Raw genomic sequence first — 144179 nt, forward strand, 5'->3', positions numbered from 1 at the left:
CCGCCGAGCGAGTCATAGCTCTCGGTGGTGTGAGGGCCCCGTGCTTTCGGCTCCTCTTATTTTGCTTGGTTGCAGGGCTGCTGGGAGAATTACGTTGTTACCCAGTTAAAAGTGCTACATGATATTGTCATATATTATTGTCACCTAGCCACTACTACAGAGAGGCCAATGACATTAATCCTATATCAGTTAGAACCCACAGCAACCATGTTCTAATCTGTTGTCGCTTGGATCACATGTATGCATGGGCATAACTACCATAGGTGCAAGCGGCGCAGCTGCTAAAGGGCCCAGAGCTGAGGGGGGCCCATCTTTCTTGTCAAAGTTACAAGTGTTATATACATTTTTCACTATTGGGTGGTACATAGGGGCCCTCACAAACTTTTGCTATGGGGCCTTCAAATACCTACTTACGCCCCTACATGTATGGACATGGTTGGCTCATATCATACTCTGGATGCCAGATCACTAATTAGACACATGGGGAAAGCAGTGACAGAGTCAGCTGTTATTGCTTATGATGACGGCATGTATATGGAAAAGGGAGATGGTTAGGTACAGGACCACTAAGAATTTAAATATACTTAAACCACTGGCCAATATTACTTATGTTTTTGAAATTTCAACACCACATCCAACTTTAACAAAAGTAGTTTCACATAGTTTTGAAACTTTAGTTGCTACAAGAACATTAAACTTTTATGGAAATTTTTTTTTCCTTCAGTTTGAAACTAATCATATCCTTTAATTTGCTAACTGAAAAGTTTGCACCTCCATTTAATCTGGTCAGTCTCTCTATGGACACAAAACGCTTTTTTTCTGCAAATTTGATCAAATATTTGCACTTAAGTTTCTAATGAAAATGTTCTACTTTAGCTTGCTGATTTCCAAGGCTCACCCAAATTATTTTTTAGTTTCTTTTCTCCTAAAGTTTTTTTTCTAAATGGAGCTCAACATAGGAATACGTATACAGATGCCCAAAATCACTGAAAAAAAGTTAAAACTTCAAACATGCCCAAATGTTTTACAGATCACTTTAAAAAGATACAAGTTTACTGGCTACTGATAATAAAACAGTAAAAAAAATGTTTTTGTGTTAAGACTAAACCAATTCATAGGTACTCTCGAGCACACCAACACCTGAGTCAAGTGCCAGAGTTGCCAGCCAAGGCTAGTGTCTGAGCAAGAGCTGCTTTTATCACAACTTGGCAAACCATAACAAGATCAAAAATCAAATTAAAGTCCCATACATGACATTTCAAATGGAAATGTGTTAATTTCTAGAAATTTGGAAGACTTTACTGAATGTGGTAAGTGAATTACACTGACAAAATAAGGTCCTTAGAATGTTGTGTTTCTGGGCTTTCCATTTACAGCACAAATGATTCATTTTTCAACAGACAGCGTTATTGGGTGTGAAATTTATTGCTGTGGCTTATTTAAAACAGAAATTTGAGAAGAATTTAAGAAAAAAAGTGGTTAAAACTTTTAGAAAGTTGCAGTTCTATAAAAGTCAAAAAGTAAATTGCAGTCAGAAATGTCAGTTTCAATAACCATAAACCTAGCATGAGTTTCTGTACCTAGACAACTATTTTGGATCCTGTTTTGGAATGCAGGATGATTAATATAAATTTCTCTAATAATATAAAATAATGATTACTGAAAAAACAAAAATACTTGCTTGAATTACTTGCTCTGTTTCCAGCCTGGTTCTCCAAATAGAGTTAACGCCCTGTACCATCTAATGAATCGGGGTGACACACAACAGCAGATTTTGTTGCAATTAATGGTAAGGGTAAAGGGTTTGGCCATTTAATTAAAAAAATACACCCCCACTCTTTTATTTCTGGAGCAAAAGGTCATGACTTAAAATATGTTTATTTTGAAGATCTCTGCATTGGAGGTTCTGAGTGCTGTGAATTCTGGGAAAAGCCATACTTTCTCAACTACAGGGCTTGTATATGCACAGCCAAAAATTCACACAGTTTTATTGAATTTTTTTTTGTACTAGTGCATGCCTGAAAATAGAATTGTGGCTCCAATATAATTCCAGTCACCCCAAACTTGCTAACTCTCTAAAAATCTTCCTACCACTAATGATTGCTGAGGATATTTCATTTAGTTACATGCTAATTAGGGATGTGCGCCGACCCCAGTGTTTTGATTTTGGATCTGTATATCCTTCGTGTTTTGGAACTGGTTTAAACCGCCCTTGCGTGTTTTGATTTAGGTTTTGGAACTGTATTTTTTTCAAAAAAAATCATAAAAACTGCTAAAATCACGTAATTTGGGCCTTTTTTGTTCCTACAGTATTATTAACCTCAATAGCATTTATTTCCAGTCATTTCCAGTAATTTTTGACCACCTCAAAGCTCACAATATTGATTTCATCCAGTTTAGGCCAAAAGGTTGCATCAAGCTGGCTGACTACGCTAAGTGACAGCAGTGGGCGGCACTAACATATGGCAGTTCCAACATGGCACATCAGGAAACAAATGTTTTTTTATTAATCAAGACTGAGGCCTGAGGGAGCAAGTATGTATTTGTAGGCAGGAAAAGGAAGGGTTGATTTATAGTAAATTTTATTTCAGTTTTGGATTCCACAGCAAATTTATTCACATCAGTCCTTGACCCAGCTGAGCTCTTTGGTGGTTACACATTTAAAAAAAAAAATGAAAGGGATATGCGGAAAATGCTTCATGTTGCCATAAAAATTTCAGGCCATTTTTGGAATTCAGCAACTGCATGTCGAAGACTTCAGCGACAGTGGCAGTTCAATTACCTACATGGCACATCTAGGAAAGAGAATAGAGCTGCAGTGGCAGACAGGATGGCAGCATAATAAACTATAAAATGAAAAATGTCAGACAGCAATTCCCCAAACAGCAGATAATGCAAAGAAAAGAGATGCAAGATGGAATTGTCCTTGGGCCCTCTAACCCACCCTTATGTTGTATATATATGAAACAGGACATTCACAGTTTAACATACCAATCACTTCAGTGACAGGGACTGCTACTTGTGACTGAAATGTTTGGTTGTTTGGACCCCCACAAAACAAGCTGCCAATGTACAGTGGACATTGGTGGCAATGATCTCTACATACACAAACTGGCTTTACAACATAGGTAATATCAGATGTCTTAATTGTCATCATCATCCCCATCAGTGTGTACATCCTCATCTTCACACATTATTAATTCCTCCTCACTGGAATCCACCATTACAGGCGCCTCTATATTTTTTTTACTTAATTGTTGGTAAAGGTTTTCCACTTGAAATTTTTAATTCATTTTGATGAACATCATCTTTTTCACATTTTGGGGAAGTAACCTCTTACGCCGATCACTGATAAGATTCCCGGCTGTGCTGAAAACTCTTTCAGCGTACACACTGGGTGGTGGGCAACTTAAGTAAAGCAAAGCCAGTTTGTGTAAGGGACTCCAAATTGCCTCTTTTTCCTGCCAGTAATGAAATGGACTGTCAGACATGCCTATTTGGATGCTATCCCTAAAATAATCATCAACCATTCTCTGAATGGTGACTGTATCAGACTAAGTCACGGTAGACATGTCACTAATTGTAGGCAGGTTTTGCTGACTGATCTGTATCACCAGCAGTGGGTCTCTTAGGAAAATTTTGTTTTTTTCTGGCAGCCACAGAAACTGAAGGAGGAGATGCTGCCATGTCACAAGCCACTTTTTTCATCCAACAGTTCTTTGCATCTCTTCAGATTTGTGTCCATTGGAAAGAAAGACACAATGTATGACTTAAACCTAGGATCAAGTATGGTTGCCAAAATATAGTGATCTGATTTGAAGAGATTGACACCCCTTGGATCCTGGTGAAGCAAATGAGAGGCTTGATCTACAATTCCAACATACTTAGCAGAATCACTTTGTTTCAGTTCCTCCTTCAGTTTCTCCAGCTGTTTTTGCAAAAGTCTGATTAGTGGAATGACCTGACACAAGCTGGCAGTGTCTGAACTAACTTCACATGTGGCAAGTTCAAAGGGTTTGAAAACCTTGCACAACACAGAAATTATTCTCCACTGCACTTGACTAAGGTGCATTCCTGCTTCTTTCCCTATGTCATATGCAGTTGTGTAGCCTTGGATGGCCTTTTGCTGCTCTTCCATCTGCTGAAGCATATAGAGGGTAGAATTCCACCTAGTTACTACCTCTAGCTTCAGCTGATGGCAGGGCAAATTCAACAGTACTTGCTGGTGCTGCAATCTTTAATATGAAGTTGCTGATTGTCGAAAATGTCACAACATTTTTCGGGCTACCAAGAGCATCTCCTGCACGCCCCTGTCATTTAAAAAAAAAATTGCACCACAAAATTAATTGTGTGAGCAAAACATGGGATGTGTTTGAATTTGCCCAGATGTAATGCTCTCACAATATTGGCATTGGCATTGTCATTGGCATTGTCAGAAATCACAAATCCCGAGGAAAGTCCAAGCGGGGTAAGCCATTTTGCAATGACTTCCCTGAGTTTTTCTTAGAGATTGTCAGTGTACCACTTAGTGAAACCGGTGACACACAGATTAGCCTGCCTTTGAATGAGCTGCTGTTTCTTAGATGCTGCTGCTGCTGTTGGTGGCGCTGAAGGCAGTACACCAACCCAGTGGGCTGTTACAGTCATGTAATCTTGCATTTGTCCTGTTCCACTTGACCACATATCTGTGTTTAAGTTGACAGTGGGTACAACGGCATTTTGGAGGACACTAATTAAGTTCTTTTTATTGTCCATGTACAGGCTGGGAATTGCTTTTCTAGTGAAGTGGAACCTAGATGGGATTTGGTAGCAGGGACACAGGACCTCAATTAACTGTCTAAAACCCACTGTACTAATGGCAGGTATCAGACGCACATATAATACAAGCATAGATGTTATGGTGTCAGTTATCCACAGTGCAACTGGGTTACTGCTGCAAAAGATTGTTTAATAGTCAATTGTTTTTTAGAACTACTACTAGTAGTTTTCCTGGTCCCATTCTTGGATGAATATCCACTGCCAGCAGCACCAGGTGTTGCACTCAAGGATTTTTCTAAGGAATCCAGGATAGGGGAGGACTGATTTAGCCTTATTAAATTGGAAGCAGGACTACTTCCAATCATGATTGAGGATATTGTTGATGAAGGTGTTGGTGGTGAAGATGCAAGGTGCTTGGATCTAGCAGAGAAAATGGAGCTAGCTGATGCTGGACTGCCTGTTGTTACTTTTATAGCCAAAGTTTCTGAATTTTGCAAACACTTTTAATGAATGCATTGTAGATGATGAAACAGGGAGGAGGTTCCTAGATGGTTAGGGTCCCTACCTCTACTTACTCTGGCATGACAATGGGTACAGATGGCTTGACAATTGTTGTCTGAATTTGGGTAGAAATGATTAGAAATGATTCCACACATAAGAAGTGGATTTTTTTGTTTTATGTCCAGGCATGACAATGGCCTTTTCCTTATCATGGGCAATAACTGTTTCCACTGGACAACATCCTAATCAACAACAACCTCATCATCAGCATCCTCATCATAAACATCCTAATTAGCGTTAGCTACACACATATCCTCCTCATCCTGGTGCACTTCCACAGAAGCATCCTCATTTCTATGTTAGCATGTTGATTTGTGCTGCTCATACCCACATTTGCAGATGACTCACAAGTTGTGGAAGGAGGATCCTCTTCGATTACAGTTTTGGAAAGGTCAGGTTCACACATGACACCTGCCAACACACTTTGGCCCTCATTCAGACCTGCTCGCAAGCGCTATTTGCTCGCAAGTGAGTCAAAGGTGGGGCACTGCACTTGTGCAAGACCCGGAGCGAGTGAGAAATTCACTTGCTACAGGGCTCGCTACAAACAGGGAGACTGTCGATGTTAATCAACAGCTCGCCCCGTTTTGAAGGCATGGAAGGGGGGTGGCTGGACAAATGGAGGTGTTCACTCGTGATGTCAGTAGTGAGCTTCCTGCTCTGTTAGAGCAGGAAGCTCACTGGGGCTTGCATCAGATGAGACCCTACCACAAGGGTCTCATCACAAGCCCAATGGTCGCGATGGTCATGACCATCATCTGGCCGCTCGCAAATGCTGTGGGTGGTCACCCACAGCTTAGCGAGTGGCCAGGAGGCCAGCTAAAAAAAAAATCGGATCATTCAGATCGAGCGCTCACTTTTTGCGAGCGGCTCTCAATGAGGTCCTTAGACTCACCTCAGGGATTTGTGACAGTTATGAGATAACAGTTAGTTCCTGTGCCTTAATGGTTTAAATTTATTTTAAACATCTACAGGGTGAAGGGCTTACATCATTATAAGAGGCAGAACCACAACTCATAAGTAAGGTCTTAGCCTTTCCTTGCCACTTCGTGTAGTGAAGGGTATATTGTAAATTTTATGGCTTTCTGCAGCTAACTTTCCATTTGATGTTTTTCTTTTTACCAATGTAAATGATTGGTTCTTTGGTTTTAGATGCCCTGACTTAAGCTCTGTATGCCCTTGGGCATCGGCTTTGTTAGATGATGTAGACGGACTAGTATCATGTATGTGGTTCCTGCTCTCCTCTCAGCTGATCATTCTCCATATCAACAAACACTAATGAAGTGGGTTACACACACATCAATTTGTACCAATTTTAAATATTACACTGTGGTATCAATGACCTACAGTGCCCCAATATTTGTTATGAATAAGAAAAGAATAACACACTGCGCTACCACTTACAGTGCCACAAGACTTTTTAAAAGTAAAACACTGTGCTACCACTTAGTGTCACAATATTTTTTATGAATAAGAATAGCACACTGCGCTACCACTTACAGTGTCACAAGATTTTTTATGAATAAGAAAAGAATAACACACTACACTACCACTTATAGTGTCACAAGATTTTTTATGAGTAAAACACTGGGCTACCACTTACAGTGTCACAATATTTTTTATGAATAAGAAAAGAATAACACACTGCGGTACCACTTAGTGTCACAAGATTTTTTATGAGTAAAACTCTGCTCTACCACTTACAGTGTCACAAGATTTTTTAAGAGTAAGACACTGCATTACCACTTAGTGTCACAAGGTATTTTAAGAGTAAACACTGTGCTACCACTTACAATGTCACAATATTTTTTATGAATAAGAAAAGAATAACACACTGCTCTACCACTTACAGTGTCACAAGATTTTTTATGAATAAGAAAAGAATAACACACTGCACTGCCACTTATAGTGATGTCATTATGTTTCATATATTACGCATGTTATTTAGCACTTTCTTGTGGTCTTGTAGTTGACGTGTCGACTAATCATTTATTCTAAATTGAGGAAAGAAGTGAAAAGTTAAATATTACACTACCACTTATAGTGTAACAATATTTTTTAAGAGTAAACACTGCGCTATTACTTACAGTGTTACAATATTGTTTATGAAGCATAACACACTGCACTATAACTTATAGTGTCACAATACATGGATGATAAATTGTGGTCTGGCTGGCAGTGTCACCGAACAAAAACAGCGCAGATAAGTTGCTAACACACACACACAAAAAATAAAAAATAAACTTTTTTTATATTTTGAGGAATGCTAATTTTATATTTCACTTTTATTTTATTTTTTACACTGGGGAAAAGAACCACTGGATGAGGCAGCAGCTCCTTGATGATCAACACAGCACCCCTTTATAGACAACAAAGCACCCCTGTGGAGCAGTGGAGAGCGGAATGCGGACTGACCACCTGCAGAGTCACAGATACATGGATGATAAACTTCGGTCTGGCCAGCAGTGACAGCAAACAATAATAGTGTAACTAGTTACTAACTAGTAACTACCTGGATAGCACCCACACAAAAAAAATTATTTAAAAAATATGATTTTAATTTTTACTTTTATTTTTATACACTGGGGAAGAGCACCACTGGATGACACAGCACCCCTTTATGAACTGCAGCCCTAGCCCTTTGATGAACAGGACAACACAGCAGCACCACTTTATGTACTGCAGCCCAAGCCCCTTTATGGACAACACAGCAGCAGCCCTTTATGTACTGCAACCCCTGCCCTTGATTGGCAGGACAACAGTTTGTGACACAGCAGCACACACCCCACTTTCTGTACTGCAGCCCCAGCCTGACAGCACTGCACCCTTGAACAAATAGTGACAAGTCACTGACAACAACACACAACACTGACTGCACCCTAGAAGAACAGAGCACGTCTGCTCTGTACACTCTCAACAGCTGGAATGAAAATGCCACCTATGGCCGGGACAGTTATAAAATCCAAAACCTGCGAGAATCCGACAGCAGGATGATGATGTTTTGCCTCATTTTGGATTCCGAGTTAGGTGGGTAACCCGAGCCAGGCTCTGATCCTACTCAGATCCCCTATGTTCAGTTGGGTTCGGTTCTCGGAAAACCAGACCCACTCATCTCTATTATTTTCCAGCTCAAATTTTGTTGAAATTTGGTATATGGAGAGTATATATGGAGTCTAAGAAAAATACAAAATCTTATTTAAATATCTCATGCCATTTCCAAAATATGTAAAGTTTAAAAAAATCTGTCAAAAACACACAACTAGCATATTTTCAAATCACCATAACAGCTCTCCTAATTAGTCTAAAGAGGTTGGATTGGTGTCATTTTACTGTGTTTTTTATGCCCTTTTCTATGATATGCAACACAATAGGCTTTGTGAGGAAAAACTTCTAAATTCAAACTGCAAGTTTTGATCATGATTACCTCAAAAAGTGCGTTGACAAAAAAGTTTAAAACATTTCTGAAAATAGTCTATACTAATGTTAAATGTTTGTCAAAATTTAATAGTGGGAGGATAATGGGTTCATAATTAAAAATAATTTTAAACAGAAGTAGGCACTATGCTTGAAAATATCAGGACCTACTTTTAAATCTAATTATATGAGGGAACAACTAAAATTAGCCCAACACTCAATATTTGAATTAAATGTAAATTATCTTAATTACTTTTTGTAAATATCTACATGTGAGAATATATAATATAGATATTATATATTCTGACATGTAGAGATTGTCAAAAAATTATTAAGAGAATTTACAAAAATTAAAATATTGTAGGCCTAATTATAAAAGTTCCTACAATAATCTTCAATAATGTTAATGCATTGTTTATGACTCATGCTCATGAATCATTGTTCTCATAAATTAATGGTCAGGAATCATGCTCAGTATTGCTGGCCACAGCTCATGCGAAAGGCCCCAGTGATGGAGTTGGCAACACAGTCAAGGGACTAGCAGCTAGAGCCAGCCTACAATGTCCATATGAGAATCAAATCCTCACACCTCTCCAACTTTATGAATGGGCAGTAGAAAATATATCTGGAATTAATTTGACGTTCACAACGCAAGAAGACTATATTGAGTAAAACTTTTTTGAATGATCATTTCAGCCAGTCAATAACTATTCAGGGAACACAACAGAATCATGCTGTTGATTCGAGTACATCATAAATATCTGTGAAAACCTTTTCTAAGGCTACAACATAATCTACAGTATTTGTTACAAATTCTCTTGACAAACTCCAGTTGACACAAATAAATGGCTATATATCCGTTGTGTATAACAAGAAATGGTTACTTGCTAATGTGATGGACAAGAATGAAGATGAAGATGAATTAGAAGTGACCTTCCTTCATCCAGCTGGACCTTCAACATCATTCTTCTATCCAAGGAAGCCTGATGTACTATGGATACCTCTAATAAATGTCTTATGCAATGTCGACCCTATAACTCCAACTGGAAGAATTTATGTCATGTTTCCTGATGACACTTTAAAACCACTGAGGTATTGTTAAACTATCTTCAGCTAACATTTTTGACTGACTAATACAATGTCAAGTATTTCTACTGAACTTGATTTATATAATTAAACTAATGAAGCCATCAAATCTATTATTACCTATTACTACTTGTAATACACCAAGCTTTTGTTAATAAGCTACCTTGCTTTAAAAGTATTTTTAACTATGAACCCATTATGCTCCCATGTTTAAATTTTGACAAACATTTAACATTAGTATAGACTATTTTCAGAAATGTTTTGAACTTTTTTGTCGATGTGCTTTTTTAGATAATCATGATAAAAATTTCAGTTTGAATTTGGATAACGTTTTTCCTCACAAATCCTATTATGTTGTATATCATAGGAAAGCACATAAAAAACACAGTAAAATGACACCACTCCCACCTCTCTAGCTTATTTAGTAAAGCTGATAGGGAGATTTGAAAATATGCTGATTGTGCATTTTTGACAGATTTTCTAAAACTTTATATAGCCATATTTTGGAAACGGCATGATTTATTTAAAGAAAATTTTGTATTTTTCTTAGACTACATATATACTCTCCATATGCTAAATGTTATCAAAATCTGAGCTGGTGAGGTAAAATCAGTGTGTTGATTTGACATGGAATTACCCATTTTTTTCCATGGGGGAGGCAATGTGCATTTTGCTTTTTTCCTTTGGGGGGCAATGTGTGTGGGGTTTTTTTATGTGTGGGCCAGCCAGTCTGTGTTTTTTTTCCTGTGAGGACCACTGTGTGCATATTTTTTGAGTTAATAAAATTATTAATTGTGGATATAATTGGATTGGTGGGAGGGGGCACTCCAAGATTTCTCACACAGGCTGAGACCTGGGGCTGACCCTGCACTATGTTATGTTCACATCACATGAGCCAGGAACCATCTCTACTACAGGATGAGTATCCCATATCCAAATATTCTAAAATACGGAATATTTTAAGCATGACTGAGATAGTGAAAACTTTGATTTTTGATGGTTTAATGCACACAAACTTTGTTTAAGGCACAAAAGTATTAAAGATATTGTATAAAATTAATTATAGGCTTGGTGTGTATAAGGTGTATATGACACATAAATAAATTTCATATATGTACGCAAACTTTGTTTGAGGCACAAAATTATTCAAGCTGTGTGTATAAGGTATATATAAATCATAAATTCATTATGTGTTTAGATTTGGGCTATATACCTAAGACATTTTAATATGGTATGCAATTATTCCAAAATACGGATATCCGATATCCAAAATACCCCTAGTCCCAAGCATTTTGGATATGGGAAACTCAACCTGTAATAGATAATCATAGATTGACAGACACAGTGATCACTGCAAAAGCTTATTTGAAAATATGTAGTCAGCACTATCTCCTTTGTTTCATATTGCATATTTTTGTATTTGTGAAAAACTGGTGCTGATTATATAGTTTTGCTGTGTTACAAAAAGAAAAAAACATTATATATATATATATATATATATATATATATATATATATATATATATATTAGTAAAGAAACCAGGTCACTTCAGTCTGCCAAAACTCCGCCCCACTCCTTCTCTGTCCCACTTCCTCTCCATCCACTGTAGCCCTCTGTCCCGTCTCACACAGCTGTCTTGCTGCCAGCCCCCACCTTCATCCTGCTCGTATTCTTACCCCATTTCCAGTATCCGGCAAGGTCTTCCTACTAGGCTATGTCCATCTACCAAGCTGTGGGAGCTGTTGCAGTGTGCCACTGCACATGCATGGTGGAGATGACACAGACCTTACTTTTAATGTTAGTTTGATTCTTCTACAGTCTTTTAGACTTAAGGTGCCTACACACTAGATGATTTTTGGAACGATATGCCCGAATCCGATGCATCAGAAAGACATATTGTTCAAAATCTTGCAGTGTGTACACACTATATCATGCAGTGCATGCTCCTGCGGTGTCAGTCACATTGTCATGTTGGCCAGCATGTAGGGCCAACTTGACGGTGCGGCTGATGACCCCATGCAGCGGGATGCGGCAAGGACTGATATATCGGGGGTATGCGATCGGGAAGCCGACTGCCTAAATACCGGCAGCCGGCTTCCCGACTGTCATATCCCGGCAAGGGTGAAATGCCGGGTGTCTAGATGTAGACGCCCGGCATTTCCCCGATGCTGGGAGACCAGCGCTCGGCATCCCGATCGTAGTGATGCCGGGTGCCGCGAACGGACAGCCACGGGGGGGAGGGTTAGGTTTAGGGCTCCCGGGGAGGACTTAGGGTTAGGCACCCCCCCGGGAGGGTTAGGGTTAGGCTAGGGGGAGGGAGGGTTAGGCACCCTGGGAGGGGGACTTAGGGTTAGGCACCCCCCGGGGGACTTAGGTTTAGGTAGCGGGGAAGGGGGTGGTTAGGGTTAGGCACTTAGAGGGGGGATTAGGGTTAGGCACTTGGGGGGGAGGTTAGGGTTAGGCACCCCTAAGGAGGGTTAGGGTTAGGGGGGTTAGGTTAGACAATACTTACCTATCCACGATCGGGATTTCCAGGGATGTCAGGCTTCTGCTGCTTGGAACTCTGCTGATGTCGGGATGCCACTGCTGGGAATCGAACCGCTGGCCATGCGGCCGGCGGTATTTCATACCGATTCCATATTGGGTGGGCGGGTGCCAGATCGTCTAGTGTGTATGGACCACCCAATACAGTATGTCAGTTCATCAGCGGGGAGGTCGCCAGTCTAACCGCTTGGTACACACATCGCATAGTGTGTACCCAAAATAATACCTTGGAGTCCTGTTTTTCCAGATATAGGAGTTGATGTTTCAAACCTTCTAAACAGGACAACAAGTGGAGAAGTTGGCCATAGCAACCATTCAGTTTCTACTTATCATTTAAAAAAATTTACTAAATAAATTATAGCTACTTTAGGATCTGTTGGTTGCTATGGGAAACTTTCTCACTTCTCCTCTTTAGGTTTGATACATCAGACTCCGTGTTCCTTTGCTTGTATTCCAAATATTTCCACTTTGGAGCCTCTGCAAAGGTAGTATGGAGCCAGAAATCCAGCTATTTATTATGTGCCCTGAGAGGCAAAATGTTTTACATCAATTCTGGGTCTCGCACATGGTATGTGCACGGTAGAAGTAGTTCAATACATTTTGGCCTGTGTTTCCCCAATTGTCCATGTTGTGTGTGAAAAGTTCACATGAAATTCAAAAATACTTATTTTGCCATCTACGTCATTGTAGCGAAGAATAAAGTGTGATAGTTTTAAATAAACATACTAACCCCTTGGGACCGTACATAAAAAATAGAAAGTAACAGTTGGGCACATAAACACTCTTAGGACACATTGATAATGTCTACCTCAGCGGAACTACAAATTACTCCATAAATATCTTTATACAACACTGCTCCCTGCTTAAACAAGGAACACAATGCAATGAACATGCAACAATACAATTATACAAAATGTCTTCACTGTATCAATGCTTTAGACTACAAATTGAGTCTTTGAAGAGGTCTCCATTACTTTTTTGGATAATAGATGTGAAAACCTGGGGCAGAGGACTCTGGGTCTCATTCAACGGGTCGATGGTACCCAAATGCGCATGCGCATGATGGAGGCTGCTCCGTCGTGCGCATGCGCGAGACCCGGCGAGCGACGGGGAAGCCATCGCTCGGGGTCTTGCACCAAAGGGGGCGTGCTGTCGATGGTGAGTGACAGCACACCCCCTTAGGTGGGCGCGCCAGGGCGTGGTTGCCCAGATGGAGGCGTTCCCATGGGTCTGGGTCTGGCCCCATTGACATCACTAGTGATGTCAGTGGGAGTGATTTTGGCTCTGATAGAGCCAAAATCACTCCAGGGCTTGCGGTCACCGAGACCCTACCGCAGGGTCTCGTCGCAAGCCCGATGGTCGTGATGGTCTTGACTATCGTGACCATCTTTTTGGCCGCTCGCATATGCTGTGGGTGGTCACCCACAGCTATGAGAGCGGCCAGGAGGCCGCTCCAAGTTTAGGTAGGAGGGCCCTGATTCAGAGCGAGCGCTCTGGTGAGAGCGTCCGGCTCTGAATCAGGCCCTCTGTAAGTTGTATTTAATTTGGGGAGTCAGGAACTTTCTCTGCAATGGCTAGTCTTTGGAGTCCCATCCTGCTGCATAGACAATTCTGTAGATGCAACCTGAGGCTGTTCAACCAACATCAGACTTGGCTCTTTAATCGATTCACCTTCTGAGCTCTCCTGAACTTATTCAATGCCTGAGATTGTGACCTTCCTCCATTGTGCATTAAGGTATTGATCTACTTTATGACACTATAATCTTCCTCTAACATCAACAATACACATTAATGGATCAAATATTGAAACCATTTTTCATAGTTGCCATTTATCATATTTTTAAGCTTGTGGGAACACATTCAGACCAACGTTGACATTTCTAGTCAGGACTTCTTATTGTGCTTCTGGTATCAACAAGATCCCTGGTTCCTTCTAAAAACCATCATTGTTGATGTTTGCCCTGTAGTTGCATGTTCATCATTTTGTGTTGTAGAATAGTTTGAATGTATCAACAAATGTTTCAGCTAATTCATTGATGGGTGATATGGTGCTGTAGTAAAGTGCTTTATGATAGTATTTTCTTAATAATCTCTTTTCTGAAATTAACAGCAGTCCATTATCAATACGAATATGTTTTAGTAACTCATATCTGAACAATATTGTTCTAAAAACAGTAATAGTTTCATGAGATGACAAAAATGTGATATTGTGAACTTCAGGTCACTTGGGATGAGTGGGGTCACTGTAAAATTAATATAAACTCCATGGCCATGGGGATGAGGGCTATTGATATGGCTACAATGGAGCTGTAGAGGTTCATTCTGAATCTTTTGACATCCTTCACAATCTTTAGCTAAATATATGATCTGGTCATCATCTCCAGGTCACCATACATAACTTTTACTTAAGTCTTGCTATATCATGGTGCTAAGACAGCCTTCATGTAATTTTTTTTCATATATTTTTGTACAAAGCTTGGAAAGCACTGTTTCTCTAGAACTACACATTAATTTTCATTGACATACATACTGTATACTATTACACTAGAACCACACATTAACTTTCCTTGATATACAGTAGAGATGAGCGTGTCCGGTTCAGCGGGAACCGTACTCACCCAAATTTTGGGATGACACAAACGGCAGGAAGTTGGTATACGGACCATGCCGCCTGGATGACACAAACAGCAGGAATAACTAAGCAGACAGGAGAACTGGGTACTTGACTGAAAACAGGAGTCAATGCCAGAACTGGAAACACGTGAACTATCACCGGCATCAGAGCAGCCTTCGCACCAGCAGGAAATAGTCACAGGAGCCAATCCATATCAGAGCAGGGATGATGGACAGCTGGTAGAAGGAGTTCAGGAAATGATCACCCAGCATTCGCCTTGCCGCGCGTTTGCAACACGGCGGCTTGTGACAGCTCCCTTCTGTAACCACGCATTATTTCAAGATTATTGACAATTAAGGTAGAAATTTGTGATAATTTACATGGCTTAGTTAATATTTTGATACAGTCTCCTAGGAATCACTGTGTAAGATCCCTAGAGTCACACTGGCAAGGTCTTCTGCCAATAATAGCCACGTGCTGTTCCCTTCGAGCTGGTTATGCTCACCAGTACTTTGGTGGCTGTCTGGTGTTAAACTCAAGACAGTAGGGGGTTACATAGCTATCCTGAAGACCACAAGATTTTATGTGGCTGGTTATGGCTCAGGTGCGATTTTGGTATCAAGGTGCGGCCTTGTGGGTTGAGGTGCGGCACTAGTGCCGAGGTGTGGCTTTGAGAGCCAAGGTGTGTCCTTGAGGGCTGAGGTGTGACTTTAAGAGCTGAAGTGCGACCTTGATGGCCAAGGTGCAGCACTGGTGCCAAGGTGTGGCTTTGAGAGCCGAGGTGCCGCACTGGTGCCATGGTTGTGCCTTGAGTGCCGAGGTGCGACCTTGAGGGCCGAAGTGTGGCACTGGTGCTGAAGTGTGCCTTTGAGAACTGAGGTGCAGCACTGGTGCTGAGGTACAGCCTTGAGGGTTGAGGTGACCAGGAAACAGACGGAGGCTGCTAAGTGGTCAAGCCGCAGATGCTCTAGATGGTAACAGCAGTGAGCAAACTGGAGATCTTAGACAGAATCATAGCGAAGATAGTGATCTCAAACAGACAAGTGCACAGACCGACAAGGGTACGACTGGTAGGAACCGGGCTCATGCGTAAGAATACGCTATAACTGGCTAGAAGGTGCTGAATCAGCAGGCATATAAACGATAGTGCACCAATGGCGTGCAAGGCAGAAGATGAGCTATTAGCCAGCAGCTGAGGCAAAGCACGTTAGCCAGTAAACCAAGGACTTCATGCATCAACCCTGCGTTTAGATCTCCTAGAAACTGTAGGTGTCATCCCAGTTCAGTGTCTACATTGCCTGGCAACAGAGGAAGCTGTCTGAAGCTGCAGCAGGAGAACACAGCATCCCGGAAGAGGAGCGACAACAGGGGCATGAGAGAGTAATAAGCCACGACCTGTGCAATCTTTCTTGTCGATTACATGTCAATGGTAAGAGTCTTTTTACTCTCATTTATCTTGATCAGTTCTCAGCCCAAGCTTTTAATGTAAAAATAATATCATCAAGATAACATTGAGCTCCAGATATTCCATGTAACACTTGATTCATGGCCCTTTGCCAACTTGCCAGAGCTATACAGAAAATTGTTTGGGACCTGCGCTTCACTCGGTTGTGGCTATATAGTGATAGAGTGGAGTCCCTAGAGAACCCCTAAATAGATATAATAACAAGGGTATATCACTGAGCGCTACCACATAATTAAGAGAAACAAAATAATAGATAGGGATAAAAACATATAATTTTACATAATTGCCAGAGCGCCATCAGAGGGTATGTTGCTGATAGAATAATCATATATGTGATTTCCACATAAAATACACTAAAAGAGCCAGTTCCACATGAAATACATTGAAAAATCCGGATCAATATATAATACATTGAAAAAGCCAGTTCCACAGAAAATGCACTAAAAAAGCCAGTTCCACATAAAACACATAATACACAGCCCCTCATGTGTTACTCTAGCCCCCACATGTGTCACTACAGCTCCCTCGTGTTTCACTCTAGTCCCCTCATGTGTCACTCCAGCCCCTTAATTTGTCACCCCAGCAATCCATGTGTCACTACAGTGCCCTCATGTGTCACTCCAGCCTCAGCCCAAACTTACCTTCTTGGGCTTCTGTCTGCTGCTCCTCTTATAAACAATCCCCCAAGTGATCCCTGTCCCCCACTTGGCCATTGAGGCACGAAAGTACGTTGAATATTGAGGCTCCACTGCTAGCCATAAATCCATGGTGACTGGCCTCTTAAGTAATTCAACCTATGTCACACATCGCAATGTAGGCTCATCCATGCAGAGCCATAACAGGGCTTAAATGCACCCTGTTCTTCCCCACCCTCTTACTGCCCAATGTCATGACTATGGGTACATGACATCAATATGTTGTGCAGGGGAATGTGGCCACCAGCACCAATAAGTGCAATGCCGACTTGGTGTGCCCTGAGGACACTCAAATTAGCTGCATACACTGCAGGGTGCCTGTCTGGAGCATCTAAAGGATGCACCAGTTTCACCGAAGCAGTGATCCTAACTGCAGGGAGCCATTTCAGGCACCGTGCTAGCCAGAAGCAAGGGCCATTGTGGCACCGGTCTCCACACCCCTAGTTACAGTATGTCCTGCATCCATGCATGTCCACCATTTTGGGGTCTCCCACATGCACAGTCTGGTGTCTGCAGTCATGGAAACCAGCTTGCCAGGTAATCTGCCAGTCATCGGAGCAGCCATTTCCCCTGTATACTTTATTTGCAGGCCACGCAGTGCCAGCTGTTGTTTCAAAATAAAAACACTACTCTAAACGCATTCACCGGTGGCAGAGCACATTGCAGGCGGGCCCCTTGGGTCTCCCTGGGCCCTAAGTGGCCACCTGCATTGTCTGTAATCGAGCTCTGGCTGTTTTCATAAATGTGTTTCTGTTCCTCCTTCAGCAGCACAATAATGTCACACATCTGTCAGTCAAATAAGTCACCGGATGCCCCCCGTCTCCGCAATGTCATTATTAAGATGCACTGTTCATGTATGCTCTTCAGTTCCCACTGAGAAGCAAACACCTACAGACAGTCAAAGAGGAGCCCATAAAACCACACTGACCTGTCCTAATTAATAGGTGGCCTGGTCACATGATCAACAGTGTCTAGCCTAACAGAATATTTGCATGTCATGGCAAAATTAAAAGGAGAGGGGAAGCACGCCCCTCAGGCTCCTGAAGACAGCTATATATACTATAATGAAAAAAACTGGCTTGCGTTTTATCTCTTGGAGCCTATAACCATGCCTGATCTAAAAAAATGTTTTGTTTTTTTTTTGCATATGGTAGGCTATAAGAAGAATCTTGGTATTTTTCCTTTCTTGTTATTTTTCAGGCTGCTACAGCATTTCTAATAGTACACAGTATTATGTGACTACCATGGCAATCAAAGTCACATGATGTAGAGAGCAGAGTGGCTTGGATCATCCCTCTGAGCTCTGTTTACTATAAAATCTTCTCTTCCCTCTGCCTTCACATGACATGCTGAAAGTTATGGGCAGGTGTGCCACTCACAGACATACTTTGTGTCCATCATACAGATTTTGAAAGGGAGAGAATGATATGTAGGACAGCTAAGAAAAATTAGATAATTTGATATCAAATGGGGAAAAAAGGTGCTTGTGCATTATTTCATTCTTCTAAATATTATATTTAGACGGTGTTTCTGGGTTTCTATTAAACATTGTGAAATGTGCTCTATTTTATTCCCACTCCAATAAGAAAACCCTGATTCTAAAGGTTTTAAAAATCCCTGATAATTATTTATTTATTACCAGTTATTTATATAGTGCACTTACAATTTAATTTTTAACATCTATTCCTAAATTTACATGCAAATAGTATGTAATAATTCAAATCCATATACTTGGCATGATGGGAATTTTAGTTCTCCACTTACCAAGCAGCAGAGTTTTCCTGGAAATTATTTGGGAGTTACAAAATGTAATGACTACTATGTTTACTAAGTGGAACAGGAAATAAATTCAGTGTAGGAACACAAATAAAATCAGTAGTTAGCTCTATTAATAATAAAGTAGCGTCCAGGAAGATCAGTTCTTCCATGGAGCAATTTTAATGTGGTCACGGACAGGAAGGCAAAACAAACTAATATAACATTTTCCAAATTTGATCCAAATGGAAAAAAGCTTATTTTGCTCCAATGAACTATTAGTAATCCCATGGTAGTTCTGTCTATTGAAGAAACTTATTTTATTCTGTGGAATGTCTTCAGATAGGTCAGGGAAATAAAGATTATTATAAAACACAGCACCCAATACACTTAAACAACTTGCTAACTAGGATTATTCTGCATTACACTTTGCCCACTGACTGATTATTGTACTGAGCTCACCAACTAGGGTTAAATTGACTACACACAATTCTATCTATCAATTTTGTTACCTAAAATCAAATTGGGAAAGATGATGAGAATTATTCAATTCCATTATGGATTCAATAATTGTAGTCCAAAAATTAATTCAGACAGTGACTGCTATAATCTACAATTACCAGCTATCTACATGTAACTGGATCTGTCCAATGTCACTTCTCATGAGTGAGGGGCAATACAGAGCCAGATGCATAAGATCGTAAAGCATGACGCATTTCACCACATCTACTATCATGACGCGTTTCACCACCTCTACTACACAATACATTTTAAATACATGGGAAATAACAACACTCTTACATGAGAAAGAAACAGCTTAAGACAACAGTACAGAACATTCACCTGCATACAATGGAGTCTGCTGCCCTGGAGATACAGCACATAGTGGGCCATGTGATCAGTAGCAACAGCTAATATTTTACATGAAACGATTGCATAGGACAAAATATGGCATGTATTATTGTATGATAAGGGTGACCAAGACATCAACCATGGCCCACTGGTCAACCACAGAACCATGATAGTTGACCACTGGTGTGTTTCTTCTCTACCCTCAAGATATTGGCATGACCCTCTTCACTATACAGTCCTTCTGACATTAAGCTCAAAGCAGGCTCATGCTCAGCATGATCATGATAGTTACAGACCACTCCCAGACTCTAAGGTGAATAAGTGAGCTCACAAGGAAAACAGGGAGAGCCCAACACATAGATCTCAACATGAGGGAAACCAGTGGGTCAGAGAGGCCAAAATTAAGAGATGAGTGGAGGGAGAAAGGTTGAACCTAGGAGATGAGAGTGTACTTAGGAATAAAGCCAGTGGTTCATTGGCTGGTTGGTTGGTGGCGCTTTCTTAAATCTCTTTAGTGGACAAATTAATCCAGATGGTAAGTATCTCTGGAGAGCACAGTGTAGAAATGAATCTCATTTTACTAATTCAACTCTCCTGAAGCTCATAAAAATAAGGGATAGAAGTACTGGAATTGGTGAAAAAAAGTGTCTAAGTGTGTTGTCTACATGCACCAGCCTATCAGTATTCTAGAGTCTAAAGATGTGAAAGAGCAGTGGTGGCAGGCGTGGCGAGGGTCTCAGCTTCGCACCCTTTGCCCCTGACATTGTCAAATTATCCACACACCTCACTTTTTTCTGAACTGCTCAACTGAGGTTTATATGTAACAATTACAAACTTTTGTTCTTTCTTATCAGCATTACTGTATGATCCACAGACTGACATAATAAAGTTAATCTACTCAGAGATATATCTTTACATATTTTATTTCATGTTTTGTCTCTGATACATGCAGGATAGGATGAAACATAGAGTATCTTTCATGGTTGGCATTTGTTATTTAACTTTCACTGCACTCTCAGGGCCTGATTCAAAGGTGCACACAATTCGTACGAGATACCGATGTTCAGGTAACTGATTGATTATTTGTAACTGCGCATGTGTGACAAGTCCAGAAAACCCCTAGGTGCATGTGTTATATAGAGTGTACACACACAGAAGCTGTCTCATGGGCATGTTATGGGAGTGCCGCCAGCGTGTCAGTAACAGAGGCTGTGTTTGAAGAAATTTGAGCTGCAGCCACAGAGGCCATGTTCAGATGGAGAAGCTGCACCTTCCATAGGAATTCTGAAGAGGAAAGACGTGCTGAGAGGGCGCGCATGGCAGAGGTCAGACGTCCTACTGAGCCATGGTGGGTCCTAGAGACCACAACGGGTTTTGTGCATAGACTAGATAGTAACCTATTTTTGGGGGAACTCTTCTGTACCTGATTTTGTTAACATTTTACCTTTATTAAATATACATTAAAAAGTAAGATAATACACTTGTCTCCCATTTTGTGTCTCGATAAAAAGATATTTTTGATGACAATTTCTACTCCTAAAGTTGCTTTTAGGCACAAGGATATAATATTTTTATCTGGTTGGCATTTTCAACTACAGATGTGTCCTGCTACATCTTTGCTGTGTACTCAGTGAATCACATCATGAGTGGCACAAGGCGTGTGCCCACAAGCGGATACGCGCACTGCGATCGCACATGTGCCTCCATAGGAATGCATGATGCAATTACAGTTCCGTGCCATAGGATACCATAACATATGCTGCTGCGGGTAATTGCGTGGCACAATGCGTGCGCATGTGTGCAGAGATGTAGCAGGACACATCTGTATTTGTCAACCATACCACCACCAAACAATAATAAGTGAGAGGTTGACATGTTTTATACTTGACTCTTTTGAGTATAGGATTAGAAATTGTCATCAAATATTGTATTAGTGTGGTGTACTGGCTCCCTATGCATTCTCCCGCAGTGCCATCTGACAATTGGAAAGATGGCACATGTGCAGTAGAATGCAAAGACTGTGGCACAGTGCCAATGTCTTTGGTAGCTCCTATGTGGCAACATCTTTCTAAATACATCACTAACAAGATGACCGTGCGAGGAACATAGGGAGCCAGCGCACCGCACAGGTGGCACAGTGGTCAGACCTGGGTGCAGGGTGTGCAGTATGAGGCCCCCCAGGACCCATGGGCCTGTATGCACTACACACCCATGATAGATAGGCCACTGCCTGTTGCCTATGAATGTCAGTCCCTCTTTGAACTTACCATCTCCCCATGTCATTGTATCACACTATCCACAACTAGAGCAACCTTTTCCTTCTCTTTTCTACTGCACCTGTGCTCCATCTTTCTAGTCAAACTCATCTGCAACTCAATAACAATATAGGATGCAAACAGATAATGGGGCATATTTATTAAACATATTTATTAAGCAGGCTATCACCCAGTACACTGGATAGAGGATATTAAAGATAGCACTCATCACAGGGGAATGATCATCACGGTACTTATGGATGGTCTAAAAGACAATCTAAAGACCCGAGTTCAGACCTCACTATCTGGCTGGAGAGGAGTTACTGTAGACACACTCATGGAATCCGCTACTGAACATGATTAAAACATCCTCAAAAAGAGAGAGACCAAGAGCGAGAAGCTAATGGCTGTTAGTATTCAAGCTCTAGAAGGAATGAATGTAACATCACAGCCACCAGACACACTTGCACCTGCACAGCTACACGCCCTCACCAATCCTTCACCACCGCAAACACAACCATACCCCACTTATCACACACAGTCACAAAACCCATACTATCCACAACCACCATATTACCCTCAAAATCCTTATCCACACCCACAATCTTACTCTACCACTCAATCCACACAGCAACCCTTTTACCCACCCCACTCACAAAGGTGCTTTAACTGCAACCAAGTGGGACATGTAAGTAGGAACTGTAAGGTGAAGAAGGTAGGACCCCCTAACCAGGGAGTACCTGGATATCCACATAAGGGATATACACAGAGTACAGGAAATTTCCAACAGCCACCAGCTCCAATTGTGGCCTTAAATGCTGTATTGCAGAGTGAAAGTCAACGCTAGGGGTCAGGTAATACCTGTAGTCTACAGATAGAAAGGTTAACGGGAAGTACTAGGGAAGAACCGGTGATGATGGTTGATGTAGCTGGTACTAAACATCCTTTTCTTGTAGACACAGGGGCAACCAGATCAGTGATAAAAGCTCCCGCTAATTTACAGGTGACCAGCGAGACAGTACCAGCAATGGGTGTAATGGGTAAAGTGCAACATTATCCTGTAACTAAATCCACAGAGGTTACTATCGTGCCATTGCATACCAGGCATTCTTTTCTCCTGGCAGCAGTGGCTCTTGCTAACCTACTGGGAAGGGATTTGTTATGTAAGATGGGATGTGTCATATATTGTACCCCTGATGGTATATTTCTAGATATCCCAGGGAGAGTTGCGCATGAGGTGAGGGATATGTTGGACAATCCCCAGAGGATAATGTATCACTGTACCGATTCAGGTAAAAATCTACCTAAGGTAGATCAAATGTTATCCTAAATTCCAGATTCACTGTGGACCAAGGATGGACAGGACACTGGATTAATGGCAAATGGTAAATCTAAAAAGTGTATTGCCTATCTCTGCTAGAGTATATATGCATGCTCTCTGAAACTGGATGCTAGTCTTCATGCTTTGCTGTTGACGGAGGTTTCTTCTTTGATGCCGGGATCTGGGTCCAGAGCGCATGTGTATGTAATGACTGTACATTGGGTCTGTATAATTTATTTGCGCTAATTGTATTTAGATCATAGCGTGTAACTATCTGTTTTTATGTTGAATAATAACTTTTTGTGCTTTGGAACCACACTCAAAGTCTGAAAGCAATTATTTCTTGTGCGACTCATAACGCTAAACAGCGACAATTATTTTAGAGTGTATCGGTAGGTAGGAATCGATAGGTAGGAATCGATATCACATAAAGCTATTAACCAAACCACACCAACATACATCTCTTCACTTATCTCAAAATATCTTCCAACCTGACATCTCCGCTCTGCACAAGATCTGCGTCTCTCATCCCCACGCATTACTTGTTCCCATGCATGGTTACAGGAATTTTTTCGGGCTACACCCACCCTGTGGAATGTGCTCCCATGCACAATAAGACTTTCCACTAGTTTCCAAACATTCAAGCATTCTCTGAAAACTCACCTCTTCAGACAAGCTTATCAGATTCCAGGACTGCCCACATAACCTTTTACAGCTTCCCTATCTAACTCCCTTCTTATAGTAAACACTTATCACATCTTCTCTTTGTTCAATTTAACATCCTCCTAACCCTATGCCAACTTTCCAGTGTGATTGGATTATACAGCCCACCAAGAACATCTGCAATCGGGCTGGACCAATTTGCAATATGTAGCACCTATCCTTGTGTATCAACACCTATTTCCCTATAGATTGTAAGCTTGCGAGCAGGGCCCTCTTACCTTTATGTATGTCTTTTACATGTGTCGTGTATGTATGTCTGTCTGTCTTTTACAACCCAGTAAAATGTTAATGTTGATTCAAATTGTAAAACGCAATGGAATTTGCTGCGCTATATAAGAAACTGTTAATAAATAAATAATAATAATTATTGCATGCGTTGACTGATGTCGTCTTCAGATGACGTTAGCTCATTAACTGCAATTGCCAGCCCTGCCAGAGAGGAACCTTTGGAATCCCTCATCGGTTGGCTGCGGGAGATCCTGATGCGCATCACGCCCTTTTCCACATTGAGCATGCACAGCGGCCCTCGCGGTGTCTGTAGATGGAAGTAAATTGATCACTTTACATGTCCCAGCAATTTAAAATGTTCAATTTGATTGAAAAAGGAATCCATATTGCCGCAATTTCTGGTGATAAGGATTCTTAATATTGAATGGCACACCACACATTTAAATAAATATGCCCCGTACAGTTAGGAAGGGGGTGTCTTCTTAGCTCAACTCTAAGTTGCAGGGTGAAATAAAAATGCCCAATATTTGTGCACAAACTCAGCCGGTATTTTCCCTGCACGCAAAAACAAATGCATTTACACAACATAGGGCCTGATTCAGTACAGATCGCAATTGAGGTTGCAGCTGCGAAATCACACGCAATGCAGCTGCAAAAATATGCTAATGCTTGCCGCAGCTCAGCCAGCAAAAAGATGCCCACTGCTGCTTTCTCACATCCATCCAACCTCGCAGTCCTGCGTAAACATCGGTGCCAACGACGTACCTCGGCCCATCACGCACATTTACAGCAGGTCTGACCTGCCGCAGAAACTGCAAGTCTTGTCGCACTCAGTGAGTACTCAAGCTGCATAGGCAATCGCAGTGGCTATTTTATGCAAGCCCCTGCAACGGCGTTCAAATGGACAGGCATGCCTGCGTTTCTCCAACCACTCCCCCATCACCTCCCCCAAATACTCACGGCCTGTCACTCACTCTGCGATGGGTTCCTCTTTGCGTGCGTGGTCGCAGTGCACTTGCAGTGCAGTTTATACGCATGCACAATGGCTAACAATGGCTCGATCTGCGCACATAGTTGCATTTGCCATCGCTGCTGAATCAGGCCCATAGTTCATATAGGTACATATATGCACCCTCTAGTTGAATTCCCTCCTTACTACAAAATAGATATAAAAGATACTTAAAATAGAATAAAGTGCCTGGCACTGAAACTATAACATTTAAATGGTGTACCAGGTGAGCAAAAGCATAGGCTTGTACCATAAACGTATATTATAATGTGAGCTATTTTCTTACCACTCTATTTAATAAAACGTTGTACAATTATATTGTCAATTAATTGTGAATAAAGAGATCATAAAGGCACTTTCAAGTATTTTTTATTACACCATAAATGCATTTGGATCAGAATCTAGACAATCTCTTTTCATTATTTATATTAAACTAAAAGCAGGAAATGATTCATTTAATTCCTGCCACTATTGGAGTGCAGCCACTTTGAGATCAGGAAGAGCAGGCTTTCCCTTGGCACTGGCAGATTTAGCTGCACATCGATGAATGAACTTTTATGTTTAGAGCCAGCTCACATTTTATAAAGTCCAAAAAGCCAGCTAACTGTGATGCACCTAGAACTCTTTTCTTTATAGGTGAATATCTCCACTCGGGCGACTAGCATTGCCCTCAAAAATGTTTTAATTCAAAATAAATTTCAGTGCTAGAATTTATTGCAACTTTGTTTAAAATAGCTATAATATTAGCTAAATACTGACGTATTTTTAATTTATTAAAAGTATTAATGCAGAGCATTAAGAATGTTCTTAACCAAAAACATTGTAATGGTTTGAATAAAGACTTAACCAAACCATTCCAAACATCTATAGATGGGTTGGGTATGAAATGCCAACAAAGCCGTTTAACTAAATCCCTACGGCGCAAGTACGAACACTGGAAATCCCGACTGCGGCTGGTAAGTAAACTAAACCTCTCCTCTCCCCCCTCTAACCCTAACCCTCCTTTAGTGGTGCCTAACACTAACCTTCCCCCGGAGGTGCCTAACCCAGTGGTCTCCAATGTTAATTGAGGTGTGAGCTACTTTAGAAAAATGAAACCTCCGGAAGAGCTACTAAAATTGTAGAGAATAAAAAATCTGGCTAATCATAGAACAATTGAAGGTAATTTAATGAAAAAAAAAATGTTTAATAGAAAATTAAAAATACATTTAATTATTAAAATTATATTGTAGTTTGTAAATAAACTTTACGCACAGGCACATTTCACTGTTATTTACTGGATCGAAGGATGTACGTGCAGTAGAGGAGCAAAAGATATAGTCAGGGCTGCTGTGTGATTTTCTAGCAGGGCTGGGCGGGAGTAATTTGCTCCGCCATAGCACAGATGCTGTGGGTGGAACCACGTCAGGTGATTGCTCACACCCTAAACCTAGCCCTCCCGGGGTGGTGCCTAAACCTAACCCCGCCTCCCTGCACCCTAAACCTAACACTACAAGGATGGTGCCTAACCCTAAGTCCCCTCAGGAGCAGGGGTGTATCTAGGGGTCCGAGCGCCCCTGGCAAACCAAGGGACTGGCGCCCCCCTCCAAAGACTGTTTCTACTGGTACAAAAAAACCTAAAACACACTGGGGGTAGTTTAATTCACACACCTGTAGAAATAAGGAGAATATATATATCTTTTATAGAACTAACTCTATTGCAACCCACTATTTATTAATTTATTTATGCAAAAAACACGCAGGAAAAGATTGAAACATTGCGTCAAAAACAAACAAAATGCATTATGGGTAAAGTAATTTACATATATTGAAATACGGCTGTCTATACTGCATTATGCTAGTTAACAACTCCACCTTATAATTCACTAGGATGACAGCCCACAATGGTCCTTTCCTAAAACCCACATAAGAATAAAAACTGTCCATAAAGTTCTTATCCTATTCCCCAACATGGAAATATCCACAGCCTACAAGGATCATGGCAAGTTCCTCAAACTGAGGAAACATAAATTTACTATACTTACACTGGGGGTAGTTGAATTTACACGCCTGCAGAAATAGGGAGACAATATATATATATATATATATATATATATTTTTTTTTTTTTTTATATATATATATATATTTATATTTTTTTCAGTTATAACATGCAATGCACTGTTTATTAATTTATATATGTCAACAACACAGGAAAATAGGGCATCAATAACAAACTAGATGCATTGTGGGCAAGATAATTTGCATATATGCAAATTACTTTGCGAATAGAGCCTTGTGATTGAGATGGCACTCTTCTCTTGCATGATTGACATATGGGAATCAGTGAGTGGTGATTGGTATATGGTGGGTGGGAAAGAACAGATGTTTGGGAAAATTTGCTATATCACATTAGTTGGGTGCACTCTCCTCACAAATGACTGAATTTTAGGACCAGGAAACTGGACTTTACCCATCTAGGCGAGCGAATGTGTATTGAAGAGAGTTGAACACCAATGAGTGTGTAAGTTATGTGTTGTTGTGTTTTGTTTGTTTTCTTTTGGTCTCCACCATACTAACATCATAAATTAATTTATTCAAAATGTGAAAAAAAGTGACCAATGTTATATGTCAGCTCCAGTTGTCATGTGTTGTTATTTATTTATATATGGTTTATTGTGCAAATTAATTTATTTTTGGGGAAATGAGAGACTTCAACTATTAGGCAATTTAACAAAATACGAGTTCCTTGTAGTTCGGTGCACAGTACAATTTACAGTATTGTAACAATTTTTTCACTCATCATTTTTTCAATTTAAGAATCTTTATTAATGATTCAAAAAAACATTGTTAAAGAATATAGTTATTACATTTTTTGTATAGAATTTATTTTTCAAAAATGTTATTATAAAATGTATAAGATGATTTAGATAGGAATTCAAAAACTTAATTTTTCCAGCATGTAGTTGATACAATATATAATGAAAGGCAAGAGACAGCATAATGTTTACACATTTCATTTCTAGAAACTCTTTGCGAGATGATGAGATCTCATAACACTGTTGTTTCTGTTGTCAGTTGATCTCTGACAGTTTTATTATGACTGGTTTGTTCATTTGAATGACTGAAATTGGACATTAAAAATCCCTCATTTTCACAAAGGAAAACTGAAATTTTATCAGACAAATGAGATACACGTTTAGAGTGCTGGCTACTATCATGGTGATCCCATGATAGTAGCCATGTGTCACTCGTCGTAATCACCACAGCAGGTAGTGGCGCGGCCCTTGCCCTGCTTCCAGCAATGCCACATCTTTAACAGGAACTCTGTGCAGCTCCTCCATTTCATTGTCAATGAGACAGTAGTGACATCCACTCCAGCTCCTACACAGCCAATAGGTGAGTTTCTGTTTATAAACATAAGAATATGGTTAAGAAATGCTATTTTAAAAGCCAAGAAAAATAATGCAATCTTTTTTGCTTATTTTGCTTCTTTTTTTTTGGGGGGGGGGGGGGGGGGGGCTTGTGCAATTAAAACTAAATATTAACTTGTTTTTTTGGTCATTTTTATTTTTTATTATTTTTATTCCACTACGTAAATTATTGGGCAGATGTGTACTTTCCAACTAATAGCAAACTACCTGTGCATTGTCAATATTTGATTTAAACACATCATGATGCACTGCTGGTTATAAACAGTTGTGTACAAACACATAACTACCTTTTGTTTCCTCATATATCCTCTGGATATCTTTATACCTGTGGCGACAGCATGAGATGAGTAAGAAATGTTTTAGTTTAGGCTTGTTTGCAGTTTCACCATAAACATTACGAAGTCCAAAGCAACCAAGGCAGCAACCACAAGCAACAAGTGCCACATCTGCAACAGATCACACAACTCAATTTATGAGTGCTATAGCACCATTTGAGGAAAAACAGGTCAAATGTAAGAGAACCCAAATCCACCAAGTAGGACACCTGTCTAGGCAAATTAGGAGCAGAGACCATGTATCTTAGGATAATTAAATTGCCCTACCTGAGATACATGCAACAATATCTTCCTCAGGCATGGTCTCTGCAGTTGTGGTGGTTATGCACGGAGAACCCCTTAAGGACCCTTTCCGTATCAACATCCTAAAAGGCAAAAAATTATTTTTACATTACAAATTTCCTATTGAAGATACTAAACAACATTGCTTATTGCAGTAAACGTTATTGCTAAATTTGATATACTTTTTTTATTTTTTTCACCTTATTTTTGTTATAATAGTATGTTGCACAATGTTGTGTACTACATTAGAATGTTTACTACATTTTCAAAAAGGCAGCTGGTTTTTTATACATATAGAAATGAATTTTCTGTCTATGTTATTGTTAAAATTATTTTTTAACATATAACACATAAGACAAATAGTGGAAGATAAGGTTGTTCCTAAATTTTATTAGAACAATACAACATTATGGTCCAGTCATTTCAACTGCAAGGTGAAACACAATTGCAACAGAACAACACCAGCTGCAAATATAGGGAGAAATATAACATTATGCAGGATTAGTTAGTACAGTAGGTATAGGCATTATTTTATACAACACCTTATTTAAAGGTAATGTGTAGTAATGGGAGTATAATGTAATCATTTGTTGGATGATTATAAACAATTACTTTTGGCACTTATAATTTTCTTTAGAATGCCTCATGGTGTGAAGTATACGTACAGGTGAAAAAGTTGTTAATTAAAGTCTGTCTGCCTGACCTGCCTCACACTTTCTGTACTCTGAGAGTTGCTTGATGGTAACAAGACCCCACCTGCTTACTGTCTTTTGCATAGATTATGCAGGAGGAGGTTAATGGAATGCCAGATTATGCAATAGACAACAGCAAAGCACAATATTTGAGACCTTAGATGTACTATATAACAATACATCACCAGACTTGATGAGACACCTGTACTAGTGTTTAATAGCACAAAAGTGCATTCTATCACTGATCTTGTGGATTTATGGGCTTCATTATACTTCTGCTCAGCAGGAGTTGGTGGAAGCAACTACAGAGTCAGAAGCCAGGAGCAACAGCCATAGCCAGTATCATCTGGAAATAAAGAGATAATAAGGATGCAAATGGTTATTAACATATATATGTGTGTCAGCTTAGAATGAAGTTCAAACAAAATGCATACATACCCAGTAGCCATCCCTTTGCTGTTTGTTTTACCTCAAATTTAATATGAAGGGATGACTGACTAAGAATAAAGGCTTTGCGACACAAGCCAGAATTGCTAGCTACAACACCCATGATTTTTTGTTTTGCATCACACACAAACTGCACATTAATTGAATAGGCATGGTGCATATTAATATAAACCGCTGCCCTATCCTTAGGTGGTCTTAGCCCAATGTGTATGCAGTCTATAGCTCTCAGGATATTAGGCATCCCAGTGAGACAATAGAAAGCTACCCTTAACTCATGTAACTGTGACTCCAGGCTGTTTAAGCCAATATAGGTGTTGCCATGACCTGGTCGAGATGATGGGAAAATATAGGTTGGGTTTAGCCCACTACTCTAGAGTACACTGTCTGGAAGGAACCAGTAGCAAAAAATGCAGAGCAGCCAGCAGCTTGTGTAGGTCTGATACTGCACATGACCATGCAGTGTGTGGCTCAAGCTGTTCCTTGATGAGGTCATACAGTTTCAATAAGTTAGTACAGTTTAGGCAGAACATTTGTATAACTTTGCCATAGGGCACTGCATTAAGGTTAAACCACCCACAATAGAACCGAGACCTACATAGACTCTACAGTACCTCAGGAAGCAGCTAATCTTCCTATGATTCTGCCTCCTGGTCCCTTACAGTCAGCTTGCAGAGTGCTGCAAACCTCAGGAAAGTGGTGAGCATGAGAAAACATATTTCCATTTTTCCTGCAGCCACACTGCTATAAGTGCTTATGTTCTTGTTTTTATAGGTTTAAGATAAAGCTTGGATGAGTAGAATCTCTTTTTTTATTCAAACTCTCCTCTCAGTTAGAAGCCTATTTATTTTTCTTGTTATTTTTCATGTTCATCAGTTTTTCTGCAGGTTCCATCAGATTTTGAAACTCAATGCTTAGTAAATCCAGGCTTTCTATTGTTTTCTATGCAAAATACTGAAGGCGGTTTCTGTGAATTTCCATCAGATTTGCCTTAGTAAATGGTCAAATTGCATCTCCAAAGGAAATCTGCAGAAAAACACAGTCTCGATGATTAGTAAATTTACCACCGCGAGTCCAAACGTGCAAGGACTGAGACGCCCGCTTTTTATGCACATTGGCAGATTAGCATCGCAGTTGGTGGACATCATCCATGGCATTTGCATAAGGATGCAGCAGCAGCTGCGACAAAGGACACAGCCACTACTGCAATAGCGTACACCTCTGAATCACATCCTATGTGAGCAAGCAACACTTTAGTCTCTGTTCAAAGTTATTTGGGGATTTATTTTGGCTTTGTTTTGTGAAGAAACAGGGAACTATTGGTTGCTTGGCCTGGGGCAGCGTACACAGTCGATTATCGGATCTTGCTGACATGCCGGGCGATTCGGCATGTTCAACAGACCCATTATTAATGATTGTTCCGCAAATACATTATACAATTATCTAGCCAATCCTTTCTTATCTGGAGTATCAGCCAGAAAATTGCCTAATGTATGCCCAGCATTAGAATGTAGCTTTCTATAGCGCTTGAGGCTGCTGAATAACAAATGCTTATTTTTTTTCCGTTATTTAAATTACTAATTCTTTTGATTAGTTTAATCCTACAGTATGTCAAACTATAGAGGCACGTTAAAGGCTTGATTAAACATCATGGCTGCTTCATAAAATACCAGATTTTTTATTATAGAGGACTTAATGCATTGCACAGGAAAGTTTAACATTTACCAATTAGTAATTACACTACATAAACTATATAAATTGTTCACATTTCTGATTAAATAAAATATATATTATGTGATACATGAACTGTATTACTGTGGTTGAATTAAAGCGTTTAAATTTCATTAATTCACACTAGTTCTGGACAATATGGATTCTATTTCTCCAGTTTTACTGTTTAACATTTCGTTATTTTTGATTATTAAGATAGAGACTGTATAATGGATGACCACCTACATGGTATTAACTGTGAAAACAAAGATATTTTATCTTGAGATCTGTTTTAACAAGACAGAAAGTGAGAATTTTACATTCCTTTCATTAGACTGAAACTGCTAAGACTGCATGACCCTTCTATGATGATGAAAGTTATACATTTTTTTCCTTTATGCATCAAATTTATTTTAATAATGTTTATGAAAAATACGTACTGATTATTTGCCACTTTAGGAGCTAAATTCTAGAGCTGAACTATAGATATAAAATAATCCTCCAAAATACTTCACTATTTTTGGTTGTGGCTCCATATTATTTAGTGAAATTTTAAAAATATAAAACATACTTGCAAATACACCTTTTTAGACCTTTTGCATATGTCTGAATGTTTAGTGGGTAACATTTGACACTTGTGCCTACTTGCAACTAGAAACTTGCACCGGGGAATTTTTGCTGACTTTGGTTCTAATTTATTGTTTGGCTTTGGTTTTGCAAAAACACTGTGACTGATTTCCGCTTTGGAGTTTCTCCAAACATTTACAAAAAAACCTAAAATCACATAATTGGGGCCATTTTTTTCCTAGAGTATTATCCGTAACATTAATTTCCAGTCATTTAGATTCAATTTTGACCACCTCACAGCTCACAATATTGTTCACCAATATAAGCCAAAGGCTGGCTGACTAAACTAAGAAACAGAGCAGCGGCACAAATACACGCCAGTTATTTCTGTTCTGTTCCTGCAGATTGGATACAGTGCAGGTTACATTGTGGGTTGGATACAGTGTGGGTCACATACAGTCTTGGTCACATACAGTGCGGGATACAGTGCGGGCTGGATACAGTACGGGTCGGATACAGCACGGGTCAGATAGAGTGCGGGTCGGATACAGTGTAAGTTGCATACAGTGCAGGTTGGATTCAGTGTGGGTCAGATACAGTGTGGGTTACAGTGCAGGTCAAATACAGTGTGGGTTGGATACAGTGCAGGTTTGATACACCAATGGTACACTTACTGTGACAGAGGGTGTCAGCCTTGTGAGGGTGCAGGTGGTGTTGGCCTTGCAGTGGTGGCGGTGGTGTCCTCAGTGCGGGAATGCTAGTGGTGTCAGCAGTTCGGGGATGCTGGTGGTGTCAGCAGTTCAAGGGTGGCAGCGGTGTCCTCAGTGCTGGTGGTGTCAGCAGTGCAGGAGTGTCTGCAGTGTTCTTAATGTGAGGGTGCCATCAGTGTAGGCAGTGCAAAAGTGCCTGGCATGGTTCCGAGTGCACAAAGTACCAACAGTTTAGGGGTGGCAGTGGTGTCCTCAGTGTGGAAGTGCTGGTGATGTCAACAGTGCTGGAGTGCGGCATGTCGGCACTGTGGGGGTGCTGGCGGTGTCAGCACTGCTGATGGTGGTGTCCTCGGTGCGGTGAGGGCCTCCATCTTGCATCCATTTGCCCCATTGAAGTATATGGGGAAGTGCTAATTAGCTGAGAGCCATGACAGGCAGCTCTTTCAGTCAATCAGCACTCAGGCAGTCAGCAGAAAGGGAGATCCGAGCTGCGGCTCAGATCACCTCAGATCCCGGAAGAAAGAGAAGGGATGTGTTTGCATTCTGTAAATACTACGGATGTGCAGTAAAACACAAGCAGCCATCACTAGGCATATATATTTTCAGGGACTCTGGGGGCTGGAGCAAAGATCAGTGTTGATGATGCTGATCATCAAAACTTAACTTTACAATGCTAACAAAGGTAAAATAAATAAAAAAATTACCAGTGGGGAACCCTGTGAAAGTAACATCACCTGGAGATGGCGTTAAGCAGAATCCCCCCCCCCCTGTTTCCCCTACACTTGCTCAGCCTTTTCTGGGACTTTGGTCAGCTGGTCTCTGGGAAACTGCTCTGTGACCTTGGTCAGCTGCTCTTACATAGAGCAGCTGACTGGGGTCACAGAGCACAAACCCGGAGTCCAGCTGACCATAGTGCCAGAGGACCTCACCAGAGCACCTATCACCAGGGAGGCGATTGCAAGGTGCGATCATGGCGGGGACCGAGGCCCGTTTGCAGGGGAGGTGATAGCAGGGGTGGGGGTCGACAAACATGCAAGGTCACACAGTCAGAGTATTAGAGGATTCGCAGGGACAGTGTTTCATGTCCATTATATACTGTAACAAACAGAATCATAGTACTTTGGACCCTCAGTTTGTATTCCAAGAGGTCCTTACAATCCAGATCTTTGGTTTTATTCATGGCTTCTTTCAAGAGTTCTTCTGTGTATTCTTTTTCCTGGAACCTATTTGCATAAAGTTGAATCTGTTCATTGCATACCTTCTTGTCACTACAATTCCTTTTAATTCTATGGAATTGTGATTATGAAATGTTTTGTTTCCATTTATTTAGGTGGCAACTTTTAAAATGGAGGTAACTGTGTCAACACCTTTTAAAATTCTTAGAGGAAATAGTGTCTCTTTCACCAGTTAAAATTAAATCTAAGAATTCAATGGCCACTGAGTTAAAATTGGATGTAAACTTGAGGTTCATATTGTTATCTGCGATGTGTAATAACAATTGATTAAAGACATCTTCTGATCCTTCCAAAATTATTAAAATGTCATCAATATATCTTTTGTATAGTATAATATTCTTGATGAAAGGGTTATTGTTATAAATAGAGTTTTTCTCCCAGCACCCTATAAAAAGGTTAGCAAAGCTGAGAGCAAAGGTCATACCCATAGCCGTCCCACAAATTTGTTGCTAAAATTGCTTAAAAAATTTAAAATAATTATGATTCAATATAAAACACATAATATCACATAAAAACTATTTGTGTTGAGTACTAACTGAATTATCTAATTCTAAAAAATGTCTGGATGCATTGACTCCCTTTGTATGTTCAATACATGTGAACAATAACTGAACATCAATAGTTGCCCAGTTGAAAGATTTTTTCCATTTTATCTCTCATATGCTCTGTAGTACATTTGTTGTATCCTTCAAATAGGACTGCAATTCCTTAACCTACTTCTGCAAAAAAAATGTCCACATATTCCAAAAGATGGGATGTCAGTGATTCGATTCCTGCTACAATCGGACTACCCAGTGGTTTCATTAGACATTTACGGATCTTAGGTAAAAAGTAGAAGGTGGGGGTAGTAGGACTGGTTTTCATTAAATATTGGAATTCTTCCTTTTTAATAATATTATTATGTATACCAAAAACTAATAACGTTCTTAATTCATCCATATACCCTTCTAAGGGATCTTTCTCCAAGGTCTCATATGAATTCTTATCATTAAGGAGTCTGGCAGCCTCCTCTAGGTAATACGAATGATCCATAATAACCAGTCCCCCCTTTGTCGGCTTGTTTAATTACTATATCTGTGTTCTTCTGTAACTTTTTTAAGGCCTCCTTCTCCTATCTGGGTTGTTAAAGGTGGATATTGTAATACTTTAAATTTATCCACCCACAAAGAAAGACTTTTACTAATTCTAATGGATCAAAGGAGTATAAGATTAAGGAGTTTGTGAACTGTAACTCTAACTTGGTTATCTACCTTTTAGAATGTATGTGTGGTTTGAACTACATGGGCAAAACCAATAGGATGTTGAAACTCCAGATACAAGAACACATCAGGAACATCAGGAATAAAGTAGAAGAACATATTGTTTCACAACATTTTACTGTCAAGCACAATTCAAATCCCGTGGATTTAACATTTAAAGCCATCGAACACATTCGCTTAGGACCAAGAGGAGGGTATTTGAGTAATTTACTATCTCGATGGGAAATGTATTGGATATTTGAACTTAATACATTGGCCCCGTTGGGATTCAATGAGAGCTATGAAATCACTCCAATTAATTATGTGTACTAATACAAATCCTTTTTTAACTATATAAGGCACATTATCACTGTTGGAACTAAGGGCGGAAGTATCCCCATGATGTACTATCTTAAAAGGGCCCATGATGCTAGCATGTAAAGAAGATTAGGAGGCGCTACGTTCTGATGCATGTGATCCGCAGAACTAGTGAGGGCGAAAGTGAAGGAGTCCGGGCGGAGCTTCGGCATAGACTGATGCTGGATGCGGGCCACTGGTGAGGGTGGAAGCAATGACGAGTACCCGTGGAGACATGTGGTTCTAGCTGACGGAAGTCACATTATGAGCTCGGGCGGAAGCTGCACTTCCAAGACGGACTGTTTAATTAAAAAATAATCTTTTAAATGCATCTTTTTAGTTTATTATCATGGCATTTAGATTCTATATTTGGGTAATCACATTTAAATGTTTGAATCAGCTAATTTTAAACTATATTAGTAAATTTCCTTTATCAATGTTTATGCATTTAGTATGATACCAGCACTAATTTATTATTGATTTGAGCTGAAACCTTTATGGCTAGGCATTTGTGGCGGTTGTATTGTTTGGGATATCTGTAGGATATTATAAGTGGTATTTGTAGTCATTGGCACTTTCTGCCACACATTTATTTTGCATATATGTATATATATATATATATATATATATATATATAACATATAGAAGGTCCGACACTCCTAACAACCACAATTAGCTTCCTGAGGTGCCTTCACAAAAAGTCATATAAATATCCAGAGGTGCGGCACAATCAATGAAATATTACAAACAACACTGCCGTTTATAGTCAATGTTTCAGTACTTTATCTGTACTATCTTCAGGATTACAAGAACATTAAACATCATCTTACCTTAAATACACATATCACCCCCATGAAGACTGAGCTGAGAGCGGGACCGTGCACCCGACCGGCGTCAGTATCTGATGACGTCAGCGCGCTAGCGTCGACGTCATTGCAAAGTGCCCATCACCATAGAAACAGGAACAATACGATATGAGGCACTAGAAAAATTTAACAGTATTGATATGAGAAAAATGCAGCAATGACAATCATAATAAAAAATGGTCATTACTACATGTAAAATTACATAAATCAAAATATAGCAAAAGATACTATACCAAAATGAAAAATAGCATCATGAAAGATCAAAATACTCAAAGCCATAATCATATTAAAAACATGATAAAGAAAAGGACTAATTGAGACCACGTGGTGTGATCACATCCAAACGATGTCTACACCTAGCTTCACATTGCATTAAAAGGCGATTCCTATCACCACCTCGTAGGGGCTGAGGGACTAAATCAATCATCCTATATCGTAGGCAAGCTAAGCTATGATTGAACTCTGCAAATTGGTGTGAAACAGGCTGGTCACTTGTTCCCGCAGAGCAATGCTGCCCGAATACTAGACCAATGCACTGCCATACATTCTTTAAATTTACATTGGGTTTTACCCACGTATGACAGCCCACAAGGACATATAATTTGATATACAACATATGTACTATTGCACGTAAGGTGATGTTGAATATTGTATACCTTGCCAGAATGAGGATGATTAAAGGTACTGCCAGCAATCAAATATCTACAGGTCACACATTAACATATGTAACATCCCAATCTCTTTTTTATTAAAAAATGGCTTTTCTCAGCTACATTACGGCCAGAAATATCTGATTTTACAAGGATGTCACGTAAATTTTTACCTCTAGAGTAGCAAGACATAACTTCGGTGCTATTTAATGCTAGTGACTTATCAGATTTAATAATGGGCCAATGTTTTTTGGCTATTCTATTAATGGTTGGTGACAATACATTAAATTGATTAACCCATGGTAAGACTTTCTTACAAGTGGAATAATTTTATTTTATGAGAAGGGAGCATCTATCCATCCTCATAACTGTCGCCTTAGTCTCCACTAATGCTTTGCGACAGTAACCACGTTGGATGAATTTTTCTATTAGTTCATCAATCTGAATCAGGGCCCTTTGTTCATCACAGTTGATTAATTTAATCCTTAGCATTTGTGAATAAGGCAACCCCAATTTAAGTTTTCTGGGATGACAGCTGCTCATTTTTGATTGATATACCGTCAGGTAGTTCTAACTTGAGCACAATGATTTGTGATATTCCTTTAATTGCTCCCGAAATGCCTATGTATGTTGCTTATTGAGCCTGTCTCTTGTTTTTATGTATCATAGTGGTGAAGGTTTTTGTTTATATCACTATAGTGATGCTGCCGACGTCACTTTCACTTTGATGTGCGAGCTTGCTGACGTCAGTTAAGTTCCGTGTCCAGCCAGCACAGACGCGGTGTATGTTTCTGTATTTAAGGTAACATTATGTATGCTTTCTTTATTCCTGACCAAGGTTTAAATTACCGAAACGTTGAAATCAAGTGGGCTGTTGTCCTTATTTCTTTAAAAAACCATGACTGCCGCCGTGCTTCCCTGATATATATATATATATATATATATACAACCACATTAGGCTTGGCACTCCCATAAATACACTGTGGATAAGTGCTGCCGGTGCCCTCACAAAGGTTAGGATTACAGGGTACAAAGGTGCGGCACTCAGGGCATGGGTAGAATAAGGAGACAACTAACGGTGTGTTAGGTCCTAACACGCTGTTAGTTGTCTCTTTATTCTACCCATGCCCTGAGTGCCGCACCTTTGTACCCTGTATATATATATATATATATATATATATTACCACCTTTCATGTTTTGAGTTTTGGTTTTGGATCTGGATTGGTTTTACCAAAACCACCCTTCTGGGTTTTGGTTTTGGATCTGTATTTGTTTGGAAAAAAGCATAAAAACAGCTAAAATCACAGAATTTGTTTTTTTTTGTTCCTACGCTATTAGTAACCTCAATAACATTCATTTCCCCTCATTTCCAGTCTATTCTGAACACCTCACAATATTGTTTTTAGACCAAAAGGTTGCACCGAGGTAGCTGGATGCTAAGTGACACAAGTGGGCGGCACAAACACATGGCCAATCTAGGAGTGGCACTGAAGTGGCAGACAGGATGGCAGTTTGAAAAAGAGTACATAATGCAAAGAAAAAAAAGAGGTGCAAGATGGAGTTGTCCTTGAGCCCTCCCACCCACCCTTATGTTGTATAAACAGGACATGCACACTTTAACAAACCAATCATTTCAGCACCAGGGTCTGCCACACAACTGTGGCTGAAATGATTGGTTCATTTGGGCCCCCACAAAACAAGCTGGCAATTAATCTGTCCCTGCACAAACTGGCTCTACAGAGGCAAGATGTCGTCCTAATCCTCATCCACCAATTCCTCACCCTCTTCAGTGTTGTGTACATCCTCATCCTCACAGAGTATTAAATCGTCCCCACTGGAATTCACCACCACAGGTCCCTCTGTACTTTCTGGAGGCTGGTCTTCCCGGGAGAATTGATAATTAATTTTGATGAACATCATCTTCTCCACATTTTGTGGAAGCAACCTCTTACGCCATTTGCTGACAAGGTTCCCGGCTGCACTAAACACTCTTTCAGAGTACACTTTGGAGGGGGGCAACTTAGGTAAAATAGAGCCTGTTTGTACAGGGGCCTCCAAATTGCCTCTTTTTCCTGCCAGTACAGGTTTGTCTGACATGCCTACTTGGATGATGTCACCGATGTAATCCTCCACCATTCTTTCAATGGTGACAGCATCATATGCAGTGACAGTAGACATGTCATAAACTGTTGGCAGGTCCTTCAGTCCAGACAAGATGTCCAAACTTGCTCCTGCCTGCCCTGCATCACTGCCAGCAGGTTGGTTAGGATATCAAAGTTGTTTCCTGGCAGCCCAGTTGCGGGAGAAAATGAAGATGGAGCTGTTGCCATGTCACATTCCGCTTCAGCTGACAGTGTTTTCCCCAGCAGGTCTTTGCACCTCTGAAGGCTTGTGTCTGCCAGAAAGAGAGACACCACGTAGTCTTTAAACCTAGGATCAAGCATGGTGGGCAAAATGTAGTGGTCTGATTTCAGCAGATTGACCACCCTCGAATCCTGGCAAAGTGAATGAAGGGCTTCATCCATAAGTCCTACATGCTGAGCGGAATCGCTCCATCTTAGCTCCTCCTTCACTTTCTCCAGCTGCTTCTGCAAAAGCTTAATGAGGGGAATGACCTGACTCAAGCTGGCAGTGTCTGAACTGACATCATGTGTGGCAAGTTCAAAGGGCTGGAGAACCTTGCACAACACCGAAATCATTCTCCACTGCGCTTGAGTCGGGTGCATACCCCCTCCTTTGCCTATGTCATAGGTGGATGTATAGGCTTGAATGGCCTTTTGCTGCTCCTCCATCCTCTGAAGCATATAGAGGGTTGAATTCCACCATGTTACAACCTCTAGCTTCAGGTGATGGCAGGGCAGGTTCAAGAGTGTTTGCTGGCGCTCCAGTCTTCGGCACACATTTTTCGTGCCACCAAAAGCGTCTCCTGCACGGCCTTGCCGTTTTTAAAAAAATTCTGCACCACCAAATTTATTGTGTGAGCAAAACATGGGACATGCTGGATTTTGCCCAGATGTAATGCCCGCACAATATTGGTGGCATTGTTAGATATCACAGATCCCCAGGAGAGTCTTAGTGGGCTAAGCCATTGGGCGATGATTTCCTTCAGTTTCTCTAAGAGGTTGTTGGTGGTGTGCCTCTTACTGAAACCGGTGATACACAGCGTAGCCTGCCTTGGAATGAGCTGGTGTTTCTGAGATGCTGATACTGGTGCTACCAGTGGGCTGTCACAGTCATATAGTCCTTAGTCTGCCCTGTTCCACTTGTTCACATGTCAGTGGTTAAGTGGACATTGGGTACAACCGCATTTTTTAGGACACTGAGGAAACTTTTTCTGGCGTCTCTGTACATTCTCAATATCGCCTGCCTAGTGAAGTGGAATCTAGACGGGATTTGGTACAGGGGACACACTACCTCCATCAATTGTCTAAATCCCACTGCACTAACGGCTCAGATCGGGGGGGTTCGGTTTTCGAAAACCCTAACCCGCTCATCCCTAATATATATACATTATACTGTATATATATTGATGAATGTCATAGTCGATTGGTGCATAATAGCACATGGACACATGGTGGAGGCACAGAGATTTTGACTATATTTGTTTTGTCTCTGATTGCTGCTGTGTGTGTGTGTGTATATATATATATATATATATATATAAAATAGGTTTTTTATATAAGCTGGTCCAATATATCAGCCTACTGTGTGCCTGCAACACTGCAACAGATGGTTTATACATGAATACAATGAGTAACCAAACCATTTTTACATTTATATATAAGTAAGTCAGTACCTTGATTGTCGGTGTTAACTGTCAATAGTGAAGCAAAATGTTTATTTTAGCATTCCCCGGGGGAAGTTTTGATGGAATAATCTTTTTCAGTGAGGAAAGATGAAGATGACCATATATATATACTATCCAGATGTTGGGTTCACTTTTATATGCCTTTTTAAATGCTTCCTGTTGTTCCAGGTGCTAAGGCAATATCCTTATGAATTCCACTCCTATCCTGTGTCAGTGAATGCTGACTTAAGATGTGGCAGTTTGTATATTTTCATTTGTGTACCTGTTAGCGTGTTTGCACCATGCTGCAAATTTAGTTTGTGACGTAAATGACCTGAAAGAAAATCTAGTACACAATGAAGGCATGTACAAAAGGTTGTTAGATGGAACAAAAAGGATTGTTTAAATTAAAATGTAATTTAATGTAATTGACAAATCACTTTAATAAGATAAATAAAAAAAGATGATCCATCAGTGTAGTGTTTACAGATGGTTTGGGGCTGGATTTATTAGATATTGTGTTTGACGGCAATTTCAAATGGCAGGATTTACTATAAATGTTGTGAATAATGAGAGACCACTCCTGATTGGTTGCACATCTATAAAGTAGGCGGCCTTGATGAAGTTTGACTCCTTTGCGTTTCTTACTATGCAGTCCATCTTGCTTCCACTGCATTTTGTTTTGTTCAGTGGATTATGCAGGATTAAGAGCAGAAGGTGCATTATATCCACTACACTTCATAAAAGTAGAGATGTGTACAGACCTCAAGGTTTGGTTTTGGTTCTTAGTCATGTTTTAGTTTTGGCAAAACCACCCTCAAGTGTTTTGGTTCGGTTTTGGTTACAGTTTTGATTAAAAAAAACAGCTAAACTCATGTGACTGGACCTGTTCCTGTTCCTATAGTATTACTAACATCAATAACATTAATTTCCAGTACATTTTTGACCACCTCACAGTACCTGAAATCACGAGGACGGGACTTAAATGTAATCCAAAATATGAGAGATCTGGTTTTTAAATCCAAGTTCTGAACTTGGCGAAAAGACCCAAGTCGGGACTCAGTACTATTCGGAATCCCAAAGTGATCCGAGCTGGGACGGGTGTGTTTGTTTTTTAGCAAAGCGGAGCCGGTTATCTTAAAATATAAATATGAAGGAAACATTATTATTCTTTATTATTATAAGAAATATTTGTCGCAGAATAGTATATATTTATTGTAAGAAAGGGGGCAGAGATGACGTTTTTTCTAATAATCTGGGCACAAGTGACACATTTATTATACTGAAAGGGTCACTTTTTTTATTCTGGTACCCACCAGCCAGTTATATCAGGAGGTCTCCCTTTAGTGGACCAGAACAGTTTCTTGGGAGCATATCCAAATGGTCGCCAGGTTTTGCCAGCGAACAATTATGCAGACCTTGCGACAAATTTGGGATTACCACAGGTAAGCGCGCTCACAATACCCGCGGTATCCTTTTAAAAAAAAATTTTTTCACTTAGATAGGTTAGCCTGCGGATGGCTCCCAAGGCTGTATGCGGGGAGCGGGAGAAGTTAGGGGTAGTGTAATGTAGGTGGGCAGACCTTAAAACAATATACATGCAAAAGAAAAATAAATGATGTGCTTTTATTTTAGGATATTTGGGAAAAGTGATATTCCACATAGATGTTAGTTCCAAGTTTATAAAATATTATGTCCTCTTCTTCACGGAAATTTTCAGCCAATCAACACATATTTAGTTGAAATCATATCCTTCACCCCCACTACACTACAGCGCGCATCACAGTGAAATGGCGCAGAGTCCGGCCATGGCGCCTTATATAGAATCAAAGTCCTATGAGAATCTGACACCAGGAGGATGACGTGCAGCCTCGAAATGGGATCCGAGTCTGGACTCAGATCCCCAGTGTTGTGAGTGTTTCGGATTCCAAAATTCTAAACCAAGGACGCTCTCCAGGACTTGTAGTTAAATAGAAGAAACTGCACAGTATTGCAACGTTTCGGTTTATTTTTGTGCCGGTCCTGTGTGTGTATGGATGGATATACACATTATATACATATTTATTTTTAAGGTCAGCCACAAGGAAATTATACTGTATATAGATATCAAAATTTGGAATTATATCTGGCCTATTCTGCAAATAAGACAGACTTTCATTTTTGAGCAAACGGAGAGGAGAGGGTTGTCTCCCAGGACATTGGTATAATTTTCTGGAATAGCGCACTGACCATTGCAATTGTCTATATATATATATATATATATATATATATATATATATTTATATATATATATATATATATATATATATATATATATAAATACACTCCAGTACTCAGAGGCTTCCAATCGAAAAAAAAAACAGTGTTTGAGTATTTATTATGTGGTCATGGTCAACGTTTCTGGGACCGTATCCCCTTCCCCAGGACAATAATATAAATTATATTATTATAATTTATATTATTGTCTTGAAGAAGGGGATACGGTCCCCTAAACGTTGACCACGACCACATAATAAATACCCACACATTGGGGTTTTTTTTATTGGAAGCCTCTGAATGCTGCCTCGTCTTTCATTGGAGTGTATTTGGGGGTGCCATGGAGTGCCGGGGCTGCCATGGAGATATATATATATAGATAGATGATAGATAGATAGATAGATAGATAGATAGATAGATAGACAGACTCTACTGATGGTAATGGGACACATAAATGTCTATGCTGCCTAGAGGTGCACACCAAAAGAGAGCCAAGTGATTTGGATCATGTGGAAGTGGCAGGAAATAAATTACATAAGGAGTCAGATACAGCTTCTGCTCTGTCAGTGATAACTGCACGTGATTACAAATGCCTGTTTACCAAGATTCCATTAGAAGACATTGGTAATGCTTCGCACATATATGGAGAAACGGTGTCCCTGCTGGGAAAAATAAAAGTGGTGAAAAACAAAGGTAATGCACACAAACTGTATTTATATGTACTTCCACAGGGTAGACTGCCACTATTGGGCTGCAAATGGATAAGGAAAATTCAACTTGATTGGCAGTCCATTCACATGTTTCAGCCCACTACATCTAATGTGTCATAAAATGACGCAGCTACTAAAGGGTTTTCAAAATTGTTAGTTGCCGCACAACCCATTTTTGAAAAAGGGAAAGCAAGTCATGGCATTAAGGCTAGTATAGAGTTGGATCTAAGTGCTGTCCCAAAATAAGACCGCACGGTCTTATGCGATCCGACCATTAAGTGAAGGAGGAGTTACAGAAACTGGAAGACTCTTGTATACTCTTTCCAGTAGAATGAAGTGAATGGGCTATGCCTATAGTCCCCATAGTAATGAAGGACAAAGCAGGGAGTATCCACATCTGGAGGACTTTCAAAATGACAATATATCCAGTGCTGCAAACTATACTGTATCCTTTGCCTAAAGTAGAGGACATTTTGCTGTTCTCACAGAATTGACCAAGCTCAAGTGTACTAACAGATTGAAATAGAGAAAACATCCAAGAAATACCTGACTATTAAAATGTACAAAGGCTTCTTCCAATATAACCGCCCTGAGTTTGGACTAGCTTCCGCCGCATCACTATGGCAGAGAGCAATGGATCAAGTCCTACAAGGAATACTAGGTACACAACGTTACCTGTATGACATAGTCTGTGTCACAACTGAGATCTTACTTGGGCCTTAGCACAGTACTAAACCCACTGAAAACCCTACTACAGAAAAACGCACACTGGTAGTGAACAAAAAAATTTGAAAAATCATTCTTAGAAACAAAAATACTGATTAGATCTGATGAAGTACCTACAAATTTTGATCCAAAACCAGACTGGCGTGTGACGCCTCACTATATGGCATTGGAGCAGTGGTGTCACATTAAATGAGAGATGGACGTGAGAATCCAATAGTGTTTTCTTCACAATCCTTGACAGTAACAGAGAAAAATGATGTTCAAATTGATCGAGAGATTTTATGTCTAGTATTGGGAACAAGTACATTTTGTCAATATTTGTATGGACAAAAGTTCACATATATTCCTGTGTTTCCAGACTCACCGCAAATATGTTAAATGCATTCATCAAAAGGTATCTTTATTCTTCTCTATATGCACCCAACTATAGCTCAATTCTCCCCATGGAATAGAACTCACCAAATAGTTAGCCGCTGCATGCACATAAAGGTATCTTTTTCGTCTAGGTAAGCTTGTCCTTAGTAGTTCCTAATTCTTTCCAAATGCAACCAAAAACTGGATGGCACTCAAGTGGAAATGGACTCCTTATTACTTCAAAAAAGTTTTTAATCATAAAATTATACATACAAGGACAAAAATTTAAAACATTAAAAATAACAAATCCCACATATATTTAGGTTTGTTCTCCTCTACTGTACTGAGGCTGAGAACACATTCCTCTCACCACTCATGTCCCGGGCATAAGGATGGGATATGGAACCGTTCTTTAGAATAGAAAAATATACAGCCAATATTAGAGATAGCTCATAACCTGTGGGATCCTCCAACTCATCAACGCGTTTCAGAATGTATTTTCCTTCCTCAGGATGTGGAGGTGAACAATCCAAAATGGGTATTTATACCCTAAGATCACATGTGACTACCATCCAATCAACGGATGCCACCTAACAAAAGGTTGTTTCAAAAACTAAAAATATTTTAACAACATATCCACTTCTGCAATGCACTTAGTTCTAAAAATCCCAATTCATATTTTACACAAAAATTATACATACAGGTTGAGTCTCCCATATCCAAAATGCTTGGGACCAAGGCTATTTTGGATATCGGAATATTCCGTATTTTGGAATAATTGCACACCATATTGAAATGTCTAAGGAATAAGGCCCAAATCTAAACACAGAATGCATTTATGTATTATATTCACCTTCTACACTCAGCCTGAAAGTAATTTTATACAATACTTTCAATAATTTTGTGACACAAACAAATTTTGTGTACATACATGAAATTCATTTGTTTCATATACACCTTATACACAGCCTATAAGTAATTTTATACTTTATTTTTAATAATTTTGTGCCTTAAACAAAGTTTGTGTACATTGAACCATCAAAAATCAAACATTTCACTATCTCAGTCATGCTAAAAATATTCCGTATTTCGGAATATTCCGTATTTCGGAATATTTGGATATGGGAGACTCAACCTGTAAACACATTAAAAGACGTCAATACATATAATTGGCAGCAAGAAATATGGATCTCACAAAAGCCATTTAGAAAAAATGAAACTCAGAACCCATAATCAAAATCCAGTCCGTTATTCTACCGGAACCGTCCTATCTGACCAATCGCCCAATCCTAGGTACCCTTCCGGAATCACCGTTGTTATCCGCTTTAGTACTGGTGTAGAAAAGGTGCCTAGCTGGTTGACTTGGAAACCGCAGATGCATCCTAGGTTCCACACTCCTTCCCTCGATCTCCGTCTACTGGATGTGATGATTTCAGCCACTTCCGGTAGATGACCCGCAATCCGGAAGTCCATAGGGATAATGGTGGAACGCAAACATCATTGTTAGGGATACGCTCCGTCCACATAAAATTTAGAACAGAGTGGATTTAGTATTATACCATTACATGCAACAACACGCATATCAAAAAACAAAAACGATGGAAAACATTCTTAAAAAATCTTTTATACAGATATAAGACACATTCTTCAAAAGAGGTCACTTTCCATCACCCATAAAAAAGTATCAAATAAAAATCAAAAATTAAAAATCAAGGGGATGATACATAGATCTCACTAACCAATCATCTTCATAAGAACCATTTGGTCTCAAAATCTACATTGAGCCCCCTAGGTACAAGAGTCTTCAGTTCGTATATGGTTCTCATTTCTGTGATGGCTAATTTCTCATCCCTGTCATCCCTTCTCCAGTTTGAAGTAATATTTTTAATTCCACAAAAACTCACTAAATTTTCAATATTACATTGATGGTGTGTCTTGAAGTGTAGTGATACATTGTGCGTCTCTAGCCCTTTTTTTACATTTTGCACATGTTCTGCAAGTCTTATTTTAAGCATACGAGTCATTTTTCCCACATATTGGGCCTTGCATGAACATTCTAAAAGATATATGCAGTATTTGGTATGACAGGAAACAAAATCCTTGATCTTATATATCTTATTGGTCTGACAAGACCTATACTCCATTATTCTGCTCTCTTTTCTCCTGCAGGTGCGACACATTATACATGTGCCGCATCTATAAAACCCCTGTGACACAACCCTTCCTGGAGTTTTAGGGATAGAAACCACACTGCGTACTACCTTATCTTTAATATTCTTTGCCTTCCTGTAGACAAATTTCGGAGCTTTTGAGACATATGTTTTTAATAAAGGATCTTTCCTCAAGACCCCCGAATGCTTCCTTATAATGCCCTCAACCTGTTTATGTTGACTAGTAAATCTAGTAATAAATGGAATATTTCCAACCATATCATTGACCTTTTCCTTATGTACATCTTTTAAAGCCACTGATCTATCCAATTCCAAACCTTTCCTCATGGCATCTTTAACCTCTACTTCATTATACCCTTTAGTCAAAAAATGACCCACAAGTACTAGAGCTTGTTCTTTGTACTTTTCAACGTCTGTACAATTTCTTCTTATTCATTGAAATTGGCTAATAGGTATACTACGCAGCCAGTTTCTATGATGGTTACTTGAATTATTTATGAAAGAGTTACAATCGGTGGGTTTGACAACATTTTTCATTTTTATTTCACCTCCCTCTATGTAAACACTCAGATCTAAAAAGTTTACCTGAGTATCACTTATGTCAAATGTCAGCTCTATATTGACCTGATTTCTATTTAAATGTCCACAAAAATCCTCCAAAGAATGACGATCTCCTCTCCATACAAAGAGTACATCGTCTATGTACCGGCTCCAGGACACCAGACTGGCACCGAACCCATGGCCACTCCACACATGAGTCTCCTCCCAGTAAGCCATGAACAAATTAGCATAGCTCGGTGCCAGCCTGGTGCCCATTGCCGTGCCAGTCAATTGCAAATAAAAATCCTCGCCAAACCAAAAAAAATTATTCCGTAAAATAAGGGATATTCCCTCCAAAATGAAGCTCTTTTTATCCTCCCTCATATCAGTACGATCTAAGAAGATCCTAACTGCCTCCAGTCCCAAATCGTGCTGGATCACAGTGTACAAAGACTTAACATCCGCTGTTACCAATAACAAACTCACTTCCCACTTCATTTCTGATAATCTATTAATAATCGAGATGGTATCACGTAAATAGGAAGGGGTCACTTTAACCAAGGGCTATAATAAAGAATCAATAAATTGAGAAGGATTAGATAAACAGGAATTGGTTCCAGCAACAATAGGCCGACCTGGTGGCTATTCTCTGTTCTTATGTATTTTCGGCAAGATGTATAAAGCTGGTATGGAAGGACTCTCTTTAACTATAAATAAACGTTCTTCTTCTGTTATTACTCTTTTCGAGATGTACATAGCTAGGAAGGTATCTAACTTCTTCCTTAAATTGATCCCGTGATTTCCCCCTAATTTCTTATATGTATTGTGATCCGTCAACTGATGTAACACCTCCTCATTGTAATCTTCTAAGTTCATGATTACCACCCCCCCCCTTGTCGGCCGGTTTTATTATGATATTTTTATTATCCTTTAACGATTTTAATACTTCCCGTTCACCCTTAGTTAAATTTACCCTCCTATTTGGTTTAAACTTAATGTTTTCCAAATCTTCTTTTACAAGTTTCTCAAACGACTCTATAAAACACCCTTTCTTATGTCTTGGATAGAAAGTAGATTTTCTTTTAAATCTAGATACCTCAGCAACTTCACCATTCGTTTCATTCTGTGTATCCTCAAAATATCTTTTCAGGGTTATTCTCCTAATGAATTTTCAAATATCAACAAATATTTCAAATTCATCTGAATAATTTGAGGGTGCAAACTTCAGTCCTTTCTCAAGAACCCCCTCTTCTGAGTCCATCAATACATGGTCACTTATATTAAAAACTTGGGTTTTATGTATATTCCTAAAAGTAGGAGCTATTGTATGATTCTCCTCAACATTAATCTCAACGTTTTCCATAATTCTGGTATTTTCCCCTTTGGATAGATCTTCATGAATTCTCCTTTCTCTCAATTTGATTTTATTTATTTTATTTCTATTCTTCCAACCTTGTTTAGTTATAGATCTACCTTCTCTTTTCCCCATTTTTCTCCTTTGTTCTATATTACTTTTCACTTGGATGTTGGGGTTCGCTACCCTAAAAAATGGTCCTCATGTTCTAGTGCATCAAATCTGTTGTAACTATTCCACTTCGGGGAGTCATCTGCTTTTGAATTCCTCAAATTCTGTTCCCTATACTCATTAATGGGTTTCCATCTGGGAAATTCTTTTTTTCTTTTCCCTCTATATTGAGATCTATCCTCCCAACCTTCATCCTCATTCCATGTATTTCTCTAAGAGGGGTTCCTCCTGAAGTCTCTTTCCCTATATCCCCCTTTAAAGTTCCTAAATTCATTTTCATATTGGATATTATGTATAGGTTTCTCTATGGGTCTCTCTCTGTTTAATCTTTTTTTGAATATCCTAGTTAAGTTCGTTTTACTGGGTTCTTTTCTAATATATTTTTTATCAAAATCTGTAACCAATGTTTCTCCCTCTTTCAAATCTCTTTTATCCCTTAAATACTTCTTTTGTTTTTTTATTTTAAACTCTTTTTCATTTCTCTCAACTCTCCTAATGACATTACTTTCCATTTCTTTGTACCCTTTAGATTTAGAGAATGGTTCTATCAAGGTTCTAAAGGTATCAATTTCATTTTCCAAGTTCCGTAAATCTTTCCCTCTTTCCCTGATAATCAGTTGCAATAGTGAAAAGGAACATATATCCAAAATTTTATCCCATTCCTTTTTAAACTCCATTGATTCATTTTGGAAAGAAGGTGTTTTGTTAATTTTTAACCCTCTAGGGACCAGATTCTCTGAACAGTATTTTTCCAGGGACACCATCTCCCACCACACTTTCCCCTCCTTTATCAGGAGTTTCTCCAGTTTGAACATTGCACTATCCAGATTATCATCAGCCAAATTAACATCATTACCTTCATTAAATACTTCATTAATTAGGGCTTTTCTTCCAACCCTATGGGAAAACATAATTGGGGCAGCAAAAACCACACCCTAAAAAGGTGTTACATACAATAATAAATACAATGATAGAGTGTGATAACCTGCACCCACTAACTGCAGCAACGCACCAACTCAAAAAAGGACACCAAACCTTATAAACAACAAAATACAAAGTAGAGTGGTTCACAAGTGCTGTTAGATTCAGATTAATGCCTAGGACTCCTGATTTCCTCTGTGGCGAATTTCCTATATAATTTTATAAATCAAAGGAAAATAATAGTTCATCAGTGTGTACAGTTCTTTCTTTGAGTCCTCAATTATATTCCTGTGTTTCCAGACTCACCGCAAATATGTTGAATGCATTCATCAAAAGGTATCTTTACTCTTCTCTATATGCACCCAACTATAGCTCAATTCTCCCCATGGAATAGAACTCACCAAATAGTTAGCCGCTGCATGCACATAAAGTTATCCTTTTCGTCTAGGTAAGCTTGTCCTTAGTAGTTCCTAATTCCTTCCAAATGCAACCAAAAACTGGATGGCACTCAAGTGGAAATGGACTCCTTATTACTTCAAAAAAGTTTTTAATCATAAAAATATACATACAAGGACAAAAATTTAAAACATTAAAAATAACAAATCCCACATATATTTAGGTTTGTTCTCCTCTACTGTACTGAGGCTGAGAACACATTCCTCTCACCACTCATGTCCCGGGCATAAGGATGTGATATGGAACCGTTCTTTAGAATAGAAAAATATACAGCCAATATTAGAGATAGCTCATAACCTGTGGGATCCTCCAACTCATCAACGCGTTTCGGAATGTATTTTCCTTCCTCAGGATGTGGAGGTGAACAATCCAAAATGGGTATTTATACCCTAAGATCACATGTGACTACCATCCAATCAACGGATGCCACCTAACAAAAGGTTGTTTCAAAAACTAAAAATATTTTAACAACATATCCACTTCTGCAATGCACTTAGTTCTAAAAATCCCAATTCATATTTTACACAAAAATTATACATATACACATTAAAAGACGTCAATATATATAATTGGCAACAAGAAATATATGGGGTATATTAGAGATCGGATCTCACAAAAGTCATTTAGAAAAAATTAAACTCAGAACCCATAATCAAAATCCAGTCCGTTATTCTACCGGAACCGTCCTATCTGACCAATCGCCCAATCCTAGGTACCCTTCCGGAATCACCGTTGTTATCCGCTTTAGTACTGGTGTAGGAAAGGCACCTAGTTGGTTGACTTGGAAACTGCTGACGCATCCTGACGTTGATGAGTTGGAGGATCCCACAGGTTATGAGCTATCTCTAATATTGGCTGTATATTTTTCTATTCTAAGGAACGGTTCCATATCCCATCCTTATGCCCGGGACATGAGTGGTGAGAGGAATGTGTTCTCAGCCTCAGTACAGTAGAGGAGAACAAACCTAAATATATGTGGGATTTGTTATTTTTAATGTTTTACATTTTTGTCCTTGTATGTATATTTTTATGATTAAAAACTTTTTTGAAGTAATAAGGAGTCCATTTCCACTTGAGTGCCATCCAGTTTTTGGTTGCATTTGGAAGGAATTAGGACTACTAAGGACAAGCTTACCTAGACGAAAAAGATACCTTTATGTTCATGCAGCGGCTAACTATTTGGTGAGTTCTATTCCATGGGGAGAATTGAGCTATAGTTGGGTGCATATAGAGAAGAATAAAGATACCTTTTGATGAATGCATTTAACATATTTGCGGTGAGTCTGGAAACACAGGAATATAATTGAGGACTCAAAGAAAGAACTGTACGCACTGATGAACTATTATTTTCCTTTGATTTATCAAATTATATAGGAAATTCGCCACAGAGGAAATCAGGAGTCCTAGGCATTAATCTGAATCTAACAGCGCTTGTGAACCACTCTACTTTGTATTTTGTTGTCTATAAGGTTTGGTGTCCTTTTTTGAGTTGGTGCGTAGCTGCAGTTAGGGGGCACAGGTTATCACACTCTATCATTGTATTTATAAAAGTTCACATATATTGATATTTGATGATGAAACTTTGGTATCAATTGTCAACCCTGAAAAGTGAGCTCTAGCCATCACTGCTGTTCATCTACAACGTTGGTCATTGTTGTTGGGTGAACACACATATGAGTCTAAAGGAATGAAATTGCATGGCAATGCTGATGGTCTGTCATGTTCCCCCTTGTCCCAATGTTAGGGGAAAACAATGTTAAAGACTCACTGGAAGTGTATTACAACATGTTGGTTGAACAGCTACCTATTACCAATGACATGATCAATCATGAATCGAAAGGACCCTGTGCTGTCCAAAGTAATGTATTTGACGCTCACAAAGGTTGGCCTAAACATGGCAATGCTCAATAACATGGATTTTTTGCCAGGAGAGATCAACATTCACTCTGTCAAGGAACTCTGGGCCTGATTCAGAGCCGGACGCTCTGACCAGAGCGCTCGCTCTGAATCTGGGCCCTCCAACCTTAAAATGGAGCGGCCTCCTGGCCGCTCATATAGCTGTGGGTGACCATCCACAGCTATAGTGAGCAGCCATGATGATGGTCGCGATTGTCAAGACCATCGCGACCATCGGGCTTGTGACGAGACCCTGACGTAGGGTCTCGCTGCCGCAAGCCCTGGAGTGATTTTGGCTCTATCAGAGCCAAAATCACTCCCACTGACATCACTACTGATGTCAGTGGGGCCGGACTCAGACGGTAGGCGTTCCCATGGGAACACCTCCGTCTTGCAGCCACGCCCCCGGCACGCCCACCAAAGGGGGCGTGCTGTCACTCACCATCGACAGCAAGCCCTCTTTGGTGCGAGACCCATAACGACAGCTTGGCTGTCGCTATGCAGGTCTCGCGCATGCGCACGACGGAGCTCCCTCCATCGTGCGCATGCGCATTAGGGCACCATCGACCCGCTTGCGAGCGTCCTGCGCTCGCGAGCGGGTCTGAATTAGGCCCTCTGTGTGGATCCAGAGTGACAATACCACCAAAACTGCAAATCAGAGTTCTGGAAAATTTGCATGAGGGTCACCTGAGAACAGTGAAAATGAAAAGTCTTGCTTGAAGCTACATGTATTGGCCCAGAATCGATGGCTAAATCAAAGACAAAAAGAAGGAATTTAAGAATTCAAAATTCACTGCCCATAGCCCCATTAGACCCCAGGGAATGGCCATTATCTCCATGGCAGTGTACATATTGACTTTGCTGATTCATTCATGAATTGTATATTTTTTATTGCAGTGGATGCTCATTCAAAATGGCAAGAGGTAATATAGATAAAATCCACAGCCTCTGAGAAAAGAATTGCTGTTCTGGGAACCATCTTTGCAAAAAATGGTCTGGCTGGACAATTATGTAGTGACAATGGGCCACAATTAGTGTCTAAGGAATTCTGAAAGTTCATGCAGGCATTAAAATTATATGTCCTCTCCACATCATCCAGCCACCAACCGTTTGGCTGAGAGATTTGTACTAATATTCAAAAGAGCTATGAAGTCCATGCAGCATGTACATGTGCCATTACACAGAAGATTGACAACTTCCTGTTTGTATATTGCAGAAGTGAGTACTTCACTACCGGCCAGCCACCTGCTGTGCTCTTTATGAAATTGAACTTGCGGTCTCAATGGAACTTTATAAAACCAGATGTGAGACGAAAGGTACATAATAAACAATTTCAAACTGTTTACCAGAAACCTACTCTGACCTTCGACATTGGTCAAGAAGTGCTTGTCCCTGACTACAGGGGAGACAAATGGCAACTGGGAATAGTTTCTTCCAAAACATGTGCTAACTAATGTTATAGGTTTAATTTTCCAACTGTCAGCATCTGAGACCAAGCTTTATCTTTTGAACACTATAAGAGGCTTAATTTTAAAAGACAACGCTTGGTCTCAGATGCTGACAGTTGGAAAAATAAACCTATAACAATAGTAATACTAAGCAACTATTATAAAAAAGTAATATAGTTATAACAGTACAATTGATATTTAATTGTGCCTGATGTGTGACTTATTTTTTCACCTGGTGTATATAATAATAGCAGTGCCGAGTGATTAGTAACTTTATTCAATGATGAGGAGATTGCTTCTATTTTGGCTCACCTAGCACATGAAGAGAAAGGGAGGGGGGGAGAATTGCACCCATGTAAGAAGATCACATGACAAGTAGAGCTGATAACTGCAGAACATACAGGACACATACATATATAGAACCAACAGACAACATACTTGAGTCCCACACAGAACACACCTGCTGCACATACAGAACATACTGAACACAGAACTCAGAGAATACAGTAACATGGTTCCCACAAACAACATACATAGAATACACCTGCTGCACAGAGAAAATACATGTGCTACATTGTACAAAGAAACACACACAACATATGGAACATATGTGTTACATTGTACATGCAACATACATGCTGTGTAAATTAAACATGCATGGAACCCACAGAACATGCATGAAACCTACATGTTTGTCCAGGGATCACATGGGAAGCTTTGCCAGCAGCTTAGGTCACCATGTCAACCACACATCTCAGGCTGCGCGGCCTATAGCTGACTCTCCACCCACCTGCTCCCGCTGAGCCCACTTACCATCAGGCAGTTGGGTACAGTAGGGGGTGCACGCTCTCTCCTACCATTGCCCCCGGAACTCTAAATGACACGTCACAGATATCACTCGGACAGGGGATAGCGTAGTATGGGAGAGACACACCTCCAATCCCATCACTTGGGGTGGGACCAAAATCACCCAATCCTGAGCTGGGAGGTGGACCCTGAGTAATGTCAGATTAGTAATCACATTATTATATTGCCTACATGCTCCACCCCCTTCCCCCCTGTAAATTACATGAGGAGCTGCTGCTAAAAGAAGCCCAGTAAGATATCTCTGCAATCGCTTTCTGATGAGGAGAAAGGATTGGTGTGTGTGTATAATGTGTTTATGTGTGGTATTTTTGTTTGTGTATATATGTAACTCAAGGAACATTTCAGTGACTGAAAACCCAATCAAAATCGATTCAGTAGTTTCTGAGTTTATTGTAAACATACATACAAGCGACCCCTGAGCATATGATATCATGATGTTGCACAGTGGGGGTGGAGCCACCAGCACCATGGAGTGCAGTACTGCTATGTGCCATTCCAGGCAACCTAGCAAGAGCCATTGGGCAGTGCAGGTGCTGCCCCTGGGCCCAGGGCCCTCCACCTTGTGCACAAGTAGCTCAGCCCTAGTTATGGTCCTGATATTGCCCCCCTTAAGTCTAAAGGTAGGATCCACTTTATATTCAACCTTTTATCCTGCCTGCTGAAAGAAAATCCCACCTATATCAAATAAATGACCAATAGTCAACATATCTGCCACTTTGCAATGACCTCAAGATTGTGCTGGTCATGAAGGGTGTAATCTTGCCGCCTATGAAGGAGTTGGGCATCTGCGTGATGTTGATATACAATGTGCATATTTTCCTGGCAAAAGATGGCTTTTCCTTGGGTTGTCTTTTTATCCTTTTAGACATATTGCTATGTTTCAGAAAACCGAGTTTTATTTAACTGGAGTTTAAAGTGTAAGGAAATTCCAAATTCCCATGGACCGCTGTCTGGACCACACCACATTTCTGTGTTTTTAATTAAGATAACATACATAGAACCTCCCCAGTTACCAGGAGCTGTCAGATAAAAGTAAACATGTGCAATGTATATTAAACTCCTCACAGGAAACTCATTTGAGATCACCAAATCTATCTCAAGCCAGATCTCTGCCAGTCCCCAGCTTCAATTATTTTCAGCACAATGAAATGGACCTATCATTTATTTGTATTCCAAGATGTTTGGAGACACAGAGGTTATATATAATTAGTGATAAGAGCCAGTTGTCTGCTGTAATAGATATAATCTTCAGCTGGATAAGGCAAACATTTTAGTTGATTCATGTATGGAATCATTCATTACCATATTTTTTGCAACTTACTATATTTTACTCCCAAATTAATAAATAAATGAGTCACTTGGAAAATTTTGCGTTGGACAAACATATGCAAACACTGTGCCATCTCCTGGAGCCGGACCCCCTTCCCGCAGCTGACACCCCCTGAACAGCCACCCACTTACCTAGCACAAGTGCCATACTTACCTACTCTCCCGAGAATGGCCTGGAGGCTCCCGAAAATCAATTAGTGCACATGCACAGTACACACCTGACTTTTGTGATGCACAAAGTAGTCCTGCTGTAGAAATGCCTTCTGGTGTATGCAATGGAATAGAAGCAAGTAGCCAGTAGTTGAGATATCAGAAAGAGGCATGTAAAGGTGGCAAACATTGCAATCCCAGCATCAACTGGAAAATTAGTTTTCATTGGATCGGAAACATCAATGGTTTCCAATGGCTTTCCCTACTACCCTCCATTTAAGATGACTCATAACCCCTTTAGCACTCGTTTCTAATGCTAAAAGGTTGTTATTATATAAATTCAATATTAAGCATATAGAAGTATGCCTTACTTACTTCTGCATATGAAGAAATACTTCTATAATGCCATCTATAGTGGTAAGTGGTACAGTCCCAATTGCCTACAACAAAGCAGAGGAAATCGTGGAGAAGGGAGACTTTGCTGGACCTCGCTAGACAGGTCAGTCATGCAAAAATGTACCGCTAAGCAACAGTGGAGGAAGTCTTGTTCTAAAGCAAACTTCCTCTATTTCATATTTATGCGCTCATTCTACAATGCTGCCCTTTCTCTCTCTAAACAGTCATATTTCAAATACCTCATCTCCTGCTAGTCCTTAGACCCCGGCATCTCTTCACCACTTTCAACTCCCTCCTCTGCCCACTCGCTCCTCACCTCCCCTCCTCACTCTCTGCCCTTGACTTTGTCACCTACTTTACATCTGAAATTGACCCCATACATCAGGATATCATCTCACCAGACTCTTCGCACTCCACACCCTCCTTTCCCTGACCACCCCTCTCAATCCATCTTACCAACTCTGACATCTTTATTCCATGTATCTGGAGAGGAAGTCATGGCCCTCATCTGGTCTTCCACCCTTTCCACCTCCCCCTTGACTCTATTCCTTCTTACCTCCTCCACTACCTCTCTCTTTCTGCCTGTTCCCATATTGCCCACCTCCTCAATCTCTCCCTCTCATCAGGCACTGTCCCTTCTGCATTCAAGCATGCCCTTGTCTCCCATATTCTTAAAAAACCTACCCTTGATCCTAACACTCTCTCCAGCTTCCAACCCATCTCTGTCCATCCTTTGGCCTCCAAATGCCTTGAGCATATTGTTTACAACCACCTTATCGCCTTTCTTTCCTCTAACTCCCTGCTTGACCCATTTCAGTCTGGCTTCCATTCTCTCCACTACACTGAAACTGCCCTCACCAAAGTTAGCAATAAACTCCTTTCTGCTAAATCCAAGTATCACTACACTCTGATCATTCTCCCTGACCACTGCTGCTTTTGAAACTGTGGACCACACTCTCCTCCTGCAAATCCTTCACTCCCTTGGTCTATGTGATACTGCACTCTCCTGGCTGTCCTCCTAACTCTGACTGTACCTTCTGTCTCCTCTTCTCCCCAACGGTAAGTGTTCCCCAAGGTTCTGTTCTTGGACCTCTTCTATTCTCCCTCTATACATCTTCTTTAGGTGAACTCATCAGCTCTTTTGGCTTCCAATATCATCTTTATGCTGTTAATACTCAGATCCGCATTTCTAGCCTGACCTCTCCCCCTCTCTCTTTACTCAGATCTCCAACTGTCTCTCTGCAATCTCTTCCTGGATGTCCCAGTACTTTCTTAAATTTAACATATCTAAGTATGAGCTGATCATCTTCCCACTCTCCTCCACAACTTAACTTCTGACCATTTTTTGTCTACTGATGGAACAACCATATACTCTAGCGTCCAAGTGCGCTGTCTTGGAGTTATCCTTCACTCCTCCCTCTCCTTCACATTTAGTACTTCTTGCAGTCCAGCCATTTCCATCTCAAAAATATATTGGGGTTAGATCCTTTCTCACCATGGATGCACATCCACTTACTGGTGATCTCCAGATTGAACTACTGTAATCTCCCGCTATCTGGCCTTCCTGACACTTGCCTCTCCCCACTGCAATCTGTCCATAATACTGCTGCTTGGCTCATCTTCATCTCCAAATGTTCTACACCTGCCCCCCCCCCCTTCTCCTACAAGCTCTACACTGGCTCCCCATCTCTACCCGATTCACATTTCTTACACTTAGGAAAGCCCTCACCCAATCCTCTCTCATTTGCATCTGAAACCTCATCACCCTACACAATCACCCACTTCGCTTAACAAATGCATGCCACCTCTCCTACCAACTGATTACTTCCTCTCACTCCCGCCTCCAAGATTTTGCCTGTGGCGCTCCCTACCTATGGAACTCTCTCCCTCTCCCTATCAGACTATACACCTCTCAACACATCTTCATATGGGCTCTCAAGACACACTGCCATAACAAAGCCTTCCACCTCTTATCCTAACCCACTGCTCAATGCTCCTTCCTCACTGTCTACTCCATTTGTGTCACCCCTGTCTGTCTGTCCACCCCCCTATAGAATGTAAGCTCTCACAAGCAGGGCCCTCTTCCCTCATGTGCTTCTCCTTCCCTTACTCATACTATCATCTACTACTAACTCCCCACAAGGGCACCTAACACTTGGTTGCAGTTGCAAATATATGTTAATATTGGCAAAGATCACCCGAGCATAAAGATGCCCACTACTGCCTTCTCACCTGCATACAACTACGCATACCTATTTAAATATCGGTACCATCAAAGTACATCGGCGGACATTTTATCCTTGCGACAGATCTGACCTGACGCAGGACAGGGAGCTCTTCTGTCAGGCAGAGCTGCGTATGCAATGGTACTGGCTAATTTATGCACGCCCACATAATGGCTAGGCACACCTCTGTTTCGCTAACCACCCCCAAACGGTCACTTCCTGTCAAACAATCTGCAATGGGCCTCCGTGGTCTCCGTGAATGCAGAGCGGACGCACTGCGGCCTTCGCGTATGTGCACTGCGATGCATACGTATGCGCAATGGCAAATAATCACTCAATCTGTGTGCAAATTGCAGTTGCGTTTATCTCTGAATCAGGCCCTTTGTAAGGTGCTGCGGAACCCTTGTGGTTCCATAAAAATGAAGTATAATAAAAAATACCAGCAGCATATTAGTAAGAATCACAGTGACACTAAACCAAAGTTGAGTAAGAATACAAAATTATATGAAGTGTTTCAGACAGAACATGTTCTCAGAGGAAATCCTTACAGACACTTTTAATTTACCTGTGAACAAGTTGGCTTCCATATTTAATCTCAGTGGCGCACGCAGGTGGGGGGTTTCGGAGTACCCAGAAACCCCCACTGATGTACCTACTAGTTTAACGGACCTGGCATATGCACTGGAAATTACCTCCTACAAATCCTGAGTTTGTCCCTGGAATTTAAATGAATGCTATTGTATTGTTCTTAAATGGAGCCCTATGAATGAATATTAGTAGAATCTTGGAACTTGGCAAACCTTTTGTCACCGTTAGCACAGAGGGCTTAATTCAGAGATGGACACTAATACAATTTTCACGCAGATCGACCGATTATTTGCCATTGCGCAATTGTATTTGCCACACGGCATGTGTGCAGCGATCGCATTGTGATTGTGGACGCACAGTGGATCCCATCACAAAGTGACTGACAGGTTGTCAGCGTTTGGGCGGGGGTAATGGGGAGTGGTCAGAAAAACGCAGGCGTGCCTGACCATTTAAATGCCGTTACATGGGCGTGCAGTGCATGCGTAGTGCTGTGTGTCAGAAGAGCTCCTAAGGCTGCAGCAGGTCAGACTTTCCGCAAGGCCAAGATGGCCACCAATGTTATGGCGATGTTCAGTGGCGTCACAATGAGGGTGCGGGGGGTGCGGCCCGCAATGGGTGTCACCCTTCAAGGGGGTGACACCAAAGAGCAGCGCGCACACATCGGCGGGCCGCACCCCATCCGCACTCCCTTCCCCGGCACCACCGCACCCCGCCGCTGCCTGGAGTCACTCACCGCGTCCTGCGTACAGCACCACACACAGACACAAAGCGGCCTGTGTGTGGCTCTGGACGCCGGCCACGGTGACATCACGCATGCGGCACGCCGGAGGAGAAGAAGAAGAAGATGCGCGCCCGGACATCGTGAAGAGGGGTAAATACTATTGCACAGGGGAGGGGGAACAGCATAAGGGGCATTACTGGGGGCACAGTATAAGGGCACTACTGTCTGGGGGCACTACTGGGGGTACTGTATGGGGGCACAGTATAAGGGCACTGCATAGGGGCACTACTGGGGGTACTGTATGGGGGCACAGTATAAGGGCACTGCATAGGGGCACTACTGGGGGTACTGTATGGGGGCACAGTATAAGGGCACTGCATAGGGGCACTACTGGGGGTACTGTATGGGGGCACAGTATAAGGGCACTGCATAGGGGCACTACTGGGGGTACTGTATGAGGACACAGTACCTCATACAGTACCCCCTTATGCAGTGTCTGGGGGCACTGCATAAGGGGAGCTCCTGGGGGTATTGTATGAGGAGCACTACTGGGGGCACTGCATAAGGAGCACAGCGTAAGGGACTTTAATACAGGAGGCATTTCATAAAGGGCTATAATACAGGGGCATTGCATAAAGGGGTATAATACAGGGGGCAGTGCACAAAGGGGCACTACTAAAGGGGTAACTGCATAATGGGCACAGCTACAGGGGGCATTGCATAAGGGGCACTACTACTGGGGCATTGCATAAGGGGCACTACCACAGGTGGCATTGAATAAGGGGCAATACTACTGTGGGCATTGTATAAGGGGCACTACTGTGGGCATTGTGTATAAGGGTCAATAATGTCGTCATTGTGTAAAATGGGCACTACTGTGTGCCAGAACATAAATAAGGGACACTACTTTATGGTGTAATGTGAATCAGGGGCACTATGGCCCTCATTCAGAGCCGTTCGCTATTTGCGTTCGTTCGTTCAAAAACAAGGGGTGGCTATGCAAATGATCCATTCGCACATTGCAGTCAGTTCACACATCTAAGTCAGAACGAGCGAGCAAAACATACGCTCGTTTATTTGATAAAAACGCCCCCTGGCCGCTCGCACCATACGTCATGTCCGCTATTTATTAGATTAATCGAGTACATCGAACAGGATAAGAACTGCTCGCTATTCTTGTGGTTGGTTTTTTCAACCGCTATTTTGCGAGCAGTTCTGAGTTAAAAAAAACAAAGTGACGTGGTCATTGACGCTGCTGTATTAATTATGCACACCCATAAAACGCCCGTTTTGACCTTTAAGCACGCCTGCGAACGGATCTCCACTCCCCGTTTTCAAGCACCTTCCCCTGTTACCACCCACATACATTCTGTCACTCAAAATAGCAGGCACTCGCTATATTGCGTACAAATGATTTTCGGCCGCACTGACCGGTTCGCGCATACGTACTAAAAACCATACGCATGCGCAGATGTGCGAACATCGCTCAGAACGAGCGTACTGCCGCTAGCGAGTGGCTCTGAATGAGGGCCTATGTGCGGTGTAATGTGGATAAGATTGTGCTACTGTGTGGAGTCATTTGAATTTGGGATAGTATTGTATGACAATGCCCCTTTCGAGTTCACGACCCTTTTTTGCACCACACGCCTAAGGCGCATGCTGTCCTTTTATTGATAAATCGCTGAGGAATGGGGGGGTTGTTCCACCACGTCTCTAGGTCCACTTTAAGCACTGATACCCAGAATATCGGGCATGGCATCATCACCTTGGTACCGAATTTTTATTTTGGATGGGGGGGGGGTGTCACCGTGCAGCACAGCACCGGGTGACACCAACCCTAGTGACGCCTCTGGCGATGTTACCAATATTTACGCAGGTGTGCGTCGTCTCAGGTGACACAAGTGCATTTATCATTCCTAATGTCCAATTTGTTAAACTGTTGTAACTGATTACTGGCGTAAAGGAAAATAAACAGTGAAAATAACAGAACTGATTTTTAAATATCTGAATCAAATTTGTCAGGCATTTAACTTAAGCCAGAAAAACAGACTATCAACAGACTATCATGGAGCTCCTTCTGAATACTGCCTGAAGCAGGCGGTTCTCAATGGGCTCTTTATTTGTTAAATATGGATTATTTTAAATAAATTACAGGGCACTTTCACTGGATAAACAGAGCCTCAGTGACTGTGGCATGCTATACATGCTTAATTGAGCCACAGAAATCTTAAATGACTACTGAACTGTATAATCATCTTTGATTTTGCTGATCAAGTTGATTCTTCAGCCTGAAACTGAGCTATTGAGAGATGTGAAAAGGAACTCTACCTGGAGGAAAATAGAAAGTTTAATCTGGAGTATATACTTATAATACTTCGGAAACCACAAGGATAGAGTGTTCCATTAACTGAGCACAAGGCAGCTTTAGAAGTGAACGATCCGCGTGTCATTTTTATTTGAACTTGATATGTTAAACGTCCCACATGTTTGTGTTGCATAAGCCTACTTAAACTTTGCAAAGTGCAATAGATTTGCAGGCAAACTAAAACTATTGCACTTTTTTTATTTTTGGTATGATAAATTTAATTAAAGAAAAACATGCTGCCTACTAAAAAGTAATTCTATTTTCCAATAAATGAACAGCAGAACAGACAGGCATAGTCTGTGGCAGATAAAGACTAGCTTAGTCCTTTGGCGGTTCTATAGTGTAGCAATATACTCTTGCTGAGTCCCTCCACTTCATACTGTACCTTGTTCATGTATTATGACCCATGTTCTGTACATGCTGCTGTTACACTCATATTCCACCAGGAAAGATATGTAAAGATACCTGGGGGTAAATTTACTAAAGTGAGAGGTTTTAGAAGTGAGTTTTAGAAGAGATGTTGCCCATAGCAACCAATCAGATTCTAGCTATTATCTTCTAGAAGGTGCTATTTAAATGCTAAGGAGAATCTGATTGGTTGCTATGGGCAACATCTCTTTTAGAGGAGATTTAATAAAGCTTGGAGAGAGATAAAAGTGGAGATAAATAACACCAACCAATCAGCTCCTGTCATTTTTTCAAACACAGCCTGTAAAGTGACAGTTATGAGCTGATTGGTTGGTGCTATTTATCTCCAATTTTAGCTCTCTCCAATCTTTATTAAATATCCCCCTTAAAATTCACTTGTAAAAATTCTCACTTTAGTAAATTTACCCCAGAGCCTCAATATGCCATACAGTGCAAGACGCCTTACACAACATTGCTGCTCCGAGAGGTGGAGTGTACCACCCTTTTCGTTACATTTTGCATCTTGTTCTCATAGCTGACACCGCAAAACACCACTCAAAATGTACTACAGACGCCAGCTTGAATTTAATAACACAGGAATTAGTTTTAAACACAAAGTCACAGATGAAGCACAACGCAACTTGACGTGAGAGAAAGCTGCGACCGCTGCATTGTAGCATTTCACATACAGTTTCAGACTCATTGGCACACAGGTATACAAATGTCGCACATCAAATTGATCTGTGGAATCTAGCAAAGTAGTTGTGTCCCTACCAGTTGTTTTATTTGAGGGAATAAGATGCACATTTGAGCAAAAAAGATCCTCTGTATGGCCGAGATAACTACATATATCACATTTGGGGCATTTTTATCAACTTTTTTTTCTACTAAAAACAATGTGAAAACTGGTATTTTCACACCCTTTTCACATCATTAGATTCACCAAAATGTAGCAATGGACAGTTGGAGGACAAATTGCAAATTTCTCCTCCAAGCCCATTTCTTAGTAAGCAGATCGCATATCCCATACTTGCAATGGGAAATGTGATGTGATCAAATTAACTAAAATATAATTGTAAAAAAAAACAAAAAATGGGGTAAGCCTTGCGTTAGCGCCACCTGGAGATGGCATTATTATGACTTCCCCTGTTTCACCTACTCCAGCTCTGCTGTGACAGGCAGAGTAGAGCCAGGAGCCAGCACCTGTGATCAGCCTTGTGTGTCTAAATAGACCACAGGCTGATCACAGTAAAAAAAAATTGTTAAAGAAAAAAAAACACTTATGGTGCATACACACGGTCAGATATTTTTTTTGAACGATATCGTCCGAACGATTTTTTTTTTAACGATTTTTGTAACGATTTACTCAACGATTTGAACGATTTTTATGAACGATGGACGATTTAAACAATATTGGATCTGACAGAAAAAAAGGGTGGAAATTCAAATGAGAAAGATTGGTCCAAAGTTAATGATTGACAGGGAAATGGTGGGTGTGACTAGCATGAGGGAATCAAAAGCTGGGGGCCATTTTAAAGCTTTGCATTTTTCTTGCTCTGTGGCTAGTTTGGTTTGGTTTATACCAGCTAAACGTCGTTGCATTGCTAATTTGCTCCACTTTGTTTTTGGCTTGCCTTTTACAAAGTGTGTTTATTGTGCTATAGTGATATGGATCCCATTCGTCAGCGAATGATGGTGGCCTACGCAGGAGTCGCAATTTTGTCTGAGAGGGAGAGGGCTGAGAGGAGCAGGAGAGGAGGCCTCGCTCTTGCTGGACAAAGGAGTGGCTTTTGCGGAGGGATACCATGTCCCATATGCCTTTGCTCACGGAAATCCGTGAGAATAATCCGGATGACTACCGGAATTTCTTGCGGATGGACGACGTCGTCTTTCAGGAGTTGCTGCAGCTTGTGACTCCTGTTATTCAGCGACAGGATACGAATATGAGGAGGGCCATATCGGCTGAGGAGAGGCTGGTGGTTACCTTACGATATTTGGCTACCGGAAGATCCTTGGCTGACCTGAAATTTGGTTCCCTCATTTCACCTCAGGCGTTGGGCGTCATCATACCGGAGACGTGCAAGGCCATATAACAAGCCCTCCAGCCCCAGTACTTAAAGGTATTTTAAATTATTATTTTTATTTGCATGTAATGACATACTGTGTGGGTTTTTTTTAACCAACTGACTGGGGTAATAAATTTGTAGGGAAAAGGTCGGAATCGGCTCAAAAATATCGGCGATGACGTTATATGTTTGCCGATTTTCATTATCCCTGTATTCAATTTAATTTAATTACATTTAATTAAACTTTTTTTTTGCCGGTGAAAAGTCAATGTAAAATAGGGGGATACGTTTTTGCCTGCCTTTAGCAGGTTAAAAAAAATGCAGATTTTGGGGTTTAGGGGTGCAGCCAGGGGTGGTTTCTAAAAATAAGGTGAACAAAATGTGTAGGGTTCAACCGTATTTTAGAAATCAACCCAAGGCTGCAGGGACTAATAGGCTATGGGGGTAATAGGGGGACCAAAGAATGTAAAACTTTTGTACTTTACAGTGGGACTACAGGTGCCAGAATGTCTGCCCTTTGGCATTTGTGGAACTACAAGTGCCAGCAGACATGCGGCACCTGTACCCCCACTGTAAAATAAATAGTTAAATAAAGACAAAACATACACACCGTGACAAGTATAACTTTATTTCATACTCCTACCCACTCACACATACTTACCTATACCAGCCGATCTGTTCTCTTCTCCAGTAGAATCCTTAATGATTGCCCCTGCAAGTAAACATACTCACCTATATCCTGGCACTGGTCTGCGCACCATCCCCAGGAACTTTGACAACCAAAAAAAGGAATGCCATCCAGACGGACTCACTATCTGTATGTGTGTTGCCACACATACAGATAGCTTGCGAATGCCAGCTTATGGGCTAAGTATGTAGCTGGCACATTCCGTCAGCCAATCAGCGTCCGCACTGACTGTAGAGCGGACACAGGGCCTGATTCAGACCTGCTCACGAGCGCTGAGCGCTCGCAAGCGGGTCGATGTTGCCCTAGTGCACATGCGCACGACGGAGGGAGCTCCGTCGTGCACATGCGTGAGACCCGAATAGCCAAGCCGTCACTATGGGTCTTGCACCAAAGGGGGCGTGCTGTCGATGGTGATTGACAGTACGCCCCCTTTGGTGGGTGTGCCGGGGGCGTGGCTGCCCAGACGGAGGCATTCCCATGGGAACGCCTACCACCTGGGGCCGGCCCCACTGACATCACCAGTGATGTCAGTGGGAGTGCTTTTGGCTCTGATAGAGCCAAAAGCACTCCGGCCTTGCAGCAGACCAGACCCTACGCAAGGGTCTCGTCGCAAGCCTGATGGTCGCGATGGTCTTGACCATCGTGACCATCTTTTTGGCTGCTCGCATGCGAGTGGCCAGCAGGCCGCTCCAATAATAGGTAGGATGGCCTTGATTCAGAGCGAGCGCTCTTATCAGAGCGTCCGGCTCTGAATCAGGACCACTGTTTGTCTACCGCATAAGGCATTTCCCACATGGGTAATGCCAGATGGGCACTGTCATGTGGGAAATGTCAATTTGCAATATGACAATGTCAATTGTCAATATGCAATGCCCACTGTAATGGTGGTCATTATACAGTGCACCCAGTAGTAAAAATGCCCCCTGTATTAGTGCCCCCAGTAGTAATGCCTCCTGCAGTGGCCCCAGTAGTAAAGGCCCCTGTAGTGATCCCAGTTCTAATGCCCTATTAGTGCCCTATGTAGTAATGCTCCCTGCAGTTACCCAGTAGTAATGCCCCTTGAAGTGCCCCCAGTACTTTGGCCCCCTGTAGTGCCCCCAAAAGTAATGCCCCCTGTAGTAACCACCCCTCCCCAGCCGGGCGCACACACACGTCCAAAAAAAACAAAAAAAAACTTAAAGCACACTCCAGACCTGCTGCCGTCCATCCACGGCGTCCGTTCCTTGGCAATATGGAAGTGACATCAAGGGTGATGTCACTCCCCTAGTGCACTGTGCAACCTAGAAAACGGAGCTCAGGAGTGAGCTCCCTTCTCCGGCTTTTGCTGGTGGCGACGCGGGGGGCGTAGAGGAGGAGCCAGGTGTCCGATGGTAACACAATGTCAGTGGGCACCCATCAATTTGGGGGAATGGGTTATCCGAGGGCTGGCCGCCCTCTACTGGGGGCCGCCCCTAGGAAGATGCCTAAGCTTGCCTAGTGGAAGCACCGGCCCTGCATGGTTGAAAACTAAGTTTTGTCATCTTTATTAGTACACCCTATGCTGTGTTCCCATGAAGTGGCCCCCCTATATGGTTCTCCCTATAGTGGCCACAGTATACTGTAATGCCTGTTTTTGCACCACTCTAATGCATTGACAGTGCCCCTATCACACACATCAAAAATACTGGTCAGAAAAATACCTTAATTCACCCACCTGACACAAACGTAATTTACCCTTCGCTGAGACTCAACTCTTCTATTGCACTACAGTATAAGTCATGACGTCTTTCTTCATTTGCCGTTCCTTTGAGAAAATGGATTGTGGGGCAGCTGGTGGCTGGCTGTATGTAATTTTTTTTCATCCTGCGCTCCCTGCAATCTACACGATGCAAGCAGAGGGCACACCAGCGGCAGGTTGAGACATGGGCCAGTAGTTTTGGTAAACCCATGTGATTGTGGGCCATTGTACAAATACTCCTTTTAACCCTCCCTCCCCATTAAATCGGCCTTGCTAAGTTGTTTTTTTAGGATGTATTATTTTGGACACCAAGTTTGATTTTATGTAAGGATGGCATTTCAACAGTTTCACATTGTCTTTTCACAAACACCCCAATTGCCTGTCACCTTTATTGTTGTTTCACTCTGTCTCTGAAAACACTGCATAGTAAATTGACCCTTGTAAATACTGTTATTTTTTGATCATCAATTTAAGAATTAAATGTGCTGAAACATATTTTATGTTTTTAATTTCAGTTCCCTGCTACAGTTGCCGATTGGCAGAACATTGCTGCGGAATTTGAAAGGAGATGGGATTTTCCAAATTGCGGTGGTGCCATTGATGGCATGCACATCCGGATTTCCCAACCCAGCAATACTGGCTCCTTGTACTTTAATTACAAGGGCTACTTCAGTATCGTCCTAATGGCAATAGTTTCTGCCAAATATGAATTTATCTTTATTGATGTAGGAAAGAATGGTCAAGCCTCTGATGGTGGATCATTTAAAAACACGACCTTTTATGAAAGGATGGAGAAGAACATGTTACAACTTCCTACTGCTAATGATTGTTCACATGGGTTATCATTTGTATTTGTGGGTGATGAGGCATTTGCCTTGCACAAACATGTCCTTAAGCCATTTGCCCAAAGAACATTGACACCAGAAAGGCGAATTTTCAACTATCGTCTATCCAGAGCCAGAAGAACAGTGGAGAACGCCTTTGGGATTTTGAGTAATCGTTTTAGAGTTTTCCACACGGCTATAAATCTGCGTGTGGATAAGATAAATTGGGTGGTTCTGTCAGCATGTGTCTTACATAACCTTTTGCTGCATAAAACCCAAGGACAACCCAGTTTGACAACAGGAGTTTCCACTGAGCCGGCACTTCCAAACTGGTCCTCTGTCAATCCTCCCTTGCTTCCCCAAGGTGTCACAGCAGGGGCAAAGCAAATCAGGGACCAATACATCTCTTATTTTAATGGTGAAGGTGCCATTCCCTGGCAGGCAGACCGTGCCTAAAAGTCTTTAAAAAATTACCTGACATACAATTTGTACTTACAAGGAAAAATAAATTGAACCCTTCTTTGTTATATGTGTTCCAGTGTTGGCCTTTTTAAGTTGTCTCTTTACATATTTTGTTCTTGTACATTACAAAATTAAACAGACCTGGGAGTAACGCCAAAGCTTCAGAGATCCAAACTCCTGGCCTCTAGGTCCAAAGCATTGCCACCCTGAATCACTTAGGGTAAGCTTGGGATTTAGGGGGAGTGGGGAACCCCTCAAAGAAGTTTACCCCCCTCCCCAACACCCCCAGCTTACGCTGAAGCCTGGCGCTCTTCTCCCTATCCCTTTCAGTGTTGTGTATGGGTGTAATGTGTTGGGCAAATGATCTTAAATTTTTGAATCTTAAAGTTGAACTACAAGTGCCAGCATGCCTGTCATTATGCTCTTGTGGAACTAAAAGTGCTAGCAGATATGTAGCACCTGTGAGTTCACTGTAAAATAAATAGTTAAATAAGTGTGGATTTCCCCCCTACTGCAAATATACGCAATTATTAAAATATCTAGGGCCCATTTTCGCCAAGCCACCCCCCCCCCGGGATAATTTGCGTATTTTGTAAAATATGTCCAAAACATTGTTTTTAATCATCTACAAATGGTCGGAATCTGGGTGGAAAATTTGTTTATTAAAACCATCCTCCTGACTGCTCATTAACTTGTGGGTTACCACCCACAGCTTTAGCAAGCATCCAGGATGATGGAACATCGACCCACTTGTAGGCGTTCTGCGCGTGCAAGGGGGTCTAAATCGGGCCCACTGTCTGGTCACAGATTTAAAACAATAGTTATAAATTGCAAATACTAAATTCATTAATTGTTTTGCTTAATAATATTTAATTAAAATAAGTTTTTAAATAAAGACAGATGAATTTTGAATTTTAAATTAAATATAATTTTTCATTTTTAAAATACAAAAAAATAAATCGCCCAGGAATACTGGACAGGATATTCTGGGTAGTGCCAAGCCAATGAGTGCCTTGAAAATAAAGAATACTCAGATCGGGGCTACAAGGCTTCATCAGCTGCTGCAGAAGTATTGCATGGGCTAAAAAAGCAAATGCAACCCAAACTGGGTAAAGCAGAAGATCAAAAAATATTCCGAACAATGTCAGCGGAAGTCAACACAAAATATGGAATGCCAAACATTCCAAAGGAAGGGCAACGATAAGGTGAAGAGAGTCCAACATTATGGTATTATGAGCAAGTGTCCAACATCCAGACGAAAGAGAAGGAGAAATCGGGCTAAAAAAAAATTAACAAACATGCCATCAAAAAACGTGTGTACAAAAATTAGGTATCCAAAAAATCGTCATGGGCAAGAGTGGCCAATGCACTCCCAACAGCAGAGTGAAGGCTAATTGAGGACAGCCCAGGAAGGTTTGACAGTGACGGAGGGGATCCCAACACAGAACGGGGAGACATTTGTGGAGGAGGAATTGGGGGAAGCGGCGCATGGAGGTGACTGGTACTTCTTTCCGTGGGAAGACTTTGCTGGGGTATGTATGGGCTTATCATCATAGTTTCATCCACCTCATCTGTCATACCACGATAAATAAGCCCATATATAAGCCGCCGGCAAAGAAATTGGGTTCGGGGCTTCATTTTCCTCAACTCATTGCCCATGTTGATACCGAAAACTGTTAAGTCATCCGAATTTGTCTGAAGAACCTCCTCAGCTTAAAAATCTTTCAGCCCGATCAGGTCTGGAACTTGAGGATTGCACCCCCTTGGCTGCCACCCTCCACCTCTTCGCCGCTGGCTGGGGCTGCAGTGTTGTTGGTGGCACCTCCACACTGCTTGCCTCATGTTCCGTTAGCTCACTGGTTGGAGGCTCAGGATCAACTTCCTCCGTAGGATGAAGCTAGGAAAGAAAATATGAATTAATTTGAAATTATTATTAAAAATACAAAAACCAAAAAAAAAATAAATAAATAAAAAAAGGTTAAAAAAAAAAAAAAAAATAGGACCTACATCACTACATACCATCTGAAAACTATATTTAACAGGTTCTAGAATTTTTGAAAAAACGATATAGTCCATGAACTTACAGAATCCTGAGTCTCCGCTACTTCAATAGGAGGATTCACCTCCACGGCCGCCTCCAGTGAGCTAACTGACTGTGTCTCCACCTCTTTCGTCAGGACGAAGGACAGGATGTTGTAATACCATAATGTTGGTTTCTTCACCTCATCTGCCCCTGCTCCCGAAAATTTGTCACTCTCATATTTTGTCTGCTCCCGCATAAAGGTTGTTCGGAAATTATTGATCTTCTGCTTTACCCAGTCAATGGTTACATTTTTGTTCAGGGCCTGGCAATACTCCTGCAGTTTGACATAGGCATTGTGTTTCAAGCCCCGATCTGAGTATTCTTTCAATTGCATATTCCACAGACACTCATTGGCTTGGTAGATTTCAAGAAATCCTGTCCAGTATTCCTTGTTACCAGGCATGTCTGAAATACAAAGATTCAAAGAGTCATTAAAAAAAACAGGTATATCAATTCTCTTAACATTAAATTAAAAAAGCCTTTAATATAAATAAAAAATGGCCCATCAAAAATACTATATCCTATGTCGCTGAGATCCATTTATGCGCTAGCACGTGCTGTGCCTCTCCCCGTGATATCTGTGAGGGCTTCTGTCACATAACCAACATGCCAGGTTTTGCAGCAGCATAGCAGGTCCTATATGACATGCCAGGTTTTCCCATAACATCGCAGATGATAAAATAACAACATGCCAGGTTTTGCAGCAGCATGCCAGGTTTTCCCATAACATTGCAGATGATAAAATAACAACATGCCAGGTTTTGCAGCAGCAAAGCAGGTCCTATATGACATGCCAGGTTTTCCCGTAACATCGCAGTTGAAAAAATAACAACATGCCAGGTTTTGCTGCAGCATAGCAGGTCCTCTATGACATGCCAGGTTTTCCCATAACATCGCAGTTGAAAAACTAACAACATGCTAGGTTTTGCAGCAGCATAGCAGGTCCTATATGACATGCCAGGTTTTCCCATAACATCACAGTTGAAAAAATAACAACATGCCAGGTTTTGCTGCAGCATAGCAGGTCCTCTATGACATGCCAGGTTTTCCCATAACATCGCAGTTGAAAAAATAACAACATGCTAGGTTTTGCAGCAGCATAGCAGGTCCTATATGACATGCCAGGTTTTCCCATAACATCGCAGTTGAAAAAATAACAACATGCCAGGTTTTGCTGCAGCATGGCAGGTCCTATAAGACATGCCAGGTTTTCCCATAACATCGCAGATGAAAAAATAACAACATGCCAGGTTTTGCAGCAGCATAGCAGGTCCTATATGACATGCCAGGTTTTCCCATAACATCGCAGAAGATAAAATAACAACATGCCAGGTTTTGCAGCAGCATGCCAGGTTTTCCCATAACATCGCAGATGAAAAAATAACAACATGCCAGGTTTTGCAGCAGCATGGCAGGTCCTATATGACATGTTAGGTTTTCCCATAACATCGCAGATGATAAAATAACAACATGCCAGGTTTTGCAGCAGCATGGCAGGTCCTATATGACATGTCAGGTTTTCCCATAACATCGCAGATGAAAAGATAACAACATGCCAGGTTTTGCAGCAGCATGGCAGGTCCTATATGACATGATAGGTTTTCCCATAACATCGCAGATGATAAAATAACAACATGCCAGGTTTTGCAGCAGCATGGCAGGTCCTATATGACATGTCAGGTTTTCCCATAACATCGCAGATGAAAAGATAACAACATGCCAGGTTTTGCAGCAGTCGCGACGCTGATGCCCTGCTGAATACATTGTCCACAACTGGTGTCTCCTCCATTACCCCGCCCAGCCCCCGCGGCTGATGGCCTGCTGCTCATATAAAAAACAATGGGCCTGATTCAGACCCACTCGCGAGCGGCTGTCCGCTCGCAAGTGGGTCGATGTTATGGACTGAGCATGCGCACGACGGAGGGAGCTCTGTCGTGCGCATGCGCCAGACGCGACGAGCGAAGGAAAGTCCTTCGCTCGTTGTGTCCGATCAAAGGGGGCGTGCTGTCAATGTTGATTGACAGCACGCCCCCGTTGGTGGGCGTGCCGGGGGCGTGCCTCCCTGACGGGGGCGTTCCCACGGGAATGCCTCCCGTCAAAAGCCGGCCCACTGACATCACTAGTGATGTCAGTGGGAGTGATTTTGGCTCTGATAGAGCCAAAATCACTCCGGAGCTTGCGGTTGAAAACCTCAACCGCAGGCTCCGGCTCGCAATTTCGATGGTCGCGATGGTCACGACCATCGCGGCCATCACAATGCACGCTCGTATAGCCTGTGGGTGGTGACCCACAGCTATACGAGCGTCCAGGAGGACGCTCCATGAAAATGGAGCCCGGCCCTCATTCAGAGCATGCGCTCTGCTCAGAGCGTACGGCTCTGAATGAGGGCCAATGTCCCCACTGGTGTGTCCAACATTTTCCCCCCTCCCCCCCCCCGCACTGCCCCCACTGCTGATGGCCCGCAGCTCATATACAAAACAATGTCCCCACTGGTGTGTCCTACATTTCCCCCACCCTCCCCCCCCCGCTGCTCATATACAAAATAATGTCCCCGCTGGTGTGTCCTCCATTTCCACCCCCTCCCCCCCGCACTGCCCCTGCTGCTGATGCCCCGCTGATCATATACAAAATGTCCCCGCTGGTGTGTCCTCCATTTCCACCCCATCCCCCCCCGCACTGCTGATGCCCCGCTGATCATATGGAGTCACAGAGGAGCTCACTGGATAACCAATCACCGAGGTATGTGCAAAAGTTGGTGCATGCAGAGTTACACTCTTTGCAAAAAATTGAGAACTGTGCAGGGAGGATTCCCAGGGAAAGAGCTTTCTCGCAAACTCTGTTACTGTGTGCAAATTTTAGTACATCCAACTGATATTTCTTAAATGTATGTGAAAATATCACATCACAACTGCATATTAGGTGTGGATTGTGGTAAATATGCCCCTTACTGTGGGTTACAGTTACAGTTTCTTATGTATTCACCTTTTATCTACATGAAAATAGACATCTGCTGGGTAGGTAGAAATACATGTGAGCAGTAATGAGTGGGAACATAGAATGTATTGGCTTGAATGTGCTAATGAAGCTCTGTGAGGTCTGCTTATAAGAAGTTAGTCAGTGGTTTGGGATTGTCAGTCCACACAACAGCCCACTACAACAACTAATGCAAATAATGCTGTATAGGAATTAGGGGTGTGCACCGGCCACTTTTCGTGTTTTGTGTTTTGGTTTTGGATCTGGATCTTTCTTCGTGTTTTGGATCTGGATTGGTTTTGCCAAAACCACCCTTCCGTGTTTTGGGTTCTGGGTTTTGTGTTTTGGATCTGTATTTTTTTTTAAAAAAGCATAAAAACAGCTAAAATCACAGAATTTGTAGGTTTTTCTGCTCCTATGCTATTATTAACCTCAATAACCTTAATTTCCACTCATTTCCAGTCTATTCTGAACACCTCACACCTCACAATAGTGTTTTTATGTCCAAAAGGTTGCACCGAGGTAGCTGGATGTCTATGCTAAGCGACACGAGTGGGCGGCACAAACACGTGACCCATCTAGGAGTGACACTGCAGTGGCAGACAGGATGGCAGTTTGAAAAACTAGGCCCCAAACTGTACATAATGCAAAGAAAAAAAAGAAGTGCAAGATGGAATTGTCCTTGGGCCCTCCCACCCACCCTTATGTTGTATAAACAGGACATGCACACTTTAACAAATCAATCATTTCAGCGCCAGGGTCTGCCACACAACTGTGGCTGAAATGATTGGTTCGTTTGGGCCCCCACAAAACAAGCTGGCAATTAATGTGTCCCTGCACAAACTGGCTCTACGGAGGCAAGATGTCATCCTCATCCTCCTCATCCACTGATTCCTCACCCTCTTCAGTGTGTACATCCTCATCCTCACAAAGTATTAACTCGTCCCCACTTGAATCCACCACCACAGGTCCCTCTGTACCTTCTGGAGGCTGGTCTCCCTGGAAGAGCTGATAATTCATTTTGATGAACATCATCTTCTCCACATTCTGTGGAAGCAACCTCCTACGCCTTTCGCTGACAAGGTTCCCGGCTGCACTAAACACTCTTTTTCGGAGTACACACTGGAGGGGGGGCAACTCAGGTAAAATAGAGCCAGCTTGTACAGGGGCCTCCAAATTGCCTCTTTTTCCTGCCAATACAGGTATGGACTGTCTGACATGCCTACTTGGATGCTGTCACCGATGTAATCCTCCACCATTCTGTCAATGGTGACAGTGTCATATGCAGTGACAGTAGACATGTCAGAAATTGTTGCCAGGTCCTTCAGTCCGGACCAGATGTCCAAACTTGGTCCTGCTTGCCCTGCATCACCGCCAGCGGGTTGCTTAGGATACCTAAGTTTTTTCCTGGCAGCCCCAGTTGCGGAAGAAAATGAAGAAGGAGCCGTTGACGTGTCACGTTCCGCTTCAGCTGACAGTGTGTTCACCAGCAGATCTTTGCACCTCTGCAGGCTTGTGTCGGCCGGAAAGAGAGACACCACATAGGCTTTAAACCTAGGATCAAGCACGGTGGCCAAAATGTAGTGGTCTGATTTCAACAGATTGACCACCCTGGAATCCTGGCAAAGCGAATGAAGGGCTTCATCCACAAGTCCCACATGCCGAGCGGAATCGCTCCGTCTTAGCTCCTCCTTCACTTTCTCCAGCTGCTTCTGCAAAAGCCTGATGAGGGGAATGACCTGACTCAAGCTGGCTGTGTCTGAACTGACTTCACGTGTGGCAAGTTCGAAGGGCTGGAGAACCTTGCACAACACGGAAATCATTCTCCACTGCGCTTGAGTCAGGTGCATACCCCCTCCTTTGCCTATGTCATAGGTGGATGTATAGGCTTGTATGGCCTTTTGCTGCTCCTCCATCCTCTGAAGCATATAGAGGGTTGAGTTCCACCGCGTCACAACCTCTTGCTTCAGGTGATGGCGGGGCAGGTTCAAGAGTGTTTGCTGGCGCTCCAGTCTTCGGCACGCAGTCGCTGAATGGCGAAAGTGGCCAGAAATTTTTCGGGCCACCCAAAGCGTCTCCTGCACGCCCCTGTCGCTTTTCAGAAAATTCTGCACCACCAAGTTTATTGTGTGAGCAAAACATGGGACGTGCTGGAATTTGCCCAGATGTAATGCCCGCACAATATTGGTGGCGTTGTCAGATATCACAAATCCCCAGGAGAGTCTAAGTGGGGTAAGCCACTGGGCGATGATTTCCCTCAGTTTCTCTAAGAGGTTGTCGGCGGTGTGCCTCTTACTGAAACCGGTGATACACAGCGTAGCCTGCCTTGTAACGAGCTGGCGTTTCTGAGATGCTGCTACTGGTGACGCTGCTGCTGTTGCTGCGTAAGGTGATACATCTACCCAGTGGGCTGTCACAGTCATATAGTCCTTAGTCTGCCCTGTTCCACTTGTCCACATGTCCGTGGTTAAGTGGACATTGTGTACAACGGCATTTTTCAGGACACTGAGGACACTTTTTCTGACGTTTCTGTACAGTCTCGGTATCGCCTGCCTAGTGAAGTGGAATCTAGATGGGATTTGGAACCGGGGACACACTACCTCCATCAATTGTCTAAATCCCACTGCACTAATGGCGGATACCGGACGCACGTCTAACACCAACATAGCAGTCAAGGCCTCAGTTATACGTTTTGCTTCAGGATGACTGCTGTCGTACTTCATCCTCCTCGCTAAGGACTGTTGGAGGGTCAATTGTTTAGTAAAAGTAGTGGTGTTCCTACTTCCTCTCTGGGATGATGAACGACTCCCAGCAGCAGCAACAGCAGCAGCGGCAGCAGTAGGCGTAGCAATGCAGGATCCTCCAGAGGAATCCCGGATAGGAGAGTCAGTCATGCCAGTGACATGGCCTGCAGGACTACTTCCGATCCTGACTAAGGAGGAAATTGACGAGGAGGGAGTTGACGGTGTGGCTTGCAGGCGCTTGGATACAACATGACAACGGGATTTAGGTGTCCCTGGACTGCTTACGGTCTTAGCCAAAGTTTCTGAACTTGACAGTAACTTTTTATGAACGCGCTGCAGGTGCCGTATAAGGGAGGATGTTCCTAGGTGGTTGACGTCCCTACCCCTACTTATTTCACCTTTACATATGGTACATATGGCAAGACAGTTGTTGTCCGGATTTGGATAGAAATATTGCCAGACCAAAGAGGTGGAATGTTTGGTCTGCTGCCCAGGCATGACCGTGATGGGCTTTTTCATCCCACGGACAACAACTGTCTCCCCCGGAGCCTGATTTAAACAAACCACATCACCATCAGAATCCTCCTCGCCAACTTCCTCCTCAGCGCCAGCTACACCAGTATCCTCATCCTGTTGTACTTCAACAGTGACATCTTCAATTTGCATATCAGCAAGTGGACTGTGGGTGCTCCTTTCAGCACTTGCAGGGGGCGTGCAAATGGTGGAAAGAGCCACCTCTTCCCGTCCAGTGCTGGGAAGGTCAGGCATCGCAACCACCACCACACTTGGACTCTCCTTGGGGATTTGTGATATCTTCTTAGAAAGCACAGTTCTTCGCTGTGCTTTTGCCAGCTTAACTCTTTTGATTTTTTTAGTGGGAGGAGGGCTTCCATCGTCATGTGAAGCTGAACCACTAGTCATGAACATACTAGGGATCGACCTTAGCCGTTCCTTGCCACTCCGTGTCGTAAATGGCATATTGGCAAGTTTACGTTTCTCTTCAGCTGATTTAAATGTCTTTTTCAAGGTCATTTTCCTGAACTTTGCCATTTGGGATTGTATGTGCCCTCTACTATGACATTGGGCATCGGCCTTGGCAGACGACGTTGATGGCATGTTATCGTCTATGTCATGACTAGTGGCAGCAGCTTCAGCACTAGGAGGAAGTGGTTCTTGATCTTTCTCTATTTTATTTTTATCGGAGAAAGTTTGGTCCTCCATTTATGTTATATCGATTTGATATATACGTGCGGCTAAACACAGAAAATAATTTTTTTTTTGGTTTGGACTGGAGTGTACTTTCGGGGGTTACAGCACCCTTAACGGTCAAGCCAGCCGGCCCTTTACTTATGACACAGGCGCATGCTTGGCACTACTTTGTTGATGCACGTGCGGCTACTGCGCACACAATTCACAAACACAGAAAATATATTATTTTTTTAGCACTTGGGGGGAGCACCCCTGATGGACAGAGCACCCCCTGGACAACACTACAGCACCCCTTTAGGACTGGGACACTGCACAGGACTTTGGAGTGGACACAGCCCCTATGGAGAACTGACTGCACAACACAGTCCAGCCAGCCCCTATGGACTTTGAAGTAGTGGACACAGCCCCTATTAACAACAGCAGCACAGCACAACACAGCCAGCCCCTATGGACTTTGAAGTAGTGGACAACAGCAGCACTACACTACACTACACTACACAGCCCTAACTCCCACCCTCCCTCTTCACTGTCCACAGCCGAGTGAGAAAATGGCGCCGACGCGGGTACCTTATATAGGATCCAAAACCCGCGAGACTCGGAAGGCGGGATGATGACGTTTTGCCTCGATTTCAGATCCGAGTCAGGCGGGAAAAGTCGAGCCTGACTCGGATTGGACTCGGATCGGGGGGGCTCGGGGGGGTTCGGATTTCAGAAATCCGAACCCGCTCACCCCTAATAGGAATGGTATGTGTTCTAAAACTTATGCATAGGCTGTACTATAAATTCTAGTTGTTTTTTTTTTAATTACATGAGACCTACACAGTAAAACTGGCCATAGACTACAGCAGCCAACCAGCTAAAGTTGGCTGAATGATGGTCGAGTGGATCAGACAGGTTTAATAGCCAAACCAAATGATAAAGACAATTATTCAACCGTTTTCAGGCTGTGAAAGTTTATTGTTCTGGTCCATACACTGTACGTTAATTGTTCAGAACAGTCATTTTGGGCACGATTTAATAGGGTTTGAGTATTTTGTGTGAGACAAACTCGGACCTTCTCGCACATTTAAAGATCCGAGTTTGTCCTACAACTCGCCCAATGTAATAGGCTGCGTACTTGTGAGTTCAAGGTTATTACATTGTGCGAGTGTGTGTGAGTTTTCTCCGAAGAGAATTCGGACCTTGTAATGCGAGATCCGTGAAGGTGTTTAAAAAAATAGTAAACAGTTAAAAAGAAAATTACGTGCACCCCTTCCTAAAAGCATAACCAGCCCCAGGCTCTGTTGAGCTTGTCCTGGTTCTGAAAATACAGGGGAAAAATGCATAGGGTTCCCCTGTATTTTTAAGAACCAGCACCAGGCTCTGTTGAGCCGGTCCTGGTTGTGGAAATACAGGGGACAAAATGAGTAGTTGTCCCCTGTATTTTCCATAACCAGCGCTGTACACTCTTTCTAGTAGGGGTGTAATGGTACAGCGAGGGAACCCTTTCTCCGGGCCCCCCTACAAAAAAAAATTGATACCTGACTTCTGGGCTGATAGCAAGGACCTATCCCTGGCACCCCAGGGTGGTGGATGCTGGGTTGATTGTGTACAAAATATAGAAAGATTAATATTGTCTTTTACTGGAGAACTAGAGGTCCCAGCAAGCCTCCCAGGCATTCTGGTACATGGAGAACCACAAGTACCAACATGCGGGGCATTAAGGGCCAGCTGGTACCTCTAGTTCACCAGTAAAATAAATATTAAGGTTACCACAAGACACATACACCATGACAGTAAAATTTTATTTAAACATACATGCACACTCACATTAACATTCACATTCAAGTATACTTGTCTATAAACTAACGATACTGCCTTTGAACCTCTATATACCCCTGCCTATACCTTCTGATATCCTGCCTATAAACCTTTAAGGATGACGCTATTTTGCGTACGCAGTTATACAGTAAATAAAGACTCCAGACCTAGAACCTGTGGTTCCAAAGCACAAAGTATTATTCAAGTAAAAGTACAGTCAGTTACTCGCTAGTTATAAGTACAATTTAGTGCAAAGGAATTATACAGACCCAAGTACGGTTATACATACGCAGCGCTCTGGACCAGATGTAGGCATCAGCAAGAAACCCCTTGTCAATCAGCATTCAGCTCGAAGACTAGAAACCCAGGGTCAGAGCACACATATTTATACCCCCCAGAAATAGACAACACAATAGAGAAGTTTGTTGCTAATACCAATGGTCCTAAAGGAGAGGGCATATGTTACAAGGCATCTAACAGGTTGGTTCAAATAGACACAGTCCAGCCTCTAACAACTGGTGGTCTCTGGTTTCCCGCCTCATGCAAATCCTAACAGTTGGTCATATAATGTCCATTTTGTTGCTTGAAGTCTCTACGGTCCATAAGTTGAGAATGCCTGTTGCGATCTCTACATCGATGTTACCGGAATACTGTTGAGAGAGTACGCATTAGTTCAATACCAGACATGGCTTACTTATCACATATAAAACCTTAGTTACAAAATAATCTTTATTTCATAGCAATTATAGTAACTGTGCATACTTGAATCTTATACCTTAAAGCTTATGGAACCTTGTATGTGAATATGCAATGTGTGAGTATGTGGGGTTTGAAGTAAAGACACTAGTTAACTTGTGGCAGATGCGTGTGCATGAAGCTAATATTCAGCATTTTCATACTAATATGCGACTAGTTAACAGCGCAATTGTGTGTATTAATGTGTGTATGAGAAATGGTGTAAGATGCAATTGCATGATGCTAATAGTAATATCGCCACATGTACTAAAGTGTGAGTTTATCTAAAATGGCGCTTGGGCGGCCATTCGCAAAATGGTGTCTTGCGATCTCATTTCCAAGATGGCGTCTTGTGGCCAGTCGCAAGATGGCATCGCTGCGATTCAATTTTAAACTGATCTTGTCTCAGCCAATAATCCAGCTTCGACAGTCCACCCTTTGAAAGTGAACAACATGCTATCACAATCTGATTTTAAAAAAATATAATCTTTAGGCTTACATTTATATACTATTTAGTGTTATTATGGGATGGCACAAGGTGATCCTTAATCCATCAATAATGTGTCTCTGAGTGGGGACATAAAACTACTATTATACGCACACCGCGGATCTTGGAGGATCATGTGAAAGGTGTGTGGATACACCAGTCCTATAAAGGCAGTCTTGAAGGGGAATTTGAGACTTTACTAAATCTGAGGTGTTTTAAAAATAACATTTCAATAATACATTCTATGTAGGTCTAAATATAATACATTAAATGATGGTATTTCCTAGTTCAGGGTTGTAATGCAGTTCTGTATTTACCTCGGTATTCATACTGACCACCATCATAATTTTGTTCTTTCATTTTGCTCTATTTTTACATTTTCCACACTTCAACACAATAGGAACACACCGAACACATATGCCAATTATTATGATGACAATCAGTATAAGGATTAAGAATTTGCCTATGCTGGCGATCACTTCCTGGACTCATTCCCCTAGACCTGAGAACCATTTCACTGGGTTCAACCATGAGACCCATCCTTCTATCTTCTCCCCTACTTCAGCCACTGAAGCATTATGGTTCTTATGAAATTCCCATTTTAGCTGCAGAATTTCATCCATCTTTCGGTCTATCACCTCCTGGGGTCGGTGGTATCATTGGTGACATAGGTGCAACATTTTACTCCAAATTGGGTGGCCAACATTACGCAATACCCTCCAGTAACAGCAGTTAAATAATTTAACACTAGCCTGTGTTGCACCAGTTCTTTCTTGTACGCTTGCAATTCTCTCCCTGTGTACCTGAATGTGTCATCGTACATCTCGGTGATATTATCTATTAATTTAGCAAGTTCCTGAATATATCTAAAATTTAATGTACCCCAAGCGATCCTGGTGGGATCCAATGCAACTAAAACTTGAAAGCCAGTTGTCTCACTAATTAACTGAGTGGCTTTATGCACGTCACCAGGTATCATATTTCATTTGTCTCTGTGTTCATATTGCGTGTGAAGATATGGTGATGGTGTGTTTTTATGTATACCAAGCATTTCAACATGTGTGAGGGTCATAACTTCTGGGACTACTCTTCCCAGGTAACACAAACCTTCGGATCTCGGGGAGAGCCACTTATACGCTTTTCTTCCACATATAAAATATACATTATCAGGGAGAACATAAGGAATGGTATGCATCATTATCATTAAGCACATTTCCCTTGCAAACAATCCTATTTATGGGTCTTCCATCTAGTACATGCAACTCTCTGGCTGTATTATTTTAGCACAATAACCATCTGACACCTTACCAATAATTTCTTTGGTGGAACTCAATGCATACTGGTACCTAAAATGTCTCCCACTAGATTTAATTGAGCGTAACAGATCATGGTTTATGGACTCATTATCAGCTCTTTGTGGTCATCGCCTGATTATTCCCTGTCACTTCCCAAATCCCGGGTTTATTGAGGTTGGTTATGTTTAAACACAAAAGTGATCTATCTACTTGGAATTGATAGAGTTTGAAATGAGGTGGTTTGGATGAGAGGAATTTTCCATCCAATGTTTTCCCTTTTTGTAATTCTAAAATTTACGTGATATTCAGCAGGAATGGCACCAACCCTACATTATGCTGTTCCTGTGGCACATGTGAACACACCCAGCAATCAGTTTGATTTAACACTTTGCCTACCATGCTATGATAATCCTCTAAAGGATACCCACCCCAGTACAGGTTATATTTAGGTTGGCACCGTTGGATACAGTTCTCATCAACTAGGGACACACAGAGCTCACAAATACAGGAATCTTCAGATGATAAACCTCTACACCGTCCCCGAGTATCTGGAATAACAGCTCTCTTAACAATAACAGTACTAAGATTGGTCAGACACTCCCCTGATTGGCATTGCACTCCTTCTGACTCCACTCCATCAGCACTGCCATCAACTCCCCTCTCCACAATCGGTCCCCCTTCACAGAAACCGGACATTCCCGAACCGACCAGGATGGTGAACACTCTAACAGAGAACATGAAAATGAACACAGCAGGCCCATCCATTGCCACAACAAGACCTGCAGATTTCTTTTAGTTCAGGTATCTCACTACGACCTTTTCAATCCTCCCGGAACAAGCTCACGAGCGACAGGTTCACGCTATCAGCCTTGTCTCTGACTCGTTTCTCCACCGGTTGGTTGACCTTTTTGCAGTGAGTGTAATGGACCCAGCTATCTCTCTCAGCCACCTTCAAAGATGTAGTACTTGTCAGCAGCACCTGGTACCGACCTTCCCACAGTTCAGTCAAGCAACCTGAATGCAAGAAATTTCTGATCATAACATATTCTCCTGGTTCAACATCATGACAGTTAGTTTCAGGCATATCATTGCACAACAATTTCAGTTTCTGATCCTGTTGTTTTAACTGCTTACTCATTGATATAAGATACTTTACAGTTACCTTGTTGTTACCCTTCAAGTCTTCCTGTGGACTTATAATCAAATGATGTTGTCTACCGAACAGTATTTCAAATGGGGACAGATTTAGAGGGGGTCTAGAAGTGGTCCTTATACTATGTAGGACCAAAGGTAACGCTTCTGGCCATCCTAGTCCAGTCTCTGCCATGATTTTACTTAGCTTATTTTTAATAGTCCTGTTCATCCTCTCTACCTTGGCACTGGCTTGCGGTCGGTAGTGGGTGTGAAGTCGACTATTAATACCCATCAGCTTACACATATTTTGAAAAACATCACCTGTGAAATGAGTACCCCTGTCACTCTCAATGATTTTAGGGATACCGTACCTGCATACAAAGTCCTGAACTATTTTCTTGGCAGTAAACGCAGCAGTATTAGTGGCCACTGGGTAGGCCTCAACCCAATTAGAAAATACATCAGTGCACACTAATACATACTTAAGATTCCTGCAGGGTGGTAATTGGATTAAATCAATTTGTACCACCTGGAAACATCCATCAGTCGGTGGAATGTGGGACGGTTCAGTAGGGATCACTTTCCGTATGTTCTTCCTCAAGCAGGTCAGACAGGACATTGCTATCTTTTCTGCTTGTGAAGAAAAACCTGGTGCGCACCAACTTGCACATAACTTGCTTTCCCAGATGAGTGAGACCGTGTGCTGCCTCATCCAGGCTGGGATAATATGCCTTGGGGGCTACTGACTTATCTTGTCCGTCCCTCCAGAGCCCGGAGGACTCTTGTCCACATCCCTTGGACTTCCACATGGACTTTTCCTGAAGTGAACACAAATTTTGCATCTCAATTAATTTCAGCATATCAATTGTTTGGAAAGACATAATTTTTTCAGTGGGAGAAAACATTTTTAACCCTGCTGCCCATTTTGCAGCTTCATCGGCACTGTTGTTGCCCAATGACACCGGATCATCCTCACATGTATGGGCTTTACACTTGACTACTGCCACCGCTTTGGGCAGTTGGATTGCTTCTAAAAGATGTTTTATGTGTCGGGAATGTGCAACTTGTGTGCCTGCTGCTGTCATAAAATTTATCAGACGCCATAGAGCCCTGAAATCGTGCACCACCCTGAACGCGTACCTCGAGTCAGTGTAAATGTTAGCAGATTTGTCTGCTGCCAGTTCAAATGCTCTAGTTAGTGCTACTAACTCTGCCACCTCGGCTGAGTGAGGAGGACCAAGAGGTTTCGCTTCTATGATGTCTGTGTCATTTACAACAGCATAACCTGTACATAATTCACCTGTGTCTGTTTGTCTATGACAACTCCCATCCATGTAAAAACTCACATCTACCTTCTTTAAAGGTGTGTCGTGTATGTCAGGTCTAGCAGTAAAGGTCTGGTTCGATATTCCATACAATCGTGTGTATCATTATGTCCGCTGAACTCACGCCCCGCCAGCAACTCGTCTCCTTCCACCCTTTGTACATCATGTTGTACATATGGTAAATACATTGCAGGACTCAGCGTGCTGCAACGTTTAACAGTGATGTTTGCAGGTGCGTTTAGAGCTAGTTCCCATTTGGTAAACCTAGCCGAAGAGATGTGTCTAGTTTGAGCAGAATTCAGCAGAGCAGATACAGTTTGGGGAGTGTATACAATCATATCATGTCCCAATACTACATCCTCACTTTTACTCACCAATAGAAGTGGGGAGTGATCTCACCACAGTGTCCAATTGGGCACTGTAGTATGCTACGGGCCTACTGGCATCACCATGTTTTTGTGTAAGGACACCTGCAGCGCAACCATCGGCTTCCGTACAATACAAATCAAAAGGTTTTTCATAATCAGGTTTTCCCAAATGCAGGTGCTTTTGTCAGACTATCCTTAAGATTAAGGAAAGCCTGCTCTGATTCCTCTGTGTGTATGACACGATCGGGTTTTGAGGAAGAGATTAAGTCCTGTAAAGGCAAGGCCAAAATAGAAAAACCTGGGATCCACATTCTACAGTATCCACACATTCCCAAGAAGGTACGAAGTTGCTGTTGATACTGCGGCAGTGTCATGTTCTGTATGGCCTGGATTCTATCATTTGTGAGATGTCTTAACCCTTGGGTTAGGCAGTGTCCCAAATATTTTACTCTGGATTGGCACGGCTGCAGTTTGTCCTTAGCCACCTTGTGTCCTGTATGCGAGAGATGAAGCAACAAAAGTTTAGTATCATTCAAACATGACAGAAACAAATCAGAACACAGCAATAAATCATCCACATATTGAATTTGAACAGATCCATTGGCAGGTTGAAAAGATTGTAAACAGTCATGCAATGCCTGGGAAAAGATACTGGGGCTGTCTATGAAACCTTGGGGCAACCATGTCCATGTATATTGCACACCTCTGTATGTAAATGCGAATAGATACTGACAGTCAGGGTGGAGAGGCACAGAGAAGAAAGCAGATCAGAGGTCAATGACAGTGAAATGGGTTGCATTTGGTGGGATCTGCATCAAGATGACAGCTGGATTTGGCACTATGGGGAATTGGCTCTCCTCAACCTTATTAACACCTCTAAGGTCTTGTACCAGCCTATAACCCCTTCCGCCACTCTTTTTCACCGGAAAGATGGGACTGTTGGCTATACTAGCTGTACGGACTAAAATTCCCTGTTGCAATAATCATTCAATTATTGGAAAAAACCCTAATTCTACCTCCTGTTTTAGTGGGTACTGGGGAATTGTTGGAGCTTGCCTACTGCTTTTCAAATTTACCATTACGGGGCTTACGTTTGCCATTAATCCAGTGTCCTGTCCATCCTTACTCCAAAGGGAATCTGGAATTTGGGACAACATTTGATCTATCTGGGATGGATTTTCATTTAAACTGGTAGAGTAATACATTATCCTTTGGGGAGTGTCCAACATATCCCGCACCTCGTGCGCAACTCTCTCGGGGATATCTAAAAATACACCATCAGGGGTGCAATATATAACACATCCCATCTTGCATAACAAGTCTCTACCCAGCAGGTTAGTAGGAGTCGCAGCAGCCAAAAGAAAAGACTGCTTGGTATGCATCAGCCCAATAGTAACCTCTGTGGACTTTGTTAAAGGATAATGTTCCACTTTACCTGTTACACCCATTGTTGGTACTGTCTCGTTGGTCACCTGTAAATTAACAGGAGATTTTATCACTGACCTGGTCACCCCTGTGTCTACAAGAAAAGGATATTCAGTACTAGCTACATCAACCATCATGACCGGTTCTTCCCTAGTACTTCCCATTAACCTGACTATCTGTAGACTACAGGTATAACCTGACCTCTAGCGTTGGCTACCATTCTCCAATAAAGCATTAACGGCCACAATTGGAGCTGGTGCCTGCTGGACATTTGCTGTTCTCTGTGCATATCCCTTATGGGGATATCCAGGTACTCTCTGGTTTGGGGGTCCTACCCTTTTTACTCTGCAGTTTTTAATTAAATGTCCTGGTTGGTTACAATTAAAACATATTCCTGGATCGGATGAAGACACGGGTTGTTGTGAGGTTTGAGCAGGGGGAAAAGGTGGTGGGTATGGGTAGGGATATGGAGGATAAGGGTATTGTGGGGGATATGAAGTTTGTGAGTAGTTGTGTAGGGTTAGTACAATAGAGCTGTGTTTGCTGTTGTGTGGGATTAGTGAGGGCATATAACTGTTCAGGTGTAGGTGTGTGTGTAGATGCTAGTGTGTCTGTTGGCTGTGATGTTACCGTCATTCCTTCCAGAGCTTGAATACTGACAGCCATTAGTTTTTCGCTCTGGGTCTCTCTCTTCTTTGAGATGTTCTTATCATGTTCTATGGCAGATTCTATGAGTGTATCTATTGTGACTCCCCTCCAGCCAGGTTGTGAGGTCTGAACCCGAGTCTTTAAGTTTTCCTTAAGACCGTCCATGAGTACTGTGACTATCATTCCCCTGTGGTGAGTGCTATCTTTAATATCTTCTATCCAAGTGTACTGGGTGATAGCCTGCAGAGCCCGGTCGCAATACTCTTCTGCAGATTCAGTCTGCTTTTGCTTTATGGTGAAAATTTTGTTCCAGTTAACTACTACCGGAAAATATATACCCAATTGAGTTACAATGCGAGAAATGTTACCTTGGTTTACTTGGTCTGTTAAGGGAACGTCACCATCCAATACACAATCTGTGATAAATTTTGTCACATCGGTATTGCGTGGTAGACAGGCCCTTAACACCACCCACCAATCTTTATTAGTTGGCTCATGAGAACTACCCAAATTCCTCAAAAATCTTTGACATTTGGCTAGTTCCTTTTTGGGATCAGGGAAATCATTTATGATGGAATTTAGTTCTGCTCTTGTCCAAGTACAATGCATTACCACTTCCCTCATGGGCACTACACCGTTCACATCTGCATTTCCATTCGGAACAGTTATTGTCCGAATGGGATGCAGACCGGTAGCGCTGCTACCTTTGACCTTGTTACCTTGCTGGGGGTTTAATCTGTTGCTGCTACGTATGGTATTAACAACTTCCTCTACGGGTGCAGAGGGTGTTAGCACTTCCCTTGCTGTTACCGATGGAGATGGCGGCACCACTCGTGATTGTCATGGTGTAGCATCTATCATTTGTACAGCATGGGAAATGGCAGACATTACAATAGGCTCATCATCCACATCATGAACATTTTCTTTATAGTTGCTTAAGAGAGGGTACAAATTGCTTGTTACATTTTTATGGGTATTTTTGATAACTGTACATGCACCTCCATCCACATAAGGTGGGGGTGGTGCTCGTGAACTGCTGGCAATACCTTCCGCAATGCTACCTTGCTGCACATGCACTCCATTTTTCGGCTCGCCCACATTGCAATTCAGCGTCTCGGATGTATTCTCTGGCAATGCGCTCGCAAAGCTAGTTTGTGTCGCTTGCGCATTTTTAAGCCACGCATCCCCTTCATTCTGCCACAACTTTAAACATTCATAATATTTGACCTTTTTCTCTCGGGAGCGCATCAGACTGATGTGATCCCGGACATTATCTAATACATATCTATCAAAACTACCAATTCTGGGAAACGGTCTAACACTCTTCATCGTCATCTTAAACCATACATCACAATACCTTATTGCATAAGTACCGTATTTAGTATGCATAATACGATGGGCCAATCCAAGCGGCGCTTCCATTAGCAGCACATCATTGTCAAACCTCTATATTGTTTGCATGACTTCCATTCTGAGACAACTCCTACGTTTGTCAATAAAGATTTAAACTAGTGAAAGACAGTCAAGATACTTTCACTTACCTGCAAACGTCTTGAAAAAAAGGCGTGTTCGCAAACCTTATGGAGGACCTCTAGACGCTTCCACTCACCTACGGAAGTAAAGGCCGCTTCCGCTCAGCAATCCCTTTTTGACTACTTCTCAACTGCAAGGGGCAGCTAAGTACCCTTTGTGTTCCAGTTGATTTCATCCACTCTCCCACCAGCTCACAATCACAATCTAGCCAAGATTATGTGGTTCAATTATAGTGTTCAAATAAGCCTAACAGATCACACACATTGATTACTGAATGCTATAATCACGCTGGGGGCCGAACCCTAACAAAAATAACAAACCATACACCTGCTTTGTGTAAAGTAAACGGTAAGCTGCTACCGAGTCACTAGGCCAACTCCTACGCCTAGCACTTAAGGGTCCTATGATACCCTTAAAATTTAGGTCCCGTGTTACACCCTAAACACTCACAGTTACACACCTTTTTCCTGCGCAGAAAACTACACGTTAACCCAGATATTTAGCAACAATTGATAATGTAAATTCAATGGCTTTGTTTAATCATGTGGCAGCACAACCGGAAGTACGTATACGCTATTGTGCGACCAGACGCATACACAATAAGGCGACTACCACACAACCGTATGACAACCTTTAGCTGCGTACACAAAAGTGCATCTTTACTGTGCGTAAAACTCAGCCGTGTGTTCTATACTGCGGCACCCCTTTAAATGTTAGGTTCTATCAACAAAGGAAAACAAACTTTTTCCTCTCTTGTCCCTGGATTCTAGTCAGCATCCCTGGCTCACACGAAAATGAGTAGCGATCTCTCAGCATCGAGCGGTTGCAGGTAAACCCTGCATGTGGCCACTCCACCCTTTGGTGAGATATCGATAACCGTATGTGCTGTGTGAGTGGGTAAGTGACTTCACTACGAGCCCCCAACTAACAATACTGCCTTTGAACCTCTATACACCCCTGACTATACCTTCTGATATCCTGCCTATAAACCATTAAGGATGATGCTATTTGCGTACGCAGTTATACAGTAAATAAAGACTCCAGACCCAGGACCTGTGGTTCCAAAGCACAAAGTATTATTCAAGTAAAAGTATAGTCAGATACTCGCTAGTTATAAGTACAATTTAGCGCAAAGGAATTATACAGACCCAAGTACAGTTATACATACGCAGCACTTTGGACCAGATGTAGGCATCAGCAAGAAACCCCTCGTCAATCAGCATTCAACATGAAGACTAGAAACCGAAACCCAGGGTCAGAGAACACATATTTATACCCTCCAGAATTAGACAACACAATAGAGAAGTTTGTTGCTAATACCATTGGTCCTAAAGGAGAGGGCATATGTTACAAGGCATCTAACAGGTTGGTTCAAATAGACACAGTCCAGCCTCTTACAACTGGTGGTCTCTGGTTTCCCGCCTCATGCAAATCCTAACAGTTAGTCATATAATGTACATTTTGTTGCTTGAAGTCTCTGCGGTCTATAAGTTGAGAATGCCTGTTGCTATCTCTACATCGATGTTACCGGAATACTGTTGAGAGAGTACGCATCAGTACAATACCAAACATGGCTTACTTATCACATATAAAACCTTAGTTACAAAATAATCTTTATTTCATAGCATTTATAGTAACTCTGCATACTTGAATCTTATACCTTAAAGCTTATGGAACCTTGTATGTGAATATGCAATGTGTGAGTATGTGGGGTTTGAAGTAAAGACGCTAGTTAACTTGGGGCAGATGCGTGTGCATGAAGCTAATATTCGGCGTTTTCATACAGGATCTTATGCATTCGTTAATATGCGACTAGTTAACAGCGCAATTGTGCGTATTAATGTGTGTATGAGAAATGGTGTAAGATGCAATTGCATGATGCTAATAGTAATATCGCCACATGTACTAAAGTGTGAGTTTATCTAAAATGGTGCTTGAGTGGCCATTCGCAAAATGGCGTCTTGTGATCTCATTTCCAAGATGGTGTCTTGCGGCCAGTCGCAAGATGCCGTCGCTGCGATTAAATTTTAAACTGATCTTGTCTGAGCCAATAATCCAGCTTCGACAAATCCCTGTAGCCTATCATATCCACTTGTCCTTTAGCATCCATGTAACCTGTAAAAATAATGTCTTCGGAAAATAAAAAAATGCCATTATCCAAGGACGGAACCTCACGAGGGACTCGGTCACTGCATTTCGCATACAAATGCTTTGGCTTAGCGTTCATTGGATGAGAGAGGTGGGCCTCTGCCTCTCTCAGGCAATGAACGGTTCCCACCATTGACTTCAATAGTGAGAACCGCTAGGTTACTAAAGGTTGCAACTGCATAAACATCGGCATTGCGTACAACTCTGAATCAGGCCCTGTAGGTCAGCCTCTACTTGTCCAAAGTTCTAGTACGCAAAGGTTTTGTACACGTAGATATAGTTGTTGACCAATATGGCTGTAACCAGCAATCCATATAAGTATGAAAGAGGTCAGGTAGACTAATCATGCTCAAATGTACAGAAGCAATGAAAAAGTTTAAAAGATTAGGTCAGGCAACAAGAAATGATGATCAAGAACAGAAAAAGGTTGACAAGAGTAATCCAATATGACAATAGTACCCACATAAATAAACAAAACCTTCTGTGGACCTATAAATGATGCTGGGCCTGGACTTATATAGGCTGTGTTAATTTAAGAAGCCTTCACCTCTTCTAGTGTGACGACTGGTATCACAGATGCCCTCCATCTCAATCCACCTACTCTTTTATTCACTCTTTATTTGCCATCAGCCAGGCACTGCATCTCAACCACAGAACAATGATCAAACTAACTGGAGTAATCAAGTTTGATAACAATATGTCTGATGGTTTGTTTCTGGATTACAGAATGGATGGTCAGAATTTTTATCATTGTTGGCTTGTAATAATTCCTTGCATGTTTCTTCTGGTACTTCAGCTTTCTATTTTGTCCAGGTTAGAAAAACTACTCAAGGTTGAAGATTGGTATGAAAACAGGTTCAAATTATCCTTGGAACACTCTTTCAATTAGTATAACATTGAAGATAGTGTGACTTTCAGACAAAGGAAACTAGGACTCAGATATATTATGCACTACAAGATTATTAATAAAAATTACTGTTATACATTAGGATTCCTAGGACATTTCATATTTTTTCTGTTGAAATCTAGTTTCCATACAAGTTATTTGTTTTTTCACACAGGTTTGTGTGATGTAAACCTGAATAACAAATTGAGAAGGATTGTAAGTATATTTAAAATTGTTAATTTAATTGTTTTATGAAATCCTTAGACCTCTCCTTAAGGAGTATGGGTAATGTGATGATCAGTGGGAGCATATGTGATCCACCTCTAACATCTTTTTTTTCAGATAGCTGCACAGTTGCAATGGAAACCTCAAAGAAAGGCAGCCAACCATGACAGGGATCTATGCTCTCTTGAAGCCTCCTGATTTGCTTCCTGCAGTTTATAGTGCAGGAAGCTCCGTGTTGCTGTGTGGATTATAAGTGCAGTAATTCTGAGCCTGTGAAACATATTTGTTTTGCCTCTGCTCTTGACTTTCACTACTCTCTCTGGTTTGCTGCCTGCTCTGATTATGACTTTGCACTGGATCTCAGCCTACCCTGCCCATTGCTTTTTACTCGGACTACTCTCTGTATTGCTGCCTTTCCAGACCTTTGCATTGGACTCTCTAGACTATTGTCTGCTCAGACTGCAATATCTTACTTTCACTACTGTGGGAGGCTGCCTGATTATTATGTAGAGATCAGCCATTCCTTCTTCTGGCTTGTGTGAGTGCATGTATGTCTTGTAAACTATAATTGTATTGGTGTCTCATATGTGATGCAAGGGACAGTCTTGGAATAAGGCTATTCTACTACTGTATGTGCCTAAGACCTGGGTGCAACCAAGTACCAGTGAGTATCTTTAGCTCTAAGGAAAAGGGAGCTAATAAGGATGAAGACAATGACTAGCCGGTTTCTGGGGGGAGGGTTTCTGAGACTTTGAAGTTTGGCATCACATCTAGATCTCTTGAGTTGCTGGGAAAGGTTCCCAGGTGGTTGTTTTGAGTAATGCAGGGGCAAGTTGAGCACACACCTTTGTCTTCTTTTCAGCTACACTGATTTTGAAACACATAAGCAACAAAATATAAATTGCATATCAATGTAAAATGGATACAAGTTTTAGAGTTGATGATGTTGGTTGCCATGTTTTTGTTCTAGACACAGTTAAAAGTTATGTATAAAGTTGGACTAACTTAAGATGCAGTAGATCATTGTATTTACAGAATGTATTTTACAGACATGGAAACTGTCCATATCCACAAATCATTCTGCTGAAATCATACATAAAATTGACTGCAACAAGCTCAAGAGCAGAGGTAGTGCCATGAGCGGCAGAGAGTGTGCCATGAGGTGCAGAGGTAGTATCATGAGGTGCGGATGCTAACAGAGGCAGCAGGAGGCTGGAAGTCAGATAAGGGAAGGAGCAAGGTCACTCAAATAGTGCTATTGATGTGAGGCTTGTATCAAACTAGTGCAGGAAAACTGGGGTATCAGCCACATCTCTATATAAAAGCTCTTACATCCAACATCTTCATTCAAGTTTTGTAATAAGTTGGCTTGGCCGGGAATATATTTTTTATTTTTTCCACTACCCTAATTCTGCACTTTTGAAGAAACTACCAGCAGAAGTCTAAATCAAGAAAAATAATCATTGTACTAAATAACCTCCATGCCTAGTGATAGTGCTCCATTGGCATCCCATAATTCACTCCACTGAGAAGGGTCCTGGTATTCATTTATAGCCTGATCTCTGCATTTCAGGTCCAGTTCAGCTCTTCTCTCTCAGTAACAGGAGAGGTCCAACTCAACAGCAATAAAAGGAAAGCCTCGCTGGTGTTGTGTAAGTAACTCCCCCTAATACGCCTAAATCTGCAAAGTACTAAAGGTATATGTGATTGTTGTACCCTGATCAAAAGAGCAAATAAAAACCATTTCAGTGAAGGGACTCACTAAAATACTATTATTGGAAAGGAAGATGATTTAGTTGAACAGGTAGCAAGGCACATGGGGTACATTTACTAAAGGTCGATTTGGCAATTTGAGTGATTTGAGGTGCGATTTTCAATCGATTTGGATTCGATTTTGGTTTTGAGTATTTACTAAAGGCCAAATCGCATGTAAAATCGGACTTCAAATCGACTTTGGACTCAAATCGCCCTCAAATAGTCCATCGGAAAAACATTGGTATTTTTACATAGCCCAGCACACAAAACCCTTACTTACTATCATTCGATTTAAAATCGTTCTCAAAATCGGACTTGAAATCACTCTTCAAATCCCCAATACAATAGACCTGCTTCATGCTTTCGATTTGAGCATGAGCAGGTCGGATTCACACAGATACATGCAGACATCAGTGAGATGCCTGCATGTATCTCACTGTAAAAAGCAATTAAAGAGTTAAATTAAGAAAAAAATTGATGTGAGGTCACCCCCCAAAACACAAACAGCCCCGGACTTTGCCAACCCAGTTCTGGTTGACTAAGTACAGGGAAAAAATTACGTAGGGTCTCCCTGTACTAAGTACAACCAGCACAGGGCTATGGGAAGTAGAGCTGGTTCTGGATTTACAGGGAAAAATTTGTGTACGGTTCCCCTGTAAGATCCAGAACCAGCCCTGGACCCTTTCTAATGGGGGACTGATGCCACAGCCAGGGGAGCCCTATCACCAGGCCCCCCAGCCGCAGCATCAGCCCTGACAGTTAGTCAGCCCAGGCCAGGGATCCCTGGGGAGTTGGTGACCCCTTCAAAAAAAGGGGTCTCCCTCTCCAGGGCACCCCTAGCCTGGGCTGATAGCCCGAGGCTATCCCCGCCACCCCTGGGCGGTGGGTGGCGGGTTGATTGTGACAATGTGGTGTAAAAAGAGATAGAAATAAACATTGTCTTCCCAGTAGAACTGCAGGTCCCAGCAAGCCTCCCCTGCATGATGGTATTTGGAGAACCACAAGTACCAGCATGCGGGGTATTAAGGGCCCACTGGGACTTTGTAGTTCACCTGTAAAGAAATGTCCCAAGAAACACACACACCTTACAAAGTATAACTTTAATACATTCATACATACATACACACACTCACACAATACTCACCTATCTTACCTCCAGTGGTCCCCTTCTCCAGTAGGCATCCATGGGTTCAAATAATAAAACAATAAAACCGGACCCTCGCATTAAGGAGTAATCAGTCTAACCAGAATGATTACTCCTTCCCGAATGAAGCGCACAGACGCTGCTTCATCCTTTGAAGCTCCGTGTTTGTGCATTCATTGGCTGAGAGAGGTCAGGCCCTGCCTCTCAGCCAATGAACGGCTCCTCCATTGTACTCAATGGTGGGAGTTGCAGGGTTACTAAAGTTTATCCTGCGGCTCCCATCATTGACTTCATAGTATGTATTAAAGTTATACTTTGTAAGGTGTGTGTGTGTTTCTTGGGACATTTCTTTACAGGTGAACTATAAGTCCCAGTGGGCCCTTAATGCCCTGCATGCTGGTACTTGTGGTTCTCCAAGTACCAGCATGCAGGGGAGGCTTGCTGGGACCTGCAGTTCTACTGGAAAGACAATGTTTATTTATATCTCTTTTTACACCACACTGTCACAATCAACCCGCCACCCACCACCCAGGGGTGGCGGGGATAGCCTCGGGCTATCAGCCCAGGCTAGGGGTGCCCTGGAGAAGGAGACCCCTTTTTTTGAAGGGGTCTGTAAACTCCCCATTGATCTCTGGCCTGGGCTGACTAACGGTCAGGGCTGATGCTGCGGCTGGGGGCTCCGGTGATAGGGCTCCCCTGGCTTTGACATCAGTCCCCCGTTAGAAAGGGTCCAGGGCTGGTTCTGGATCTTACAGGGGAACCCTACGCAAATTTGTCCCTGTAAATCCAGAACCAGCTCTGCTTCCCATAGCCCAGTGCTGGTTGTACTAAGTACAGGGAGACCCTACTTCATTTTTTCCCTGTACTTAGTCAACCAGAACTGGATTGGCAAAGTCTGGGGCTGGTTCTGATTTAGGGGGTGACCTCACTTTTTTTTTTTATAAATGTAACTATTTAGACACTTTTTCCAGCCAGATACATGCAGGCATCTCACTGATGTCTGCATGTATCTGTGTGACAACGAACTGCTCATGCTGAAAGTGAAAGCATGAAGCAGTTCATTGTGTCGGGGATTTGAAGAGTGATTTGAAGGATGAGTTGCCATTCGATTTGGACATGAACTTAACAAATCGAACAGCAAATCACTCTTCAAAACCGACTCAAATCGAATTTGTTTTGCAAATCGCAAAACAAATCGACTAATAGTAAATGTAGTGAAAAAATGGTTTTCACTGCATGTGATTTGAGTCGATTTGAGAAGTGCTAAATCACTCCTCAAATCGTGCTGCAAATCCACCTTTAGTAAATTTACCCCCAGGTCTCATAGCAAAAATTGGGAGTGCGGCAGCTAAGTTGGTTCATCAGGCCTGGAGGCCCCCAGCTATGCTCTTTATGCATGCCCATGCCTCTCGGGGGCTGTGGCATGCCCAGTGAAGCTTGGCTTGGGATTCCAGTCCTGGAATCGAGAGTCCAAATTAGAGATGTGTGCTGACCCCAGTGTTTTAGTTTTGGATCTGGATTCATCTTCAGCTTTTGTTTTTGCAAAACCACCTTTACATGTTTTAGTTTTGGATCTGGGTTGTTTTGTTTTTTTAATGATAAAATAAAAAGTTTTAAAAAACAGGTAAAATCATGTCAATTTTGCAATCCAAAATCTGAAATTTGGATTTAAAATCCAAATTCCAAACTCCTGGAAGATCAGAACCTTGACTCGGATTTATCCGGATCTCCTCATATTACAACCGGGACTTGGATATGTCCAGATTCACAAACTTCGGGTGTATTCTGATTTCTGAAGAACCAAACCACACATCTCTAGTCAGGGGTGGATTGGGCCAACAGGACAGTGGGATAGTTCCTGCTGGGCCGGTCCAATACACCCCTCTGCCGGGCCGGCTGACATTGCCTGCCCGGCTGCCTGCTACAGCGAGCTGCCGGCACAGGCTAATTCCTCTATGTATGCCTGTGCCGGCTGCCACACTTCCTGGATTTGCGTTCTACTGCAGAGCGCAAACAGGAAGCTGTCATAGACTCTGGCTAGCGGGCATTTAAGAGTGTTGTTAGCTAGGAGCCGCAGAGCTGAGTTAGGGAATATTGAGCTTGTGCTCCAGCCTCCAACCAGGGAACCACAGCGGGGGCGGCAGAGTGCGGCACTGTAAGCAGGGCCAGCCAGGTGAAACCAAGGGGTGGTCCGTTTGTGAGTAGACCATCCCTTTGCAGTGCGGGGCCGGGCAGCAAATAACGCCAACGTCGGTAAGGAGTCGGACCACTGACAATCACCAGAGTCACAAGCACTGGTGGAGTTAGGCTCCCCTTTCCAGCGGTTCAGCGAGGTCTATCCCCTGCCACTACAGTCAGCACACAGAGATCCTGGACCCTGTGACAGCTGCACTTAAACAGCTCTACATGTAAAGATAAGCAGATCCCATTTGCAAATGCCTAAAAAAAGACAAGTGTGTGTGTGTATGTGTATACATATATATATATATATATATATATATATATATATATATATGCACACTGTGTGTGTATATACTGTATATAAAAATATATATATATTTACACACACTGTGTATATGTGTGTGTGTGTGTGTGTATATATATATATATATATATATATATATATATATACACTGTGTGCATATATACATATATATATATATATACTTACACACACTGTGTGTGTGTGTGTATATATATATATATATATATATATATACACACACACTTCCTTATGGACGGCACTCCCAATAATACTTGCAAATAGTCCTGGGTACCCTCCATGGGAGAAACCGTAGCTATCCCCAATATGCACGACAGCACAGCGGCACTCCAGTATAAGCAGGACACATAGGCAGGCTTAGTAATCAATGTTTTGATGCTTTATTGCTTCATTTTCAAGATATGTATCCTGAAAATGATGCAATAAAGCATTGAAACGTCGATTACTAAGCCTGCCTATGTGTCCTGTTTATACTGGAGTGCCGCTGTTCTGTTTTATCGTGTGTATATATATACAGTCAGGTGCATAAATATTGAGACATTGACAGAATTTTCAGATTTTGGCCTCTATTCATCACCACAATGGCTTTGAAATGAAACAAACAAGATGTGCTTTAACTGCAGACTTTCAGATTTAATTTGAGGGTAATTACATCCAAATCAGGTGAACGGTGTAGGAATTACAACGGTTTCTATATGTGCCTCCCACTTTTTAAGGGGCCAAAAGTAATGGGACAATCTAAACAATCCTAAACCTAACTTTCACTTTTTAATACTTTGTTGCAAAGCCTTTGCAGGCAATTACAGCCTGAAGTCTGGAACGCATAGACATCACCAGACGCTGGGTTTCATCCCTGGTGATGCTCTGCCAGGCCTCTACTGCAAATGTCTTCAGTTCCTGCTTGTTCTTGGGGCATTTTCCCTTCAGTTTTGTCTTTATCAAGTGAAATGCATGCTCAATCAGATTCAGGTCAGGGTATTGACTTGGCCATTGCATAACATTCCACTTTTTAGCCTTAAAAAACTCTTTGGTTGCTTTTGCAGTATTCTTTGGGTCATTGTCCATCTGCACTGTGAAGCGCCGTCCAATGAGTTCTGAAGCATTTGACTGAATATGAGCATATAATATTGCCCAAAACACTTCAGAATTCATTCTGCTGCTTTTGTCAGCAGTCACATCACCAATAAATACAAGGGAACCAGTTCCATTGGCAGCCATACATGCCCACGCCATGACACTACCACCACCATGCTTCACTGATGAGGTGGTATGTTTTGGATCATGAGCAGTTCCTTTCCTTCTCTTCTCTTCCCATCACTCTGGTACAAGTTGATCTTTGTCTCATCTGTCCATAGGATGTTGTTCCAGAACTGTAATGGCTTTTTTAGATGTTGTTTGGCAAACTCTAATCTGGTCTTCCTGTTTTTGTGGCTCACCAATGGTTTACATCTTGTGGTGAACCCTCTATATTCACTCTTGTGAAGTCTTCTCTTGATTGCTGACTTTGACACATATACACCAACCTCCAGGAGAGTGTTCTTGATTTGGCCAACTGTTGTGAAGGGGTTTTTCTTCACCAGGGAAATAATTCTTCTGTCATCCACCACAGTTGTTTTCCGTGATCTTCCGGGTCTTTTGGTGTTGCTGAGCTCTCCGGTGCACTCTTTCTTTTTAAGAATGTTCCAAACAGTTGATTTGGCCACACCTAATGTTTTTGCTATCTCTCGGATGGGTTTGTTTTGATTTTTCAGCCTAATGATGGCTTGCTTCACTGATAGTGACAGCTCTTTGGATCTCATATTGAGAGTCGACAGCAACTGATTCCAAATGCAAATGTCACACCTAGAATCAACTACAGACCTTTTACCTGCTTAATTGATAATGAAATAATGAGGGAATAGCCCACGCCTGTCCATGAAATAGCTTTTGAGTTGATAGTCCCATTACTTTTGGCCCCTTAAAAAGTGGGAGGCACATATAGAAACCGTTGTAATTCCTACACAAGTTCACCTGATTTGGATGTAATTACCCTCAAATTAAATCTGAAAGTCTGCAGTTAAAGCACATCTTGTTTATTTCATTTCAAAGCCATTGTGGTGGTGAATAGATGCCAAAATATGAAAATTCTGTCAATGTCCCAATATTTATGCACCTGACTGTATATATATATATATATATATATATATATATATATATATATATATCACACACACACTTGTATACCCTCACTGTCCCTGCCCTTGCTCTCCCTGTAACTCTCCCATTATTATTGTCCATGCCTTCACCCTCCCTGTTACTCACCCTCAGTGTCTCTACCGTCACCCCCCCCTGTTACTCCAGTCGGTGTCTCTACCATCACCCTCCCTGCTACTCCCCCTCAGCATCCCTGCCCTCACCCTTCCTGTAACTCCCCCTCAGTGTCTCTACCGTCATCCTCCCTGTAATTCCCCCTCAGCATCCCTGCCCTCACCCACCCTGTAACTCCACCTCACTGTCCTTCAGCCTTCACAGTTGTCTAGATCCCTTCAGCTAATGGATCTGGACGTGACATTGAGTGAGGGCAGAAGTACGGCTCTATGCCCTGAAAGTGTTGTTTTTCCAGCCATCGTCTCCCTAGGGTTGAAGCGCATACAGTGAACGTTCAGACATTCAGTGTATGCACATCAATCATTTATGAACATGGGCAACCTGATGACGGTCGTCAGGTTGACCGCCATGTTCGGGCGATGATAGATGTCGGAAACGACCAGCAGGCGGGCGCATCGCTGGTCGTTTCCGACATTTGGATGCCCGAATTGCAGCCGATAACTGAGCTTTTGCACAATTACAATGTCGTAATCGTGCAATCGCTCAGTATTATCGGCAAGTGGATGGGCACCTTAACTTACTCAGAAATGCAAGGTCCATACTGGGCTCTATGTAAAAAGCAAAGTGTAAATGGACATAAATAGACTGCAGCTTTTTCCAAATATTTTTTGTGTCCAACTAAGAATCAGGCTCTATGAGGAGGGATCCAGACCCCACCCCTTCAACAGACCCCGCCTCTATTAGGGCTGCTTCTATAAATTTCCCGGGCTGGTTCCCCAGCCCAATCCGCCCCTGTCTAGAATTTATTGTGCATGCCCCCATCCTGTGCAGGAGAGAAGCTGAATCGGACTGAACAGCAACGTCAGGCCCTCATACCACCAAACCCCCATACCACCAGGGTCCATAGAACCCTAATGGGCTGCTACACCTGTAGTTACATCATTGCCATGAAATACATATTGCTTACTGTACACATAAGAATGTACAAAATAACGTTAGCAGTGCGTTTATCAGACAGACAAATAGCAGATTAGATAGGCCAGTTAATCATAATCAACCAGTGTACGTTTTTGCTTCAGTCTTCACATTAATGATGTGAGCATGGGGAAACCAAAGTCTAGTCACCTGTGCTTCAAATAAAATATGACCTAATTGGTTCCCTGAGACTTGGTTACATAAAGAAGCAGACAAGGATATTAAAACTACAATATACTGCCTAGTACATGGAAGGGAAAACCTCAATAGGACACATGGGGTATAGACATATGCGTTAGACATGAAGAAAGAAATGATATTTAATTTGACACTGATGTGGAAACAGCTGGAACTGAGGTGGAATTATGATCATAGGAAACAGTTATAGATCTCGGAGGATTGCGGACAGAACAGATCACACAATCCGGTGCAGTAGAAGCTTGTATTAAAATAGTTCTAAAATATTGATGACCGGGGGATATTATTTACCATTTAACAAAGAGAACATGTGCTAAATCTATAACAGTTATTGTCCCAGCTGACCTGAACTATTTGTAAAAAGAGACGATAAGTTAAATTTAAGGTTCTATAAAGGATAGTTGTTACCTAATAATAGTTTATTTGGTGATGTACAGGATGAAGGACTTTCACGTGTTTCCGATGCATTGAGGCAGAATCATGTTTGATCTGATTACTTATTTATTGCGAAATGCAATTCACCTTTGTGTCACTAGCTGGATAGGAGAGATGAGCGAAATTGTGCCAAAATTTCATGCAAATTGACTCTTTCAGTTTATTTTGTAGAGGTGACTCAATCTTTTAGTTCTGCTTCCAGCTCCTTATAAAAATAAATGTCACTAAACCTTTGTAGCTTTGCATTTTGCAGAATTTTGCCTATGGATCAAGTTGTGACAACATCTGTCAATTTCTTTCTGCTGTGCGGTCGTGACAAAATGGGAAAATGTAAGTGTTCCGCAGGTGAAATGTGCACAAAAGGAAACTGAGGGCTTGATTCATTACGGATCGCTATTGCGATTGCAACTGCGATTACGCACGCAGTTCTGCTGCGAAAATATGCTAATGTTTGCAACTGCTCAGCCAGTATAAAGACGCCCACTACCGCTTTCTCACATCCATAATACCTCGCAGTCCTGCATATACATCAGTAACATCGATTAACATCGGACGCAGAATTACAGCAGCTCTGACCTGTCTCAGAAATTACAAGTCTCGTCACACACAGTGAGTACACAAGCTGTGTATGCCGTCACAGTGGCTAATTTATGCACGCCCAGGAAACGGCATTCAACTGGACAGGCATGCCTGCATTCTTCGGCCACTCCTCCGTCACACCCCCAAATGCTTACATCCTGTCACTCAATCTGCGATGGCTGTGTAGCTGCGTACGTGATCGCAGGGCGATCGCAATGCTGATCTGCTCACGCCCGCTGTGGTGCATATGGTGCATGGCCGATCTGTACACGCTGTTGCAATTGCGATCAGTAATAGATCAGGTCCAGAGGCAAGTATTTTGCAGTACATTTTGAAATATGCACAAACATGTACTGTATATATTTATTAGAGATGTGCGCCGACCCCCGTGTTTTGGTTTTGGTTTTGGATCTGGATCTCCCCTGGTTTTGGATCTAAGGGGGTCATTCAGACCAGCTCACGAGCAAAGTTCGCTCGCAAGCGGGTTGATGTTGTGAGAATGCGCATGCGCACGATGGAGGGAGCTCCGTCGTGCGCATGCACGAGACCCGGCGAGCGACGAGAAATACGTCGCTCGGGGTCTCGCACCAAAGGGGGCGTGCTGTCGATGGTGACTGACAGCACGCCCCCTTTGGTGGGCGTGCTGGACAGACGGAGGTGTTCCCATGGGAACGCCTACTGTCTGAGTTCGGCTCCACTGACATCAGTAATGATGTCAGTGGGAGTGACTTTGGCTCTGATAGAGCCAAAATCACTCCTGGGCTTGCGGCAGCGAGACCCTACCGCAAGGGTCTCGTCGCAAGCCCGATGGTCGCGATGGTCTTGACCATCGCGACCATCATCATGGACGCTCGCATAAGCTGTGGGTGGTAACCCACAGCTATGCAAGCGTCCATAAGGCCGCTCCACATTTAAATAGGACGGCCCTGACTCAGAGCGAGTGTTCTGCTCAGAGCGTTCAGCTCTGAATCAGGGCCTAAATCTGGTTTTGGATTTTTTTCCTTGGTGTTTTGTTTTTAGGTTTTGTTTTTGGTTTTAGATCTGTATTTTTTCCAAAAAATTATATAAACAGCTGAAACCACATAATTTGGGCCTGTTTTTGTTCCTACAGTATTATTAACCTTAATAACAATCATTTACAGGCATTTCTAGGCATGTTTAACCACCTCACAGCTCACAATATTGATTTCACTATTTTTCACCAATATAGGCCAAAGGCTGCAGCGAGCTGGCTGGCTAAAGTAAGCAACAGAGCAGCAGCACAAACGCATGGCAGTTTAAAAAAAGATCAGACATCTATGAAACATTGTCACACAGCAGTGGCAGACAGGATGGCAGTTTAATAAACTATATTAATGTCAGTCGGCAATGCCCCAAATTGTGCCAAATGTAAAGGAAAGAGGTGCAAGATGCAATTGTCCCTCCCACCCACTCTTATGTGGGATATTAAAAAGGACATGCACAGTTTAACAAACCAAGCACTTTAGCCACTAGGACTGACACTTTCGTGGCTGAACTCCTTGGTTTGTTTGGACCCCCACAAAACATTTTTTGGAAGGACTACCTTCAATTATTAAGGAGGAGTTTGATGATGAGGGTGTTGGTGGTGGAGATTTCATGTGCTGGTCCAAACTGCTGGTAGCTGGTAGCTGATACTGGACTGTTTGTTATTAATTTACAAATTATAATTTTGTTAAACAAATTGCATGAACTCGCTGCAAATAATGTAACAGGGAGGAGGTGCCTAGATGGTTAATGTCCCTTCCTCTGCTAACTTTGGAAATGGAACAGATTCCTTCACGACTGTTGTCAGAATTTAGATTAAAATAATTCCACACCCAAGACGTGGCTTTTCTGGCTTTCTTTTTATCATTAGCAAGAACTGCTGCCACTGGTGGCTGATTTACGCAAACCACATCCTTATCATCAACATCCACATTAGCATCAGATAGGACACAAATTTCCCCCTCATCCTCCTTTTGCACTTCCTCCACACTATCATCCTCATTTTTTATTATTTCACCATCTAATACTAGCACAGCCATCATGGCGTCAGTGATCCGCTGTGAAACTGGGTGACAGCCGTTATACTTGCTTCCTCTATCAAAGGACTGTTTAATAGTCAATTGTTTTTTTAAATTACTTCCGATCACAAATGAGGATGTTGATGATAATGCAGGTGTTGGTGTTAGAGATCGAAGGCGCTTGGATCCCACAGAGAGGGAGCTGGTAGGTGACACTGGACTTGTTACGTTTTGAGTTTTGGCACTTGGCGACATACACTTTGATATTTGATGAATGCGCTCCAAGTGATGTAAGAAGGAGGAGGTTCCTAGGTGGTTTAGATCCCTCCCTCTACTCACTCTTGATTTGCAATGGTTACATATGGCTTGACAACTGTTGTCCGGATTGGGGTGGAAATAATTCCACACTTGAGAAGTGGATTTTTTAGTCTTTTGCCCCGGCATGACAACGATGGGCTTTGGTTTTTTCAATCCATGGGAAACAGCTGTTGCCTTACTTACACAAAGGACATCCTCGGCATCAACATCCTCATCACCAACATCTCATCATCAACATCCTTATCATCCTTAGCACCTTCGAATACTAAAATATCCTCCTCCTCCATGTGCAATTCCACAGAAGCATCCTCACTGACTACATGTGCAAGATGTTGACTGCCCTTCCCCACATTTACAGAGGGCACACAAATGCACTTGGAGGATCCTCCAGTACACTAGTATTTAGGTCTGGCTCACACATGGCAACCGTGGACACACTTTCACTCTCCTTGGGGATTTGTGATATCGATTTCTCAGGGCACACAGTTGTTTTTTCCGAAGGGCTATCAGAATCAGAACCAGCAGTCTTCCTAAAGAAAGACCAAGGCCTTATCCTTTCCTTGCCACTTCGTGTAGTGAATGGCATATTGGCAATTTTTTGTTTATCTAAAGGCAAATTTCCTTTAAATTTTTTTTTCTTAACTTCAGTAAAAGTAGCTTTACCACATCGATGGCGTGACTTAATCCATGGGGCATGGGCCTTCATAGAGGATGAGGAAGTTGATGACCTTGCACTGCTGGAGGCAGCTACAACATGTGGTTCTTGACCTTGCTCTCCTCTCATGTGACAGCCCTCAATATTTTCATGCGGTCTTGAAGCAGTGTCACAAGCACCAATAGTGTAGCCAAGGTGCGGTTACAAAATTCACACACGTGCAGTGGTGCTCACACAGAAAAAATTTTACAAAAAAATACACTGTTTTTTTTTTGCCGGTCCACAACTTGGGCCCAGAGCACAGATTGATGATGACTGGAGTCGGGCAGCACTAGGTTGTGTTGCCAACTTGCTAGATCTTGTGCGGCTAAGCCTAACACGCACAGACACACAGACAATTATTTGAAAAAAAAGACAATGGGCCAAATGTAATAGGTAGTCTGTTTTAGTAACAGTACAAACTCGCACTTTCTCGCACTTTTAATGAGAGTAGCATTAAAAGGTGCGAGTTTTAGAGAAGCCATCACAGATCAGTGAGATCCGTGATGGCTTCTGTGTGTGTGTAAAAAAAAAAAATGTGCACCCCCTCCCCAAAAGCATAACCAGCCCCGGGCTTTATAAAGCCTGTTCTGGTTCTAAAAATATAGGGGCCAAAATGCGTAGGGGGCCCCTGTATATTAAGAACCAGCACAGGGCTTTGTTGAGCTGATCCTGGTTCTGGAAAATCAGGGGACAAAAGGAGTAGGGGTCCCCTGAAAATTCCAGAACCAGCACCGAACTCTGTCTAGCGGGGGGATAATGCCACAGCCAGGGAAAACCTTTCACCGGTTTCCCCGGCCAAAGCATTACCCCTGACCGCTAGTCAGTCCTGGCCGGGGATCCCTGGGGAGTTGGGTACCCCCCCAATAAAGGGGTACCCCTCTCCTGGGCACCCCAGGCCTAGACTGATAGCCCGGGGCTATCCCCGGCACCCTAGGGCGGTGGGTGCCGGGTTGATAGTGTAAAAGTGTAAAGTGTAAAATTAACTTTTCAATATTGACTTTATTTGTAGAACCACAAGTACCAGCAAGCCTCCCCTGCATGCTGGTATTTGGAGAACCACAAATACCAGCATGTGGGGCATTACGGGCCCGCTGGCACTTGTAGTTCCACAACTAAAGAAATACGTAAATAAACAAACATACACAAACATTGTATCAGTGATGTAACCACAAGATTAACCTCAATTAATCTTGCAGCTACGATGTAGCGGTTCCCACAATAGACGTCTATGGGGATTTCTCACCATAGACGTCTATGGAACACACAGGCTGGCCGCATTCAGCTAATCAGGGAGCTGCTCCGACGGAGATGCTCCCTGATTGGCTGGCGGCCCCTTCACTGACAGGGCACACGTGTGCCCCGGTCATTTATGCGGAGCAAAGGTATGTGTACACACATACCTTTGCTCAGTCCGTATGGTTCGGTTTTTTTTTTCCTTTTTTTATTTTAACCCCTGGATTGCCTACTCGGACAAGTGGATGTGATCTACGCATAGGAGAGGTGAGTATGGATTTTTTTTTTCAGGTACACCCCTATGGATTACTTCGGATACTAGGTGAGTATGTGTGAGTGTGAGTGTGCATGTATGTTTTATTAAAATTATACTTTCACGGTGTATGTTTGTTTATTTACGTATTTCTTTAGTTGTAGAACTACAAGTGCCAGCGGGCCCGTAATGCCCCGCATGCTGGTATTTGTGGTTCTCCAAATACCAGCATGCAGGGGAGGCTTGCTGGTACTTGTGGTTCTACAAATAAAGACAATATTGAAAACTTCATTTTACACTTTACACTATCAACCCGGCACCCACCGCCCTAGGGTGCCGGGGATAGCCCCGGGCTATCAGTCTAGGCCTGGGGTGCCCTGGAGAGGGGTACCCCTTTATTGGGGGGGTACCCAACTCCCCAGGGATCCCCGGCCAGGACTGACTAGCGGTCAGGTGTAATGCTTTGGCCGGGGAAACCGGTGAAAGGTTTTCCCTGGCTGTGGCATTATCCCCCTGCTAGAAAGAGTTCGGTGCTGGTTCTGGAATTTTCAGGGGACCCCTACTCGTTTTGTCCCCTGATTTTCCAGAACCAGGACCAGCTCAACAAAGCCCTGTGCTGGTTCTTAATATACAGGGGGGCCCTACGCATTTTGGCCTCTGTATTTTTAGAACCAGAACAGGCTGTATAAAGCCCGGGGCTGGTTATGCTTTTGGGGAGGGGGTGCACATTTTTTTTTATTATTTAAACACATTTTACATAAGTACACACAGAAACATGTACATATCTCATGGATATGTGCATGTTTCTGTGTTAATCTGACCTGCTCAGGATGTACTTGCTAGCCTGAAGCAGGTCTATTATTTGGGGACTTTTGGTAAACTTTTTTTTGCGAGTCTGAAACAGACACTCTATTACATTGGGCGAGTTGATTGTTTTCAATGTGAAAACATCTGGATGCGAGTTTGAGAATGGAGAGTTTTAGTAAATCTGAAAAATGCGAGTTTTAGTGAACAGACACCCTATTACATTGGAGAGTTGTGAAAAATTGCGAGTTTAGCACCAAACTCGCAATTTACCAAAACAGACTACCTATTACATTTGGCCCAATATTTTTTTATTTTTTTTCCAGCTCCAGAACTTGGGCCCAGAGCACAGATTGATGGCAACTGGAGTCGGGCAGCACTAGGTTGCGTTGCCGACTTGCTAGATCTTGTACGGCTAAGCCTAACACGCACAGACACAGACAATTATTTGAAAAAAAGACAATATGTTTTGATTTTTTTTCCAGCTCCAGAAGTCGGGCCAGAGCACAATTGATGATGACTGGAGTCGGGCAGCACTAGGTTGTGTTACCGACTTGCTAGATTTTGTGCGGCTAAGGCTAACACGCACAGACAATTATTTGGAAAAAAATAAAATATGTTTTTATTTTTTTTCCAGCTCCAGAACTTGGGCCCAGAGCACAGATTGATGATGACTCGAGTCTGGCAGCACTAGGTTGCGTTGCCGACTTGCTAGATCTTGTGCAGTTAAGCCTAACACGCACACAGACAAATATATATTACACAAAAAATATATATATTTTTATTTTTTGGGTGGGTCCAGAACTTGGGCCCAGATGGACGCAGCAGACAGCACAGCAGACAGCACCAGCCCAGATGGATCAGCAACAGCCCAGATGGACACAGCCGACAGCACAACACCAGCCCAGAATGGATCAGCACCAGCCCAGGACACAGCAGACAGAACAGGATACAGCAGACAGAACAGCACATCACCTCTCCCTAGCCCTACACTACCCACCCTCTCTGTTCAGTCTCCACAACCAGAGTGAAATGGCGCCTGCCGCGTCCCTTATATATAGACAAAAGATTGCGAGCCGCTAGATTTCGTCTCTATGTTTTTGCCTCGATTTGAAAGATCCGAGTAAGGCGGGAACATCCGAGCCAGCTTGGATCCAACACGGATCTACAAAGTTCGGATCTCTGAAAACCGAACCCGCTCATCTCTAATATTTATATATGTGTTTGGGTCTGCTGTAAGTTTAACACCTGTGTTTTGCTTTTGGTTTTGGATCTGGATTAAATTTCGTGTTTTGGTTCTAGTTTTAAAACCACCCTCACATGCTTTGGTTTTGGAACTGTATATTTTTTTTTAATTGATAAAATCTGTTAAAATCACATAATTGGGGCCTTTTTTTGTTCCTACAGTATTATTAACCACAATCATTTTAATTTTCAGTCATTTCCAGTCCATTTTGACCACCTCACAGCTCACAATATTGTTCACCAACATAGGCCAAGGGCTGGCCGGCTAAACAAAGCAAAAGAGCAACGACACAAACACACGGCAGTTATTTCTGCTTAAAAATGTATTGCAAATGAAATTAGTAATGTATTAGCAATAACCAATCAAACTAACTTGCAAGTAATTTCAATAGAAAACAATACAACACAGAAAGTTACTAAAAATCGTGCGTGAAATAGCCATGCTCAAAACAAAAGTAGTCTTAGTTAACAAGCAGCAAGGAAAAAAACATAAACCATGTGTAAATGGCAACAGCAGATGTGAATGCCCCCTACACAAGTGCACATGCCCCCAACACATGCCTATTCTCAGTGCCCAATCTTTATTTCCCTCCTGGGGGTGCTGGGCCACTCAATCAATCAGCAGTTTTGTTGAGCAGTTCCCCAAAATCTCCCCAACCATAAAAACAGTGTTTCATACCTGCGGATCAGAAACAGTGCGTGTCGGATACAGTGCGGGACAGAGTGTGGGTTGGATACAGTGCAGGTCGGATACAGTGCAGGATATAGTGTGGGTTGGATACAGTGCTGGTCGGATACAGTGCAGGATATAGTGTGGGTTGGTTACAGCACAGGTTTGGATACAGTGCGGGGTTGGATACAGTGCAGCTCGGATACACTGCAGGATTCAGTGTGGGTTGGATACAGTGTGAGTTGGTTACAGTGCGGGATACAGTGAGGATCAGATACAGTGCAGTTTATAGTGCAGGTCGTATACAGTGTGGGTTCGGTACAATGCGGGTCAGATACAGTGCGGGATACAATGTGGGTTGGATACAGCGTGAGTCAGTTACAGTGCAGGATACAGTGTGGATTGGATACTGTGCTGGGGTGCTGGTGGTGTCCTCAGTGCGGGGTGCCAGCAGTGTCGACAGAGGGTAGGATGGCCGGTATCTTCGCTCCAGTGCCTATTGAAGTCTATGGGCAAGCGCTTATTGGCTGAGAGCCGTGACAGACGGCTCTCTCAGCCAATCAGCGGTAAGCCCATTGAATTCAAAGGAAATTTGAAAAATGGCACCCGATGCAAAACCGTAAGATCCAACAGTTGCCTAGGATAGGGATCCGGGGCACGCTGGGAGATCTGAGCTGTGTCTCGGATCCCCTGGGATCCCAGGAGTTCGGGTTGGCTTAGATCTCTGAGAACTGAGCCCACTCATCTCTAATATATACATACAGATATATATTACAGTTGAGCAGTTTGGTTTTGTACATGAGACAAAATATCATAATCCCAGAAATGACGTATCTTGCTCGTTTTGGATTTCATATAAATCCCTTTCTGTCTACTGACTAGTTTCTATTCCTCCCTGAAGCAGCGCCGCCTTTGTGTCAATTAGTAGCCCATAAGCTACTATAGGTTACTGTAGGGAGCTCCATGGGACATTCAGTGGATACTTAATATTTACCAATATCCCCCCCCAGGAAACTGGTGTTTTCAGGGACTGTACCACAATTATTATTTGATAAATAAGTCCTGTAGAGTGATAATAACAATTATACATAAGCAAAATATTTCTGAACTGAATATTTGATAAATAAATGTCTGGGATTAGTAACACAAACTATAAAAATTACAATACATGCAATCTTCTGAAAGTTATGCTTGGACAGCAATTGTAGGCCCTTTATTAGTTTTGGTTTTACTAAATCTTTCCTAATACCATCTTTGTAGTTTTCTTATCCCAATTACACATTGCATTTGCCATATGGAAGTCAGGACAGGCTAACTATTATTACATGACCACAAAAAAAAATGAGAAATATTCATTAAAACACAAACTTTCATTTTTGTTTCTAATTTATTAAAAATGCTGAATGGAAAAGTAAAATAATATATACTTTATATTTAAAATAATGAGTCAATTTCTATACCGAACAATCTATGTTGAATTAATGCATAAAATAAAAAATACAAATATAACTATTTATTTGACAGAAGTTATAACAAATTAAACACTAGTAAAGGGACCTGGTATAAGCCAGCTCACTAAGGTCCATCACCTGCTCTGCTCCACCCCTTCCCAGCCCTGTCCAGTCACCATCCCTCCCCTAGAGGCTCCATGCCTCCTGACACCTCCCTCCTTAATCTATTAAGGTCCATCTAGGAGACACCGGGGACCAGATGGGTGCAACATAGGACAGCAGCCACAGATCAGTACACCACCCAGACTACGGTGCCAACTGGCTTCTGTGGCTAGCTAACTTTCTGCCCGCTCCCCAATGACACATACTCCATGTATCTAATACCTTACAATTTTTTCTAGCATATTGTCTCTGAATCAGGAGTGCACCAAATGGTGGTGTCACATAGGCTCTTTGAATGCATTTTCAGCTTTTAAAGAAAATCTGTGTAGTACAGGGGCAAATGCAGGATTTCTAGAGAGATTTTTCCAAATGCTTGATTTTACAGCGAGTGTGGCCGGTCCATGAAGAGGGCATAATTAGCACTTAACCAGCTCTAATATGTCATAATTCCAGCATATACAGGACCAGCGATCACAGTAAGCCATTAGATGCAGCAATAGGGCCAGCCTGCCTGAGGTGAATATTTTTATTTCAGATGTGGGCACCATTCCAGAGGACTGGAGCAAGTCCAGGAGTCTGGGGGAGCAGCAGAAGAACTTAGCACTGCCATGGACATAAATGTACATATTGGTCTTCTCATGCACTAGATAGTGTATTATTATATGGTATTAATAATTAACCCTATTGATGGTCTATAGCAGTACACCCCTAACAGTGCATGTTTTCCAGATCTCCTAGTTGGTGCACAGGTGGATTTATTACTGGCTGACACGTGTTAAAAGATCCACAGATGGTGCTAATAATTTCATTTGTGATACTGAGGAGGACATGAAGCACTAGTAAAATTCTATATTACTATTTCAATTGCGGCCATGGTGTGGACTGGGGAGGGGGGTTTCCATGCAACTGGAAACCCCCCTGCGTTTGCCTACGTAGTGTTTTTAGAGTTTGCACAAATATCATTTATTCCAAATGAAGGACTTAAGTATTGATTATTTTAGACATTTAAAAACTGCACTTCATGTGTACTCTTAGCAATAAATAATTTCAGTTTGGTGTACTATAAATGTGGAGTGAAACGTTCCCGTAAGGTACCATCCTAATCCTTCTGCTTCCTAAGTAAGCAACAGAAATGGCACCTCTTTTATTTAAACTTTTGTACAAAAATTACCTAACAGTAAGTATTAGGCATCATAACAGAAAAATATCGTAACTTTATTAGTAAATTCTAATATTTCAGTAGCTTGAGTCATTTAGGTGTTTCCAGGTAGAAAAATATCAATGTAAGCCCTTAACAACCACTGTCTGATACAGTAGCCTCAGTTGCCTCATAATACTTTAGGTCCATTCTGTTACGAACTTGCTTGTTTCTGCATTATCACTATACTTCTAAATATGTAGTTAAAGGTACAATGTCATACAAAACATTAACTTGTGTGTATAAACTTCTTTAATCATTTTTAAATGCTACAAGTTCTGATAGCTGATTGCCTACATTCAACAGATACTGTAGGTGAGTGATGTCAGCTTCTACTGTAACTGGTGTTTCATAGAAGCTGATTAGTTGGGCAACTTCTCCAGTTTATCTCTCTCCACGGCTTGATAAATCTCCCCCACAGTGTAGCTTTGGTGGGCTTAGACTGCCCTTGGGCCCTCCGTCATTCAGTTCCTTACCAGGATTCTGACACTCACCTATTCACCCAGCTATGGCCATATATAACTGAAGCCAAGACCCAAACCACTAGTTTGTACATTTTTTGATTGCCACAAATCAAGAATTTTCTGCAAAAAATCTAGACTATTGTAAGATTTATATAATAATAGTAACAATAATTTTATTTATGTAGCGCTTTTTCAATAGGACTCAAGGCGCTTATTAAGGAAACTATTATTTTATTTATAGCGTTTACTCTTGGGAAGCCACAGAAATCTGCAGAGAATGTAAAAATCCGCCTAGAACAGAGAAAGTAATTGCTATACTACAATTTATGGTAGAGGTAAGGGTTAGATTATTTTGGCATATAAATAAAAATATGCTGAATCTTGGAGTAGAAATAAAAGTGGATTTAAGTCAGACTTTGTGGTGTATATCCAGTGATAATCTATCAGATACAGAGAATAAACTACAAAGGAATGTCACAGCCACTGCTAGAAAGTATATAGCACAATGTGCAAGGAAAACAAACTTACAACATTCTCTAGCAATTAGTAAAATAAATAATCTTTTTTCAGGAAGTAAAATAGTTCGATATTCAGGAAATGAAACAGAAATGCAGGGTATATTTCCTTTTGTGCAGTGTAAATTGCTAATTGTGACATTATCAACTTACTATTGCTCGAACGCACCCATTTATTATGGCTAAAAGAATGAAGTTGGTCTACAGTATTTAAAATAAAAAATCTTGGGGCGTGGCACTCTATCCATGGATTTCCCTAGTTTTATGGATAGGTACATCAACATTTCTCCCACTCTTCAATTCAATTCAGAAGTACCAGCAGGGACACCGAGACATTTTTTGGGCTCCTGTACAAACATGGGGGAGTGGCCATGCACATGCTGAATAAAAAAACATTGAATGTGAAAATTGCCACCACAAAGCCGTGGCACGCTAATAGAGTGAGTTGCTCTGCCTGTATGGCTTAGCTCAGACCCCCCCCAAAGCAAGCCCGGTGCCCCTGTATAATGGATAGTTTGCGCTTTAGCCTTCCAGGTGCCCTTTTGTAGGAATACACTACGGTCTATTCAATAAAAACAGGAGCACAGGCAGAAGTGACAGATGTAATCCCCACAGTCCCGATTTTTCCTTGACTCTTATCATTCTTTTTTAGGAGAAAAACATAAGAGTTTCAATTAACGAAGGGGGTGGTTCTTCCATGAAAGGAGGTGGGACTGTGAGATGACAGTTTTACAGTTTTTTGTTTCTACCATTTGAATTTTCCATAGTAGATATGCCAGACTGGTTTTACTGGACTGTTTTCAAAGAAGTAGTCACGCATAGCTGCAATGCAGGCCAATTTCTTAAATTAACATTATAGACTATTGGAATTTAGTCTATTTGGCAGAATAGTAAGTATCATCAAAGGTAAAAATAAAAGTTCTAAATTATAGTTGATTTCAATCTAAAGAGTTTTAGGAATCCCTATTGCTTTGAAATTGAAACATAATCTATAACTATTTTAAAAGTTATCCTTTTGCTATTCATGTGTGCATTTTATTTGCAAAAGAATAATGATTGTTGTTGTTACAGTATTTGTATTTTGAAGTAATTAGTTGGTACGTGCACATTGTTATTATTGTTTGTTCTTCTGAAAACTCAATAAAAATAAAGTTTTAGAAAAAAAAATAATAGTATATTGTGTTTTTCAGATGTTGCCTGGACATGAGGACAGCTCACTTGAATTGATTTGAACATTAGTTTGGATACAGCCATCCCCAAGTTTTGCATTATAATAGTAATGAAAGTAGGAGAGGTAATAGGGAATAACAGAAGTGTAGAGTTATACCATACAAGTAATGTATACTACATGGTTATAAACTTCTTCTGTCCATTAACAGTTGCTTCTCTTTGTTTTTCATTTTCTTTCCAATTCATCGTTGCCTACTGTGGTTACTCTTTTACATTCTTACTAGCAAAAGTACCCCGGTCTGTTTCCCATCTTCCCTGCTTTTATACTTACCAAGTTCCTGGATCTTCTACTTGGTCTGTACCGTCTTGGAAGGCGAGCACCCAGCTTCCACTGCATGCACATTCAGGAGACGGGACAGACCTTATGAAATAATCATATAATAGATTATTCCCTGATATCGTAATTAGGAGAATATTAAATTTTGGGGATCTCTATACGATTAACTCAACCTGAGTTACCCCATATCCTGTAACAAGATCTGGGCCTGAGATGAGCGCTAGCAAGCGGGTCGATGGTGCCCTAGTGCGCATGCGCACGACGGTGGGAGCTCCGTCGTGCGCATGCGCGAGACCCACATAGCGACGGCCAGCCGTCGCTATGGGTCTCGCACCAAAGGAGGCGTGCTGTCAATGGTGAGTGACAGCACGCCCCCTTTGGTGGGCGTGCCGGGGGTGTTGATGCCCAGACGGAGGCGTTCCCATGGGAACGCCTACCATCTGGGTCTGACCCCACTGACATCACTAGTGATGTCAGTGGGAGTGCTTTTGGCTCTGATAGAGCCAAAAGCACTCCTGGGCTTGCGGCAGCGAGACCCTACTGCAGGGTCTCGTCGCAAGCCCGATGGTCGCGATGGTCTTGACCATCGCGACCAACATTTTGGCCGCTTGCATAAGCTGCTCGCATACATTGACCAAGAGGCCACTCCAATTTTAGGTAGGAGGGCCCTGATTCAGAGCGAGTGCTCTTGTCATAGCGTCCGGCTCTGAATCAGGCCCTCTGTTCGGGATCTGTCAGGTAAGGAAACAGCAGTAATAACACATTCATTTTGTAACCCCTTCATGACCAGACGTTTTTTAACCACTTTCACTCCCAAAACAGTGCTCACACTGATGCCATTAAATGACAATTACACAGGAATAACTTATTTTATGAGTTAGTTCACACAAGTGAAGCATACTTTTGTTTCCCCCGCAGTGGTTATAGGTATTTTTTTTTTTTTAAATTATACACGTATATATATATATATTTACTTATTATTTTTATGAGGAAAAAAGTAGAGATGTGCGTGGACCCCTGTGTTTTGGTTTTGGTAAAACCACCCTCAAATGTTATGGCTTTGTTTTTGCTTTTGGCAAAACCACCCCAAAGTGTTTTAGTTCGGATTCAGTTTTGGTTTTGGAAATTGTTAAAAAAAAGAACTTTAAATCATGTAATTTGGATCCGTTTACATGCAAGATAAAAGCCGAGATTCAAGTTCCGAACTTACAGCAGATCCAAGATAGGACTGGTTTCTACTCAAAACCCCAAAAGTGATCCGAGCCAGGACTCCATTTATCTCGGAACCCCCAATTTCAGTTGTGTTCAGTTTTCAAGAAAACCGAACCACACAAAAGCAAAAGAGATGGGAAGGAAATGGTATAGTAATTGCCTTTCTTATTTCCTCAACTTTTGATGTTTGCTAGTCATGTGATGTCCCTGCAGGACACATAGAGCCTGATTCAGAACCGCACATAACGCTTGTGCAAAAATCCCTAAAAATAACTACAGTGCATGAGTTACACAGAGCGTAGGCACAAAGGCACTGTCACGATCAAGACGCACTGTATCCGAAATGTCTTGGAAAAATGATGTCCATTCCTGGGAGGTGGCTTAGCGCACACATGGAGGTGGCCCATCTTATAGGCTTGTCGGTGAAAGTGATTGCATACACAGGCACTCAAACGCTCAGACTGGAGGCTATACATTTCCATAGGGCTGGTGCAAGTTTCAATGGTGCTACTGATGGTATTTCTAAAGACGCACCGATCTGTATCAGTCTGCACATTCGGATGAACAGATGTACACCAGGGAAGCAGCATTTGCATACAGTCACAGCTGGGCAGCCACCAATAAATGCAGACGCGTCTCTGTCTACCTCTGAATCAGCCCCATGGGGGGGTAACCATTTATGCATGGTGACCATAAGTTTCAGGCGTTCTCACAGTTTTGTCGGCACATCACAACCACTAACATGGCAGATTTTCCCTCACACTCCATAGAGGTATGGAGGAAAATCTACGCTGTTGAGCTACCGTACTTCCCAGTGATGTGCACAGCAGCATAGAGAGATCACAATTTGTGCTGTAAATATATAGAAATGAAGAAAACTCTTTTAGAGTGGCGCTGGATCAATATCGCCCTGCAGCAGTGGAGGTGGATGTGTAGAGCCCCCTTGGAATCCAGTAGACAAACAATATATTTGGACACAACGCTGAAAGCAACAGTGAATGAATTGTAGGAAAACTGCAAGAGACTTGCGTGCAATGTATTGATACAATTTATTATAAAAAAATTAACATTAAAATGTTGTAAATGTAACCACTGTACTGTATCTATATAATACAAACAATCACACTACATACCCAGATTATATGGAATGGTGCCTATCACACAGATGGTAATTACCATTAAGTCCACATGAAGTGCAAACAGGAATCCAAATTAGCAAAGGGACCTTCCCCTTAAGAGGTCTCCAATCCACTTGTATTTTTCGACGTGTTGGTATTTTGCTGTAATAGGAACTTGATTATAGTAGCAGTGTAAATGTGAAACAGTAAATCCTGGAAGATAGGCCTGTATACCAAAGGCAGCAATTGTTGGTTTCTGAGGTGAGGTGCTCCAGAAAAGGAAGCCTCCAATCGGTGCTTTAAACACCTAGCACCTCTGTAAGTATCCTCTACTATCAGCATCGATCACAGCACCAGCTGACAGCGCTGAAATGGAAGGTCTGGGCCGCCAGGATTCCCGTTATCTGCATTAGCTCACAGCACCGGCTCACAGTTTGAAGATGGAGCGCTAGCAGGTGACGACCTCAATTAAGGTAGCTGAGATAAAGAGGTCTATTTACTAAGCCTTGGATGAGGATAAAGTCGATGGAGATAAGGTGCCAGCCAATCAGCTCCTAACTGCCAGGAGCTGATTGGCTGGTACCTTATCTCCTTTCACTTTATCTCCATCCAAGGCTTAGTAAACAGACCCCACAGTCGGTAAAGGCACAGGTAAGCAGCGGAATAATGCAGCTGATGCGTTTCTCTATGGTTCCACTCACTGCTTCATCAGAGGTATGTGCCACATTGTCCAGAGGCAGCATATATAACTAAGTCCCTAATTGGTTGGAGTATATTATTAATTACCCATATACCTCATTAATTGTATAGATTTTATCTTAATAAAAAGCATATATAATCTCTCATAAGAATATACTTTGCTTACATATGATAATAAGGAGGCAATCCATGAATAGTTATAATAGTGTTTAAAAAAAAAAAAAAATAATAATATATATTCCAAATCATCTCATGGCAATTCAAATAAATTGCATATAATTACACCATTGTATATATTGATACTGTACAAGATATCGAAAATCAATAAACCCACATAGGTTCCGAATAACTAAAGCCACCATTTTTTATAGATAAATTGTAACTATAATGTTTCATATTTTTATATATATTACACAGGTATAAAAATTACTATATATATAATAAACAAAGAACAAAACTACAGGACAGATAAAACCAAGAAAGATGACCACAATATATATTAGTGTAAATAAATGGAAAATTATGAGGATATGATAATAAAGGGCTAATTAACCTAGACCTCTCAATGGACAATAATACCCCTTTATAGGGTCAAATAATAGAATTGAGTTCCACGGTTTCATTCAACCCCTCTGAATTGAATTTGCCACTAAGTATGTTGGTACGGGCTGAAGAAGTTGAGTTCTTCTATTGCAAGTATATAAGTCACCTTCACAAAGTGGAGACAGCCATTTTGTATTCTTATCCAACATCAAAGTGCAGCCTATCAATGCCCCATGTACTAGTGACGCAAATGAGACGTATACTTATATTTCAGTGATGTTGTTAATTACTAGTGAATCATTGTTCCAAGTGTAAAGTAGCAATGTCACTAGTTCCTCGTAACCTAATTGACTTCTTTCTCATGTAAATTGTGTAAACCTACAAAATGGCGGCCCCCGTTCATACACTTTAATAATGCTTGTTATAGGAACCGTGTGTCTGCCAATACCACTATGATAAGATTTATATAAACTGTGTGCTTGATACTTGGCTTTGGCATATACAAAAGGACCTACTAGTTTATAATTCATGTCCACACTTGTGCTATATATTTTTTTTGCAAAATATAATTGTATTTAATTAGGTTTATTGCTGCAAGAGAACTTTATTTGCCATCCATGTCTCACTCTTAGTCAAGAAAGTTACGCGTTTCCCCTGGTGCTTGTACTATGGTGTGAGTCAATCCAGCTAAGTTCCATTATTTTTGCCAGCAGAAAATAGAATTTGTGTTATTCTTTACATAGGCTCCCTGCCACACAATTTTGATGCAATAAAATTACATTTCTTATTCTGAATGATTTACAGTTGTGCAGGACTTATAAATCAGTAGAGTGAAATAGGTTATGAATTGGTATGTATGTTTTTCCAAAAATGTCTAAATGAAATACTTTTAAACACACTAGGACTTTCACAGTTCTCCATCTGGAAGCCATAATTGAAGTTAATAACACTTGTTTAGACATAAGGAAACTCTTTAACACCTCTACAATTTTAAAATAAAATGATCAAACAGGCATCCTCTACTTGTAAGAAATGAGAGTAGTTGGTTCTGGCAATGTGTCATTTTAGGGCATTTGCTTTCCATCTCCATTTAATAATCTTCAAAAGATGTTCCATTACCTTAGCTGTATTTAGGGTCCTGTAACGTGCTCTGTCCAATTAGTTGGTTGCAGTTAGAATTGTAGGAAAACATAAATTCAGCTGCCTGAAATTTTGTTTATTATAAGTAGAGATGAGCAGTTCGGTTTTCGTGAAAAACAAACATACCCGAACTTTGGGGTTCCGAGTCAAATCGAGTCCCAGTCCCGATCCGGGACGAATAGAACTGAGTCTCGGATTGGGTCTGCTGTAAGTTCAGAAGTCCGATTAAAAATCGAATCTCAGAATTTGGATTTCATGTAAACAGGTCCAAGTTATATGATTTTAGCTGTTTTTATCAGTTATAAAGCAATCCAAAATAGAGATGTGCAGTTCGGTTCTCCAGAAATCCGAATCCACATGAATTTCGTGAATCCGGACAGATTCGAGTGGTGGTTTTGATCTTTCTGCTGTTCGGAATTTGGATTTTAAATGAGAATTTCAGGTTTTGGTTTGCAAAAATTATATGATTTTAGCTATTTTTAAAAACGTATAATTTTTTTTGCAAAACCAAAACACGAAGATGAATCCAGATTCAAACCTAAAACATGGGAGTCCACACATATCTCTAATTATTAGTTATTGTAAATATTTTTGGTAAACATGTTCCCTGTTCTCTTCTACAAAAATAGAAATGTCTTTCAAACACTGACATCGATCCACAGACTGTAACTAAATAATTTCTTCTTATTACTTTACTTAACATTTTCAGTTTAAAATAATTTAATTGAAAATTAAATAAGTACTTGCTATGGAATAGTGATCAATACATGCACATACAAACACACACAAGGAATAGCAATGAATACACACACACATATATATGACACAGGCAGGGGCGTATCTATAATGGGTGTAGGGTGTGCCGGGAACATGGGCCCCTATGTCCATGGGGGCCCCGCACTGCACACCCTGCACCCATAATATTACTTACCTCTCCGAAGTCCCACGGCGATGCAGGGGTCCGGCACTGTAAAACGACAGGAAAATGGCTGCCGTGGCCATTTTCCCGGTGACCTGTGCATACATTATAGACTCTGGGCACACTCTACAGCTCAGTGCACTGCCAGCAGCCGGGCGGAGAGGAGGTGGCCCGTGTTGGAGACTGACTCTAGAAATGCCCTTGGACACAGGACGTAGTCAGCATCCCGGCTTGTAGGATGCCGACATTCTAATTACCGGCGCCGAATCCCGATAGCGTCAGGATCCAGGCTCCAATATCCCGACCGCCGGCATACCGAAGGTAAGTATCGGGAGTTGGGGGAGGGTTAGGTTTAGGGTTAGGCACTAGGGGGAAGGTTAGGCAAAGGGGAGGGAGGGGGAGGTTAGGTTAAGGCTCCAGGGAGGGAGGTTAGGGTACAGGTCTTGGTTAGGGCTACTATACTTATGTATGGGTGTTGGGATTCTGACTGTCTGGATGCCGCTGTCGGTATTCTGACCAGTGGCATCCCCACCGCTGGGAATCCATACCAAACCCATATGATACTTTGGAGACTTGCTCTGAGTAGCAATACAGCAAATACGCATGAACTTGGGAGGGAACAGTGTGATAATCTCCTGTCTAAACACCTCCTATTGCCAGACAGAATTCTTTTGGTTAGTGCAATCTAGAGTCAAACAAAGTGGAACATTTCCTTGTTGATGTGTTTAAAACAGCGCAGACATTAGCCAGCAGCACAGAAATACAATATATTTTTCATACATTGCCTCTGTTCCCTGTCGTCTTATTTAAAAACTATAGAAAACTACTGCATGATGCAGATAATGGGAATATGATGTCATTAGGGAAACATATGTTTATTTTTAAAGACCCACGTGGGATTTTTCCATGTGTTGAACAGCTCTGTCCTAGCCTTGATTCGTTCATTTGACTTCTTGTGAATCATAAAACAGGTTTCACTTGTCTCAAGTGTTCTTTCCAGCTTTCTGTATGATTTAGATGAGAAAATGGCTACACATCCTCTCTTCCCAGCGCAGACCAATAAGCAGTCTCTTATGTTTCATTTGTTATGGCATATTAAATTACGCTGCAAGCTTTTGTCTTTTGGAAGATCATTCATTCACCCGGCAGGTCCATAATTTATCTGAAGGCTATCTAAGCAAGGAGCATGTTTAACTTTTTACAAGGCTAATATGGATTTTCTGCATGTTTAAAACATTTACTTTTACTGTAGTTACCTATGTTCTGTTTATCTGTGAGATGTATCAAGCCTTGGATACAGTGGAGAGAGATAAAGAACCAACCTAATAGCTTCTGTTATTTTTCTAGCACAGCCTGTAAAATGACAGGAGCTGATTGGTTAGTACTTTGGAGTCTTGGAAAGTGATAAGGTACGAACCAATCAGCTCCTATCATTTTTCAAACACTGGCTAATTCAGCACAGGACAGAATTGCAAAGCCGCACACAAACAGCTTTGCAATTTCGTCCTTGCAAATATGCAGAAGCATCAAGAAGCGTCTGACACCCCCTGCTGCATTTGCAATACCAGTGCTGCGACCGAGGACGCAGATCCTAACCTTGCTACTCTCGAAAAACTGGGGCTACACGCCCCCGTTTCAGGGAATGCCAGCTGTCCTGCCCCCACATCGCCCCAAAAATGCCTCTGTCTGTTAATCAGATGCAAACACCAGGCACCCATAATGCACATGCGCAGATTCCTAATAATTGTGAATCTGAGTTCAGCATTGTACTAGTGTGCAATGCCGATCAACCCCACAGTCTGTAACCTGACAGTTAGGAGCTGATTGGATGGTATTTTATCACTCTCCACTTTATCCCCTTCCAAGGCTTAGTACTTCTCACCCATAATCTCTCTCCACTTTATCTCTCTCCAAGGCTAAGTGCATCTCCCCCAAAGTCCCAACCAATTAGGATCTACAGGTTGTGTTTGAATAATAAGTTAGAAGCTGATTGGTTGGTACTTTATCTCTCTTCACGGTTTGATACATCACCCCCTTTGTATAATATGAGGTGATATCAGCTTTGCCCAGCATTCTTTTGTCCAAAATATGCAGCCAAATGCATCACATTGATTTAATATCACCTGCTAGCCCCCAAACTATAGTAGTAGTAGTAGTAATAATAATACAGTAGTAAAAACTAATAACAATAAACTAATAATAATAATAACTACAAAAATACAATTAAATAATTGTATAAACAATATTATTATATATATATATGTAATAAGCGAGAAAGCGTGTCTGTCTGTTTGACTGTGTCCTTTATGCACGGCCAGAGTTTTGGACCTAGCTCCACCAAATTTGGAATGGTGGTGTAGTTTGACCAGCATTAGGTTTTTGCCTATGTTTGAACTTCATCAGGGCCACACATTGTCACATAATCCCTAATAATGGGGGCACTCTTGATAACACAGGCTCCAGGGCTGGCTCCAGTGGATATTGGCAGTCTGCCAAAAACCTGTGAGAAAGCTACAAAAGTACAGTATCCTTTTAACTTCAGTCTGAGCAATCTTGATGACTCATGCAAGTTCATATTAAATCCCAAGCCTCTGTGTTAGCACGCAAGGGTATATTTAGAAATTTGTGGGCCACGTCGGATCTCGTGAGTTTGGGTTCCGTTATAAAAGTTCCTCCCGCTGTGATTTAGCGACATTTGTCACAAGACCGCGGGAGAGGAAGGAGGGTAGCCTAGGCAGCGGTTAGCTTAGATTAGTCTAGTGACAGTCTAATAGACACTCAGTGACAGTTATAGTGACAGTCAGTTGTAGTGACACTGTCCTTGATGGGCAGTGTCAGTGACAGTCCCATAGGTAATACTGGCCTAGCTAGTTTTGTGGATAGGAAGTTAGCAAATAATTTCATATAATAATAATAATAATAATATTGTTGTATGTGTGGCTTTTTTTTACTTGGTGCTATAACCAAAAATACCATATATTAGTTGGTAATGGTCAGTAGGTCACTGGTCACTGCGCAGTGTGTCGCAGTCTGTGGGTGCTTTCTTTTGTTATAAAAAATATATATTTTTGTGTGTGATAAAATTCAGTCCGTGATACTATCCATGTGACTAATGTGAGATATAACAGTCAGTAGATCAAGGGCTACTATGCAGTGTGTCACAATCAGTGGACACTTTCTTTTAATATAAAGAAAAAAAAAAGTATATTGATCGGCAACCGATCCATTTACTTACCATTAGCGGTGTATGTTTTTAACCACATAAACGCTCACCGGCTCCCGACTAATCAGAGAGAACTGTCAGGAGCCACCAGCCAATCAGCGGCCGCTAACTGTAGAGTGGGTGCTGATTGGCTCCGGCTCCTGACTCACTGACCAGCCCACGTGGGAACTGTCAGGAGCCGGAGCCAATCAGCATCCACTCTACAGTTAGCGGCCGCTGATTGGCTGGCAGCTCCTGACAGTTTTCACGGATCAGTTGGGAGCCGTTTAGCAATGTATGTGGTCACACACATACACCGCTAATGGTAAGTATATGGATCGGGTGCCTTTTTTTTTTTTTGCAATGACCCCCCTGGATGCTACGGAGACCTTCACAAGGATGGATGTGAGTATAGGATCTTTATTTCAGGTACTCCAAATGGATTTCTACATGGGACAAGTGGACATGAACATCTGGCAGCAGGTAAGTATGTGTGTTTGAGGTAGGTGTGTAATAAATGTATACTATCTACGGTGTGTGTGCTGTGTGTTTTTTTATCTATTTATTTTACATTGTGGGTATGGGTACCGGCTGCCTGCTGGCACTTGTAGTTCCACAAGTGCAAAGGGCAGGCATGCTGACACCTGTAGTTCCACTGTAAAATACAATAGTTTACTACTATTTAACACTTTATTACCCCTGTGCCCACCTCTCCTGGGGTGCAGGGAAGAGCCCTGGGATTCAGTCCAAGCCTGGGGTTTTGGGAGAGGGGGAACCCCTTTTTTGGGGGGTTTCCACATTCTCTGAGATCCCCAGCTTAGCCTGGCCAGCTTGGGGTGAGAATGCTTTGGCCATGGAGACTTGGTAATAGGGTCTCCTGGCTGTGGCATTACACCCCAGTCGGTTTGGGTCCAGTGCTGGTTTTAAATATAGCCGGACTACTACGCAATTTTTTCCCCCTATATTTAAAACCAGCACTGGCCCTGCAGCCAGGTGCTGGTTCCTAAATTACGGGGGAACCCTACTCGTTTTTTCCCCGTAATTTTTGGAACCAGGACTGCCTGACAAGCCCGGGGCTGATTATGCTTTTGGGGGAGGAACCTACGTCTTTTAAAAAAAAAAACACTTTAAGCTAGGTACACATGCAGAAACATACACAAATCACACTGATCTGTGTATGTTTCTGCAAAACTCGCAGTTCAGGAAGTGGACTATTTGAAACTTCAATTTATCTGCGAGTTTGCTACATTCTCACCCAAGATTGTAATCTCGATTCTTTGTAAATTCCTGAGTTGCATCTTTTCCATGAAAAGTACTGGCCGATGGTGAGTTGATTCAAATTTGCAATCTCACCCGAGTTTTTCAGTGAAAAATTAAAACTCTCTCCCAAACTCACACAAGTTTGTCTTTAGTAAATTTGTAAGATGAAAAACATGGCTAAACTCAATGAGATTGTTATCTCGACCAATCTCGAATCTTAGTAAATTTACCCCTGTGTGTCCGTGAGTGCTATGTGTAAGCCTGACCTTTATGAACTCATAGAGAAGCATCCTTTCTCCATTTCTACACCCTCTGCCAATGTGGGGATGAGCAGCACAAGTCAAGAAGTTGCTTACCTAGACATTGAAAACACTACGGTAGAAGTGCAACAGGATGTGGGGAATATCTGTGTAGGCGCTACTAAGGATATTGGTGATGAAAATGTTGATGATGAGGATGTTCTTTGTGTAAGTGAGGCACTAGTTGAAACAGTTCTTGCCCATGTTAAGAAAAAGGCCATTGTCATGCCTGGGCATAAGACAAAAAAATCCACCTCTTATGTGTGGAATTAGGGCCTGATTCGGCACAGATCACATGGCTGCGTTCGCATGCAGCCAGCCAATGTTTGCATTCTGCACATACAAGCAATTGCAGTGAGCACACAGAGTCTTCACAGAGTGATTGTCATGAAGTTACCATTTGGGAATGGAGAGGGGGGCTGGTTGAAGGAATGCAGGCATGCCTGTGTGTTTGAACACTGTTACAGGAGTCTGCATAATTAAGCCACTGCGATTGTATACGTTGGCAGAGGTCTAGATGGTGACAGGAAGTCTAGCAGTTTGTGCGGTAGGCAGGGCCGCCATCAGGGGGGACTGCCGGGACTCTAGTACCGGACCCGGAGAAAGAGGGGGCCCGGCTGACAGCGCAAAGAATGCACTGGGCGGCTGGCAGGGGCCAGGGAGAAGGATCAGTGCTGTGGCATTTCAACTATTTTGTATGTACTGGAGCTGGCTGGGAGCTGTGATAGGCTGCTGTTCCGTTAGCCAATCAGGAGCAGCAGCTCCTAATTGGCTGCCATTCCGCGCGCTGTGATTGGCTCGTGGCCGGCTGCGTAGCTCAAATGTTGCAGTGGCGCGGATGCTTGCATACAGCTCCAGTCTGACTCCATAGCTGAATTCCACAGCACTGATGCTCTTTCTTTCTCCCTGCCTGCCGCCCAATGCATTCCTCACCACAGCTAGCCGGGCCCAATGTCTCAGGATAAGAGAACACAGGTATGTTGACCCTACCCTGTCACCCTCCTTCTCTTGTCCAGACAGTGCTGTCCCCCCCAAGTCCAGCCAGTCAGTCTTTCCTGCGCCCAGCCCCCATTCAGCCAGCCAGCCTTCCCTGCCTTGCCCCTCCTCCAGTCCAGCTAGTCTTCCCTCTGTCTCCTCCCCAGTCCAGCCAGCCTGCCTTGCTCTTCCCCAGTCCAGCCAGCCTGCTTTGCCCCTCCCCCAGTCCAGCCAGTCTTCTCTTGTTCAACCCTCCTAGTCCAGCCAACCAACATGCCTTCCCTGCGCCCCCTACCCATGTCCATCCAGCCTTTCCTGCACCCCCCCAACTTCAGCCAGCCAGCCTGCATGCCTCGCCCCTCCCCAGTCCAGCCAGTCTTCCCTGCACCACCCCCTCCTAGTCCAGCCAGCCTGTCTTCCCTGTACTCCCTCCCCTTGTCCAGCCAGCCTGCCTGTCTTCTTTGTCCCTCCCCTACTGCCCTTTACCTCCCTAGACCAACCAGCCTTCCCTGCCCTTTGCCATCCCCCACCCCCATGCCTAGTCATCCCTGGTTCATGCACCAATTTAGGCAAAACTCCTGCTATAGCTCCACCCACATTATCCACCACTCTGCCCAACTCTGCCTCATACCCCAAGGGGGCTGCCTATTTTGTTAGTACCGGGCCCCAGCATTTCTGATGGCAGCCCTGGCAGTAGGGTCAGGTCAACCACAACTGTGCAAATGGTTCCGATGTTGCCGATGTTTTTGCTAACTTGTGGATGCATGTCATGGGAAGTGGGCAGGCTTTATACAATGATGGGTGTCTTGGTATAGTGCTGCAGTTGCCATGCGATTGCATTCATTTGTATACCTTCACAGCTAGTGGGTGCGTGCAAACGCAGCTGTGCGATCTGTGCTGAATCAGGCCCTTATTTTGACCCAAATCCGCACAACAATTGTCAAGCCATCTGTAGCATTTGCTAAGTCTCAGTATGTAGAGATAGGGACCTTAACAATCTAGGAACCTCCTCCCTGTTGCATCATTTGCAGCACATGCATGAAATGTTTTTTCGAAAACTAGAAACTTTAGCTAAAAAAGTAAAACAAATAGTCCAGCATTAGCTAGCTCCCTTTTCTCTGCTAGATCCAAGCACCTGCAATCTCCACCTCTAAAACCTTCATCAACAATATTCTCAATCATTAATGGTAGTAGTCCTGCATTCAATGTGATAAGGCTAACTGAGTCCTCCCCTGTACAGAATTCTTCAGAAGAATCCTTGAGTGCTACTCCTGTTGCTGCTGGGAGAAGACTACTAGTAGTAGTTTAAATAAACAGCAGTCACCCAGTTGCACTGCGGATCACTGATGCCATAACATCTATGCTGGTATTAGATGTGCATGCAATATAAGCCATTAATGCAGTGGGTTTTATACAGGTAATTGAGGTCCTGTTTCCCCGCTACCAAATCCCATCTAGATTTCACTTCACTAGAAAAGCAATACCAAGCCTGTACAGGGACGTTAAAAAAAAATCTTAGTTAGTTGCCTCCAAAATGCCGTTGTACTCACTGTCCATTTAACCCCAGATATGTGGACAAACAGAACAGGACAAACTAAAGATTACATGACTGTGACAGCCCACTGGGTGGGTGTATTGCTTTCAGCAGCAGCATCTAACAAACAGCAGCTCATTCAGAGGTAGGCTACTCTGTATATCACTTGTTTCACTAAAAGGCATACTGTTGGTAACCTCTTAGAAAAACTCAGGGAAGTCATTGCAAAATGGCTTACCCCACTCAGACTCTTTTGTCATTTCTGACAATGCCACCATATTGTGAGAACATTACAGCTGGGTGAATTCCAACACGTCCCATGTTTAGCTCACACAATCAACTTGGTGGTGGGCCATGGAGAAACAGCAAAAAGCCATCCAAGGCTACACAATGACCTATGACATAGGGAAAGGAGGGGGCATGTACCTTACTCAATTGCAGTGGAGAATACTTTCTGTGTTGTGCAAGGTGCTGAAACCCTTTGAAGTAGTCACCTATGAAGTGAGTTCAGACACTTCCAACTTGAGTCAGGTCAGGTAACTTCATTAATTAGACTTTTTGAAAAGCAGCTCAAGAAACTGAAGGAGGAGCTGAAATGAAGCGATTCCGCTAAGAATGTCAGACTTGTAGATCAAGTCCTTTATTTGCTTCACCAGGATCCAAGGGTTGTCAGGGTTTTTACATTGATTCAATACATTTTGGCGACAATGCTCGATGCTAGGTTTAAGTCATATGTCATGTCTTTCTTCCCAATGGACACAGATCTGAAGAGATGCAAAGAGCTGTTAGCAAGCATATTGTTAGCTCAAGCGGCACAGGATGCAGCAATGGCTCCTCCTTCAGTTTTTTCGGCAATTGTGGCTGTCATGAAAATACTAAACTTTCCCAAAAGACCCACTGGTGATGCAGATGAGTCAACACAATCTTTTCACATCTGGTCGAAATAAATTGCCTACAGTTAATGAGACCTCCATCTAATATGGTCACCATTCAAAGAATGGTCGAGGATTAGTTTAATGATAGCATCCAAATAGGCATGTCAGATAGTCTGTTTGACTACTGGCAGGAAAAAAGGCAATTTGGAGGCCCTTGCAAAACTGACTTTGCTTTACTTGAGCTGCCCTCCCTCCAGTGTGTACTCAGAAAGAGTTTTCAGCACAGCTGGGAACCTATCAAGCGGTCGGCGTAGGATGCTACTTCCTCAAAATGTTGAAAAGATGATGCTCATCAATATGAACTGGAAATTCCACGAGGAAGACCTTTACCACCAATTACTTAAAAAAATAGAGATACATGCAATGGTGGATTCCAGCGGAAATTAATTAATATGTGAGGATGATATACACACTGATAATGGTGAGGAATCGGATTATGATGGCAACAAATCCTGCCTCTGTAGAGCCAGTTTGTGTACGTAGAGATCATTGCCAGCAATGTCAGCTGCCCATTGGTAACCGGTTTTGTGCGAACCCAAACAAACCAATCACTTCAACCACAAGTGGCAGTCCCTGTCGCTGAAGTGATTGTTAAACTGTGCATGTCCTGTTTAATATATACAACAGAAGGGTGGGTGGAAGGGCACAAGGACAATTCCATCTTGCCCTTATTTTCTTTGCATTATGTGCTGTTTGGGGCATTGCTACCTGAGATTTTTAATTTTATAGTTTATTAAACTGCCATCTTGTCTGCCAATGTTTCATTGATGTCCTATACCTTTTTTAAACAGCTGTGCATTTGTGCTGCTGCTCTGATGCAATATTTTTTTGTTTCGTACTGTATTTATTTCAGCTAAAATAACAATAGGCATACTTGCAAAGTACTCTTATGCTTTTTTCAACCTTGATTTGTAGATACCAACCTGGTGGGCTTGGCTTTACTTGATCATACCAGTTATGTTTGGTCAGATGCAACTCAAGCACCAAATGGAGAGGCTATTTTGTGATGGTATCTGAGAGATGTTCTCCCCCCTCCCCTCCCAGCCTTCCCATTCATAATTCCAGAAACACAATGATGAGAGATGTTTAGTACCAGCCTTTAATAATCCCTCTGCCCCCTTCCTGTTCAGAGCTTCCCTTTTGTGCACTGTCACACAAGAATCAATATGGGCATGTGCAACACCAGCATTACTCCCGTCGGTATGAGGGCCCAAGGACAATTCCATCTTCCACCTCCTTTCCTTGCATTATGTGCTGTTTGGGGCATTGCTGACTGTTTTTTTGTGTAAATGACACACATTATTGTTATAGTTTATTAAACTGCTATCCTGTCTGCCACTGCAGTGCCATTCTCTTTCTTAGATGTGTTGTGTTGGTTATTGAACTGCCACAGCCACTGAAGTCTTCTACATGTGGTTGATGAATGCCAAAAATGGCCAGAAAATATTATTATTATTATTACATTTTATTTATAAGGCACCACAAGTGGTCCGCAGCGCCATACATACAGTAAAGGGTACACAGAACATTACATTACAATACAGTAACCAAAATATCAACAGAACACAAGTAACAATTAGCAACACAATTCTCCATACACAGTACAGCTCTAAAGATGAGGCTGTCATAGAAGTGCTAGAGAAGAAGGCTGTGAGACAGTGGGGAGGAGGACCCTGCTCCCAGGAGCTTACAATCTAAGGGGGGAAATCTATGGCCATAGACAGCATCTCCTGCATGTCCCTTTAATTTTTTTTTTTAAATCAGAACCACCAAAGAGCTCAACTGGAGCAAGGACTGATGTGAATTAGTAAATGTTCTTTGTAAATGCCTCCCCTCTTCCCTAATAATTGTGCGTCAGAATACAAAATTTAAATAAAATTTACTATAAATCAACCCTTCCTTTTCCTGCTTTCCACAACATACATATTCTTGTGCCACTGATCTACTTCATTAATGAAAAGTTACTGCCACTCTTGTGCCATGTGGAAAGTTGAATTACCACAGTGGCTGAAATCTTCTACATACAGTTGTTGAATGCCAAAAATGTCCAGAATTTTTATGGCCATGGACAGCATCTCCTGCATGCCTCTTTCATTTTTAAAATAATTTTCAATTCACCAAAGAGCTCAACCAGGGGCAAGAACTGATGTTGTGAATGAGTACATTTTCTTTGTAAATGTCTCCCCTCCTCCTTCATAAATTTTCATCGGAATCCGAAACTTAAATAAATGTACTACAAATGAACCCTTCCTTTCTCTGCTTTCAACTACATACATACTCTTGGGCACTGTCATTCAGCTGGAGTGCCACAGGCACCTTTCATCTGATGTAAACAGCAAGTCTTTATCCCATTATCCCCAAAAACCTCCCTGACCACAAAGTAAATGTCTGTTTTCAGTGTGTACTATTTAGCACCTCCACAAGCAAGGCCACCGCATTTCTATTAGATGTATACAGATGTTTTAGGTGGTTGGTTCACATAGGATTTGACACACATGTGGGCTTCAGTGAGCCTGCTCCCATATAACCCCCAAGCATCTCTGTGCAGACACTGCATAATATCTTCTGACAAACTCTCCACACTCGAATACTGAACCATCACCAGATCAAAGATGTCTTTCAGGAACTGAAGAACTTGATCCTACATTGTTCCTCCCTCAGAATTTTCTTCAGAATCAAAAAATGTAAATACATTTACAAAGTAATCAATCCTCCTTCCTTTCCCTTTCTTCAACTACTCCATAAACATACGCCATCTCCCTCGGGCCTCTGATCTATTTCTTGATTAATGAAAACATTTTTGGTTTCTCTATGGGGTTGTATAGTTTTTAAAGGGCTGTAGTTAAAATACCAGTAGATGAGATTCTGGACACTAATATACTGATGCCAGAATCCCGACCACCTGCAAAATGCTGAGGCCACTATCCTGAATGGGATCAGGATACTGGTATCAGCATACCAAACTCCAGAATCCACGAACGTCCAGACGACAGTAAGTATGGTAGTTACCCGGGGATGGAGGGTTGGGATTAGGTACCCCCAGGGGGGAGTTAGGGACAGGCACCCCCCCCCAGGGAGGGTAAGGGTTAGGTTGTGGGGAGGGGGTTAGAGTTAGGCACCACTGGGGGAGGTTAGTGTAAGGCACCCCCCGGGAGATTTAGGAGTAGGGTGCAGGCAGGGGGATTAGGTTTAGGCACCACTAGGGGGAGGTTATGGTAAGCCACCACTGAGGGGAGGTTAGGGTTAGGTTCCACTAAGGAAGGGGTAGGGGGAGGGTTAGGGTAGCTCCCCTGTCAGGATCTATTGAGCTGCCAGTATATCATATACATTCCATTTTTAAGCTGCCATCATGTCTGCCATTGCAGTGCCACTCTGTTTCCTAGATGTGCCATGTTGGAAGCTGAACGGCCACATGTTTGTGGTGCCCACATCTGTCACTTAGCTTAGTCAGCCAGCTAGCTTGGTGCAACCTTGTGGTCTAAACTGGATGATAACAATATTGTGAGCTGTGAGGTGGTCAAAATTGACTGGAAATGAGTGGAAATTAATGTTATTGACATTAATAATAAAGCAGAAACAAAATAAAGCCCAAATTATGTGATTTTAGCAGTTTTTATAATTTTTTGTAAAAGAATATAGATCCAAAACCAAAAAACATGAGGGTGATTATTCAAAACCAAAACACGAAAGTTAATCCAGATCCAAAACCAAAACATTGGGGTCGGCGCATATCTCTAATGTTATCACTACAGTATATGCAGGTTATGAGCATAATCTGGCCCCATGTCCCTTCTTTATCTTCTTGATTAAGGGCCTGATTCAGCACCATTCGCTATTGCGATCACAGCTGTAATTACACACAGTGAAGCTGTGAAAATATGCTGTCTTCCACCGCTCAGCCAGTATAGAGACACCCACTACTGCCTTCTCACGTCTGTAATACAAAGCAGTCCTGCATATACATTGGTAACATTGGCCCCTCACGCACAATTACAGCAGCTCTGACCTGTCTCAGAGATTGCAAGTCTCATCGCACGCTGTGAGTACTCAAATACACCCAGGAAACGGCGTTCAAACAGACTGGCACACCTGTGTTTCTCTGACCGCTCCCCTGTCACCACCCCTAAACACTGACGTCCCGTCACGGACTCTGCGATGACTTTCTTTCTGCGTGTGTGATCTCAGTGTGATTGAAATGCTAACCTGCGCATTGTGGTGCATACACATGCGCAGTTTACACCGACGGCCGATCCACATCCGCAGTTGTAATTGTGATCCATGCTGAACTAGGCCCTAAGTTAACTACTGTAGTGGCCACTCGAATGAATAGTTAGCTCTGCAGGCAGGTTTATTGGAACCATCATAAAGACTAGGTTATGTCATATAATAACATTTTTTCGTAAAAAAAACATAATTTATTATTTACATAAGACAAAGACAAAAGGAAAAAATATATATATTTTTGATACTGGAATACAGTATATTGGCACATATGTTGCACATCCAATCTAATTTATCAATGTATTTACTTTAGTTAATGTCAGTTATTAATGTCAGTAGGAGATATCATGCTGCTTACTGATTTGCTCAACACAATACAAAGGGCACCTGTAGACACCAACAGAGCAAATATATGTAAAAACATAAAGTATCTACACTTGAACTAAAAAAAATTGCTCAAGTGAGCTATTGTGAATAGTACTAGTATTTGTCAGAACCAGCAACATACAGAATACACAATAGAATACAGTATCTGCAGTGTGGAAATAATCCAAATGTAGTAAACTATACCCAAAACATAATACAGGTTGAGTCTCCCATATCCAAAATGCTTGGGACCAGGGGTATTTTGGATATCGGAATATTCTGTATTTTGGAATATTTGCATACCATAATTAAATTTTTTTTGGAATGTGACCCAAATCTAAACACAGAATACCTTTATGTTCTATATACACCTTATACACACAGCCTGCAGGTCATTTTATACAATATTTTTAATAATTTTGTGCATCAAAAAAAGTTTGTGTACATACAGGAAATTCATTTATGTTTTCATATACACCCTATACACACAGCCTGAAGATTATTTTATACTGTATTTTAATAAATTTGTGCTTAGTTTAAACAAAGTTTGTGTAAATTGAACCATCAGAAAGCAAAGGTTTCACTTTCTCAGTCATGCTAAAAATATTCCGTATTTTGGAATATTCCGTATTTCGGAATATTTGGATATGGGAGACTCGACCTGTATATAGATAGACAAAAATAAATGTATAGAAACATGTGATATATCCATTTCTAAAAATAAAAAAAAATAAAAGAATATTCCATTTTAAAATGAGTTGACAAAATACTAATAACTAAATTAAATAACATTTAAATAATTAAATTCTTTTCATTAAAAAATTTTTAATTCATATAATTTCATAAATTGATTTTTATTTTTGGTTTAGGATCTTTATTTTTTGGGGTTAATATTAAGGATTTTCTAATGTATGACAAACTAAACTCCATTCCAAACAAAATCCAAAATGTTCCTTTATTAAGTTCATTTTGGCAACTTTAGCGTTAAATCCCTTTATATGTATAGTATATTTAGGTAAGGAGATCTCAAAAGGTGCAATTGATTTTTGATTCCTTTTGCATTCTTCTTTTTATATAGATCTTTATTTGTATTTTAAAATTATGGAAACCCTATCCTAGGAGTACAAATGCATTACCTGCTAACCTTCCACAATGCATTTTTTATGGTAATTTACTGTAGTTAATGCCACATTTGGGAAAGTTGGCGGGTATGAAACAGAACCCAGTTACGTTGCTGCAGTACACTATATTTATCGTGCAGGTAACAACTAATTTGTAAGCAAATCATGTGAAGTTGTCCAGACATTGTCCATGAGCTTAACGTGACAGATGCCCATCACAACCAATCAGCTTCCAGCTATCATTTATCTAGAGCACTCTATACAATGAAAAAAATTTTTGCACGCATATCCCTGAGCAGGTGAAAATTTAGGGAATATATTTATTTTAAAGAAAAAATGTCAGTGCAGAACCTTTGGTACATCCCTCACATCCCCACTTGGAGGGTTTTAAATAGTATAATTTGGCTAATAAGTACATGCCAGTTTTCAGGTGAATTTCTTTGAACTACTCAATAATGGGTTAAAAGATGAAAGATGTAGTAGAGGTATGTGGAGGTGTAAGTGATGTAGGACAGGTATGTGGAGGTGTAAATGATGTGGGACAGGGATGTCGAGGTGTAAATTATGTGGGACATGTATGTGTAGGTGTAAATGATGTGGGACAGGTATGTGGAGGTGTAAATTATGTGGGACATGTATGTGTAGGTGTAAATGATGTGGGACATGTATGTGTAGGTGTAAATGATGTAGGACAGGTATGTATAGGTGTGTAAATGATGTGGGACAGGTATGTAGAGGTGTAAATGATGTGGGACAGGTATGTGGAGGTGTAAATGATTTGGGACATGTATGTGGAGGTGTCAATTATATGTGACAAATATGTGGAGGTGTGAATGATGTGGGACAAGTATGTGTATGTTTAAATGATGTTGGACAGGTATGTGGTGGTGTAAATGATGTCGCACAGGTATGCAAAAGGTGTAAATGATATAGGACAGGTATGTGGAGGTGTAAATAATTTAGTACAGGTATGTGGAGTTGTAAATAATTTGGGACAGGTATGTGGAGATGTAAATGATGTGGCACAGGTATTCAAAAGGTGTAAATGATGTAGGACAGGTATGTGGAGGTTTAACTAATTTGGGACAGGTATGTGGAGGTGTAAATGATGTAGGACAGGTGTGTGGAGATGTAAATGATGTGGGACAGGTATGTAGAGGTGTAAATGATGTGGGACAGGTATGTAGAGGTGTAAATGATGTGGGACAGGTATGTGGAGATGTAAATGATGTGGGACAGGTATGTGGAGGTGTAAATGGTGTAGGACAGGTATTTGGAGGTGTAAATGATGTAGGACAGGTATGTGGAGGTTTAAGTGATGTGGGGCAGGTATGTGGAGGTGTAAGTGAGGTGGGACAGGTATGTGGAGGTGTAAGTGAGGTGGGACAGGTATGTGGAGGTGTAAATGATGTGAGACAGGTATGTGGAGGTGTAAATGATATGGAACAGATATGTGTAAGTGTAAATGATGTGGGACAGGTATGTGGAGGTGTAAATTATGTGGGACAGGTATGTAGAGGTGTAAGTGACATGGGACAGGTATGAGGAGGTGTAAGTGATGTGGGACAGGTATGTAGAGGTGTAAATGATATAGGACAGATATGTGGAGGTGTAAACTATCTTGGACAGGTATGTGGTGCTGTAAATGATGTATGACAGGTATGTAGAGGTGTAAATGATGTAGGACAGGTATGTGGAGGTGTAAATGGTGTGGGACAGGTATGTGGAGCTGTAAATGATGTGGGGCAGGTATGTGGAGGTGTAAATGATGTGGGGCAGGTATTTAGAGGTGTAAATGATGTGGGACAGGTATGTGGAGGTTAAAATGATGTGGGACAGGTATGTGGAGGTGTAAATGGTGTAGGACAGGTATGTGGAGGTAAGTTATGTGGGACAGGTATGTGGAGGTGTAAGTGATGTGGGACAGGTATGCGGAGGTGTAAATTATGTGGGACAGGTATGTGGAGGTGTAAGTGACATGGGACAGGTATGTGGTGGTGTAAGTGATGTTGGACAGGTATGTGGAAGTGTAAATGATGTGGGACAGGTATGTGGAGGTGTAAATGATGTAGGACATGTATGTGGAGGTGTAAATGATGTGGGACAGGTATGTAGAGGTGTAAATGATGTGGGACAGATATGTGGAGGTGTAAGTGATGTGGGACAGGTATCTGTAAGTGTAAATTATGTGGGACAGATATGTGGAGGTGTTGCATTGATGGGAGAGGTTTTTTAGAACTCAGATGAGAGGTAACAGTGTTTATTCCAACTTTTAACAAACTTGTACCAAAAACACTGAAAAATTACTATAGAGACATTTTTCTGTACACCAAAATGCTGGAAAGACTTTCATTTGATGAAAAACACTGGCTTGGTACTGTATAGTTTATCCACCATTAATTAAAAGTCCACAAATCATTCACTTGACATCTTTTAAAAATCCTCCAGTACTTTCCTTATGGCCACTATTAGCCTTCTATATGGTCCTGCTATCTCAGTTGTCACGTTTTCGGTCCCCAGGGTGATTTCTCCACTATTTCATGCCCTTCTCCCTGGTCAAATTTTGCAGAAAAGTTGTGCAACCTCATTGCGAGTACCGCCAATTGATATTTCTAATTGAACCTCACATTTCTCACGTGTACACATTCACACAATGTTTGCGAGTTTCATGAAACAAACTCGCTTTCGCAAACGCGCTCGTAATTGAATTGACCACTTTGGAGGAGTTGGTCATCAGAAGTTTATGCATGGTAATTAAATTACAAGATTACTCACATAGGCATGCACAGAAGCCAGCACAGGGGGTGCTGCTTCGGTACTTCCCCCACCGCCATGTCATGGTCTACCATTCCCCCTCCCTTCAGGAGATACACTACTAATCTGGAGTCACATGGATGCCCAGGTGAGTTTTAATATGAATTATGGGCCTGATTCAGACCCACTCGCGAGCGGCTGTCCGCTCGCAAGTGGGTCGATGTTATGCACTGAGCATGAGCACGACGGAGGGAGCTCCGTCGTGCGCATGCGCCAGACGCGACGAGCAAAGGAAAGTCCTTCGCTCGTTGTGTCCGATCAAAGGGGGCGTGCTGTCAATGTTGATTGACAGCACGCCCCCTTTGGTGGGCGTGCCGGGGGCGTGCCTCCCTGACGGGGGCGTTCCCACGGGAACGCCTCCCGTCAGAAGCCGGCCCACTGACATCACTAGTGATGTCAGTGGGAGTGATTTTGGCTCTGATAGAGCCAAAATCACTCCGGAGCTTGCGGTTGAAAACCTCAACCGCAGGCTCCGGCTCGCAATTTCGATGGTCGCGATGGTCTCGACCATCGCGGCCATCAAAAAGCACGCTCGTATAGCCTGTGGGTGGTGACCCACAGCTATACGAGCGTCCAGGAGGACGCTCCATGAAAATGGAGCCCGGCCCTCATTCAGAGCGTGCGCTCTGCTCAGAGCGTACGGCTCTGAATGAGGGCCTATATCTCTGGCCTAAATACAAATTAGTTCAACACTGAGAAATCTGAGAAATCCCAACTGTGTTATATAAAATAAAACTGTGTAACACATTTATGTACATAACAAATTAAGTGTTACTACTAAATAAATGAACAAATGACAGTGTCCTGCAAAATGTTTTGTTCTATAATCAGTGGAGAAATATATATATATATTTATATTAAAACACACGCACACATATATATTATGTATATATATATATATATATATATATATATATATACAGTATATAAACCACTAATGGTGCATACACACGATCAGATTTTTCCTTCAGATATGAACGATAACGATTTAAAAATCGTTCAGTCGTTCATATCTGAAGGAAAATCATTCATATCTGACATGCCTGAACGATGGACGATGAACGATGCACGTTCCCGTTTGTCAGATAACGATATCTGACATCTGATGGGTTTGCATTCAGACTTGGACGATTCCATTCATTTTAATGCAGTCAAAAATCGTTCACACTTCCTGAAGCAGCAAAGTGTAAAAAACCTGCACTCACGCTGCTGCTCATCACTATGTGAATAAAGGAGCATTTCTACCTACTAAACGTGAGTGCTGGTTTTACACTTTGAAGCCTTAGTGGTTTATGTTTTGTTTAGGACCATGCACCCCCTTGCCTATTATGAATGAGTGCTACCTTTTCTGATCTATTATATATATATATATATATATATACTGGATGGATAGATATATAGATGTGTGCTGACATCTGATTTAGAGTATTACTCTAAATATTCAACATAATATTTTTAATTTGTAAATCATCACGTGTTTTAAAATAGAGGGAAAAAAAACAGTCACCAAGGCCTCTGTGTCCTGAATCCCCAGTGTGGACATTTGACATCATTTAGTTGTGTTAATATTAGAGATGGTGCAGGGAGTATTACTTAAGAAAATACTTATTTTCTGCTGCCAGCCTGTATTTCCCTTTGTAATTGTCTTCTTGATACATATGGCAGCTCGGACATGCGGCTCAAGGTTTACTTACTCTGTGACTAGGCTCCAGATGTTGCAGAGAACATTGTGCCACTCAGTCATAATTAAGTCTGGCCTAATATGCATCTGTCAGAAGCTATTGACCTTCACCAGTGATGTTGAAATAAAAGCTTTGATACTCTAGTAGACGTTTAAGGATTTTTGACGGAAAAATGTCAAAGGTTGGCCTGTTTTGGCAGGATATTAGCTCTTGAGGTTCTAATGACAAATGTTTTATGCTTAATCTAAAACAACAATGAAATGGTGATATTTCAGTCAGGACGTCTAATCCATGATATCACTTTACACATGGGGGTTTATCATAAGGGACCAATAAACATCTACAGTATTCAAGCTGACATTAATGAAACTGTAAAATGATGAACTGACAAAATATATATCAAGAGAAATATATTTAAAATAATTAATACAAAATGTCGATAGCCAAAAATGTTAATATGGACGTTAGGTCGACAACCAATGTGTCGACACACAGTTTGGTCGACATGGTTAAAATGTCAACATGCTCAGACATTTTTTAGTTTATTTTTAGAGTTAGGGTTAGATTAGGTTTAAGGTTAGGGTTAGGTTTACGGTTAGGGTTAGGTTTAGGGTTAGAATTAGGTTTAGGGTTGGGGTTAGGGTCAGGCTAAAATAAGCAAAAAAAAAATATTATGTTGACATTTTAACGTAAGTGTATGTCGATATATGGATTGTTGACCTAACGTTCATGTCAACATTCAAAATCTGTCCAGAACCTCTGTTGACATGAATGTCGACCTTTTGAATGTTGAAAAAGTCATACCAAACCCAACAGTAATAGGAGTTAATGCAACAAATGTTCTTCAGAAGGTGATCATAAATAATATGGGGGAGGTTCTTTAAGTGTAAGATTTCCATTCTGTAGTGTAAAGCAGCTGTCACACATATACAATTGCCACATGCAATAAGAACAGTCTAGATGTCCTTTTATTCTCATGACCTAACAGCAACAAGAATAGTCCATGCAAACTTGTTAGATGAAAACATTTTTATCAGAGAACTGTACTAACGTAGTAGGAGGTTGGACACTAATGTGACATTTCAAATTCTGCACATTGCACCTCTTCAGAATTTTCTATCTCTCTGGACGCCTGGGTTAAATTGTAGCTGCGTCTCTGGAGCCGCACCACAATTTTTATGTATTTAAATACTAGAGTCTTAAAGAGCGGTAACATTTAACATTTACATAAGGTTTAATAAAACTCACAGCCAGTGGCATCACTAGGAGGTTGCAGACCGCATCGTGTATTACCCTCCTGGATGGTGACATCAAAATGCCAGCTTCTCCTCAGTGATCGGGAACCAGGCACTGTATTGTGATGTTAGTATGAACTGCCCAGCTTCTGATCACTGAGGAGGAGCCAGCAGTGTGGGGAGAGTCTTGGGGGCAGCCCGGCATCTCAGGGAGTGATGAAATCGGGGGGAGAGGGGGGTGTGGGACCATGTCCCTTCCCTGCAAGGTCACACTCCTTTCATGCGAGACCATGCCCCCTTTTGGCCATGCGCGCAGGGCATTCACTTACCGCACTGGGTGTTACCATACCCCAGTGACGCCACTGCTCACAGATATATTTCAGGAATATTTTAGTTTTGTAAAAAGTTACTCAGGAGGATGAAGAACAACATTGGTGGACATTTATGGAAACATGTAAAGGAAAAGGGTGATGTTACTCATTGAAATCAGTCAGACATTTTCTAATCTGCAGTACATAAATGACATGCAGAGTCTGATTGGCTGTTATTTTACATAGCTATTAGTAACTAAGAAGTGGGTGGGTGGGTACATTTGAACAGTAGCTAATAGTGCCCCAATAATTAGCCTGTCAGAGGCAAAAATGGCCGATAACTGCGTATAAGAAGTTGCAGGGGCGTTTCTAGAGAGGAGGGGGGCCGTGTGCAGTCTCCGACACGGGCCCCCTCCTCTCCGCCCGGCAGCGCACTGAGCTGTGTGCGGCCAGCGCCGAAGTTATAGACTCTGGGCACTAGAGTGTGCCCAGAGTCTATAATATATGCACAGGTCACCGGGAAAATGGCCGCGATGGCCATTTTCCCTGTACTGCACATGCGCAAACTCCATTTTCCAGTCGTTTTACAGCGCCGGACCCCCGCGCCGACGTGGGACTCCGGAGAGGTAAGTAATATTATGGGTGCAGGGTGTGCGGTGCTGGACCCCCCTGGACCCAGGGGCCCGTGTTCCCTGCATACCCTGCTCCCATTATAGATGCGTCCCTGCGAAGTTTCTCATATTGCATCAAATTACATTTTTGTCTTATATATTTTAGTTTTCTTTTTTTAGGTTTTTGTAATTGTGTGTCCTTATATGATCATGTTACTAAATTCTTGCATAGTATAAACAAATGGTGTGCTGTCTATGCCCCATTTTCCCCAGAAAGGCAATGTACAGTACATTTATAATGTAGCCCAGTTTTATGCCAAAGTCAGACATCATGCATCTCTCCTAGCCGGTTCCGCATACAGCTACTCGTGAACTGGATAGGCAGACAAGATGTAATGTGCACACCAGGCACTACACATCATATACTGTAAATAAAACCTGCTGACAGGCCCTCTTTACGCCCATTTCTTTGCATAACATGGTGCTTTCTGCATAATCAAAACTCTCTTTCTTCACCACTTAGAAAGCTGCATTTTTGCTTGCGTGCATGTTATCATTTCTTAGTGCAAATCCATTATAACTAATTGTACTTGCTTTTCAAAGATATACTTTCTTTCCACATCTGGTTCCAATTTGTCATTGAATCATCCACCAAATGTAACAACAGCACTGTGCAATCTGTACTATATTAAAATTGTGGAATGACCCAAGCTTGAAGGTGAGAAACAAATTTGCACCCTGTTAAAATATCCAATTACAACGCTTGGTCATATACAGTAAGTTATTAATAAAGGATTAGGCCCTTGGTTCTAGAATATCATTGTGAAAGTAGAACTTGCATTCACGGCGAAAGAGGTGGCCAATAATTACAGCAGGTAACAGTTGGAAATGGACCTTGTTAGCTTATAGAAAGATTTATTTCTATGAGGAACCAAAGAAAGAAATAAAATTAAATAGGTCTACAATGTGTGTTTAAGGAGGCAGTATTGGCAAATAATAGTCTTGGCAATCATTGATACCACCTGGGCTGACCATGTTTAAACTGTTGTAGTTTCTGTAATAAGTTTCCATGCTTCCTTCATAAATTTGGGACAGAATGAAAGACAGGCTGGACATCTGATAAATGTTAAACACAGTCTCTAAAGTAGCCTTCAAGATCATGACAAATCTATGTTAAAGATGAAACTATGATCAGCATTCACATACAGTAGAATCATAATTAATTTCTCCTAAAATTTATTTTTAAGACAGAGCCATAACTAAAATGATAATTCTCTACGCCCTCTGCCGACTTGCACAGACCTCTACAACACTGCCGGAGGGCTGGAGAGGCAGGAGTAATTCAGTTCAGCACTTGTACAGAATGGATTTCCTCAGTAACAGCCTGGGTACAGATGCCACCATGTCAGCAAAAGCCCAGCTAGCTGCCATCACATCCCAGGTGACCCTGCCAGTTAACTGGTTAATTGTTTTCATTAGAGGAGTCATAGGGCAGAATAGAATGGGATTTGTCAGTGAGTTTGCCCTCCAAATAGCTGGATGTAATACCCACCAATTTGGAGGGCGAGAAAACCTGTTGTCGGTGATGTGTTGCGGGTGTAAAACTCAGTCATCACCAGTGGCTTGTGCTATCATTTGTAAAACAAAAGTAAAAAAGAATGTGCGGTGCTCTTCAATGCCTCCTGGCCCAAGGCAAAATAGCTTTTGCCCATTCCTGGTTCCCCTGGGAAGTGAGTATCAGGGAAATATTCATATATACTGTATACAGTATAATTATAGTATTATTTGCTGTTAATTATAATTGTAGCCCTTGTAATAGAGTTAATAAAAAATAATCATCCCCTTTGAAAATAAATACTATATAATATTACCACAAATGCTAGTATTATTACTATTTACTACCAAAGTGGACTTCATTATCAATGGCGATTATAGGGTGTTACAAGATGAGGTTGATCATCTTATTACATGGAGTGAGGATAACTATCTGGTCTTGAATCCCCCAAAAAACTGAGATCATCGGTTTTAGAAGATCAGTGAGGTCAACCACTAACTCTAAATGACTAAGAGGTTGAGTGGGTGACTCATTTCAAATTTCTAGGTGTCTCTATATCTGACGACATGTCATGGACCTCAGACATTTCGGCCATGGTTAAAAGGGCACAACAGCACCTATATTTTCCTAGGAAATTGCAGCCAGTTAATCTATCAACAAGTAACCTGGTGAATTATCACTGTATTGTTGAAAGCATTCTGACCCATTGTATCCCAGTCTAGTATGTGAATAGCTCTACGGCCAACTGTAAGTTCTTAGAAAACCTATGTTATTGGTGCTAAACTGCCCTCTATTGAGGAAATCTCCTTCAAAAATAGCCAGAGGAAAGGATAGACTGTTCAGATTATTAAATCGCAAACATTGAGGCTTAAAAAATTTTTTTCCCATCAATTATTGTTAAAATGAATCTGAACAAATGTGTATAATCTACTGTGATGTCTGTATGCTGCTTGTATTGGGGCTGTGGGAGTTTCAGAGAAATGGATTTCATTGTCAAGATGTCTGTTTTTGTACAAAGACAATAAAGTATTTTAATTCAATTAATAATCAATCATCATCATTATAATATTAAAGGGTATACTGCATATGATCCGTACCCTGGCACCCACTGCTCTGCTAAATAGTCAGCTCAATGCTAAATAGCACTTGGACAGCACTTTAGACGTAAGGAGCAAATAGGGTTGCAGTTGCCAAAAGGGTAAATGAAAAGGGGCAGACTAGATGAGCCAAGTGGTTCTGCCGTCAAATTCTATGTTTCTATGTATTTCTAAGAAGAGAGAACAGACATTTATTAACCTTCCCTTCCCGTTCCAGCTCAGCAGTGAGTGAGAATAATGATTGGTGCAATATAGTAAATGGCAGTAAAATGGAATAGGCAGCAGTTGAGGGATTCAGCAGCAATCAATGGCAGCAATTGACACAATACAATAGTAGTAAATTGCAATATGAGACACTAAATAGGCAGCAAAGTGATGCACTGAAAATAACTGGCAAAAGCCTTTACCTTTAATTAATGGAGATGAATAAGGATAGAGTAGGTAATACAATAATTGAAGCAGTAATGGGTGGTGCCATGTCAGCAGTAGGGATAGTGGTTCT

Source organism: Taudactylus pleione, unplaced genomic scaffold (genome assembly GCF_031769625.1).
Source record: "Taudactylus pleione unplaced genomic scaffold, aTauple2 ptg000419l, whole genome shotgun sequence".
Taxonomy (NCBI): domain Eukaryota; kingdom Metazoa; phylum Chordata; class Amphibia; order Anura; family Myobatrachidae; genus Taudactylus; species Taudactylus pleione.